This window comes from Harpia harpyja, chromosome 20, assembly GCF_026419915.1.
Source record: "Harpia harpyja isolate bHarHar1 chromosome 20, bHarHar1 primary haplotype, whole genome shotgun sequence".
Lineage (NCBI taxonomy): Eukaryota > Metazoa > Chordata > Aves > Accipitriformes > Accipitridae > Harpia > Harpia harpyja.
Genome location: NC_068959.1, coordinates 12,765,488 through 12,903,318, shown reverse-complemented (window position 1 = coordinate 12,903,318; position 137,831 = coordinate 12,765,488). Strand labels below are relative to the sequence as shown.

At 55.8% G+C, this 137,831-nt stretch overlaps 5 protein-coding genes across 16 annotated transcripts; all 5 read right to left on the bottom strand.

Annotated features, from left to right (window-relative positions):
• Positions 1–3,705: 3,705 nt before the first annotated feature.
• Positions 3,706–15,308, bottom strand: SLC26A2 (solute carrier family 26 member 2). Of its 6 annotated transcripts, none has more exons than XM_052816126.1 (3): positions 15,140–15,308; positions 8,150–8,803; positions 3,706–5,798 (listed from the first exon to the last, which is right to left on the bottom strand). In XM_052816126.1, exons 2-3 carry the CDS (start codon positions 8,789–8,791, stop codon positions 4,293–4,295), a joined length of 2,148 nt encoding a protein of 715 aa, XP_052672086.1. In that variant the 5' UTR covers positions 8,792–8,803; positions 15,140–15,308; the 3' UTR covers positions 3,706–4,292. The 6 variants fall into 6 exon arrangements, with proteins under 6 accessions (XP_052672086.1, XP_052672088.1, XP_052672084.1 ...); XM_052816128.1 differs by lacking the exon at positions 15,140–15,308 and adding an exon at positions 14,172–14,852; XM_052816124.1 differs by lacking the exon at positions 15,140–15,308 and adding an exon at positions 13,892–14,156.
• A 5,468-nt stretch (positions 15,309–20,776) lies between these two features.
• On the bottom strand, positions 20,777–29,817 carry LOC128155039 (E3 ubiquitin/ISG15 ligase TRIM25-like). Of its 4 annotated transcripts, none has more exons than XM_052816512.1 (8): positions 29,729–29,817; positions 27,409–27,952; positions 25,420–25,515; positions 24,610–24,843; positions 24,472–24,494; positions 23,148–23,284; positions 22,667–22,697; positions 20,777–22,427 (listed from the first exon to the last, which is right to left on the bottom strand). In XM_052816512.1, exons 2-8 carry the CDS (start codon positions 27,850–27,852, stop codon positions 22,343–22,345), a joined length of 1,050 nt encoding a protein of 349 aa, XP_052672472.1. In that variant the 5' UTR covers positions 27,853–27,952; positions 29,729–29,817; the 3' UTR covers positions 20,777–22,342. The 4 variants fall into 4 exon arrangements, with proteins under 4 accessions (XP_052672472.1, XP_052672471.1, XP_052672469.1 ...); XM_052816511.1 differs by lacking the exon at positions 29,729–29,817 and having other exon boundaries at positions 20,777–21,181; positions 22,396–22,427; positions 27,409–28,682; XM_052816509.1 differs by lacking the exon at positions 29,729–29,817 and having other exon boundaries at positions 27,409–28,684.
• LOC128155041 (E3 ubiquitin/ISG15 ligase TRIM25-like) lies at positions 28,998–35,714 on the bottom strand. Its single transcript, XM_052816513.1, has 7 exons — positions 35,034–35,714; positions 34,303–34,398; positions 32,999–33,232; positions 32,866–32,888; positions 31,725–31,867; positions 30,236–30,303; positions 28,998–30,082 (listed from the first exon to the last, which is right to left on the bottom strand). The coding sequence occupies exons 1-7, from the start codon at positions 35,667–35,669 to the stop codon at positions 29,657–29,659; spliced, it is 1,626 nt and encodes a 541-aa protein (XP_052672473.1). The 5' UTR covers positions 35,670–35,714; the 3' UTR covers positions 28,998–29,656.
• A 1,744-nt stretch (positions 35,715–37,458) lies between these two features.
• Positions 37,459–96,310, bottom strand: PPARGC1B (PPARG coactivator 1 beta). Of its 3 annotated transcripts, none has more exons than XM_052771907.1 (13): positions 96,139–96,310; positions 59,971–60,144; positions 57,183–57,395; positions 55,180–55,296; positions 53,194–54,355; positions 52,524–52,560; positions 52,032–52,096; positions 50,818–51,586; positions 50,251–50,326; positions 49,271–49,392; positions 48,700–48,854; positions 46,871–46,970; positions 37,459–38,675 (listed from the first exon to the last, which is right to left on the bottom strand). In XM_052771907.1, exons 1-13 carry the CDS (start codon positions 96,220–96,222, stop codon positions 38,468–38,470), a joined length of 3,282 nt encoding a protein of 1,093 aa, XP_052627867.1. In that variant the 5' UTR covers positions 96,223–96,310; the 3' UTR covers positions 37,459–38,467. The 3 variants fall into 3 exon arrangements, 2 of the variants coding, with proteins under 2 accessions (XP_052627867.1, XP_052627868.1); XR_008232715.1 differs by having other exon boundaries at positions 38,602–38,675; positions 46,676–46,970; XM_052771908.1 differs by lacking the exon at positions 37,459–38,675 and having other exon boundaries at positions 41,714–46,970.
• Positions 96,311–116,537: 20,227 nt separating this feature from the next.
• Positions 116,538–132,003, bottom strand: ARHGEF37 (Rho guanine nucleotide exchange factor 37). 2 transcript variants are annotated; one of them, XM_052771973.1, is made up of 13 exons: positions 131,732–132,003; positions 127,539–127,756; positions 126,998–127,121; positions 126,435–126,582; positions 125,317–125,516; positions 124,647–124,777; positions 124,003–124,107; positions 121,814–121,924; positions 120,255–120,584; positions 119,169–119,297; positions 118,615–118,810; positions 118,004–118,176; positions 116,538–117,604 (listed from the first exon to the last, which is right to left on the bottom strand). In XM_052771973.1, the coding sequence occupies exons 2-13, from the start codon at positions 127,740–127,742 to the stop codon at positions 117,395–117,397; spliced, it is 2,061 nt and encodes a 686-aa protein (XP_052627933.1). In that variant the 5' UTR covers positions 127,743–127,756; positions 131,732–132,003; the 3' UTR covers positions 116,538–117,394. The 2 variants fall into 2 exon arrangements, with proteins under 2 accessions (XP_052627933.1, XP_052627932.1); XM_052771972.1 differs by lacking the exon at positions 131,732–132,003 and adding an exon at positions 129,929–130,168.
• Positions 132,004–137,831: the final 5,828 nt, after the last annotated feature.

Sequence of the window (137,831 nt, the reverse complement as noted above, 5' to 3'; positions counted from 1 at the left end):
TCACAGAAGTAAAACATTTATTAGTACAACTGCCACATTAAGAGGAACTGACAGTACTATCTATAGCAGCAATAAACGTAAAAAAAGAGCCTGACATTTAGCAGGAGACTACTAAAGACATTTCCAGTTGTCTTTAGTATAGCTGAGACTGTGAGTGTTAATTTCCATAATGCTGTGCTGTTGCCATTAATGAATGTGCTAATGATCTCTTAATTCTTCATTTAGAGTGATAATTGCTGATTAGTACGTTTGGGAATGGAGATCAACTGATTTATACCATCTTCCAGTCTGGCCTGGGGTTCTGAAGGTTGCACCTGGGATGAACGTTCCTGTTCCAGACAGATGCATAAACCCAAACCCAGTCATTCTGAGATTCCCTCTTCCTATAGATTACAAATTAAGCTGTGAGGCAGGGATAACAGAAGGCAGATTTTCCCTTATAAAATCTAGTACATGTCTTCCACTGTTCATTTAAAACAGTAGAAGGCAGAAGAGCCCTTTCCCGGACAGAAACAGGAGTATCACAAAAGTGTAACTGGATATATATAGCTGCTGCATCCATCATACAGCAGCAAAAGATATATATATGTACACAAACACACATATATACACGCACATATATATATATATGTGCGTGCGTGTGTATATATATATATATGAAATTCCTTTATAAAACAAATTCTTTAGGGCAACGGTTTTCAATCAGTGGTCCTTGATTCCTAAAGGTGAAATTGGATTACTTCTAAAGGGCCCATAAACATATTGAAGCGAAACGTGCTTCTTGCCAGTAGGCTCAAATCAGATTCATGCCTCTCTTAAAAAATGGTTCTAGTCCTGAAAGGAAAACAGCTGAAAACCCACTGTTTTAAGAAATTCCAGCCATGACAAGCTCTAATCTTCAGTTAATTCCAAAGGACTCTCTATTATACTGAACTCTCTGGCAAATAGCATTTATTTCTGTTCCCTTTTAACCAGGGCTGTGTGCATTAATATAGACTTATTAATACTATGACCTCTGGACATTATCTTAAATAAGAACATTGAAAGTTGTTCTTTTGCTTGGCTGGCTGCCTTTGCTGTTGCATTTTAATACGGTTCTTGTGTCTCGCTTGAAATGGAATTTGGAGGCTGTATTGCCAGTCGTGGCTGCACAAACAGCACTGAGGCCAGATTCAATGTGCTCTAACTAAACATAAATCACTTCAGTATATCTTTTAGCTGTAATCTAAATTAATTCTTTGAAAATCAATTTATGGCTGTTTTATTGTGCTTTTATGTAAACAAATACCCAGGAGCTACAAATCCGTATCCTGTAAGCTGTGGAAAGTGTGTACTTCTTGGAAGTAACGTTCCTATTCCTCCCTTTCTGGCACAGGAAGAAATAGGTTTTAAAAAACATCTTTTAATAAATAATTACTGTTTTCCCCTTCTTGGTTAGAATTTGGCTACACAAACCTGTGCATGGTCACAGGTCAAAAAATCTCCACCTGGGCAGCGTGGAAAGAGTACAGGAGAGAGGAGTTGAGTGTAAAGAGGAAAGAATCCCCCAGAGCAATTTCTGCTTTACTTCTATCCCACCCATGGCTGACCTGCCTTAGAGGAATTCCCCTGGCCAGCTGCTCATTCCTCCTGCCCCTCTCAGCTGCCCATGCCTGAGGGGCAAAGGGGTGAGAACAAGTAGCTGCGGGTAGGCAGGAACATTTGCAACAACAACGTACACTGCTTATTGTTTGCTGTGCTGTAATTTTTCATCGGGGCTTTGAGAAGGCGGCATTGCTTCTAGCACTGTTCAGCCCTCTTGAAAAATACCAGTTAAAATCAGCGTTTAGAAGTGGTATCGAGGCTTTCGTTCAAAGTCCTAGAGATGCTTTCTGGTAATGTGAACAAACTGTGCCGAAAAGGGACTCCCCCAGGCCACAGCACTGCCATCAGCTGAATGCACGTGCATAGGTCTGCTCCGCTCCCCTGCCACCAGCCAGCCCGCCGGTGGCCGGTTTGGCTGGGCGCAAACCCCTGCGGTGACAAGCCTTCCCAAGTTGGCACCCAGCTGCAGGAGCTGCCGTGGGTGTGCCAGCTCTCTCCTGACACCAGCCCATAGGCTCTGAATGGGAACTCAATGCAAAACAGGTACGGTGAGGAATTAAAACGTAATTTCCATCCTGCCCTCACTCCCTACATAGGCGTTAATCCCACTCACTGCTTTTATATGCCTTAGGCTAATCCACTCTGGTAATACCAATTCAGTAATTATAATTATCCAAACTGCATACGGGATTCTTAGCCCAGAATAAAAAAGTTCACACAGAAAGAAAAAATTCAGCAGTAGCCATTTGGGATTCACCTCCTTGTATAAACACACCTTAAGGCTGAGAAAGAACAATATTTGTGGTTTTTGAATGCTGTGGAAGCTTAAGCATTTTCTTTCTGATACTTGGAGACTTGTTTCCTTAACAATGCCAGTTCTAGAACACATAATGCATGGATCTCAGTTATGTGCGCCTTTTCAGTATATGCTACAGCCACCTCCCACTTCCCCCAGTATTTCTATATGCTGCTATGATGACTAAAAAATGTAGTAAGATGAGTTAACATACAAAGGTTGCCAGGTCCTGGGACTCATCTTTCTGCTATCTAGCCCTTCTCTCGAGGTCCCAGCTCCTAGAGTGAAGTGACAGGTGACATTTCAGCTTTCATAGAAAGAAGAGAATAGTTACTGGTCCTCGCTCAGAAAAAAAACGAAAACAAACCTAAACTCAAAATATACTTCTATTTAGAACGTTTCATGATTCATATTGCATTTTATTCCTTTTTTGACTCCTGACTCATTATTTTTGAACCATTACGGATGAGAATATTGTCTGTATACAACACCTTTTCCCTTTTAAAAGCTGTGAAGAACCTGCAATTCAGACTGTAAACTCCCCTGGGAGAACCACCATCTTCCAAGGATGTACTGTGCGCTGTGTATAGCTGGTACTCAGTAAAAACTGTTCATGTCTCAATTCTGCCTTCATAATTGTATTCTATTGATGTAAGAAAAGAGAACCTCTTCCTACCTGGTGCTTGTATTTTAGCATGAAGAACAGGTACTCTTCGCTGTTCTGCATAATTTAAAATCAAAGTACAAAGTTTTGTTTACACTAACATGGTGAAATAACGTTCAGCAAAGAACTTCTCTGGCTCCTTTTCTAATGGCTGTATTCCTTGCCTGTCCATCCCCATTACATAAAGTCCATGAAAGAATATGTGTAAAGGGTCTATGGTCAATAACACCTGCATTCGCGCACGAAGTCTGTGTGACATGGACAAATTTGGACAGATGCTGGATAACCTATTTGGCCCTTTTCCTTTTGGTGCCTGTGATTCTGTCTGCCTGGCATATAAAACTGGCTATAAGGGACTGTTTTCTCTTGAAACTCAAGAATTAGAGATTTTCTGTATGTACTGTCCACAATTCTACAGAGCTCCTAAACATTAGGAAAACAAATAACTGACCATAAGCATGAATCAGACTTCTAAACAGCCACCTCTGAATAAAAATAATTCCAGAAAAATTCAAGCTGAAGAGGCAAACTTTCCTGGCATGTAAAGTCCTGTGCAGAAATGAGATAACCATGTCCCCATTGCCTGGCTGCATTAGGCTCTCAGCAGACAATGACAAAGCCTCTGGAGGTGATAGATGGTTAGAAGCTATTCATTAAGACCTTTTCATGCATGTTTAGATTTTATTTATCTATCTGTCTCAAATTCAGGGAGGTTACAAAATCACCGACCAATCACTCCACAGTAAAGACCAGAGCAAACAGTTCCCGTCGGTCATTCTGTAGAAAATACAAGGCTGTGGTGATATGGAAAAGAAATGCCAGAACAAGGGACAAGAAATGAGTTGCCTCTCATTATTTGGCTGGACAGGATGCCTAGACTACTTCAAAATTCTGTCTGATCCATAAAGATGGGGTTGCAATAAAGACTTCAATGCTGACAATCAAAACTCAGAGGGGAACTGAGACATAGAAAGTTCAAGAGAGAAGAGAAATGAGATGAACAATCATATGAAAACTCTTAGATTCACAGATTGGCCATAATCAAGTTAAGAAATTTCCTTCATTCAGTACCACCTATTGAATCACTATACCCAGGCAGGCAAATTTAAAGCATCAAAACAGACTGCATAGTAACCAGTGTGTTAACAACCCTGCCTCTTTTTGTCTGAGTGCATATATATTGCATAGACATACAGACCCACAGCCATTTTTTCCCAGGCTTTGTTCCAATTTGCTGCCTTCCCACTGCTAGTTCTTAGAAGCGCTCGTCCCACTGTGCCCCTGTGCATCCAATGCAAAGTCCACAGCCTGGTGCACACTGTGGAAGAGAAGGTGGTCCTCCCCCTCTTTAAAAAATTCTCCTCGGATCAGGGAACTCCTCACCGAAGGATTGCACTGGGCCAGTAGCACCTGGATATCTATCTCCCTGTAGTCCTTGCAGACCTCTTTGAGCGTGCGTATTCCTGCTGTGTCCAGAAACTGTACTGCACAACAGTCGATCACTATTGTGTGAAACCCCAGGGGTTCAGAGACAAAATCCATGGAGATGCTGGTCTGGTTGCCACTAGAATCCACCTCTTTCTCTCTAAGCATTCTTTTTGCTGCCTTTTTCTTCGCTTCCTTCACCCAGGCTGGGTTGACTCCAGTTTGCTTGTACAGGGTGGATTTAAAGCACTCTTTGTTGATGTAGTAGAGGGGTGCTTCGAATCGGAACACGACAATCCCTGGCTTGGTTTGCAAGTTCTTGTAAGCAGACAGGGATTCATATGTCTCAGACTCTGCCACCCAGCCAAGCAGCGGTGCCTCCGGTCTCTGAGTTCGGAAAATGACGCAGAGCATAGAGAAGCAAACACCAACCAAAAGACCAATCTCAGTACTGATGAGTGCTGAGGCTGCCATAGTAACTAGCCAGATCACTGTGTCCACTCTGCTCAAATGCCACATTTTTGGCAGGTCCTTGAACTTCCGCAGGGCTCCTCTGAGGTTTACAATGGTTATGACAGCAAGGACACATTTCTGAAGGGAATAAAATAAAGGTGCAATCACAAGGAGGACTAATAGGATTACCAAACTAGTCACCATGCCAGACATTTGTGTCCTACAGCCTGTGGACTCTTTGACAAGAGTTTTGGCAAGAGCTGCGCTTGTTGTGAAGCAATGGAAGAAAGAGGGAATGATGTTGCAGAAGCCAATGGCATACATTTCCTGGTTGGCCCTCACGGAGTAACCATGCTTCTTGGCAAACATTTCTGAGAGGGAGACAGTGATGGCAAAGCCAATAATAGCTATGGGGATAGCATCCAAGGCCACATTAGGAATCAGGTTCCAGTCTGGAGGGCGGGGTGGCAGAAACCCAGTTGGGATGTGTCCAGCAACACTCGAGCCGTAAGTGTCTCTCAGCTTCCCAAAGTGAGATGCCAGAGTAGCTGCCACAATCACGACTAGTTCAACTGGTATTGGAGCCTTGAGCCTGGATTTAAAATATTCGTTAAGCTCTTTGGTTGGGATAAGTACAAGAAAGCACAAGAAGCTGGTGATGAGATCACAGATGTTGGTCTTGTGTATGTTTCTGAAAATGTTTATCCACGTGGCTATGAGGGAGCCAATGCCACTGCTCCGTGGAATGTCTAGGCCCAGGAGATACTTGGCTTGTGAGGTTAGGATGGTGAAGGAGGCACCCGTGACAAATCCACTCAGCAATGAATCGGAGAGGTACACTGAGACAAAGCCCACTTGAAAGAAACCCATGGCCACCTGAAAAGAATCAACCACACAAAACAGATTAGGATGCGAATCTTGCAGATGTCATCACTGTGGGGCTCTGGAGGGAGGTGCGATAAAAAAAACCACTGCGCACAGCCCTGGAGGACAAGGCATGGTCAGAGCATGGAGAAAACAGTCTCCAGCATTCAGCTGCTCCTGGCGCACCACACTTAAATAAAATACATTTCTAACAGAGAGCCAGCTTTTTTGGAGGGTCTTCATACTCTGAACCTGTGTTTATTGTTTGCTCATTGGTTCAGTTGTAACTTCTAGTTACCCTAGCAAGCAAAAAAAGAAAGCCTGGGAAAAAAAGCATCTGAAATACTGGCTACTTCTGCCATTTCTCTTTCAAGTTCTTACAATCTCTGTGAACTTTGCAGGGATCCAAAACTTTTTTGGTTGTCTTTGTCTGTCTTACACTGGAGCTCACAACCTGCAATGAAAATACACCTTACGTCATAACAGCTGTACTTTGCACTGCATAAAGTTTGGTGCATCTGACTCAGAAAGTATATGAGCTGCAAACTCTTGTGATGCAGATTATATAAATAGAGATAAATTTTTAAAGTGCCTTGTCATTCATTTTTATTAATGCTAGTTGAACGGACACATCCTTGGTGCTCTCTCATTGAAATGACTGGTTTTATGGATACCTACTCTACACATGTGTTTTCGCACCTGGTAAACGTCCCTTCCTCCCCGTCAACCTTCATGCCAAATGGAGCATGGACCTTCCCACAGCAGTTTGCTAGAAACCTTTTAATTCCCTGCGCTGGCCAACAGGGATGTCGACACTCTTATCTGAAGACTGCAGGCCAGAACTCACAGGTATTAAAACTTTAAGTAGTGTCAATTTGGTATGTCCTATTAGATAATTGAGGCAAAAAAAAAAAAAAGACGGCTAGGATCATGGCTGGAAACTTCATAAGAACCACAACGCATTACTGAAGAGAAGGTTGGTTTGGGACCTGGACTGACTGGACATGGGCTCAGAGCCAAGCTCTAAAAAAGTCTCCCTCGCAGCCTTGGTAATGAAGTTAATTAAAGGTTTTTCTAACTGTAACACATTAGCAATAATTGTCTTACCTAGTTATGCTGTAGGCAACTAGTGTGAGCAGGCTTGCTTTTTGTGATTTGACTGTAAAGTTTCTGATACAAACAATATGTGATTTTGGTTAGAGCTTCCAATAAAAAAAAAAAATATGTGAGGGTGTGAAGACCTACTGGTTAGCAGGCAGAGAGACAGCAAGTAGAATATGCCTAACATTCAGAGGGATTTAAGATAAAGTAATCTGACTTCTTCATATAAATGAACTTAATTGTAATTGTACTTGGAAAGAATATTAAGCACAATTCACAACTCCAAAACTGTATCCATGCTACAGTGATGAAGCACAAAATCCAGTGTACCTCAGAGTCCCAGAATATTTCTGAAATTACTCAACACTGACTTCCAGTACAAGAAGAAGTCCCAGGTTGTGCCTAAAACGAGTGTTTTAGAGTATCACAGGTATGTCTCCTTTTCCGCTCCTACACAGTCTGATTAGCTATCACCCCAGAGGTCACTGTAAGAACAAATGAATGTGAACTCACAAACTGAAATACCACAGCTCTGCAGCACTGTTAAAACTAAATCCATTCTGGTTAATGCGTGACACTAAAAACAAAGACACCTGCTTTAATTTCAGCAAGCAGTTAATTCTAGGAAGTAATTAGAGACAGAGTGGTAAAATATTGTCGAGTAATATATTTTAATATGGTAATAATTCAAAGTTTTATTTCAAATATATTTTATCATCTCACTAGTATCCTTCTCATACAATGGCATTGTTTTGGCTTTGAATGGGCAAACAGCAAAGTTTTACAAGCACAGTGATAAATAAAAAGAAACTGGAGATACTTCTACTGTCCAGATTATTTTTTGATAAAAGAAAAGGCAAATGACTGAAGTCTGGAACGAAAAGCTGACACACCACATTTTGGCCGAATGAAATGGAGGCCTAAGCTATAAGCCAGCAAAAAAAAAAAAAGCTTCAGGCCACAGCGAGGAAGGTGGTGAGCAGATTGTGTGAGAGCAGCAGGTGGTTATGTGCAGGTCCTTACAGTCCCCAACGGAGTAGCAATGCAAGCACAAAAAGTTATTTAAAAAAGGAGAGGACACAGAGGAATTTCTTGCACTGCAGTAACTGCACAGTAACTGGAGACCTCCAGTCCTCCCTGTGTCCACTCGTCTGGGATGCAGATTGAGGACATATGCAAGCCCAGCAGGCTGTTCATGTAGACAATCACTTAAAGAATTAAAACTATTTCCACAGAAAACCTGTTTGCCCACCTCCTCTTACCTGATAAACGCCAGCTATGAAGGTCATGGTGGCTCCCACTGTAATTGCATAGCAGCTTTTATCACAGAGCAGCTTCTGCAATGTCTGATTCACAGGCGAAATGGTGGTGTTTACATACGCTGCTGTATCTGTGAGGACACTGAGCGCAGCTGGTTCTAAGTCATAGCCAGCTCTCTGCATTTCACGATCCACCACTTGTCCCACCATCAGGCAAAGCACACCAAAGATGCCAACTGAGATGTGGCGGGAGGTTCCAAATATGAAATAAATAATGCTGGCGAAAAAGGATGTATAAAGGCCATAAATAGGCTCTTGCCCAGCCAAGAGAGAATAGGCAATTGACTGTGGGACTAGTAACACCCCCACAATCACACCAGACATTATGTCTCCCAGTAGGTACTCTCTTAGTTTGTATTTAGGAAGCCACTGCAAGACAGGAAAGAAACTGAAAACATAGTCTTTAACTTTGGCTGGAGTGCAGCTGCAAGTTTTCTTTGCTTGCTTAACCATCAGAGCCTTCATGCTCCTCTTCTTCTCTTGGGGTTCCAAGAACATTCTGTGATGGAAACTGCGTTTAGCATCGTCTCCTTCTGGCATTTCAGTCACTGAATGGACGTTGTTGAATTCTGCCATTGCTGCCATCTCAGGGACTCCCTAGAAACAGGGAAGAAGGACCATTTGCACTAAACCATAAATGAATGCGCTACATGAGACTTTTTAATAGAGTGAATACAATATTTATGAAAAGCAAGGGCTAAAAGTCTTAGTTCAGCACAGAGAAAGCAATTTCCAAGCAAACTTGGAAAGAGCCTCCCCATTATATCCCTGTTAAGCAAGGAATCACCTTCCCTAGAGGGAAGCTGACATCCCATAGAATAAACCTGCTGCTGGCAATGTTGTGAAATGGAAAAGAATGCAGCAGCACTGTCCCTCTGGGAGGCTTCCTTAATAAAATCACTGTCTGCAGCCTGTTCCACCATGCAAAGATAGACACAGAGTTTATTGTAGTCCAACAGTCACTTCAATTGAGTTGCTGAAAATTAACTACAATTAGTATATCTCTAACATTGCACAGCTTGGTCTAAATCTCATTTATATATACTTTTTTTTTAAAAATGCAGTAATTACACCTGCCAAATATTGTAAAGATTTGTTACCTAAGAAGATGCAATCTTCACACAGTGCCTTTATTTCAGCCAATGACATACTGCAAAGAAGGCTCTTCACACTTTTTAAAAGCCGGTTTTCAAGTAAATTACATCTGACCAAAACAATACACACAAGCGGAAAGCATGTTAATGGGCACAATGGAAGGTAGGTGGAACGCTTCCGCTAGAACATGTGCTCTAGTACAGGCTGCCTACAAACAGTAAAACAAGTTGATTGTATCAAAACACATTTAATACTGGAAACATATTGCCTGACTGTGAAAGAGCAAAGTCTTGAAACAAGCCCTAATGAAACTTGACAATACCAACAGTGATTGCCAGCATTCATACAGCACTCCTGGTTTCCAGAAAAAATCCAGAATCCTCCAGAAAACTCTGCCACGATACCTGCTACTACTAGTACACTGAAGTTGATAGACAGAAACCCATTCGCCTGGTGCTACAGTGGAGTCAAGGCCAGAGACAGCAGCAGAACCCTGAAAAATCTAACTCCCAGGCTTCCCTTTCAAACACTACCTTGCAGTCCCAGAGTGCTATAACAACATATCCCTTATGTGCTAATTACACCTTCTCTGTGCAGGGCAAACATCAATCAAACTAACGTTCTATGCAATGTTTATGACTGAATTAATCACCAAATCGGTATTGGAGCTAGCAGTGCTGAGGATGTCCCTGAAAAGTCCATCTCAAAACTTGTTCACTTAATCATCATTTCACAAGTAGCTATAAAACATTCACTGCTACCATCACTTCAGTGTAAGTCTCTCAAAAACGTGTGAGGGGAGAAGGGAGCGAAGTGAGTTTAAGCGTGGTGCTCAAACCATCCGTTTCTCCTGCAGTCAGACCATTGCAAGGCACTGATCCTACAGCTGTGCAGAGGAAACGCCTTCTCTTAGACCTTGGTCTAGCTGGCTGGAGCATACGATTTCTGTTCCTCCATTCCAGGTTTGATGTTGTCATACGGAGGTATCCAAACTGCCGTGCACCAGCCCTATATAACGGTTTACGCACAGCCATGCCTCCAGCAGTCTGCTAGCTCAGAGGTGAACTACTTTCGGTTCTTCTGGCTAGAAAGACAATACCAACCCAAGTACCTACTGTCTTAGAACAGCCTAAGCAAATGATCCTAACCATATCAAAGGAACCCACATGAGAGTAGAAGCAGCTACAATACTTAATGTTTAGACTGGCTTCTCTTTCCGGATAAAAATATTCAGAGATTTCTAAAAGAGCCTTCCAATTAGAAAGCAATTCAACCCAAGTAATCCAACTGTTCCACCTCACACCGTAGCATGCTTCTCCCTAGAGCTACCAGGCTACAGCGTGCAGAGGGCTATCTAAAGTCAACACACAGGACAGATGCCGACAGATAGCCAAGAGAAAATACCAGAGGCAGAGATTCACATTTTATCTTCTGCTCCATGCTGGGACTCCCAAAAGGCATCTTCATTCACTACAGAGCCAGAGACAGCAAGCATCTCTTTGGTGGGTAAGCTCCTGAATCCTTTCAAATAACTGAACACAGCTCTTTGCTAGCCTGCCATTGGACTGCTACTGGAAGGGAGCCACGTTTCGGACGGAGACCTCCCTGGCTCCAAAACTGTGAATAGCACAATAGCATCAGCACGGATGGATTTTCTGCGTAAGATAGAGGCTGTATGCCTTTCTGTTATGATATCATGATCTATACAACTCATGCTCTGTTACATGCCGGGGCAGACTGAAGAGCATTGCCAGGCCTCATGCTCTGGGCGAGATACTTTATTAATACCTACCTCTCGTTCTTCACACCTACCAGATATTTCTAGCAATGCATCAATGCTTTTCTCCAGCTCCTGCCCTGTTCCATACTCCCATACCTCCAACTCTATGCCTAATTCACACATGGGGTCTGCAGGGTGGTCTGCAAACCAGCAAGATGAAAATAGCTCTAAGCACAACAGGGGGGCAACATGCCTCTTTGTGGATGCTGCTCTGAGCACAGGTAGAAGTGCTGCTTCAGGAAAGTCACACTCCAAAAAAAGGAAAAATGAAGCTTTAATGTACTGCTAGGTTAGGTGACATCTAAGTGAAAAATTCCGTAATTTGAACTCAAGTCCTATTTCTGGTATCTATGTCCTTCTTTTCGTCCTGGCCCTTATAGCTTGGAGAACTGAGAATTCTGGATCCAAAGATGAGTGCACCCAGAACTCTAATACATATACATTTTTAGGGCTAAATTTTCAAATTTATTTTTTTGTCTCTATATTTGTTCTTGTTAGACAAGTTAATCACCTAGTACAATAGAAGGTAAGAGAAGAAAGCTTCAGTTTTGGCTACCTGCCTTCTTGATTATTCCAAACTTCTATCTTACAGCCTCCTGGCCATACAGTATTACTGTATCACACGCCTATATACACCTTATAATGACAAGCTTCCCTTGGCTAATGCCTTCCAATTCAGTATCTTTAATGTGTGTTAGAATAATTATAGGCTCAGAAGAGCCGTATGAAGAATGAGGATCTTTACAATGAGGAAACATGCACTACAAGAAATGACATACTCAAGATCACATAGTGATCACGCTTGGAGATGAATCCATCCCCACCTTCCAGATATCAAATCTCAGCCACGCGTACAGTATTGCAAAGTCCGCTCAGGGATTATTTATAGCACTTACCAAAAAAAAAAAAAAAAAAAAAAGGCAAATACTATACACTGAGAATGAAGTGAATATAGTGTACAAAAGCATGTGTCTGCAGTACTCTGCATAAGCACATTCTGTAGTTGTATTTGCTCGAGCAGCTTTATTGATTTCACAAGCACAGAGTTACAAATCAATACTGTAAAAGCTGAGGGAAAAATTCACCCCAGACTACTTTTTATGTATAGCAAATTACTTGAATGAGTCTGTTTTCTGAGATTTTAGGAAAGATTTTAGTAATTAAAACCCTTCTGATTCCTCTCTCCCTCATCCAGGACTTGTAGACAGCTCGCTCAAACCTGGGAGTTTTTCTTAACATTCCAGGGAACTCCGACACAAAACCCAGATAGTTCAGTTTAGTTCTTCTGTGCAGTGCCGTCAAGCATCTGCATAGTAGATGATACCGGGTTTTTTCGGTCGTGTCTAGACAGTGGAGAAATGTTCTAAGTAAAAATCTTTTTGGCTACTAAACTCTGAGCATATACTGGATCTTTGTGTTGACCTGCATGACAGCTTTCACTATGTGGCATGAAAAGGGCCTTTCATCACACAGTCACTGTCTCTTGCCATGTCAGGACACTAGGAAATGACACAATTTCCAACACGTTTCACCCTTTTCTGCCTGAAAGCGTTGCTCTGTATTATTTGTGTAACCGTTTAGCCCAAGTTTACTTAGTAAAACTGGATTTTGTTCTTAAAAAAAAAAAAAGAAAAGAGCCTTTGGTTCAGTATACTGAACGATATTCTGTATATTTAACTTGGAAAAGGAGCTACTGTGCTTTTTATTTTGAAAGCTGCTATTTACGTACAACTAATTTGTCTGCCTAGAATTCACTTTTACGAGCTCCTTTTGGCCTGAGGAAGATCTTCAGGGGGTGTCCACCTGCCACAAAGCTTTACTTAAGATACAAAGAAAAAGACTACAACACAGAACTGAGGAAATTTCCAGTATCTCTCTGTTATCAAGTGACTGCCATAAAATAAAGATATGGGGAGGTACTGCATTCTTGTTACAGACTGTTTTTCTGGATCCCATCTGGGCCTTTCTGACTGATCCCATGACATGGCAGAGGTGAGCTATCACCTGTCTAGCGTCTGTCTTTGGGGAAACACTACCTGCAGCACAGGGCCTTGCTGGCTCGGACTTCATTTCTTTGTCGCAGATCACAGTCACCTTGACAGTATGAGAATAATGGATTGTGAAGCTTACTCACCTGCTGAAATAACATATTTACAAGCTTAAACATAAGACGTGTGCATTTAAGAGTAGAAACTAAATCAAAAGTGTTCTTTCTATAACACCAATCTCAGTTTTCCAGATTATTTTTCTACATTTCAGGTGCACAAGTCGTCACTGTATGTGATCACTACCCACCCTCACGTACCCACTTGCTAGACATGAGAAGTTGCATGCACTTAAATGCATGCACTTAAAAACTAATGCATAAACACATAATCTAAAGAGACATGAACAATTTCTGAAGAGCTGTAAAGGAGAAGCAGGTGAATCAGAAATCCAAGTTCCACATGAACTGAACCGGAGGTAGGCTGCTGCCTCTGGGTCCTTGGAAAATCTCACCCTAAGCGTAAAAAAGGAAAGCATATCACAACATTTGATAACTATATCTTTGTCCTTAGTCTTGCTGGACAACAGCCGTTTCCAAATAATCTCTTAACTATTGTGGAGCAACAAGGAAATTCAATACTGCCATGATAACACCGAGATAGGCACTGGAACACCACTGCGTGTACCTTGGAAGAAAATTCAGATTTCTGACAAAATCCTTAGCACCCTCCAACAAAACATTCAAGCTACGAACTTTTATTTCAACATGAGACTTAAAATCATATGAATACTGAAATCTTACTAAGACCCATAAAACAACATACCACATTTAAGCAACACATTTGGGAACAAAGCTACATTACTGTCAGCACAGTTAACCAGCCATTAACTCAAGCAGGAAAACCTGCAAAGCTGGACAATAAAACCTTGCTTGCGTGAAATAGTTGATCTCCTCCTACTTCAAACGTCAGTTCTCCCGAGCGGCAGCAGCAGCAAAGCTGCCCCCCAGCCTCGCACAGCCCCCAGCCTCTTTGGGGAAGGTCCCATGGAAGCCGGCAGCCCCGCTCGCAGCCAGTCCTTCCAGGAAATTCGGCTTCGGCTCACCTCCGAGAAAGCAGCTGCACATCGAGTGTGACGGTTACACTGCCCTGCCCTGTCTGAAGTGGATCCCTCTTGAAGATAGCCGGCTGCGGCCTCACACAGTACTCAAGCAGTTTCCATCCGAACCGGATTTGCCACGGAGGGCTTGCCAAGTCGTATTTTCAGCAAGTCACTTCTCCGTTAGGACCCCCCTCCCGCCCTTACCATTAGCTAGCGAAGGCTGAACAGTGACGAGCTGTAGCGGGGCAGTGAGGACAGGTGGAGGGAGCGCTGCCCCAAAGGCGTTTCCCTGGGCAGTGGCTGCCAGCCCACGCCACGCTGCCCGCCTGCCTGGCCTCGCAGCCGGGAGGGCAGCCGCGGCGGCGGGCTGCCTGTACAGGGCAGAGGGTTGTGCAAGAGACCTGTGTGCCTCTGAGCGGAAAGCTAAGCACAGGGTTTGCACTGCGTAAGGGAGTGCTCAAAAAATCGTTCTATTTTTTTAAATTAAAATCTGCAAGAAGAACGCACAGCAAGAAGAAATCCACGCACTTCTTGTACTCCTGAAACCACGGATTTTTGCTCAGCGCTCGTGTATCACTTCGGAAGCCAACCAACATGAAGTTTCCAGGACAGAGAAAGGGAAGTACAACGCTTTTAACGCAACACTCAGTTTCACCCTATCGATCTCAGCACCGCTTCCTTCACACACACAGCCCCCGGCACCCAGCACTCTCCCCCCGGCCCCCGGCTTTCATTTTCTACTCTCCTCTTCTTATGCTGAGGCACCGCCTCGCGAGCCGCTCCACGGAGCGGGGCCGCGAGCAGGAACCCCCCGTGGGGCGCCCAGGCGGGCCCACGGCAACACGCCACGGCCGACCGGCGCCCCGCTGCCCGCCGCCCTGCCCGTCCCTTCTTCCCCCGCCCCCCAGGCCCGCCCGTTCCCCCACGCCGCCCTCCCTCGCCTGGCAGCGCCCGCTGAGGCGCCCACTCACCGCGGGGCCGCCGGCGGCTCCGGGCAGACCTCGGCCGGGCGGGCGGGCGGGACCCACCGACAGACCGACCGGCCGGCCGCAGCGGCTCCCGGCTGCTCGGCAGCGCCGGCCCGGCCCTGCTTCTCGCCCGCGCCCGCCTACCCCGCGAGGGGGCCGGGAGCGGCGGGCAGGGGAGGGGTGGGCAGAGCCGCCCCCGCCGCGCCCCGCGGCGCAGCGCGGAGCCCGCCCGTCGCCGATCGGGGAGGGGAGGGCCGGGCCGGGCCGGGCCGGGCCGGGCCGCGCCGCCCGAGAGGCCTCGGGGGGGGCCCGGAGCCGGCCCGGCGCGGCAGGCAAGGCCTGGCCTAACGGGCCGCCCGCACCAGACACCACCCCCCGCCCACCCCCGCTTCAGTTTTTACTTTCCAATTAATTCCAAGCGTGTTCTGAATTATGAGCGGCCTGAAAAAGCCTGGTGCAGAGCGCGACCCGCTGATTCTGCTCCTTGGCCCAGAAAAGCCGCCACCCTGAAACAAAAAAACAAACCGGAGGAACTCTAGTGAAGAATCCGGGTTTCCGTTAATTAAGTCACACTCACGCTTGAAAGATTAATTACGTTTTGGTAACTTGAGGTAAAGAGACCTTAACTTTCCACCCGTGCCACAGATAGGGAAACCGTAACAATTTCTGACAGAAAATGGCCTCATTTTGCTTTGGGGTACCACTAGGATTCCTAAAAAATAGTCTTTTAAAATCCCTCAGTGTTGTTTGCTCTGGTGTCCAGATCTGTTTGGGAGGTGCTTCCAAGTGGGAAGGACAGAGGATCTTTGACAATGTCAGTACTGAAAAATAGCAGGTTTTTGTTCAGTACTCTTTTTTTATCTCTGGACTGGAGGTTCAAGGTCGGAGGGGCCATACCCAGCCTTGTCCGCCTTTCCTTTGCCATTTGCACAGAAAAGCAGACATTCTCTGAAATCGAACGCTGCCTAATATGTGCATTTCGGGTGGAACCTCGAGCTGCCAAAAAGCCCATCAATACATGATCAGAGAAAGCAAGACCAGCTTCAAGCCTGCAGAATCCATGCTCACGTCTTTTGGTGTTAGGCAAATGCTGTAAATCTTGCTGTAGAAATACAGAATATTTCCAATAGTAAACATTTACGCTCTCCACAAGGGTTTAACTAGATGTCATGGTAACTAGAACAGGCAGGTTGCAAAGGAAATAAAAGAGCGCTCTCCCTCTCCCCTGGCCACCCACCATCAAAAGCATCAATGGCTCTGACTTCCCAATCCTCTTAGGGACTTCCACAGGAGTTTTAATTGAGTTTGAAGTATATGGTGACTCCAAGACTACCAGAGCAAATCCTTGTGAGGAGTGACATCTGTGACAAAAGCATTAAGAGGAGCCTTTTGTGTGGGGACTCTGCAGAAACCTAACAAGAAAACCAAGCAGTATCCTCTTGGAGTGCAAATAAAGAACATGATATTAAAAAAATTCCCAAGCATTAATTTTTTTCTGAATCACTGCTGTTATTAGGGGGTTTTTTTCTTTTTACTGTACACTGGTTTTCTAAAAAGTAGGGGAAAAAAATCCAAGTAAATATTTAAGATAAGTAAATCATTCAATTTCCAGCTGCTTTCCTCTTCTCGAGGTATATTAAGTTTTATGGTTAATGTATTTCTGTACAAGGCTAAGGGAACCTTTGGCCTTGGAGAAATGTGCCTCTGGGCTCCTCACACTCCAGAACCTCCTGCCAAGGAACGGTGAGCTGGGGCTTGCTGACATACAAACGCTAGCATGTGCCATCTGCCCATCCCACTCAGTCTGCCTGTCAAACCCACGGCCGGCGGTTCTCCACATTGCCCCATCATCTTTATAATATCAAATCTCCAGAGACCAGTTTCTCAGACTGCAAAATAATCTTGAAAAACGCTCTGTTTTGTTCCACCGGACACATACTCCTGGGCAGCCCCGCGCACTGCAGCGGAGGGAAGCCCTCCCGCCCTGCCTCTTTACCCGGCAGCTCTCGTACAGCCCCGCTGCACCCCGGTCCCCCCGGGCAAAGAGCTCTATGGGCGGCACAGGACGGTCTTATCAGCCCTCTCTGCCCCGTCAATAAAAGCCCTGTGCAGCGGCTCTCCCTGGTTCTTCTCAGTCCTCTCCAGGCTTCCAGCTCTGCTTTTTCAGTCAGCAGATTAAAGCACCCTCTCATTTCCCCCAGCTCTCAGCTGGTTTATGCCGTCTGGCTCCCAGCCTTGTGTAAGGAGCCTCCTGCTTTCGGTAGTGTCCTCCTACTACCTCCCTGCCCACTGCCTCGGTCCTGCCGGCTGTACGGCTCCGTGGTAAGACAGGTGGGCTACGGTGAAAGCAGCTAAAAACATGTTTTATTTTCTCTCCTTGTCCTTCCTTCCTTGTACAACTTGCCGTCCACTGAGATTTGGGCCTGCATTTGCAAAATGTTGCATGAAATTTGGAGATGGAGAAGATGGGAGCTGCCTAGCTTGCTGCCCAGAAAGTGAGATCTATCTGCGTATCAGAGCTCGTACAAACCTGCCTCCCCATGTGGGCAGCTTGTCTGGTCACCCAGGCAAACGTTAATAGTCAGGAAATAGGGACAAAACAGAAGTAACATTAAGCTACCCTGAGCTTCTTGAAGTTGAGCATTTGGGGGGAGCAATCAGGAGCCTTAGGACAACCTTCCTCAAGACCTCTTGCAGTGTCCAGTGTGCAAAATCAAAGCGGTACCCCTGGGGTTTGGTGTTTAACCTGCTGGTCTTAGAAGGCCCTAGTGTCAGATACATAAAGGTCTAGATGTGGCAGGTCTGACTTTTACTTAGAAAACCCATCAGACTAAGTAACAGAAAGAGGCCTGACCTGGCTTTTGAAATGCATTTTATTTATGTATTTGATTATAAATTCAGCCACATCATGCAATGCTTGGCAAAAGCAAAAAAAAAGAGCCATAAAATCAGCTACTTCACTCTTCTCCCCTCTAAAGGTTTCCATCAAGGATGAGACAAATGCCAAGTAAAAATGACGTGGGTGGAGGGAAGAGAGCATAATAAATAATGAAAGATGCAATGAATCAGAGTCCTTAGGTAATCAAAATACTTAAACCATAAAGATATCAAAAAGAAATAGACTTTGTCCATATCTCAGGACTACATATCTCACAATTATATTGCTATCAAGAGTGTTCTGCACAAATATCTGCGCAGAATTGTTACACTCTCAGTGTATGCCATGGTCCAATATTGTCTCCTAGAGTCAAAAACTAATTAGGTGTTCAAATTTTCAGAGTGTTGTTGTGGGTTAGAAGGCTTACTTAAATAATTGCTGGACTGCAGTGTGTTTTCTTACATTGCTTTTGTATAGTCTTTTACCTCTCTTTGCTTCCTCAAGGCTAATGCATGGAATATTAAAAATACAACAAGTCTCAAATTCAGAGGAGTCTATCTTTGCTAATATTATAGCAGGCAAATGTATGGGGGAAATAGACTGCACCATCAGCTTAGTATCTAACTCAGAAAATCTACCTTCCTAGATATTAATTTTCATCCAAAAGCTTGGTGAGCCTGCAGCAGTATTAAAAAATATATTTTTTCCATCTACTTGAAATGAAATCCTTTGCTTTTGCCATATAGCAGCAATTATAAAGTCCTTATCTCCTGGATCACATTAATTTTGCCTACAGTAGTCACCTTCCTTTGCTCCGTTTTGGCAAGTATTTACATCAGCCCCAAATTCAAGTCTGATAAGCCTAGCAGTGAAGAGCTACATGCACTTTTCCCTCCAAATTAGATGCTAGGCAAGTTCCATCCAGACAATTGTTGTCTTTGTTTTGGTCAATGTGTCCCATTGGTCCTGGGTTTTAGTTATGCTAAGTACTTCAGTCTTAGTGCGATACTGTATTACCTGTGATGGATGCTTCAAAGGCAGCGTTACAACTGTCTAGTGAGGGCTGCAGAGCTCGTCCGTAAAGCACGAACGGCCTTTACCCGGCCTGCTGCAGACATACTCCCTTCTCCACTGCTCCCAGCCCTTCTGAAAGCCTCCTGTGAATGTGACTCCATTCGTGAGAGCTGGATGGTCATCCGCTGTGAACGTTTCTGGGAGGACCCTTCTCTAAACAGGTCACAGGCATGTCTGCCAGGGGCTCAGAGATTCAGGGAGCTGATGGCTGCATTGGAGGAAAGGTGAACTCAGTACCTCATCCTCCCTGGGGAAAGAAAATATCACCATGGCTTCGCCAAGACTGTCAGAAATGGCGTTAAAAAAATGAGAATTGCTTGCAGGCGAGGGGGTAGCCATATATCCAGAAACACGCTGGTGAGGGCAGCTGCCTGGGAGCGCAGGAATTGCTCAGCACCCTGCTGCCACTTGCCCTTTCTCTCTGCTAGCTGAGGGGGAGAGCAGTGCTCTGGTTCTCCCACAGCAGCCTGTGGCTGGAGGCACGGGAATACGTTTGTAATGCGGCTTTCACCGAGGAAACGCTCAACTAATATTTCAGAGGGGGCTACAGAGGTGCTGACGTTTCCGAAGTGTAGTCAATGTAGGATGTGGTGAGATGGGGGAGAGGGACTGACTTAAAATACTACGCCTAACGTAAATCTCTTGCTCTCTGTAGTGATTTGCAGAAGTGCAGTAACTTGCTGTCTGCAGCAGCAGCACTGAACGGCATTGGCTGGTCACGGCTCCTTCACCTGGGGTGAAAGCAGTAACTACCTGGCAGCCAGAAAGAAGCCCGGGTAATAAAAGTGCTGAAGGACAGGCTCATTTTTTTTGCCTCATTTGAGTGGTTGAGAGCAGCTGTCCTTCGTGTCTCGCTGGCTTCAAGCAGTAGGGAATATCTGCAAAGTCACCTTGAGCTACTGCTGAGCTCCCAAAATTTGGCCACGCACTTTCTGTTATGCTGACAATTGATGTGTGCAGCAGAGCAAGGGCTGCGGCTCCATTACAGCTTGGCGAGTCTGTTTAAACCACGAAGGAAGACGTTACTCTAAATCTGAGATGGATTTTGCTGAGTTTATTGGTTTTAATCCCTGCAATTAGGTATATGTTGATTGTCACAAGTGACAGAATAGAGTAGTAGCCATGAATCCGAATTTATATACAAGCACCCAGAACTTTTAGCCTTTATTTCTTAAAAATGTTTATGTTGGCAACCCTGGTTTGCAGTAGAATATTTTTACCATTTGGAGAAGAAACACCCAGGTTGCGAACCTACATGTTGGATCTGAACCACAGCTAGGCACAGAGCAGCCTACAGCAACAAAGAGTGAGCCTATCTGCCTGGCAGTGTCCATGAAATCCCTTTGTGGAGCTGACGTGCAATAAGCGCTACATCTGGAAAGCACAGCATGTGCTTGATCAGAAAAGAGTATCTGTACACACGGAGGTGTGGCCACTAAAGCATCTTTGTACGCTGCTGACTGAGGTATTTTGCATGGCTCTAAGCACTCTGTAGGAGAAGTGTTAAAATGTGGCTTAGAGGCTGACTAAGCTGGTTTCAAACAAAGATAATTAATTCTTTGCTACAAAGATCACTTGTGATGATCCAAATCTGTGGCATGCTCCTGAACAGCTTCCTACTGCAGCCATCCACAATTCTCTCAACAATTAATTCCTGGTGATGGTGTGAAATCAGCCAGCCTTGCGTATCTGTATCTATAGCCATTTATTTGGTTATCCAACCACATAATGACAACATAGTCACCACAATTAATAGTACCCAAGTATCATCAGTACCATGAGATGATATAGTCCACAGTCCGGAAGCCAGCAGCAGTTGGAGATTTTCTTACGTTCATATTAAAATCTTAGCACTTCTTTTCTAAATTTGCATATGCTGCAGAATTGCTTTTAAAAGCAGGTATGCTGGAGAGGTCAAGACACTTGGCCAGTCCCCATTATCAGAGGACTTTTTTTACAGTATTTAACTTTGTCCTTCCATCTCAGTTCTGACTTCTTTTTTTCACCTCCCCTTACTTCTGGGCATATGTGGACCATACACTTTGTTCACATCCGCCACTTGAAGCGCGCTGATCCTTTCGGTTGGTTTTGTGCTGTAGGAATACACAAGATAGAAAAGCTTCACTTACTGTAATAATAAAGTAATATTTTATTGCTATGTTAATAACATATTTGACAAGTTCCTTCCAAGTACAGCTTTGCATTGCCTCAGAAAAAATATAAAAATATTTCTTCTCCCTCCCCTGTTTCAGTATCTGGTTCTCTATAGAACACAGACATTAATATGTCTGTAGAAGACTGAGCTCACAAGACAAATAAATGGCCATGTACACTGATTTAAAAATATACCTCTAGATTTGAGGCTGGTATTATGTTAAATGAAAGCAACTGTATTGTTAAGCTGAGCTGTGTAATTAAAACTCCATTTAATCGCTTGCCTGCACTGCATGCCTCTTGTGCTTTCCATCCATTATCAGCTACATGAATTATTGAAAAAAGAAAACAAGATTTTCTTCTGGTTTTTCAAATGTCTGGTAAAACAAATATGTTTGCTTTTAGGGCAAGGCTACATACAAGGCTCAATGCCCCGATTGAACAGCTGTTCTCAAACACATCTCTTCCGAAGTAAAATTGACCATTAACCTGTCCCTAAGAAATGCTTGTCCGAAGAGAATATTTTTCCCCTCCAAAAATTAAAAAGTGGTGAAGAAAATAGGATTTTATTTTGAGTTGATGAATTAAGAAAAACTTGTTTGCAAACTGAACTTTAGTTGCAGCAACTAAAAAATATAAAAAATCTTCCAAACAACTTCTAAAAAAGTTTTCTTCAAAAGAGCTTGTAGAAAAAACACACCACTGTACTCAGCAGAAATCTATTTGAGCATTGGACTAGTGCTATCTGAAGAGAAACACTGTTTACAGATTTAATATCTCCTGCAGCATTTGGATTTGTCTGGGAATCCTTTCAGGCACTGGGTTTGCTCCAGCTTCTGCTCAGCTGGTGAGAACCCCTCCATGGTCTTTCCTAGGAGCAGGCTCAGACTTTTACTGAGTACTGAAGCAAACCCAGTCTCTCCCTCACACTGAAGATAAATGATTTCTCTGCTGAGTTCCCAGAGATTTCTGCCCACTGCAGATTTTGAGAACTGTGCCCTGAGGCTGCACTCCTGCTGGTCTCACCTCTGGCAAGGAGAGGAGATGCATGCAACAAAATGCTGCTCACATTTTTAGGTGCGAGATTTTCTCTGCCAGATTCACAGCCCCAGGCCAGAGTCCTGAGGAGTAACTAGTATTTTTGAACACTTACAGTTTGAAGAGGCACCAGTATCTGAAGCCCCACTGTAAAGAAACAGTGTTGAATGTTAGTGCCTCATAAAACACAAATCACACCATGTTAATAACAAAATAAGAGACATGAATGGATATGACCCCCTCTTTTGAGATGAAGGACAGCCTTCTAGACTCTGCTTGGCTCTCCTTGAGACTGAAGCAGAGGAGCACAGGACACACGGTCCTTAAACGAACAACTGTTGAAGAAATTTGCAGGGAACGTTTTGTGAGTAAAGAAAAGTATTTACCTGTTCCGCTTAATTTGGTTGGCGAGTTCACCTAAGAAAGATGGAGAAGAATGTTTTACAAAGCTGGCAATGCATAGAAGTTTGGGACTTGGTACTGTGCCCCTGGATGTCACGGTCGGAGATAAACAAAGGCAAACGAAGAGGACGTTTCTCGAAAGCATGATTGAGCACCCAAAGATTCAGGAGGTAGGTGGGAGGAGGAGAGCACATCAGACAGAGGAGAAGCTGGCCTTATGCTGGTGAGGAGCAGACCTCTTCCTTGTTATCCCCGAAACAGTCCTTCTGCCCCCTTCGCCCTCCCCTCTCCAACACCCCCAAGATCCCATCTGAATCCTCATCAGCCTCTCAAGGCCATGCACACGCCCCGTATAAAGGAGCCAGCATTCGGTGGCCACCAGCCCAGCTCACTGAAACCCATGGCTTGCTGTTTTCCGCCCGGGGTCAGCGGTGCATGGCCAGCGGGTCGGGGCAGACCACTCACTGTGCACGCCTTGCAGCAGCGAGTCCAGGCGACTCATGAAGTCCATCGTCAGACGTCGGTAGTGGTCGATCCTGGCCTGATCCAGCTGCACTACCACCACGTCCATCCTGCCGATGCCGAAATTCTGGCTCGCAACCCTAGGGTGCAAGCGGCCGTTTCACCAAGGAAAATCATTTAGCATTAAAAAGTTAACAAACTCCTTCATTAGGAAGGACACTACAAAGAGGAGGGTGCTTTGGCAACATGAAGCATCAGGTAAACAGCTCTCTGATAAGGTTAAGTGAATTGCAATTGTTATATATTGTTATTTATTTAGCAATGCCTTTTGCTTACCAAACCTGGACGGGAACTTTCAAATGCTAAAAATGAGAAAGGGGGAGGTGTTTTGCTAATACCCTTGTGCGAATAGTGCTTTGACCTGCTGCAGGCAGGCGCTTACTGTTCGAGCACAACCGCCATTGTGACAGAAAGAAAATGCCAAACATAGTAAATGGTGTCCAGGCTTCTGGAAAATGACTTTGATCCCACAGGCTAGATTTTGACTTGCAGCACAGCTGTGAGTAATGGACTGTGCTGCTGCCAGCACAGCCCCTAGGTACATGGTGATTCAAAGTTATCCTTACAATCCAAGTTCAAACTCAGTTTTATTTGTACAAGTTACAGAGATGACACCTTAAAATCCAGCCAGATGTTTGAGCTAGCCCTTCATGCGGCTGGGGAGTTTAGTGCTGCAGCAAAATTTCTTGTGGTTCTGTAACTTACTGTTGGTGTGGTTTTGCGCCATTGCATTACAGCTGACACCCAGGCATCAATTAGGAAGTGAGAAGTTATAAATTAAATGTGTCACTTGCAGGAGAAAGGATAATAAATCTGTCTAGCTATTCAGCTTGTCCACAAGCAGAAGCAAAGATCGGTGGGAAATGAGCCAGTTACCTCTGCAGCCAACGGCTGTTCACTGGGACTTACTTGCAGGAGTGTCACCAATACGCATCCAAGAGAGTGTTGCTGTAAACTGAACCCTATGGGCTTCATCTCTGATAAAAACATTTTTCTGGTAATAAAAGCCAGTGGTTTTCATCAGAATCCAGCAACCATGTAGCTGCCAAGGAAACTGAAACTTAAAGGGACCACTGGAACAGCAGGCAGATATCTCTCCATCCTCGTTAATAGTGTGGACGTGGTGCCCTCTGGCTCGGCTGGAATAGGGAGCAGCTTTGCAGCATAGGGTGCCAGGACAGAGGAGCACAGGCAGCGGGGTTTGATCCCAGTTATCAACACCATATTTTTTCAAAGAAGAAAACAAGTGTTTTCAGGTGGAACATACCTGTCCATGGCCAGTTTAAATTCCTACAAACAGGATTGCCCAAAAAAAAGGAAAAAAGTAGTTAGTGCCATTTCCAGAAAGGGCAGCTGGCTGAGAAATAGGCATATTCATGAAGAAAAGCAGAATGCCACTGCTTACTTTGAAGAAGAGGAAAATATCTGGTTGCTCTCTCATTTTCTGCAAAGACTGAAGATGCTGCGCAGCCTCATCTCTCCTCTGTTCCATTTCCTTCTTCATTTTGGTAATGTCTGCCAGTTGTTTTTTCTCATTGAACTGAATGTCACTCAGGATCATCTTCTCTTTCAGCATCATCTCTGTATTCATCTCTTCAAACAGCTTTTGCAGCTGAGAAGTCACTGTTTTCGTATTGGTCTAAATGAACAGATAAGAAAATGGTGCACTGGCTTGGGAACTCAACACTTCAGCTTAGTGTCTCTATTAATTAGGATTGTATCTATCCTTTGCACTGGCTTTAGAAGGAAGCGGGCAATAGGCATTTGTTTAGAATATCTGATTAAACAGAGGGTTATGAAAATTAATGCTGATATAGTAACAAAATCAGATAAAATTCAGCTAGCAATGTGAGAACGGTATTGGTACACACTGAAAATCCCACTTGTAGACTCAAATTGGTTTTCTTTTATTTAACTGATAGAAAACTTAAAAAATACATAATGATATGTACAATCTGTGGCCTGCCAGTCCTGCAGCCTTGTCTATGCAACCACATAGCATAAGTCTCCACAACCACAAGCAACAGTCTCCCAGCTGTTTCCTCCTGTGGAGCTATGCTGGGAGGCTGTGAGAAAGCTTGGCTTCTGCCAGTTTCTTACACCAGTGTTTTCCTTACTTTGGACTATATCTCTTTCTTTTCATCTGCTTCTAACAGTATAGTTGCCGTCACTTATTTCTGGGAAATTATGGAGGAAAGATGGTCTGGGTACCAACCTTGAGCTGATTCTCGCTTCTCTGAAGCTCTTCTAGGGCAGTAGCTAAAGCACTTTTACGTTCCTGCAGCCATGTCACAGTGTCTGAGAGTTCACCCTAGCAGAAGGAAAGACAGCATTGAACTTCATAGCAGGGAAGAAGCACAGGTCGGTTTAAACTAGACGGGCGGTTTGTGGAGCTGGTGAAATGGCATGGGTGCCTTCTACCTGCCCACTTTCACCAGTGAGTCCTAGAGTAAACTGTGTTCACTTGCTTCCTCATAAAGCTAGGGCGTAACAGAAAACTGATATGAACTTGAAATCTTTCAAGGCAATGTTTAGTTTTTATATGTGTAACTTTCTATGTGGTAGGTTAATAAACAACTTTCCCTTTGAATAAGTAAATTTCACTTTAAATGAATAAATCTCACTTTATCTGTTAAAGCTCTGTTCCTGCCAGAATCTTTGCACGGGCCTAATGTGATCCAAAACCTTAGTTTTCACATCTGTCAGCAGCTGTGGGATCTGAGGATAAGGTAATAAGCAACCATCTTTTCTGAAGATCAGCGAAACAGCAGTGCTTACTCACCCAGCTGTTTATTTTAATGGATACCACAGTCATTCAGTGCTCTTATACTGCACGATAACACATTTTAGAGAGGACATTAAACCTCATTCTTTGGGGATTAGATAGTCTCTGAACGGTTCTGGTTGCTCCTGGCTGCGTCCAGCAGTGTTTTCACACCTCAAGCACCCATGAATGGCCATGGCAGACATAGCTGCCAGATTCCTGTTTCTTTAATAAAAATTATGCCAGAAAGCTTAGGTTTTCCATGAGATAGTTGTCACAGTTGGAAAGTTTTAATTTTTGGAAAATTAAAAGACAAATAATCAAATCTGACCAAGGTTCCTTGCACCAAAACCTTTTTATAATTCCTCCTGAAGAGCTGTATTCCAGATTTCCCTGGCTATCCTGGGGAGTTTAAAAAAGACAACCAAGAGGAATATGCAACTGAGATCTCAACTTATCCATGGAGACGGCTTCCCCATAGGCAGAGCAGTGCTGCTCCTTTACCAGCTCCAGGGATGAAGGAACTGGCTACTATCCTACACAGCCCACTTCTGTTTGGCAGCCCTGAATTTTCTACACATAACTTGGGGGAGAAAGTTAGTTTGTGATAAGTATAACTGCAATGGATGCTTCCTGCTAATTCCCGAGGAGACTGTGACCTGTCCTGAGGTCCAGAGCGAGCCAGGCGTTTCCTGCCCATGCACTGGGTTCCTGCAGGGTGTTTTGCTTGGGCTCTACATTAAGCCCAGAAATTTCAAATGCAAGGCAGTGAGTGAGCATAGCAAATGCATTTCAAGGACAGCAGCTGGACTCAAAGGCAGGGACGTCGAGGCCCCATGTCTCTGCCTGCTGGGACGCTGGCTTTGCAAAACTTAGGGCAGAGGGAGGAGGGAGCCAGAGGGAAGGGCCTCGAGTGGGAAAACATGTTTCCCAGCCCAAAATTCAGCAGTAGTGGGGTCCCTGAGGCTCTGTGAAGGAAGAGAATTCTTAATCCCTGCAGGAATACTTCTTAATCCCAGGCGAGAATATACTTGTCATCGGCAGTTTGCAGTTGCCTGGGGCTGCACAGGACGGGCAGCCCTGTGCCTGCCTCTTGCTTGCTCTCCTGCATGCATGTCCCCATCGACACACGCTACAGGATTTACCCACCCTTGTCCTGGTCAGCCCCAAACACCTTCCTCTGCTCTTCTCCCTCTGCTTAGCCTGCCAGGCTGCTTTGGCAACACAAAGAAGGAAGTTAAAAGCAAATTCCAGCACAACGTACCAGTCCCCACTGGGTGCGGACATGAAATCCCCCCAGCTGCTGCCTGCCTGCCCTCACCCCCCGTCCCCACTCCCCGGTGAAAGCCTTACTGCTCCTCCTGCGGCTTCCCCCCTTCCTCCAGGTCAGGAGTTTGGAGCAAACCCTGCGAGGGCCATGGGGAGAGGAGAGCCCCTTACCAGCTGTTTCTCATGTGCCTCCTTCAGGGTGATGATGCTGTGGCCCTTGTGGGAGCCCACAATAGAGCAGAGCGTGCAGATGTATTGCCCCTCGTCCTGGCAGTAGCACTCCAGCAGCCTGCGGTGCTCCAGGCACCTCCTCCCCTCCGCCACATCGCCTGCGCCCACCTCCACCAGCATGTGGTCCTGCTGGGAAGCCTTGGCGTTGTGTTTGTTCAGATGGGCCTGGCACAAAGACGCGTCGCAGTTCAGGCAGATTTTCGCTGCTGGCTGGAACCAGTCCAGGCAGAAGTCACAGGGAACCACCTCCTCCTCCTCCTTCCCCTCTGCAGAGCCCTCGGCCTGTTGTCCTTTGGAAGTGCTGGCCAGAAATGCCTCTACGATGCTGCACAGCTGGAAATTCTTCTGCAGCTCCAGGATGGGCCCCAGCTGGAGCTTGCACATGGGGCAGGAGTAAGGGGTCTTGGATTGCTGCTGGGCACCGAGCGCCTTCTGGATGCACTGCTTGCAGAAGCTGTGACCACAGCTCAGCGACACTGGGTTCCTGTACAGACACAGGCAGATGGGACAGCTGAGTTCGTCCTCCAGGCTGGCACCCCCTCCAAATTCTTCCTTTGCTTTTGCCATGGCTGCAGAAATGGTGCGTCAACCAGTCTGCGAGAAACGAAACTAAAAAGATGTTCTTGGCATCGTGCCCTGGTTGGAGACCCAGCCCACAGGCTGCAAGTCCTTCCTCTCTGCTCTGTGACAGGCCGGCAGAGATACGCTCCCCGTCCCGGGCTCCACCTGGAAACAGCTCTTGTAAGCTGTGGCAGCCACTTTCAGACATTTGCCCTTGGTCTCAGGCAGCGTTGTTCCGTGTGTGAGCCTCCAGCAGGCTGGTGGGAGCAGGGGGTGCTGGGGAGGGCACAGGATGGACAATTCTACAGCCCTCTGCCCTCCTGGAAAAATCCTCCATCCCATGCCAGGGGCAGCAAATTAAAGATAAACCCTGGACAAGAAGAGTATGAGCCTGGCAGGGGTAAGCCAGGAATTCTCTCTGCTTTGCCTGGTTCTTCTCCACAACAGTTACAGATGCTCCCCTAAAGGTAAAATAGGGAGAACCTACGGGGAGGTTTTACTGGGACTTGTTGAGGCTGGTCTCCTACCTGCAGCCAGCTGACAGGGAAATGGGCACTGGGAAAGGCGCTCGGGAAAGGCACTCTAGGATAGGAATATCCCCATACCACGTCACGAGCATTGCTTATCTCGCTTTGCACCCGTACCACCTAAGCAGCCACTGCAGGTGCATTTGGGACAACCAAATCTACCTGCATGGTTTTCTGTATCATTTTGGTGTATAAAAGACAAAATAGAAAAGACAGCCACTTTATTCTAAGACTGAACAAGGATTTCTTTTAGCATATGCAAAACTGTAGTGTCCCTCAAGGTCCTTCACTGTCCCCGCTGGGGTGAAGAGCTCCTGCCTGGACTTCTTCATGCAAATACCCTGGCTCTGTCTGAAGGCAGCAGAACCACAGGCAGCAGGCAGGAATATCATCTCCAAGGTGTTTGGACAACCATAAGAACGAAGTAATCCAGGCCCCATATGGCACAGACTAAAGGCACAGGAGTTTCCCTCTTTATTACTCCCTTTGCTGTGACATTTTTGCATAGGTGAGGAGAAAATTAAAATTGAGGCAAGAAGTAGGTAACTGATTTATCAGAACGCTCACAGGGGACAACAGCAGCAGAGAGCAAAGGAAACCAGGTGTCTTACCGCCTAGTGTCTACTTGCCTCCCAGGCCAGCTTTGCTTCTGCAACAGATGGCTTAGGTTGGGCCGGACAGGTGGAGGAGGGCAGAGGTAAAAGCTGATGCATTAGAGCAAAGATCAGCATTGCTGCTGCTTAGTTCTGTAGCAGTTAATGTTGTGCTGTCAACTTTTTTATAAACTAAATTGCCATTGAGTTTTGCAAACTGAATTACTTTAATAACATGCAGCCAACACAGCATTTGATACAGCCAAGCAAAAAAGCACAACTTAACGGTATTTCCATTGTGATTAGCAGAACAAATATGATAGGAGCTCTTGCAGTAAGCGGTAGTGTGCTGTGATATACCCCAGAGAGGCCTTGCTCTCACACAGATGAGCTGTCACAGCAGCCCAAAATCCAATTTCTAATATGCCAGCTTAGTGCAGCCTCCGTGCAGCAGCCGTCTCGATACCTAGGCCTAGAAACACAAACCACCACCTTGTCGCCACATCACTACAGGAGCTTCAAAGAGCCGTCAAGCATGCCGAAAGTAGCATAGGCAGGATAGTTTGAAGGGATGCTTACTGTCTCTAAAAGCCTGAGGCTCTCAGCAGCATCTCTATCCTTGACAGACGCATTATAAAATGACAGTGTATTTCTTCTGCAGTCTAGCTCTACCCTGACCACTTTGAGGGCTGTAGGGAAGCCCTTTGCTGAGATCATTGTTTTATCTAGGAACACACGGAGGGAATCATGAGACATTTGCAGGTAGCACTCAAAGTTGTGATTAATGATTCCAAGCTTCCAACAGCTTGCATTGCTGGTGTCCACCTCCCAGAAGTGACAGCCCTGTGAGAAGCTCTGGTTGCTCTTTACGTGTGGGATGGCACCAGATGGATTTGATACCCCAAAGTGGAGAGGATAGCCCTGTGAGAAGCTCTGGTTCCTCTTTACGTGTGGGATGGCACCAGATGGATTTGATACCCCAAAGTGGAGAGGATAGCCCTGTGAGAAGCTCTGGTTGCTCTTCACGTGTGGGATGGCACCAGGTGGATCTGATACCCCAAAGGAGAAAGAACTGTGTGAGGGTACACTGAGTACGTTGGCATTGTAAGCAAATATATCTCCTGGATGCATTGAAGAAGTCAGGTGTTCCTGAACTATAGAAAGAAAAAAAACACATTATGATTAACAGATAATTGTGCAGATTTGCATACATCCCCACTGCTGAAAGCTGGATTTCCCAATCCAAGTCATCCAGGTCAATCCAAGTCATCCAATTCAAGTCCAACCCACCCAAGTCATTAAAAGCATATGTTAACTGAAACACCTTCTGCACCTCTCTGCTGCTCCTATGTAATTCTAAAGGAGGTTGATATCACATTTCAAGAAATGCTGCTCTTTCACAATTTTAGAGTGTCTTTTTGCTTTTTGTTTCAAACTACAGCAACTCTTAGATTTTAGTTTTCCATCATTGTCCTGCAGACCTTCATTAAGCATTTTTAAAAACTTCACACATTTCTCGTACATGGAAGTTAATCTGGGAACAGCAGCACAGCCATTTTATAAATGCTTATTTACTTAGCATAATTAGAAGTTATTTTCTAGAACTCTCAACAATTCCTGGCATGGCCAGTCACATTAAGTTAATTTTACACTCAGGAATTTGCAGAATGTTTTTACTCAGACCTTCTCTTGCACATAATGCATTTTGATATTATGGCATTTTCTGCTCCGGAAGTTACTCCTCCAGGAAACTGAAACAGCAGCAGCGACTTGGGCAACTAACCAAAATTGATCAGATGGCATAGATAATTAGGAAAACCTGGATCTAAGGCTTTTTAGCCAGAATAGGTCTGGACTATGCTTACAGGGATGGTAGAGACTGAACTCAGGAGTGGCCGTTAGCACAGTGTGCTTCTTAGAGTACCCAAGCCTGTGCAGACGGTGGCCAATTAGGTGTGCACATCGCACACTGTCGCACACGCTCTGGACGGAGCGTTCCCACCCCAGCTGTCTCTCAGTCTTGTCCCTAGGCTGACTGTCAGCAAGGGCTCAAGCACCATCAAGAGAGCAATAACAAGGGAACCCTAGTTTTTTCAACGCAGTTGGAAAAGCATCCCACTGTGCACAGCACCGTGACTGTAGATCTTACAAAACTTTACAAAAGAGTAGAATTATTTACATAGAAAGAGTAGATTATTTACAACGTAAGACAAACTCCGCCTGGCACTGCTGTGATGAGTTCACAACTTTCCCCATGCTTTGAATCAAAGTGATGCTACAGACAGAAGAGGTGTTGCTATTCTCTTCTCTTAATCCTCCCAGAAAATTCCTAGGACATCCACATTTCTTCACCCAGAGCCCATTTTAACAGGATGTATTCAAGGCATGTTCCCAAAGCACTGAAGACCAGGACAAGCACCCTTCTATGTACACATATGTGAAAATAATCATACAATGTTAGTAATCAGTTCTTCTAGAGGTACTTGGCGTACTTGGTGTCCTATTACAGTCCTTTCTTAAACATGTTTTGTTAGCTTCTCCGTCTTGCTTGTCACATAGTGACATGATCACTTACCAGGTGGTACTTCAAATAAGGACTGCATGTCTGAGAGGAATTGCCGGAAAAGCCTTAGAGTAGTGTCTGTTGTTAATTTATCCAAAATAATGGGTGGCGTTGGCAGTTCTACACCATCTTTGTTAGTAAGTGGCTTGCGTTTCCTAAAACACGCAGAAAGACATCAGAAGAGCAGCCAGTCATCAGAAAACCATCACCAAGCCCATCCCTGAGCCAACAACTGCGTCACCCACTCCACACCCAGCCTCGCTGGGAGGTACAGAAAAGCAGCTTCTATCATCCCCTCCCTCTGCAGCTTTACCAGGGACTCTCCCTCTGACAGGTCTTTTCCCAGAACCCCAGATCTCTTCAACATCGTTAGGATGAAGTTCACTCCATGGACAATATCTGTCCCCAGAGGACCTTGTCTCAGCCACCTCAGCCCCAGCTTTTGCTAGGAAGGACCCCAGCATCATGTTTCTGGTTACAGTCTTCAAGTCCCCACAGAAGGAGCTAATGAGGTGTCAACGGCAACCGCTGGCATGCTGGGACAGCAAACGAGAAGTGCTGTGTTATCACAGCCAAGGGGCAACTGCTGCACCTGAAATGCAGGGCTGGGGAAAGGCCGGGCTGGGGGACCTGTGTGCATGCAGTGGTGGGCTGTGGTGGAGGAACAGCACTGGGCAGGCACTGGGGGAGCAGCTCAGGAGAAAAACCATGAACTTTGTAGCCTCATGACTTCACTGCATGTTTCGGCTCCTGCCGCATTTGCTTCTTACAAGCAGTAGGCAATGCAAACTGGAGTCCAACTCAGGATATCTAAGCTCATCCATCCTTTGCATGCCCAGCCAGGGACCTAAATATTCAGGAACTGCCCTCAGAACGGGTCTCGAGAACGGGTGCGGAGGATACAGAAAAATAAGCCATGTCGTATATGAAGAGTCACATGTGACCTCTGTTAATATTTTGGGGCTTCTCCAGGTCCCTGACAAAGCCAGGCTCAGAATGTGCAGTCAGCATGCCCAAGGGGCAGCCAGGGCAAGCCCAGGGAGCTGTGGGCCTGCAGTGCACGCAGGCTGGGCTAGCAGACCCGCACCACTGGACTATCAGTCACCTGAAACAACACGTAATGCAATAGTAGACCACCTCGGGCAGAGCTTACCTGGCTTGAATCGCTGCAAAACTCTGTAAAAGACATTTTGAAAGGAGAATTAAGCACAGCGCAGGCCAGCCAGAATTAAGCACTGCCAGCCCAAGAGCTGAGCATCTCTGGAAAGAGAGATGCTATTAGGTACCTTGATGAAAAGAAGTAAGTCTTTCTGATCTCTCAGAGCCTCCAGCTCCTGTATATCGCAGCTGGCTGCATCCTTCTCCTCTTTGTGTTTTTGTACCTCCATCTGAATCTGAGAAAGCTGTTGCTCCTCGTAGTGACTGAGAGCTTTCAGGACCTCTCTTTTTTTGTTATCTAGCTGCAGACACATCTCTTTGAAGAGGCTCTCCAGCTGATCCCTCAGGAGGCTCTCCTTAGCCTGTTAAGAAAACACTTTCAAAGTTGTTAGGGACTGAATCTTACATTTTCCACACTAACTCTCACTCAGAAAGAGCCTGGTCTTTTCTGGGCTGAGAGAAGTAACTACTAACTTAGTGCCTCTCTATATGACAACAAACCAAGATGTCCCACTGACAGCAGAAAGGCCAAGTGACATAAGCGGCCGTCCCCAGCATCTGGCACCTGACCAGAAAAAGATGAAAAAGTAGTGCTTCTTGCACGATGCTTGCTGAAGACTTTCCACTATACATGTATTTCCTTATTCTGCACTGATATTTTTCTATGGATACATTGCCTTTGGTCCTTTTAAGGACGGGTGAGGAAAAAGTTTCTCTGCTTACTGCCTCCACCAAGCTTCCTTCACTGTTTGAAAGCAGCTACACTGCCAGACAGGACACACTGCCCACAGGTACAGTTTTGTCTTCAGACTTGAAGGGAACGTTTCCTTTGCCCAGTGCCAGGACTTCTAGTCCCATCACTTTTACTGGTGGAGGAAGGCAAGTGCCAATTCTGCCTAAGCAGAATGAATGAGGATTTGGAGACCTGCATTAAATTCCCCGCTCTTTCAGAGCTTTTAGATAGGTATTTGCATGCTGGGAGCAAAAACCAGACACTGTGGGGCAATCTTTTAACCTCATTCCTACCAACTTCTTAGAACCACAGACTAACCTAAAGTGATTTCATGTTGTAAAGAGAAATAACATCACTCTAACATGGTCTGTATCCTTTTCATAAGTATTTTAGAGTCTGCAAATTGAGTAATGTTGGGGAAAAAAAAAGCAACCACCACCCACCAATCAGGAGGCATGGACTTAACAGCAACTTTCAAGGTCAAAGGTCCTTTGCAAACAATGAATGTACTTGCCAGACTGATAAGAAAGTTGTTCATCCTCCTCCTTCAAAGAAGAAACCTAGAAAATATCTGAGAAACCACCCTGGAACTAAAAAAAGCTTCGGAATCCATGATCTGGGGAAGCGCAAAAGAAAACCTTATCTCATCAGCTACCAGCATGCAACCATCCCGAAGCGATATGGAAACCTGGAACAAACCTTTACTTCCTCCTCTTGTTTCAGCAGATTTGCTATGCTTTGATTCAGTGCAGCTTCGTGTTCTTTCACTGTTTCCAGAGTTTCAGGAAGAACACTCTATAAAAATAACCGGAGGGAGGTATGAGAATAGGACCGACATACGTGCACAAGGTCAGCAATTTTATGGAAATGGGTTAAGCCAGACCTGCAAAAAGGTTGTTCATTGCATGCTCTCAGGACAAATCAATACATAAAGGTTTACTGTAAGATTTTACCCCGAACAAATACCACAATTACGAGCATGGGAAAGACATTTTGAAACTGAAAACTGTTCATGTGCAATAGCCACACATAAAGCTACTTTCAGTGCTGACAGCTTCCTTTCTGTTACTGTCATTAATTTTCTTCGCATAAATGCGGCTCAGGCTGATCTTCTGGCTTGAAAGCGCACCGAGGACTAAAAGCATAGCCACAAGCACTCAGTCCGACCAGTTCGGCTCCTCGGGATGGGAGGAAAGTGTTTATAACATCTTGCTTTATATCCCGAGGGGCAAGCCCAGAGGGAATCTAGGGCAAAACTAGGACTGAAAGCCCAACATCCCAAGATGAAGATGTAGCCCCATCCTGTGTCTGCAGATCCGAAACTTGGGAGACGTTTCATCCCTGTGCTGCGGGCAGCTCTCCACGCCACAGACCCCAGCGGTTTTCCTAGCGCAATCCGTGCCCGGGCTGCTGTCCTGGCAGCCTCTTACCTGCGCTTGGCCAAAAGCCTCCTCCAAAGTGGTGATCTTGTGTTTCCTGTGGGAGCTAACGACACAGCACAGCACACAGATGCAGACCGAGTCCGTCTCGCAGTAGCACTCCAGCAGTTTGCCGTGCTGGGGGCACCTCCTCTCAGCCAAAAGATGAGCATCACAGGGCTCCATCAGGACGTGGTCTTTCAGGGGGCTCTTTGTGCTGTGCTTGCTCAGGTGGGCTTGGCACAGCGAGGCCTCGCAGCTCAGGCAGGTCTTCACGGCTGGCTGGGGCTCCTGAAGGCAGAAATCACACAGGATCACCTCGTCTCGCTGGCCCAAACTTTCCCCCTCCTCTTCACGTTGCCCTTCGCGCTCTTCCTCCTCTTGGCGAGCGGGAGCCTCCAGAAACTTCTGCACTATGCTGCGGAGCTGGACGTTGGGCTGCAGCTCCATAGCGGGGTCTGCCCGGGCGGAGCACAGCGGGCAGCTGAAGGGGTCCTGCGGGCAGTGCCGGCGGCTGCGGGCCTCCTGGACGCACGCCTTGCAGAAGCTGTGACCGCAGCCCAGGGACACGGGGTTGCTGTAAATGCCCAGGCAGATGGGACAGGTCAGCTCCTCCTCCAGCCCGGCCACAGCACCCGGCTCGGCCATGGTGCCTGGGGGAACAACCAGGGCCGACGGCCAGCGGGCGGGTACCGGGGGAGGAAGAAACAGCAGCTGCGCAGGGGGGGGAAAGAAACAGAAAGCAGCTGCGCCGGGGCGGCTCTCGCTCGCCCTGAGGCGGGCGCTGCCGCCGCCTCCTCCCGCCTCGCGAGGGCAAGGCCGGCCCTCCCCTCCGCGCCGCTGCCCGCCGGCCCCCCGCCACGCCGGCCGCCGCGGGGCACCGCCAGCCCGCAGGCGGCTCCGGCTCCGGCAGCTCGGCCGCCGCGGGGGGGGGAGCGGGGCGAAGAGCCCACCCCTGCCGACACGGGGAGGGCAGCGGCCGGGAAACGGGGCCGCCGGCCTCCGCCTGCGCCCCGCCCGACTCTTCTCTGTCCCGGTCCTCGCGTAGGCGTGTCTTGAGAGGGCTTCTGGCGATCCTCCGTCCTTAAAGGCTGCCCCTGCGCCCAGCGGTCCGGGCCTGGCCAGGCTCTCGCCTGCCCTCGGCGTTTGAGCGCGGAGGAGAAAGCTGGAAGAAGGAAGGAAGGAAGGAAGGAAGTTTCCCCCGCTGCCCTCCGGCTGGGTGGCCATAGCAGGGCCCAGCCCTCCTCCGGGACCTGTAGGGGGGCTCTGCTCGGGGGTGCTCCCTCCTTTCCTCCTTGGAGTTGCTAAGCCTTAGTTTCTCCTAGAAACAGGAGGGAATAAAAGGCTCCTTCATTGCAGGAGCAGGGGAGAGAGAGGGATGGAGGCAACTTATTTTTAATATTTTAAAAGCTACTCCTTTCCCTCTTCTCCCTGTCCCGTTACTCTTAGAAGCTTCTGAAAAGCTGTTGGCACAAAGCACGCTGTCAGTAACCGTCCCAGCAAAAAATGGTGTGTGTCCCCCGTGGCAGAGACCTTGCTGCCTGTGGTGTTTGCAAAGGCTGGTGTTATTGGGCTGCTCTGGTTGCTCCTGGGTTCCTGAGGACTTGTTAAACACATATTACTTGAACCAAGTGGGACTCCCGAGCCACTGTCCAGGCAAGGACTCTGTACCTGGCTACATGCCCAGAGAAGCAATAGTTATTTTGGTTATTTTACAAGAATTCATCATATAAATCTCTTCCTGATGGTATTTCCCTCTCAATCCTCTCTGACATAATGCTACCCACCTGGGGCAGGTAGAATTATTCCCTCCGTATCAGAACACAAGCTCATTTGCAGCTTGCTGCCTATTACCTGCTCCCTAATGCTTTCTTATGACCTCGGCCCACTGAATGGGGATGTTTCAGATGTCAGCTGTACTTTCTAAGTGATGTTTCTTATTCTCATTCCTAACCACTGTGTCCTTTATCATTATTTTTTCTCCCCTCCATGGGGCTTCACACTTAGCTACTGCTAATCCCTTTTCCACAGCTGTCTCGAACATGACTAACACCGTATGCAGTGCTCACCTGGCTTTGCTGTTCCCCCAAAGCACATGAACCTGCTGCTTTCCATTGCCCTTCCCCACCTCCTCCAGCATGGCAGAACTTGCATTTGCAAATGCTGCCCTTAGTGCACATGGCACCAGCTGACTGCCATGCTGCTGTGTGTATCCCAACCCCCAAACCTGGTACTGCACAGGAAAAATCCTCTGTTTGACCTGCTTGGAGCCTACGAGGGCTGCAGAAGGGCTTGCTCCACACGGGAGCCTGTGGGGATTTTGTGAATTGCTCTGGGTTACTTGCTGTGCCCTGCTCGCAGACACAGGCTGAGACAAGCTGCTGCTCTACCGCTGCATGCTGCTGCGGCCAGCTGCAGCCTTGCTGTTGCACATGCTGCCTGCAAATTGCCTAGCCTAAAATCTTTCTTTACCCTTCATTAATTAAAGTTCTTAATCCTTTCATTGAAGAAAAATTAGTTTCCTTAATTTCCTTCAGGAGTTTAGATAGCCAGTAGATGCTGGAAGCTGCAGGCAATGGCCACTGTAAATAATCTGCTGGTATCTCCTGGGCTGCTTGTGGGCAGCCTGCATGGCAAAATGGTGCATGGCTGCAGACAAACAGGCCTTTTAACTCTTCCCTTTGGCCTCACAGCTACACTGATGTGGGGGTCCCCCCCACCGGCAGCATTGAAGAGAGGGTAGATTAAGTAGCAGGGATAGAGCTTATAACAGAAGCACTGTGGAGAGAGTGATAGCTGGTTGCCAGATGCATTTATTTTTCTGTATAATTTTTAAATACAACAGTATTTCAGTGCTGGTTGGCTTTGACTGATTGCAAAAACCCACTAGAGCAAACATGGACTTCTGTTTCCTGGAAGTAAACTCGAAGGCGAGCTGAATCCCAGGAGTGGGGGTGCTCGGAGCAGCATCCCTCCCTCCACTGTCTGAGTGTGCGAGGGAGAGCCCCACATCCCGGGGGGATTGCACAAGTTGTCTTTTCTCCTCAGACTGCTGAGTTGCTGCCTGGAGCTGACTTTCAGTAGCTGGCAGTGATGAATGGAGATGGTGGTGGTGATGAAAGCCAGGGCTTCACCCAAGAGTTTGCCCATTTAGCAGTGGCGAGCTAAATCCTTTCCCTGCCTCTCTGCAGGCAGACACCGCTATTTTGCAGATGCACTGCAATGAAGACTCTGAGTGATCCGAAACCAGCGCAAGCAGATACAGATGACAGGCAGCGTATGCCAGGCTCCAGGGCAATCTAACCCCTCTCTGTGCCCTTCTTCTAGCAGGTTGTGCATGAGCAGTCAGCCTTCGGTGGTTCGGGGGCTACTGAGAGCCCAGGGCATCATGTGCTTGTGTGCACTACTGCAGTGTGGACAGTTTTCCTCTAAAACCATCGCTATTATTAAGGCGATGAGGAGATGTCTTCCCTGTGCTCCACGGGCTGTTGACCAGCAGGCAGGCAGAGGGCAACTCCCGGCAAACCTGAGCTGCCCTGCTCTCTCCAGCCCTCTGCTATTCCTTCAGTGCTCAGCCTCTGCCTGGGCAGCCGCTTGCTCGTGGTGATCAAAGCACGACTGCAGGAGCAAGGAGGGGTCCTTGTGGACGTCAAGCTGAAAGGGAAGCAAGAGACACTTAGAGAGAAGCGGCAGCCCCGGCACTGCTGCGCGGAGCCGGCTGCCTCCTGAGAGCCCCGTACCAGCACCTCACCCATCGCAGCTGCTGCCAGGGCAGATTTGCTGCTGTTGCCCTGGTCATCAAAGGGTCCGTTCAGCCACCACCGAGCGTGGCCCACTGTGCACTGCAGACATAAGGAGCCTGCAGACATAAGGAGCTGGAAACGCTCCCTCAGAGTCAGCAGGGTGGTGGGGTTTTAGTGGAGCGGGGTCAGTGCTAGAAAAGCCGGTGGGGAGAGAATGGTGCCGCCTTACCTGCAGGAGGCTGCTGAGAAACATGAGGGGTCCAAGTCTGAGTTTGAAGAGGTATTTGGAGGCAGAGACGGTGCATGAAAAATTAAAACGTATCCAGCCAAGGACTGAGGGGGAGAGAAAGAGGGAACAGAGATTGCGGGACCCAAAACCAGCAGCACCTGGAGAAAGCTCTCCACTGGCATTTGAAGACACACAGCAAGCACAGGAGGTAGGAGCTTGCAGGTGCTTTAGGGAGAGAGATGCAAAGCTTGGGAGGGAGCGGGAAGGAAAGCTGGGAGGCATCCCTTGTGGGCACACAGGCAGCTGCTGTGGGCAGGGAGGCAGAGAGGTCCCTGAGCTGGCAGGGAGCAGAGAAACCAGACCTGTCCCTGTTTCTCCCTGCAAAGACACCTAGATGGACCTGGACAACAAGCTGGGACTGATAAATGCTGAGACTGTGCAGACGTGTACATTACTCAAAGTATGACCTCCAGAGCCTCCTGGACAGACTTTGTGTGTGGCCCAGAAGCTGAAGTCCATGTCGGGGAGCTGGAAGCTCCTGTGCCTAGAAGAGCCCAGAGGAGGATTTGGTGTCAGATGTCACTGCCCAGGGCTCGGGTGGGAGCTGCAACTCCAAAGGGCAGCCCAGGACAGTGAAACAAATCCCAAGCAACAGGGGTTTCACACCAGTCGGGAGCACGAGCCTGGCGTGGCATTTCCAAGCATTGCCTTGCTGTGCCCCTGCCTCCCCTGCCCACCCACGGGCCTTTTTGTGGGCCCTTGCCCGTGGGGCTGGGGGGATCCCACCGAGCCGGTGGAGCCTGGGGCAGCTGTGGTCTCAGCCAGCCCAGCTCAGCCGGGCAGATGCGGGCACTGCCACCCTGCCCTCGCTGCCCACACTGCCCACTGCAGCCCCTGCGGTGCCTGCTGCCTGCGTTGCGTGCGCTGCCCACGCTACCTGCTGCCCACGCTGCCAGCCAGGTGCCGGTCAGCCAAGGTCAGCAACAAAAGCTGTCCCTATTCACAAAAGCCCGTTACTGACTTATTTTCCCCTCCCACAAGGCATGGTATGTCCAGTACAGGAGATAACGCCACCTCCCTTCCCTCTGGCAGCTGGAGAGCAGCCATATAAGCTACTACAAAAGTAGTACCCGTCTGTGTGAAAAGAAGCTGTTTTATCTCAAAGTTATACCAAAATGGAAACTGTTGCATTGGGGTTTTTCCAAATGGCTAGAAGTAATTGCTGGGACTAATGGAGCTGCTGAATTGATTTTGTGACTCACCAACAGCTCCCTTCAGTCTCTAGGTCTGCTTGCAGGATAATACTCCATCAACAGCATCAGTCCTTGATTTTCCAGGAAGCTGCCTGGGAATGCAGCGCCGGACGGCGCAGGTCAGGCTGGGAGGACAAGCGTCAGCTGCGGGTCTGTCCCTCTGTGCAGACCCTTCCTTTGTGTGCCCCCGCTCCATCCTGGAGCCCTGCCAGCCAGGGACCCCGCTCCCGTGCCTCTGCTCATGCTTGCACCCTCCTCGGGCACCCTGACACCGGCTGCCCCAGCTGCATCCCCACATTTCCTCCTTGCAATTTCATGTTTTAATCTGTCCTGGCACTGGCAGTGTCACTGCGCCCTGATGTATCTTAGAAAAATATTCCTGTTTGGTGGCCCCAAAGCCTGGGTTTTTTTTGGAAAGCAGCAGGGAAATGGGCTTCCCATCAGGTCTCCACTTGGGGTGCAGCAGTTGCAGGGACAAGGGGCTGGGTTGGGGGCAGGAGGCTGGTTCTGGCTCTACGGCTGGGCAGAGGGACCTGCGCTGGGTTGCCTCTGGCTGTGCTGTGCTGGAAGCGGGCAGGTCTAGGGCAGCTGCCTAAATCGGTGCAAACTGGCAGAAAAAAAATAGCTGGGACAGCTCAGCACCTTGCAGACCTCCTCCTTTAGGGCTGCTGAGGTCGTCCCGCCTGGCAGCATCACCATGCCATGCTCCGGATAAATTCAGTGCAACACCTCCGACCTGGCGAGCCCTCGCAGGGGTGATGGCTGGCGCTGGGCTCCCATGTGGCGGGTGCTGCAGGGGAGCTGCCCCCATGCTGCTGCCAACTCCCCAGGCTTTCCATCCCATCCCTTCCACAGCCTGGGCTCCCACAGTGACCAGGACACCAGGACCCCCTGTGCTGGGAAACAGTGGTTCGACCACCTCGGCCGTGCCTCTGGGAGAGCAGCCTGGCTCCCGGGGGCTGCTCTCCTGGTACTGGGGGGACTCTCCAGGTGCCATCCTGAGCCGTACGGTTGCCGCATTGCCATCTGGAGTCTTTTCCACACTTTTTCTTGGAATCCAGCCCTTTGCTCTCTTACTCCCACTCAAGCAAATTTGAGGTGCATGTCCCACTTCATTTTTAACTCCCCCAGTCTGGGAGGTTTCTTCTGTGACGGGTCTTGTGGCAGTGGCACCGCTCCCAACGTCCAGAGTATGGAGCCCAGGCTTCTCCTGCATGAGTTAAACTGGAAGAAGCCACACTTAAAATAGCAATATACAGGGATGTTCCCCCATGGGAGCCGCATCCCTGGCAGTGGTGCAGCATTGATGTGAGCGAGCTGGGGGGCTCCACCACCCCCCCGGCCCCAGCCGTGCCGCCACCATCCCACTGCCGGCCAGGCAGATGCAGGAGAGCACCTTCTGCAAAGCAAAACACCTCCTCCCAGAGCAGGCTTGCACTGATAAACTAAAGTATTAGCAGCACAGACTTGTTCCTTTTTTTTCTTTCCACTTTATAGTATATATGTTATCATTTAGTTATAGGCAGATCACTTCACTATTTACAGTACATGAGCGTAGAGATTCTACAGTCTTTTTGATGTAAACAAGTAACTCCACGGCAGGGGAGTCTGGAAAAAGAAGCCAGTTCTGAAGTATTTACACAATTTAAAATAGAACTTTTATACCCACCAGATAGATATAGATAATACATTGAGCGATTTGGTTAAATTATCTATGAAACTATAGAATCTGACAATGTAAAAATACAAGAAAACGTTCTCTCGTTTTAGAAGGTAGACAGTTAAATCACACTAGAAATAAATCTCTTTTTTAAAAATAATAACAATAATAATAAAGGAAAGGCATAAGAATCCATGCCATCTTTTAAGGTTAAAGTATATTACATAAATAAGGACACAACGGAACGGAACTGGGGAAAAAATTAAGTAAAATATAAAAAACCACTACCAATTAAAAAAAACCAGACTAAAAACTTGATTCTTAATCACAGAGGGATCAATTCTGCTACTTTTACTTACTCTGCAAGTAGGAAATTGCAGAGTTAAGTAGTACTTACTCAGCATGAGGAAGGGAGGCAGAATTGGCCCCTAATAATTACTAGCAGTGTCCTTTTACTTAAAAAAAAAGAAGAAAAAGACAGAATTTAGCTTTTTTTTTATAAATAACAAAGCAGATGTGCCCCTTTTTAGGTGAAATTCTTACACCTTTCTCAAGAAATGCATCAATTTAATCTTTCTCTCTCTTTCTCACATGCATACACACACTCCCTCCCCAACTCCGTATTTACTGCAGCGTGGCTCTCGGCTCGGTGCTGTGGCCGTGGCCATGGGTGCTGCGGCCAGGCTGCCGCTGCCACCCCCTGACCCCAGGGTGGGCGAGGGAAGAGGAATGAAACCCAAAGGCTGCATTTGGCTCTATATTGCTTGAGATTGTCGGGGATGGGCCACAACGCTTAGAACAGAAAGGGTGTCAGGGCTCAGCTATGAACAACAATGTATCTCAGTATTCAGCATACCTCCAAAAAGAAAGAAAAAAAAAACAAAACAGAAAAAAAAAGAAAAAAAAAGTTCTGGTCTGCAATTGCAACACTCCTTTGCATGGACCAGTGCTGAAATCAGACACTCAAGACTGTAATGTTGTGACTGAGCTGCCACTTCGTGAAAGAAGATGTGCAGCCCAGCCAGCTGTGCTGAGTAGGAATTGGGATAAACCTTTTCTTTGGGGCAGCACTGAACCGAAAACCCAGGATTGTCCTCTGCGTTCAGCCCAGACACTCAGAAACATTTGCTCCTTCCTGCGGAGCCCCAGGGACCCACGGGATTCCCACCAGAAACCTGGTACCCCACCCTGAACAATGAGCTTTTCTGGGGCAAATCTGTGCAAAAAAAGCAAAGGGGCTTTTTTGTCACGAAACTCTTGACATTCAGCATTTCCCCACAGTACCTGCAGGGAACTACTGAGGGACGTTCTATAGTTATATATTTTTAAAAAAATAAATCTCCTCCTTACTTATTGCCTACCATAATATACCCTTTTGCTCCCAGTTTCTCTTTGAAGTAGCGCTCCTACCCACCCCGCAGCCCTGGCCCTCGCAGGCGGCGGGGGGCAGCTTCCCGGGGCTGCCGTGGGGACCAGGGTGCAAGGGTTCCCTTTTCGGGGTGCCCAGCTCTGAGCTGCACCCACGCCTGGGCATGCACCTGCCATGATGCCACAGGCTGGGCGGGACATAAAGCTAATCCTCCGGGGGGGTCGATCCCTGCTCCCCGGCCCCCGCAGCTCCCGCAAAGCGCTGGGAGCCTCTTGCTTTCCCGGTGGTGCGGGCTGCCTCTCCCTGCGCAGTGCCCGGGCATTGCTTTCCTCCTGCCCCATTTCCCCATAGCATCCAAAACAGTCATAGTCACAGGTCGCTAAGGGAGTGAGCTCTCACCTGCCCCTTGTGCCCGAGCCCTCCTTCCTGCCCCTTTGCAGACACGAGCACTGTGAGCTACAGACACCTTTATATTAAAAAAAAAAAATCAAGCAGAAACTTATTTTTCACCACAAACCCTGCATGAGGAATTCTAAAGCCAGCAGACCTGTGCTTCTTGAGCTGAACACCCGCCACTCTCACCCAGTCCTAAAAGTCAGGGGAAGCCCCTGGGGCTGGCAGCGCGTGCCCCCCAGGGCAGGCAGCACATAGCCCTGGGGCTGGCAGCGTGCCCCCTGCTCTTCCCTGCTGCAGCGATGGGCTGGCAGGCGCGGGCAGCAGCAGAGGGCTGCCCCAGCCACAGTTGTGCCTCTGTGCCTTGCACGCCTCTGTGCATAGTGCGTAAGTCCTGGAGAAATTTCTTGGGGGAGGAGGGAAAACAAACCATCCCAATTTAATGGAAAAAAAAAAGAAAAAACCCCAAACAAAAAAAAAAAAACCCAACCCCACTTATAGGCTTCAGGCACCACAAAGACCACTTATTGCATCTCTTCCTACCCTACGGGTGCAGTACTGATCGGCTCTGTGCAGGACGAGCCCTCCCCTTCCCGAGCACCGGCCTTGATATCCAGAAGCCAGGCACAGGCAGGGGCTGCGGGATGACCCAGGGCGCCCAGCCGCAGGAAAACAATGGGAAATTTTGTATCTGGGTACACCAAAACCAATGCTTGGGAAGCGACTGAGTGATCCCCCAAGAGAGGGCTCCCCCCAGCTCTGCACTAACCCTTCCCCTCTGCCACGCTTGATGCATCCCCAGCGGGGCCCGGCCGTGGGGGCTCGGTGCCCCCGGCTGAGCGGGAGATGGAAGAATTCCACTTACTTTGCTTTTTTTTGTTGGTTTTTTGGATTGATCGTTTTCTGAAAAACATCAGCACAGCACAGGACAGTACTACCCACCCTAAATGTGTCGCTATATACATTCTACATAAGCTCTATAGCAATCACATGTAAACATCATCGTTGTGAGGAAATACTAGGACAGAAAAAGGCAAAGCTACAATGAGGCAATTGCCAATAGCAGATGCTCAGTCTCGGCCAGAGCTACTCGTGTTCGCTAAGGTGGGATGAGAAGTGGGGGGAGCTCGTGGCAGGAGAGATGCCGAACCTCACTGCTGAGACTGCAATGGCACGAGGACTGTTCCCTGACAGTGATCGTCGCTGGCGGCAGATTGGGGACCCGCAGTTCAAACCCCGCGGTGGCCCGTGGGCCCTCGCGCCGCCGGGCTGGTCGTCGTCAGAACCACGGCTCCCTCAAAAGCGGAGAGAAATAGCCAGGTAACTGTGCTGGTATCAGCGCTGCCGGCATGCCCGCTCCCGCCAGAGACCAGCTGCACGCATGGCCCCGGAGCCAAGGGCCACCTCGGCAGCACTCACGCTCTCGGCATTGCACCTCATGCAATTTCAGAGGCTTTGGTCACACTCCCTGCAAGACGAAAGAGTACCCACGCCAGGGAAATGAGAATAAAACCCCTAAGTCATGTTGAGGGGAGACCCCAGGAGACTCTAATCTATCTATTGGCAGAGTTAAGGCTATAATATTCTATCTACATAGGATGGCTGAATCCCTAGTGGTCTCTGGGCCTGAAAAATAAATGGAGACGATGGCGATGGCTTGAGGAGCAGCCAGATTCCTGCTCCCTCAGGAAAACAGTGCCTCTGGCCAGCACGTGGTGGGGTTTGCTCCAGCCGGTGGTGGGCTCTCTCCCCCTCCCTCCTCGCCCGGAGATGGAGGGCAAGTTTGCAAGCAGATTTCGTGGGGGTGCTGCCTGAGCACGCCTTAAATCCAGCACTGCCAGGCAGCCCCAAGGGCCCCCGGCCAGAGGCAGAGCGGGCAAGCATGCCACAGGGCGCTGGTGGGCATGGGGGACAGATCCTGGGTGCCAGCTGGGTGCTGGGGAAGTGTATGGCTTATCAGGTACTGGGCAGAGCGCAGGCAGGGTGGGCGTTCGGCGCGGCTGCCGTGCCCCGCTCCTGCCTCCCTGCCTTTCTGGATTTTGGGCTGGCTGCCGGGCAGGGATCACAGACAGATCTTCTTGCCCCGCTCGCTCTGCAGGGGGTGGAAGCGAGCGGGGAGCAAGCCGCTCGGCCTGGCCGGTCTCCCAGCTGCCCAAGGAGCCGGAGAGAAGCCAGCTCCCTCGCAGGGACCCGGAGGCATCCATCCCCCAGGCTGTGCCGGCAGGACCTGCCGGATCAAGCCTGGCCAGCTCCGGCCCCCCGGCCCCTCTCTCCTGGCTCCAAAGGCAGCGGAGGGCTGGAGCAGCGCTGGCAGCCCCCCGGGCAGTGCATCCTTTTACCACCCCTCTCCTTCATGCCTGCAAAGCTGCCCGGCCCCACAGCAAGAATGGCACGGGGCTGGCGTGCCCCACCGCCCGCCGGCTCCATCACGCACCAGGACCGAGCTCAGCATCTGGGTCCAGCGACACAGGCGGGCTGGGGGCTGGGGGACTCGGGCCACGCGAGCAAGAAGAATGGCTTTGACAGCAAAGTGGGTGACCCCGATGCGACTGCCGAGCACCCCGGTTTGCCGGCAGGGAAGGCGGGCGCCTCCGCGGCCGACGGGTGAATGCTGGCTCCATGACTCTGCTCTGACCCCCCATTTGCTGAGTGGCAAGTGCCTCATTACAGTGCATAGTTAAAAATCAAGGAAGCGGTACAATAAATCTGAATTACAGTACATCTGAGCCATAAATACATTTTTTAAGTATATACTTTTTTTCTCTTCTTCTTCTATTAAAAATTAGTTTATAATCCTGATTCTATTCACAATTAACAATTTCATCATCACACACTACGGACAAAAAAATGTTATGGTGAACACAGCTGCAACTCCGCGGCGGGAGCACTGGGGGGGCCAGGAGGGGGGAGAGGGGGTGGGGGGCTCCTAGGCTCACCCTAAAACAACCAGTCAGAAGCGGGGGGGACTAACGTGTGGCAGTGAGACATCAACACCATGGGGACTCACAGACAGAAGCAGCTTTGTTCAATGTAAACATCGATCGGAAGGGACAGCAGTCTCTCTCTCTCGTGCGTGCGTGCTCTCGCTCTCTCTCGCTCTCTCTCGCTTTCCATAGACTGAATAATTTCTTTGAAAACGTAAACATATTGGAAGTGCCTTGACTGAGGTATTGAGGTATTCCTCCAAGGTTAAGGCTGTTACCGATGCAGGCTTAGCTGGGCCTCCTGCAGCAAGCTGTCGAAATCCATGGTCTCGTACTTGCTTTTCACTGGAGCTGGGGAGGACTCCTCCACGCTGCAATCTGGGAACGGCAGGGATACAAGGCAGATGGGTCAGGGAGCAGGGCACTAGGCACGCTCGCTGCCTGGCGAGGAGGAAAACTGAGGCACGCCAGGGCACTGCTTGCTCCCCCGCTACCGGCATGCTGCATCCCGGCACCGCAAAGCCAGCCTGGCCGAGGCGGTGATGGCGAAAGGGAACGGGGACGGTGCTGTCTCTCCCTCATTGACAAGGAGCTGTTGGGCAGAGGGGCTGTAGCGGTGCCCAGCCCGGCAGGTCACACACCACAGACAACCGTTTCCAGGCGCGCAAAAATCTGCGGGATGCAGCTGAATTCTGAGGTGCTGACACAGGGCCGTCCCCGCAGGAGCCGTGCCGGTCATGGGGAGGAGGTTGCCTGCCTGCAACCCAGCCGTCCGTCAGAAGCTGAACAAACAGTGCCACCGCAAAGCCTGGGAAATTCAGCAAATGCCAGAAATAAAGCTGCCTAATTTAACAGCAGCTTTTGGGTGTATATTTTTGAATGAGCCGTGAATGGCACAGTTGCATTTCACCTCTGCCTGTGGGCTTCGCCTCTCATCGTGCACCAGGGCGAGGGGGGTTTTAGGAATGAGCCAGGCTGTGCAATACGGGGCTGACTGCTGGCCTTGCAGCAATCTGCAGGTGAGGAGCACTGAGGGAGGTTCTCCTATGCAGGGGGGCAGCTCTGGCCCCCCTCCCCGCAGCACTGCACAGCCACGTGCCAACATCTTCATCATGGGGTGCTATCTGTTTCCTATCTTCTCTGTGCCCAAAATGAGAGGGATTTATGTAGATGAACAACGGGCATTTGCGCCCACAACCAAAGTCAGAGGGATTGCTGCTCTGAGCAGATGAGATATTATAAGGTGCTAAAAGATCAGGCAGTACTTGTGTCAGACTCGGCATCTACAGGTAAGTCAAGACTTAGGGCTTTATTTTCTGGGCCTCAGTCTCTTATGCATGAAGTGGGATACTAGAACCACTTCACCCCTTGCAGAGGGTACAGAAATAAATGCCCTGTGTTTGTGAAACACCTGAAGATCCCAGTCATGAGGGCTGAGCGAAGTCTGGATCACATTTCTCTTGCAGGACTAGCACAGGGTTTCGCTCCTGTCCCTCAGCTCAGGCTGCAGCCCTACCACCCAGGGAGGGACAGGGTCCAGCAAAACCCCGGCTAACGCGGTCGCCAAGCAAGACAGGAGGTCTTGCAGAAGCCCATACAGCACAGAAGGAGTTAATGCGACCACAGCACATTACAGTGCCATCATTTTGGCTCAAAAGTGCACGTGCAGTGTAGTGAATCTGTCCTGCAGAGCAGCAAACCACCCAGATCACCTCTTGGGCTAATGAGATGTGGCTGACTGCTTTCTCTAATGACTGGGAAGGGACTTCTCTGCTGGAAAGCGTCCAGTGCTGTGGAGAAACGCAGCAGAGACAGGATGGGCTGTGGTCAGCTGAGACCCAGCAGCCCTGGGGCGTGATGCTATGTTTTGCAGCCAACACACTCTGGGTCCTCAAGCCAGTTGCTTTTCTTTTCTCCCCCGTTTCCCAAGCCATCTGACTGAGCTAAGAGCAGCTACGTGAGCCATGGGAGAGCCGGTGGGCTTTTCTTGCAGGCTTTAAAGAGGTTTAGGATCCTTGCGTGACTAGGTTTCAGCAGTGCAATGTGCCATTACAGCTCTGTGCTGATAAATGAGATGATTCGGAAAAAGCAGCTCCTGCTTTCTTACCCAAGTCAGTGTATCTAGTCCAGACGAAGTGCCCGAGGCCACCAGAGCTGAGCTGGAACGAAGGCTCGTTCCTCTTCCTTAGCGAGGTGCCGTTCTTCAGAGATAAGGCGGCATGCTCTGAATACCGGTAGGTGATCAGGCCATATTTATCCCCCCTGAGCAACCAGAGAAAGAATTCAAGATGCGATGGGCCCCGCAGCCCCTCTGACGTGGCTCTGCCCACCACCATGCCCCCGGCTCTCCATCCCCCCATGTCCCTCCATCCTGCTGCCCCTCCATCCCACCAGCCCTCCATCCCACTGTCCCTCCATCCCACCGCTCCCCCCCTTGCCCTTGGACCTGGGGACACACTGCATCTCCTCACCCAAAGCGCCGGGACCGCGGGCTCGGCTGACTGAGGGGGTTGGCGTGACGCAGAGCACTTCACCCCACCGGCACAACCGCATCACTCGCACATGCACATCTGGATGCAGGGGTGACCCTGCGCTGCCTGGCAGTGCTGATGCTGCCTGGGGAAGAGGGTCTGTCTGTAGCCACTGGAGCCCCGGACCACAGCTCGCTCCCCACCCACCTGTTAGTCCTGGAAAGGACCTGACACTCCACGATTTCACCAAACACTTCGAAGCGTTTCTTCAGTTCACTGGAGCTCATGCTGCTGGAGAGGTTTTTGATATACACCACACGGCCTTCCCCCTGGCAAAGCAAGCGAAAGGTTTCAGGCTCCAGGACCCTGCACCTCGGGGCTGCTGATGGGTACTGGAAATGTGGGGCCATGGAGGAGCCCCTGCAAGCCAGCACCGGGAATCAGGCTGCAGCAGGGCAATACCACCGTGGGCACAGCCTGACATCTCCAGGGTCTGGCTGTCTCCATTCCAGCTAGCTCACAGGTGTCACCCCCAGGACACCACTGCTGCAGGGGACAGCCACATCCAGGCTGAAGCAGCTACCGCCCTCTTCTTCTCTTTTAAATTTCTCCTGCATTCCTGCAGCTTTTTCAGCTTCTTCTGGTGAAGATACCGGGAAATATTCCCAATAATTGCTAGGGGCAAAATTCAATTGTGTTGCAGGAAAAAAATGCCAGAGGGGCATGTGTGAGCATGTGTGTGTGTGTGTGCGCACAACAGTACGGAGGACAAAGTTATTTCCCCGCACACTCACCCCCCACCCAGCTCCCACCCACGGGCACATGCCGGGTTCCCAGTGCACAAGGCTGCTGCTGCAGCGGGACCACATCTGTAACGGCTGAGCAGCTTCAGGGATTCCCCAGCTCACTCTGCTAATTGCCAATGCCAACTGCGCTGAAGCACCGGCATAGGATGCTCTGGGCATTTCTGGGCCAAGGACTCCGTGTATTGCCAATCACCGGCAGCTTCTCCTTCACATTGGGTTTTTCTCTCCCCGCTCCATCCCCATGGCCTTGTTTAACACTGGCCTTGCACCAAGGGATGCTGAAGCCAGGGCTAATGGGCTCCACTGCTGCTTTTCTGGAGCGGGAGATGAACTGAGGGCTGGGGATTGCTTTGTCCCAGCGTGGGGTCCCTGCTCACTTACGATGGCCTTTTCCCGTCTCTTCTCCAGCTGGCCCCGGTGCCCGCTCCCGCCCTGACACTGCTCGCTGTTCTCACACCTGGGAAGCGAGGGAGAGGAGGTCAGCCCGGGGGGTTGGGGGCATCCAGCGGGGAAAGCTTCAAACATCAAAGAGAAGCCGAGGCACGTAGTGTCTGCAACAGTGGGCAGGTGGGCACTCCAGAGCACTGGCAGCCAAGGAGAGACGGGGGTCTGGAAACACTGCAAAGGACACTGGAAAGTCCTTTCTGATAGATGGCAGAGGGGGTTCCCAGCTGGCACTCACCCCTTCGGCTCCTGCCCGTGCCCCGTTGCTGCCAGTGCCATGGAAACCCCTGGCTGCTTTGCCCCAGTGCTGCTTTCTCTGGCCATGGCTGGTGTTTGCAGCAGCTGCTGATGTAGTACCAATTATTTCTATAGTTTTTCTTTCATTAATTAGCATCTTTATTACTTGGGCCATCAGAGCGGAGACAGCCAGAGCTGCCACACACTGGGGGAAAAACGCAGGGGGCAAGAACAGTCCCAAGTGCCCTCCCCACGGCCCCCCTGTACCTGAAGGTGCGTCTGCTTGCGGGCGATCGGGACCGGCAGCACGAAGACCCTGAACTGGACCTGCTCCGGGAACAGTAATGCAAAGTGGTCCTGGAAAGGGGGTTTCTCCGCAGGCACAGCTTGGTGTCGCCGTGCTCCTCCTCCTCCTCCTCCTCCTCCTCTTCCTCCTCCTCCAAGGGGGAGCCGCTCTCACTGCAGCTGTCTTCAAAGACAGTGTCGTACTCGGGGGTCTTGCAGAAGACCATGTCCTCGTCATCGAGAGCACTGTCCAGAAAGCCAAAGTGCTTTGTTAAGCTGGCTCTGATCTCCTGGTCTCTCAGCTGCTTGACGCCGTCCTTCCACAGCATCTCGCCGCCCGCCTCCTTGCCGCCGAGGTCCAGCCCCTGGTAGTGGGCGGCCGGGACCCTCCTCTTGTGCTCCGTCTCCACCTGGCCCGGGGGCTCCCAAGACTTGAGCACCTTCCTCTGCAGGGCGGCCTCGGGCTTCAGCACCTGGCAGTAGTCGTGGTCCCCGAAGGAGCGGGAGAAGGGCCGCTTGAGCATGCCCTGCTGCTCGGGGAGCACGGGGCGCCCGACGGCTCGGCTGAGGTGGGCGAAGAGCTCTGTCCTCTCGGGGTGCTTCCTGGGGGCTTTCCGGGAGGCTGCTGCGTCCCCTGCGCCCCCAGGGCTGGGGGCCGTCCCGTCCTCCTTCCCTGGCTCCTGGGGGATGTCTGGCTTGTACAGGTCCTCCTCGGCAGGCTTATACGGCGGAGTGGTGGGCGGCGTGAGACCTGAACCCCCCCGAACAAAGGGCAGGAGTCAGCTCTCTGACCCCGCCATCCTGCCCTGTCCCACCCCAGCGCCCAGGCTGCACCAGGCGTTGCGAGGGAGGAGGCTGCTCAGCCCCTGGAGCCTCATCCATCCAGCAGCACGTGAGGAAAAAGAAGGATGCCTGATCCCAGCAGGGACCAGAGGACTCTCCCTTCCCTCCTGTTTCATGCAGGGGCCCCCTGAACAGCACCCATCCCAAACATCCCCCTGAGCTGCTCGCAGGGCTCGGATGCGGAGGCAGTGCGCTGGAAGTCTCCTGCGTTTGTGGTGCGGAAGGGGGTTTCTGGGCCAGGGATGAACGCGCCCCCTCTGCTGGAGCTGGTGACTCCAGGCTGAATTTAGGGTATATATGCCCCCTCCCAGGGAGTATATTTGCAAAATTAAAAAATTAAAAGCCCGTCCTACCTGCTGTCCCACACAGCTCCACCGTCAACATAGGCTCAAAGTTTCTCTTCCCAAAGGTTGGGTCACTGGAGAAGAGCAGAAAATAAGGAGAGAGAAAGTGTTTAGGTGAACCACAGTCCCAAAAACCAAAGGGAAGCTGAGAAAACGCTGCCTACAAGCAAGCCCTCCCACCATGGCTAGTGCCTGGCAGACTAACCCCATGGAGGGGTGCAAGGGGCAGCAGGGCGAGCAGCATGCCCTCCCCATCCCAGCCAGAGCTCCAGGGCATGTCGCCCCTGGCATGCAGAAATGCCCTGCCCTCAGCTTGGGGCTCTCTGAGCTCCTTGCACCTGAGTGATGGCCGCAGCTCCCCACAGCCCCGCGCTCAGCTGCATGGCTCAGTCTGCTCTGCAAAAGCAGCTTTGCTTGCTCACTGCAGATGCATGCCCAGCCAGACAAAGCGAGGCGGCTTTCCAGTCCCAGCGCAGTTCATTTAGCCCCATGCGCACTTACGTTTGTGCCAAGGACAGCGTGAGACACCTGGGTGTTTCTGAAAGGCAGGGAGAGAAGCAGGGTTACCAGCGGAGCTGTGCTCCCTCCAGTGCCCGCAGCGCTCGCGGTGGGAGCTGGGGCCCCTCTGCCTGCCCTGGCCTGGCAGGGGGCTGGGGATGGTGGGCTTTGCCTGCCTGCGAGGCAGCAGCATTTGCGGGAGGGCTAACACTGCCAGGATCGAGCCATTCGTGCTCACAAAGCGCTTGCGGATAGCTGCGATTTTGGGGCACTGGTGCAGCTGAACTGCGGTACCCACGCACAGGGCGAGTCCGCAGGAAAAGGGGACCTGGAGGGATGGGGCAGCCCGGTCCCTGCTGGGTTAGCGCTACACCGACTCCTTCGCCTCGTTATAAGGATGGGGAAACCGAGGCAGAAGGCCCCTATGGATCGAAACAGCACCCCAAAACCAGAACAGGCCCCCCAACTCCCCACGCATGGGACCCCACAGCCAGCCGGCACGTGGGTCAGGGCTCGCCTGTGCTTGGGGCTGCTCACAGCTTCACCGCCAGCTGAGCGCCGGGCGCCCGGCCGGCAGCGCTCGCCCACGGCAGGGACGGCACAGGCAGCGCCACAGGCAGCGCGGGTGCACCGGGGAGGGGTGAGCAGAGTGGCAGCCCCCGGCCCCCCTCACCTGCTTGCTCCAGGACGGCACAGCGCCGGCTCTCAGCCCCGTCACCCGCCTCGCCGTCCCCCGGGGAGCCCAGGGAGAGGGGCTGGGGCTCTGCCGGTGGTGCCGTGCCCCCCACCTCCACTTCGGCCGCGGGCTCTTCGGCGGAGAAGCCCTCCAGCACTGGGCACGGTGCGGGCTCTCTGCAGACCAGGGCCTCCCGGGGGCCGCGGCCATCCCCTGCCTCCCGGGGGACGGAAGGCTCGGGGGGTGGCTCGTCAAGGAAGGAGAGCCAGTGGCCGAGCTCGGGGTTGAGTCTCTTGGACCGGCGGACAGCGTAAACGGTGCTCTCCTGCTTGCGGGCCACTTTTCCTGCAGCTGCGCCCGGGGTGCCCGCACGCTTCCCAGCGTCGTCCTCCAGGCCAGCCGGCTCCCGCAGTGCCTCTGCCTCGGCCCCGGGGCTCTGCCACGGCTCACCCTTCTCCGGTGCCGTTTTGGCTCTGGATGTGCAGGTCCCACCGGCATCCTCCCCATCCTGGGCTGGTGGCACAGGGGAGCGGGAGCCGGGCGGCCGGGCCAGGGCGGCGTACACGGGCTTGCCCAGGCGGTATGGCTTGCTCACGTCGCACAGCAGGTCCCGCGCCAGCAGCTCCTTCAGGATAGAGAAGGATGCTCCGGGCTTCTTGCATCCCCCGGCCGCCTGCCAGGCGCAGCCCGGCCGGTTCTGGGCACTGCCGGGGGGGCCCGGCTGCGCGGGGCAGTCCGGTTTGGCTCTTTTGAAGGGGCTGCTGCAGGGCTGGGGCTTGGCGTCGGCGGCATCGCGGCTGGGCAGCTTCCGCGGTGGCAGGCAGTAGGTGTGCATGTAGCGGATGAGCTCCACCACCGAGTGCATCTCCCCCTCACAGGAGAACTGGCTGCCGGAGCCATCCTCCCCCGAGGAGGGGGGGGTCACCGAGTCGCCGGAGCTCAGCGAGTCCTCACTGGAGTCACTGTCATCCTCGTGATGGGCACAGTCGCCCGGGGACGGGTGGTGGCGGCCGTGGCGGCCGCTGGGGCACTCTTCAGGTGCCCGGGGGGCTTTGGTCTGGGGGCAGGGAGCGGTGGAGGTGAGGTGCCGGTGCAGCTCAGTGCAGCTGCGGCTCTGCGCCTGCGGGACGCTCGCCCTCCTGTCCCGGGGACCCTCCACCTTTGGAGAGGAGAGAGGAGAAAGTCAGCCCCGAGCCCCGCAGCCACGACCTGACACAAGGACCAAGCACAGGGGCAGAAGCCCCCCAGGCTGACAGAGCCACCCCACATCCTCGAACCCCCGGGTCCAGCCCACCAGCATCCCAACGTGCCTGGGGGTCGGCCCCACACCCCAGCAGGTTTCCAGTGGTCATGCGGAGCTGGCAGCCCAACCGCCCCGAGCGCTGCCCCTCCAGCAGCCGGCACGCAATGATGCTCGTTCTCGCCAGGAGGGATTTGCTGCTCTTCCCAGGCAATCTAATTTGCTGGGCCTAATGCACCGCACAATTACCATTAGCCAAGTAGAAAAATCTTTGATGGCAACTTCTGCTGGGTTTCAGGAGATTAGCTTAAGTGACAGGGTCAGCTCTGCAGCTCGGCATGCAGCTCTCCCCGGCCGATGGCTCCCGGCTTGGGCTGTGAGTCAGTGGGGAGGGGGGAGAGGGGGCGGCCAGGGAGCACGCGAGGCTTTCACAAACCAGCGCTCAGGGAAGCTGGGAGAGGCCTGACCCTACTGGGTCCAAATGAGATCGAGGTGTTTCTTTCACAGCCCAGCACGAAGCCTGAAGGTTTTGCTGAGGCCGGACTGCACAGCCCCTGCGCAGACAGGGATGGGAACACCGTGCGCGGCTCTGCCGGCGGTGATGGTCCCCGCCTGTCCCCAGCCCCTGGCCCAGCTCAGGGGCTGCCCACGCTCCCCATCACCATCCTTCGGTGACCTCCTTTAGGATGGCTCCCAAGAGGTGGGCGCCGGACGGGCTCAAGCTCTGCCCGCCGAGAAAGTACCTTTGTGCAGGGCCGTGCGGGTCGGGACTTAGGGGTCCCCGGGCGCCGGGCGCTCCCATCCCGCTGAGCCTCGCAGCTCGGAGGCACGTGTGATGGAGAGAGGAGCAACTTCTTCAGCTGCAAAGAGAAGCGGCAAGAAAAGGAGTCGGCATCGCAGCGAGGGCAAGAGAAAGTGCCGGTGGGGCTGCAGCCCCTCGGCTCATGCCTGCGCTAGGCAGGTCCATCGCTGAGCATCTGACCCAAAAATGGGGGAGGAAAAATAAAAAAGGCAGGGAGGTGTTTTCCCCACGGCTGCGGGGCCAGGCACCTGGCCACGCACAGCCCTGAGGGGGTTGGGGCTGTCTCCACAGCATTCACCCACGTCCCCAGGGACCCCCAAGCAGGTCGGGGAGGTGGGGACATGAGGGAATTTACTTCCCAGTGGCATCCCTGCTCCCGTCAGACACACAGGAGCTGTCGTGGCATCCAAACTTCTCACTCCATCAGTTCTGCCTTTAGGTGACAGAGACTTTACATTGGCATGAGTGACAGGTTTGGACAGCTTGCTTGGGTCCTCGTGCAAGGCTCATTTAGCTGAAACATCCAGATAGGGCCTCGACTCATTAATGAGCTTTCAAGGCATTTTGCAGATGCAAGCCCCTGTGGGACCTGTTGAGGATCTTCCCCAACACGCTCTGTCAGGATCACGGGCGGTGGGAGCGGGGTTTTCCCTGGGTTACCCACAGTGCCACCACTTCTGATGGCAAGGTCAGCATAACATTTTTCTTCTGCTCAAAACCATTTTTGGTTGGGGGAAAAAAACCAAACTCCACACCCAGCAACAACATTTCATATTCCGCCCGTGTCGCGCTAACAACCGAAGGCGACAACAGCTCAACAGCAAGACGACTGCGTAGGCGCTGGGGGACTGCACGGAGGAGACAGATCTGGGGCTCCCGCGCTGGCCGGCGGGCATGGAGCCCCGGGGCGGGCGCGGGGGCTTTTAAGGGGTGATAGAAATAAGGGGTGCCCAGGTCAGGGTCTGCGGGGAAACGTCAGCCGGGGCACCCACAGCTTTAGGCGTGCAGCTCCTGTTGGTGCAAGCAACCAGCACCTTTCCCCCCCCACCCCTGCAACGTATACATCCTATATATACACATACATATTGTGTGTGATATATACCCCCCCGCGCAGGGCGTGGGCGGTGGAAATGCACGCTCTCACCACTGGATGTCACTCCTCCCTGCCACAGCCCCGGCTTTTGGGGAGACCTCGGGGCCAGGCTGGGGGTCCCTGGGGGGGACCATAAGCCCCAGGAGGGAGTGGGCTGGGTGCCCCTGTGCCAGGGGACCTCCCGAGGACGGCGGTGCTTTGCAGCAAATGCTGCCAGTTAGTCCTGACCAGGAGGGGGAGCAGGGCTGGAGCCCCGATATTGCAGTGAACCAAGAGGGATGCTCCAGTCACGAAATCTGTAGGGGCTGGAGGGCACGCAGCCCCCGAGGGGGTTGTGGTGGAAGGCGTGGGGGGGTCAAACCCTCCTGCTGAAAGCTGAGGGCATGGGCTCTCTGACACTCCGGCCAAGCCCCCTCTGTCCCTCCTGCGAGAGCAGCGGGGAGCTCAGCCCCGAGGCAGAGCCGGGAGGGAGCAGCCACCGTTGCCCATGGGCACGGGGCTGGGATGCGCTAGGGAGAGCCCCGGGCAGCCCCACATCTGCACGTCCGATTAAAAGCAGGTGTGGGTCTTGCCAAAGCAGCCCCCACCCCTATGACACCCGCCCCCACCCCTTCAAAGATATATTTGTATACACAGAGCTTGTTCCCGTGAGGATGATGATGGAGGTGACAGCAATGATGCAGAACATGTATACGTATACAATACAAGTATATGCTTTGGTATTGACGGTTAAAGAGAGTTTTAAGCCTAGAATGAAAAAATTCAGACCTTTGCTTCCTATCATACCCATGCAGCCGGCTTATCAGGGGCTCATCCAAATCCACCTTAAACAGTAGGAAGTGGGTTCTTACTAGAGACAGCTCATCAAACTCGGGGGCCGGGGGCGGCCCCCCCGTGACCGGGGCGGTGGGTTTGGGGGAGGGGGCAGGCGAGGTGTAGGCATGGTTGAGCGTGTCCCCCTCTTCCATAGTTCGGAAGGCAGCCAGGCCCATGTCATCTCCCTGTATATCATCCAATGTCTCGGTGAGGGCTGCCAGCAGCGCTTCATTCTCGCTGTCTATTATCTGAAAGGAGCAGGCAGAGAAGAGAGGGGGAGTTAGGCTGGGCAGAGGGACTGGGGGATGCTGGGCAGGGGGGAAGAGGGGCCGGCAGTGCCACACCAGCACCCACACTTCCCAGTGACCCTGCAGGGGACCTGGGAGAGCTTTTCCCCAGCACAGCACTAGGATCAGGAGGAGAGAGACCCAACTGGAAAAGGAGGATCAGTCTGTCCCCCTGCACCCCCAGCAGGAATATAATGAATCAGAGCATCTTCTCTCCCAATAGTCGCCTCCACTCCACCATGAGGCAAACAGCAGCAGATAAAGGATCTGTGATTAAAAGGCTCCTTGCCCAAATCCTCCTGACTCTGGGCTGCAAGTCCCCCCAGCGCTGGCTATCACAGCGCTGCTGAGCGGGGCTGGGAACAGCATCCAGCTGGGATGGGAGCCCAGGGAGGGGGCAGGCACAGCTCCCAGCCTTCTGCGGGGCTGGGGAGGCCCAAGAGGGCACGGCTGGTTATTTGCAGCTCTCCTGATGGGGAAGGCAAATAAAATGTGAAGAGCCATAAGCTCAGCCCGGGGCTGCCAAGTGGACAAGAGGGCATGGCCCCTGGGAGGGCACAGGGGAAGCTCAGCCCGGGCTGCACTGCTGGCCACATGCCACAGCTTGCAACAAGCAGTGTGGTTTTTGTTTTCACTGTGTTTTCAAACACAGGCACCTCCAGCTCGACGGGGGCTCTCAGCCCTCACGCTTAAACCGGCTGCACCAGGCGCTCTGCAACGGACCCTACCAACAGAGCACGGGCCCCAGAATGAGATGGGCCTTATGTTACAGCTCCCCTGATCTATTCTTTTTGGTGAACGGCATGATCTGGGGATGCTGATGGGAGATTTGTGAGTGTCTGGGGCTGCGCCAGGGCTGTGCCGGGCCAGGCAGGGCCACGGGCTGCTCCTGCCTCCGACCTGCCCACTGCCCCGACATGCCCCCTCGGGCCCCTCTTTCCATCTGGGCTTTGCCTCGGCTGATGCACCTCCAGCCCTCCCAGTGCCCTCCCAGTCCCACACAGCCCCACGAGTCCCCCTCCAATCTGGAAATATGGTGCAAAAGCCCAGAAGAGGATGTAGAAGCTGAGAATGGCTGAAGTGAGCCAGGAGTTCCTTCTTTTCGGTCCTCCTCCATCATATTCTGAATGTAAACCACGTCCAACAAGAAGCAGGCTACCATCAGCTATAAAATTAGCACAGGGGTAAATTCAGGCTCCCAAGGAGGACTGTTGACTGCACACAGCCTCCTGTGTTTCTCTCATCTTGTTTGAAAATTACATATCTTTTGTTCCGTGCCCTAACCTTGCTCGGAGTTACTAGAGCAGGCTCCAGGGAAAGGCAGCAGGATGCTCCAGTTTTGGCTCTGTTTCTTTTCCTCCTGTTATTGGCATGAGACCGCTGTGCATACAAGTTCAGTGGGATATATTTCATCATACTCCACTGCTCCTAATGGGCCTGTCTTTTGCATTTCTTTTCTGTTTATCTTTTCCCCAGGAAGTTCAGCGGAAAATATGCATCTCGTGATGAAGGTCCCTCAGCTGGACTGGACCATTTTCAAGCACAGCATCAGCACAGCATAAAAGCCAGAAGGTTGTTATTATGGCCAGGTTAGAAAATATTGGGGCTTTTTATTTTTTTTTCCCTTTGTTTAAATACAAATCCTCCCCCCTCCCACAATGTAACCCAGAGTTGGTGACTAGCAGGCACCAGTGGGTTGCAGCCTCCTTGTCCGAGGGGTAAGGGCCTGGGTGCTGCTCAGGAAGGCACAGAGACCTCAGGCCCCGAGGATGGGGCACATCCAGGGCATGGCATGAGTTTTGGGAAAGGCGAGCGGGCTGCCTAGCCTGCTCTGTGCCCGGTCCCCAAGCAGGCTCCGCAGCTCCCTGCCTCCAACCTGCCTGAGCTGTGCTCACAGCCCTGCCCTGGCACTACAGCTCCATGAGATGCTCAGCTCTTCTGCAAGGAGAGGCAAAAACAGTGCTGAGGGACAAGGACCAGCCCCGCCTGTACCCGGGAGCATCCTCTGCCCCGGCACTGCTTTGCACCGCATGGTCACGGGTGCCGGCACAGTGATGGGTCCATCTCAGCACAAAGGTGAGGAGAGAAACCAGCCGCCCTGTGTCAGAGGGAACCCAGCCCCAAACACAGGGAGGATGCCAAAGCTGGAGAGCCAGGGGAAGGGGCTGCTTTCTGCTCCTGGGAAATAAATATTCCTGCCCCACACCACAGCCCTGAGACCCCCACACTGGCTCCCTGGCACACCCTGCCATCCCGGGAATAGAACAGGACACGCTGCACACCAGCTGTAATTCCCTTTTAATAATACATCACAGGAGGGCTGGCTCAGCAGCCCTCCTCTGCTCGTCCATCTCCTCATTAGCCTTACTCTGCTTGCCCCATTTAGAGCCGGCGTGCAAATTAATGGAGCACTAATCAGCTGGGGAGGAGCTATTAATAGTTGTGTGTGTCCCCCTCTTCCGCCTTCCTTCTCCCCCTCCCCTGCCCTCTGCCTGTCTCGGTCCTCGGGTCCCCTGTGCCAGGAGGACGGGGGTACCTGGAAGAGCTCGGAGTCGTCGGTGCTGTACTGGCTGGAGTCGGTCTCCGAGTGCTCCCCGCACCACTGCAGCTCGCTGAAGCAGCCGGCCGAGTCGAAGTCGCTGGCATCCAGCTGAGACAAATCAATCTCGGGGAAGTCAGAGTAGAGGTGCTCCTCGCCAGACACCTCGTACTGCGGAGAGAAGAGAAAGGGGGTGGGTGAGCCCGCCGCCATGCCAGAGGGGCAGGCAGCAACAGGCAGCAGCAACCACCCAAGGAGACGGCCGCTCTCCCGGCGTGCTGTCGCCTCCACTCGAGCCCATTACTCAGACCCTCTTTCGAATAAGCTTTGGCAAGTGGCTCCAGGAGCAATTACACAGCAGCGCAGAGCGCAGAGAGCACCTCTTTACTGCGCATCTTGCAAATCGGTTTGCACAGCCTGGCACTGGCACTGCTGGTTACTGAAAGCTGCCCTGCAACTGCCACAACCCCCCCCCCCTTGCGTCCCGCGCATGGCAGGTGTCGAAACAGCAGCACCTGCATTGGAAGAGCCTCATCTCCTCTGGCGAGCAGAAGCTCAGGGCACAGCACAGCCACCCGGACTGTAGCAAAGCCGCTACTGGTGCTCTTAGGGGGAACTGAAGCCATTCCTGCCTTTGGTGGCCTAAGGGTGACATCCAGGGTTATCCAGCTGCCCTCGGGATCAGCGATAACAGAGCGAGGCAAGAGACTTGGGCGCACATAAAAGCAAACCACGGGGCCAGGCTCCGGTGGGCAGCCTCACGCCCGGTCAGCCTGGCTGCTCCACGCCCCATCCCTGTCCCTGTCCCCGTCCCCCCTGCATGGCACTGAACCACTCGGGGCCAGTCCCTCTGGGGAAGCTGCACCACGTCCTGCATGTCCCAAGGCACTGCCAAGGCAATACAGACCCTGGTTCCCGCATCGCACAGGCAGGATGAGAAAAACAGCACAGAAACGAATCAATGTCCCGGTGCACACGGGGCGATGCGAGCTCTAGGAACCGAGCTAAAAATCTCCATTTAACCACAGAAAGGAGCTGGGACCTGCCCCGCTTCTGCCTGGCTCCCAGCCGCTGCCCAGCCACAAAGCCCTGCGGCTGCATCCAGCACCCATGGGAGCGAGGGCTGGCACCCGCATGGCCCAGCCTGCACTGCCGCTCGCTGCCTGCACCAAGCCCTCGGGTCCTGCTTGGTTTTACCCGTGATGTCCAGGTTCAAACGCAGAGGGGAAAGGTCTGGTGCGACTCCTCCCGGTATTGGCTGCCCGGGGGGAGTGTTCTGGCGATGAGGGAAGCAAGTTTATTTACAGAGCAAATGGATTTTGGAGCAGGAAAACGTCTGAGCATGTGAGAGAGGCTGCAGGGGCAGGAGAACGTGGGGGCCTCCCCTCCTGAAGTGCCCTGGAAGGGTGTCCTCCGACACTGAACCGGAAGGAAAAGGGATTTCAAACCGAGCTGCAGGAATGGAAAACACAGCATTTCTCTCTTTCTCTTCTCCTTTGTTTTTAATTGGGATAATCTGGGATTATTGATTGTGTTCCCATAGGCTGAGAAGCCTGTGTACCATGCTCCCCACCCAGTTTAGAACACCCTGTGCCACACCAAAGGACACTCCTGTGCACACACCCACTCCCATTTTGCATTTCTCACCTGCTTTCTGCTCTGTCCTGTCCCAGGGGCAGTGGAAGCAAGGGTGAGCCGTTTGGAAGAAGCAGCAAGGGTAGGGGAGGGCAGCTTCACGGCCCAATAACGAGCCAGTGCCATGTCCCAGCAACGGGCTGCCAGCCCGGCCGTGCCCATGGCCGCAGCGGGGCTGGGGACGGTGGGGAGCTGCTGACGCTGCCCCAGCCTTGCCGGCGCAGGCAAAGCACTGCGAGGGGCTGCGGAGCTGCCCCTGCGCTGAGGGGATGCTCTCCTCGGCGTCCTCCCTCCACCCTGCTGCGGGAGGGAGGTGTATCAGGTTGACGTCCACGAGCGTGGTGCCACCAAGCATATCGGGCACAAAAAAAGTCTATGCAAACCCCTGAACGGCTCCGGGATACCGATACCCCTCGTGGGTCCCCCAGGGCTGGGGCTCTTCAAACCTGCTCTGCAAAAACCTTTGCTCCACAAGTGGTCAGAGCGCATGTAGCAGGTCAAGGGTCCCCATCCTCATCACTGCCAGCTCTGGGGGACATAGATGTTACCCTTCCCCTAGCTCTCCTGTCCCCTCTGCTCAGGGGCATCCTGGGCTGCTCTGGGATCAGACGGACTCTGGCCTTTCAGATGTGTCCCTTACCTGCTGTGGCTTGTCCCTCCTTTCCTGCCACTGCTCTTGCGCCTGCTCCAGAAAAAGTCTTGCAACAACTCCGGCTCCCCCTTCTCCCCAAATCTTCCCATGGGAACACAGGCAAAGACTTTTATTTTTAGAAAAGCCATACATATATATATGTGTGTGTGTGTGCGCGCGTTCAATTAAAAATAGCAAAGCAGTCAAATTGTCCTGCTCCTTTTGATATGCCACAAGGGAAAAGATCCCGGTGCTGAGATCACAAGGAGCAGCTGACACCAGTGCTCGGGATGTCTTTTGATCAACTCCACAGATGTGACATGTCCCCATTGGCAACAGGGCTGGGTAAAAATAAACTCCTGCGATCCGATGCTGCTGAGCTGCCCTCTTTGGGCACCCCAGAGGCAGGAGTGCCCCGGCACTGCCACGCTGCGTGCAGCCATCCCGAGGCAGTGGTTGGCAGCGGATGCTCCCAGATTCCCAGCTAGCACAGGTCAGGAGTGCCTGAAAACTCAGCTCTGCCTGCATCTGTCCCCCCCCCTCCTCGGAAAAAGCAGGGAGAGCCTTTGCTCAGCACGGTCGCCCACACGGCAGGGCATCCCAGCGTGAAGCCACAGCTCCAGCCAGCCCCCTCTGCATTTAACTGGCCTAGCCACCGAGGACTTGAGTCTCTGGAGGCAATCCGTCCCTCTGAGCACCGCTAGCCCAGCACTGAGAGCAGAGCCCCTCTGGGCTGGCCGCAGGGGTGGGGGAGGACGCAGCCCCCTGCCCAGGTTGGGGGTGGCAGCGGCGATGGGGAGGCTGCCTGCGGGCACTGGACCTCATCTGCTCTGACTTTCCCTTTTCCCACCCTTTGCATTTCCTGCTGCCTTGGGAGAGGAGTGAACTTTTGTTCTAATTTTACTCGGGAGTTTGTAGGAAGATCAGCCATGGGTTCTTGGTGTGCAGCCAGCAAACACCCATGGAGACATGCTCAAAAATTCAGAGGCATCCTCCAGCCCAGACACCTGGCCCGTGCGTGCTGCAGCATGGCTGCGACCAGAAAGCTGCCGGCAGCTCATTGCGACTTGTCTGATGAATCCCTGCTCCGGGAAGAGGGATGCCCAGGCAGCTACGTGGGTGCCCCTGTGCCACACACCTACATCCAAGCCTGGGCATCCCCTCCAGCAGCAGGAGCACCCCACGGCAGCACGGCGCAGGCAGCTGCAACAGAAAGCCAAAGCTAAAAGGTGGAGGGCATTTGGGGGAACGGCTTCTGTTCAGAGACATTCTCCTCGGCTTTCTTTAAAGCATGAACCAGCTCTGACCTCAGCCCTAGCAGAAACGCAATTGCAATTGCAGGACAAAGAGGCAGCTGATACTCGCTTGCGTGTTGCAAGGAGCTTCGCCTCTGCAGAGGCTTTGCTTGCTGGGAGGACAGAGCATTAACGTTTTTACTCATTTACTGCTGAGCTCGGCAGCCCTTCCCCGCTGCGGGGGGGTTCTAACTTCAATCGTGGGGGCAGGGGTTGCCCCGGGAGGCCGGCAGGGTCCCTCATGCCGAGGGTTTGTGCTCGTTTCATGTCCCTGCAGAGGCTGGCCGGATCCGGCAGCAGCCGTGCTGTGCCTGCCTGGGGACAGCCTGGAGAGCAGGAGGGCTCTGTGCCCGCCGTGGCCACACCGCCCCGCTGCCAGCCCCACTGTCCATGTCCACCACGGCAGAGGTGGCAATAGCGAGAAAGCGCAAGGGACAGTCTTCCAACTGGCAGTCAAGGACGTCCAGAGGTCACCTCGCCAACTCTCCTGTCCCGGGGAGCTTCGGCTGCACCTAAGCGTTTCCAGACAAGTACCAGCAGGGCCTCTCCCTAACCACTGCAGGTGAGCAGGGGCCAGCTCCAACCCCAGCCTGTGCTATGCCTTCTCCTGGAAACCCCATGGGAGCAAATCAGTCTAAGAGCTTCTGGTGGCTCCTTGGTCAGCATCCCTTTGTCTCCCGGGGCTGCGAATGGAAGAGCTCCCGGGTGCTCTGGGGTCTGCACCCACCAGGGCACCTGCTGCTCTAACTCCCCATCCCTTTGCAAAGCTCCTCTATCTTTGCCCTTCCCAGGGCAGCGGCAAGGCGGACTGGGACGAGGACCTGGCATGGGGGTTAGCTCCATCTCCCTGCCCGATCGTGAGAGTGGCCGTCGCGGGCAACCGTCTCTAGTGTCCCCAGCAGCTCCGGCACGTGTCCTGGGCTGGACCTGCAGCAGAGTGAGGGCAGCCACTGGCTGCAGCCACATCCAAGGACGCCCCGTTGAGCACAGCTCAGTGCTGGTTCCCAGCATTGTGGGGATGGCAGGTGGGACATTTCCCCTTTCAGGTCTTTCTCCTGCTTTGGAGCAGTGTTAACTCAGGTGCAGGAGTATGTGAGGTCTCACCTCTGCAGAGACACGAAGTTCCTCTCCAAGCCCTACTCTAATTCAAATATTGGATTAATGAGACAGGAAATGTTTTCCTCTTCTCCAGTGTCAACTTGGGCTCCGCAGACTAAAGCTCCCAGTCAGCAGGGCTGGAGAGCCCAGCTGGGGCCAGGCTGCTGGCTCCCAGGGGCAGCCGTTACCCAGTAAGCCCACCAAGAGCAGACCTTGGCTCCACATGTGTGCGGCCAGCTTGCCCGGGGAGCAGGCAGCGCACGGCCCTCCTGCCTGCCAGCCTGAAAACAGGCACCTACAACCCAGAGTTCAGCAGCCTTCAGGCAAATGCTGATGCTCTGGGGTTTTGCCTTCCCTGCAGCAAGCCTGGGAAAGAAGCAAAGGGGCAATGCCACCTCTGGACACCGTCTTGGAGGAACTGCAGCCCTGCTGCCAGGCAATAGCAACCTAAACCAGGGCAAGCAAGAGAGCTCAGCTGGCCATTGCCTGCAGCGCTTAACTGGCTCAGAGGGGCTGGGGCAGGGCAGTGACCATGACAAAGAAACCTCCAGGTCCTCTCCTCTGTCATACCCCCGACAACAGCACCGGTAGAAATCTCCCTTATCTGCAAAACCCCTGGGTCCAGCCCCTTGAAGTTGTGGCCAAGCATTTTGCAGCGAGGCTCTGAGCGCACTGGGCCATGGCACACGCATTGTGCTCATGCTTAGTGAGGCTGCAAAAGTTTCGGCTTCTGAAGTCTGCCGGCGCGAAAGCGCTGCTGGACGGGCGCAGCACCTTCGCAGGAACTTAATCCCGTTTAAGCCTGGGAGGCCAGATTTGCATTGCCACCTGCATACACGGCCCCAGGATGCTTTGCAATTGCCTTGTCACTCACATGCCACTTTGCTGTACAGAAAAAAGGAAGGAAAGCAAGCGGCAGCACCCCAGAGGGGCCAAAGGAACCGGCCAGAAACAGGCAGCCCATCTCCTCGCTGAGGAGCCGAAGCGGTGACTCAGCCCCGCACGGAGCCTCCTCCCTCCCCACAGCCAAGTGCCTACCCAAAGCATTAAGGGATAAATATACATCCGCACGCGCTGGAGACAGAGCCCCAAATTAGCCAGTAGCATTTAGGCTGGGACCCAAATCAGCAGAAGGTGAGAAATGCCGAGAACATCAAGTGCCGGCTCCCGCCAGCCCCCCCGCGGCAGCACGGGCAGCGCTGGCTCCCGGTGCCCACATTTGTGGCTGGCCGGGGAGTTTCCCCCTCCTCACCCTCACCCCAGGCTTGTCTCTAAAAAGGAAAGAAAATCCTTGGGCAGGGGTTTTGGAGAGAGCCGTCCGGGCTTATCAGGGAAATCCATAATCACAGACTGCTTGCAACAGGGATTACAGCCATGCAGGCAGGCGGGCACCGGGCGGCTGCTTCACCGGGATGAACTCTTCCCCGGGCAGGCGGCAGCGGGCTGGCTGGTGCGGCAGCGGGCATGGCTGCCCCAGCCCCGCTCGCGGCTTCGGGCAGGTGGGAGCCCCACTCGGGCAGGCAGGGTCGGGAGCCTGCAGATCCCCAGCACCCTCCCGGGTTGCCCTGGAACCCGAGCGGGGAGGCAATGGGGGCACACAGCCACTGCGACCCACGCCGGGGCCAAAGCCAGCCGCGTCTGCTCCCGGGGTGCACCCTGCTGTCCCCACGGCTCCCACCCAGGGGACGCGGTCCCCACGCGGTCAGGCCACCAGCACCCTGGGGTGTCAAAGCTGGGTGCTGCCAGCCCCTTATCATCCCCAAGGACACGCCAGCTCCCTCCCAGCCCTCCCAGCCCAGAGGGACCTGTGTGGGGCGGGCATCCCCCCTCCAGTAGCGGGGAGGAGGGCAGAGGTGAGGATGGAGGAGAGAGCTATAAATAAGTGTAAATACAGCAAGAAGGCACCTGGCCAGAGCTGTGAAGGTCACCGGAGTGTATGCCAGCAGATAAGCAACCCCCCTCCCCACTGGCATTTGACAAAATGTCACTGTGAATGAGGGAGAGGTGGTGTCGGGTTGTGCTTTGGCCCAGCCGCCCCTCGCCACCGCCCCCCGATATTTATAGCCTGAGAGCCCCAAAGCGGAGGGTGAGCGGTCCCTCCTCGTGAGGCAGCGAAGGCAGAAGGGACCCTGCCTGCAAACACACCGATGTGACATGGTGGTGGGAGGCACGAGGAGTGCCGAAGCAGGGCTGTGCAGCAGCAGGCTGCCGCTCCCTCATCCAGCTCCCCAGTTTTGGGGCAAAAGGAGCACAGGAATCTCCCAGGCTCCCAGGGTCTGCACAGAGGCGTGCAACACCTCGCCGTCCTGCTAGGAGCCGGGCATTTCGCCCTCTGCACTCTGTTGATTTTTAATTTTTTTTAATTCCTACTAATCTGTTTTAACGATTCAGCCCAGCCAGCGGGAGGAAAAACCAGCACTAGCATTTAAAGCCTGGACAAAATAAATAGCAGGTTGATCCTTTCTTCCACTCAAGCTGCTCAGAAACAACTGCTGCTTGTCCGCATTGCCGTGGCACGTGGGAGCCGCCGCGGCGGTGCCAGGCCCCACGCCGGACGCCCCGCACCGACACGCGTGGAGCAGCCGCCCTCCGGACGCAGCCCGTGAAGTGCAGAGCGGGCAAGGGGAGGGGGTGCAGGCAGCACCAGGTACCCGGCCCAGCGGCACCAGCAGGCCAAGGGGTGCTCGGTGCCAGGCTCTGAGCCACAGCCCGAGTGTGAACACAGTCTCGCTCGCTGACTTTTGTCTTACATTAGAAAGGTGTAATTAAGATCAGCCATGAGATGCCAGTAGTAGGAAATATTAAACATTAACTGCAAACAATAAACATGAACTTGCCAGGATATCGTTGATATGGAAGAAAGATGGAAGAAATTGCACTAAGCTATCCTTGAGTCACAGGATAGAAAAAAGGAGCCTGAGATACTGGTAATAATGCCCTGAATAAACAACGCTTTGCTGGAACACTTTAAACAAAGGTGTGTCAGGTTTAGGAAGAAGGGCAGCAGCAAAGTATATCACAGGTTAGAGAGCTGCATGTTCATACTATATTCGGCAGCTGTTTATTTGGGCTCCAAATACAGAGTCCAGTTTATTTCTGCCTGAGCTCTGGGACGCGCCAGCCCAGGGCTGCAGGACCCGCTGGTGCCGCAGCAGAGCTGGGGAGACCCCGCAGCCCCAGCCGCCCTGCACAGAGCCCAAAGCCCTCTCCACTGCCGTCGCCCTCAGCACCGCTGCCGCCAGGGCAGCACCGCCAAGCACGAGGCAAGGGCAGAAAAGGAGAACCGACGGTTGGTTTGCCCCACGCAAGGAGAGGGGGCAGCAGGTAGATGCAGCTCCTCTCAACACCAGCTAATGGAAACAGCACCTGCTGACTGTGGCTGCAGCCAAGCACCATGCCGTGCCGGCTGCTGCTGCTGCCGTGTCCCCGGGATATGGTCTGCCAGGCAGAGGGCTGTCCGGGCAGTGCCAGCATGCTCGGGCACACACAGCGTGCTGATAACACTGTCTCCCATTGCAAGAGAAGTGACAGCTTTATCCTGCACCCCTCGAGCCAAACAGCAGCACCCATGCCAACCCTGCCAGCAGCTAGCCCAGCAACCACCGCCCATCACCGGCTGATCCTGGCACAGCAGAGAGCAGCACCCCCAAATACGCATGTGCCAGCGGCTGCTGCCAGCCTTGCTCCCATCACCGACAGGTGCTGCTGCAGGCAGCGGGGCTGGCACCGCTCGATGGCATCAGCCAGGCAGGGCACAGGCCTGGTCCTGAACCCTGGTGCTGTTTTCTAAGAAATTCCTTGTTATCTGCCCCAAAACCAAAGGCAAGACCAACAGACAGCAACTGGCACGTGCCGAGCCAGGTACAAAAGCACAGTGGGAATTGAGATGTCCCATCAGCTCGGGAGGTCTCCAGCCCTGCCATGCGATCCCCTGGCCATGGGGAGAGAGGCACAGGCAGGAGCAGGCAGGTTTTGCGCTCCAGCACGACGCTCACCTCCTCGCCGCAGCATTTCTCCAGTGAGGCGGCACAGCCTGCACGGGGCAAGGACGGAGCAAGAGGTGGCACAAGCCCTGCAACCTCGAGAGGCTCCACGCAGAGGATGATGCCCAGCGGGACAGGGAGCAGCAGGGGCTGTGACCGAGGCCAGCGGGGGCATCAAGACCCCAAAACTCTCGGGACGGCTTCCACTCGCAGACCCATAGCTGGAGGCGGCAGGAATCGCTGTGGCCCCGCAAGACAGGCTGGGGAGCCCCGGGAGCAGAGGTGACCCCGAGCTCCAGCCAGGCTGGCGGCACAGGGGGACCAGGCTGCGCTGTGGGAGGGGGCAAGCACCTGACTCACCGAGGAGCTGACTATTAGCCAGCTTCTGTTGGTCACAAAAATTCCGCACGACGGCAACTCCCTCCTTTTGAAAGGAAAACATGAGGGGGTGATTATTCTCAGATCTTCCTCTTCTGATGCCCTGGCAGCCAGCAGCCACATGATGGCTGTGGGCAGAGGGACGCCAGCGAGGAGGCTCCCCCGGGGTCAGGGTGGCTGCAGGGGCCAGAGGGGGAGCAGTCCTGCCCCTGCCCTGCTCTGGCCACTGGCCCGTTCGGAGGTTTGGTCACTTGATTGCGGGCTGACGGGGCTCCACGAGGCCCCTTCTGTCTGGAGGATATTGCAAACGTGTTCCCATGGCATAGCCCCTTCCCAGCTAACACCAGTTCAGCTCCGCGGGCACTGTTCGCCCTGGCACCGGCAGCCCTTCACCCCTCTCAGGTGACTGCAAGAGCAAATCCCTGCCAAGAGGCAGCGAGCAACTGTCCCTCCAGCTCCCCACACTACAAGTGAGGTTGAACCCGCAGTAGCACGAGGAAAGCAGAGCCGCTGCCCGCAGGGAGCATGGTAGACATCACTGTGTCATGCCATGTCGGGTTCCCGCTCCAGCTCCAGAGCTGCCCAGGCGAGCCCAGCCTCAGCCGTGCTCCCTACCCGCAGCCGCAGCCACAGCCTTGGGATCTTCTGTGGTGTTGTACTTGGAAAGCTCCCCTTGGCTTTGCCAGGAGCCACAGCTGCAGCCTGTGGTCCTGGGAATCCCTGAACTACTTCTGGGGGCTGGCACAGGCAACGTGGGGTAGCCAGGAGGCTTTTGGGGTCCACGGGCAAGCGGCAGGGAGCGAGTGTGCCAGCAGGGCAGACTCTCAGTTGCACCAGAGCCACTCGCCCCACGGTGCCGCCAGCTCTGGGGTTGCTGCCTTGAGGCTGTGAAATGGCACGGGAGGGAAGACCAGCTCCGGGTGAACTACGGTTACTGAAATATTCTCCTCCCCTGGCTCGGGACACCAAAGACAGGGCTTTCTGGGTGGCAGCTAGCAGGAGGCAGCGGCTCGGCAGGCAGCCTGGCTTTGCCACGCTCGGCAGGGGGGCTGTAATTCCCAGTGCGTTCTGGCACGCCGTGTCAGCGGATCCACAGCCGTGAAACGGGAGCTGAGGTTAAAGCTGGCCTCAATCCTGCCCCTTTACATACACATCTGATAAGCGGGTGGAGAAAACCTGCTGACTGCTGGACACCACAGCCCGGTGTTATCCCTCTGCCAGGTCTGTGACCATCATCTGCAGGATGCTCTTCACTTCCCCGAGCCATAGGCACCTTTTTGGACCTCACCAATGTGCCCGTACAGAGCAGGGACTGTCCGGGCAGCCTGTCCCCTGCCGGGAGCACTCCCAGTCCCTTTTGCCAGGGAGGTGGCAGGCAGGGGAGGGAGGAAAGCATGTCTCCTGCCTGCCTGCCTGCCTGCCTGCAGGTTTTGTATTGAAGCTCAGAGAGGTGTTGAGGCTTTCCCCACCATGGAAGACAGTGCAGTGCCCCATGCTGTTTGGTGCTGCCCGCACCGCTGGCAGCAAAGCACCCTCTTAGCACTAATCAGGACGAGGCAGGAGACGGGGAAGGTTCAAGCTGGGGCTAAGAAGGTGCAAGGAGGATCTTCCTGCATTAGCCTGACCTCCCAGAGGGTCCAGCCCTGATGCTCTGCTGCCACAGGCACGCTCCAGTGATGCGCTGTGCCCTGCCAGGGGTTAGGGCACCATCACCAAACCTGACCCACTGTGACCCTCAACAGACCCTTTCTCCTGCCAGACCCTGGCTGCACTGGCTGTCCTGCTGGGGGTCTCTAGGGGATCCCCCGCTGTGCCCAGCTCCCACGTGGAAAATGAAGTTTTTAGCTGGAGGCGCAAGGCCTCGAAGGATGAAAACCGCTGTGGAAAGGGCAAAACTGCTCAGATCTGTCCGTACCCTCCCGCCAGGCCTGTCCATGCATGCCCAGGCCCATATCCCAGCGAGAGTAGAAGTGCCAGCCCTGCCCAGCCCTCCCTGCCAGGTGGGCGAGTGCTGCCAGCCACCCCTCGCTGCATCCCCCTGCTGCAGGGGAACGGGCAGCGCTGCCTGCACCAGCTCCTGCCTGCTGCCCTGCACCCCATGGCATGGCCATGCTGCCTGCACCTCACTGCTCCCCATCACCAGGGTCCCCTGCGAGAGCAAGGAGAGGGGCCCCCCCTACCCCTTCTCCTGAATCGGGGGTTCCCTCCTCTCCCCGCTCTGACAGCCCATCAGCCGGGCACTGCAGTCTCCCTGATTAAATTAATGCCCATTTTCTGCACAGTGCCTGGAGGTGTCCTGGCCAGAGGAGATGCGTCACCACCCGGTGTGGTCACCGCTTGGCTCTGCTCTGGCACAACTCTAACTGCGCTCCCCAGGAAAGCCAGCAAGGGGGGAGTGGGGGAGCCTGGGCACTGGGGGGCAGGCACGGCACGGGCGCAGGCACCTCCTGGGCTTGCCAGGGGAGGGCTGTGCCAGCCCCAGCACCCCAAAACTGCAGAGAGCTGGCACAGCTGCATCGCCCCTTCAGTGAGTCAAACCACCTAAAAAGGTGGTGGGGAAGGGGGATGCTGAACAGCTGGGTATTTGCCAGGTGGGCATCATCAGTGCTAGGAAATCACCGGTATTAACTGATCAAAAGTATTGATACTATTCCAATTATTACAGTGGGGAAACTGAGGCACGGGAAGGTGAAATGAGAGCAGGTTACAGCAGGTCCCATGACCACGGGCTATGTACACAGCTCCCAATGTGGATGGTGGAGGTGTGATCCCTGAGCAGCACCTCCGGGGCTGCAGTGCAGGCACTGCCAGCACCCGCTGCACGTTCACTAGCACAACCTGTTTGGCCTGGGGATTTCCCGGTGCTACACCAACCAGCACAAGGCTTTGCTGTGCCTGGGTCCGCACCAGAGCACTGCCAGTGTCCTGGGAAGTGGTGGGTGTCCCAGCCAGGCCACCTGCCCCCGGGGACCCGGGGATGGGACTCTGTCCCTGCTTTTTGGCTTGGCAGGGAGCATTTCTGGGAGCCACAGCCTGGAGCTGGCACTGCCAACCTGGCTGCTCCTCTGAGCTTCCCCAGCATTGGGACCTTTCCCCCCACTGCAAACAACTGACTCACCCCGGAAAGAAACTGCTCAAGATCTCCAGATAGAAAAATCCCTCCGAGGGCAAAACGCTCCTTCAGGAGCACATGCAAACCTGGGCGATCACCCACATACACAAAGCTTCACGCTATTCCAAATTCCCCGCTGCGAGGGACCACACCTTTCCCCTCCCCAAAACCCCAGCCCGACAGGCTCCAGCGGGGCGCGCAGGAGCTGCACGCCCAGGTGGGGTGCAGCCGCTCCCTGCTGCGGCGGCTGGGGGCTGGGACCTCTCCCCCCCCCAAACCAGTGGGGGTGAAGCCCACTAACATGACTTCCTATGCTTAAATCAGACCTTTTTACCTGCCCCGTGTCCTGTGCCAGCTCCCTCGCAACCCTACCCTGAGCTTGCCTGCTCCCAAGCCTTGTTCCCCGCTGGTTTTGACCCTAGCTGATCCTGGGATCAACATAAAGCTAGAGACCCCGGGGCAGGCTGGCCTGAAATCCAGACCCAAAATCTGGATCTGACAGCCTGGTGCCCAGGAACTGGTCTGACCCAGCATCCGCCTCCAGGTCAGGAGCACCAGAGCCGAGGGTCCCCTCCGGCATGGGGGCGGCCGCCTCTGCCCTGGCAGTGCCATGTCCCAGACGGCCTGAATCCCCACGCAGCGCTCGCAGGGATTAAGGCGCCTGCTTGGTGTGCCACCTTCACGCGCTTTGAATGGTCCCAGCGCCTGGCAGCAGCTCCCCAGTCATGTGAACAGCTCCAGTTACCGGCCCCACCGCTGCCTCTGCGCCTCGCTTTTATCCAGTCCATCTCCCCGCGCCACAGAGGCCATCCATCTCCCTCGGCTGCCTCCGCTCCCCGTGTCGGGGGCTGCCATGTGGGAGCGCGGCCAGGTGTCCTTGGGCAGAGCCTCCAATGTCACCTTGCAGGGCAGCGCAATGGGCCCGGCAAGGAGGCGGGCAGCAAGGCCCGCGGCCGCGCGCGGCACGGCACCGGCAGAGGAACCTCGCGGGGACCCTGCCCGGGCCACGCAGGCCGAGCCCGCGGGTGAAGCTGACTTCACACCCTCCCACCGCTGCCGGAGGCGAACGAGCCACCCCTGTGCCTCCGAGCCCCTGGCACCACGGGCACGGCACCGCAGCAAGCAAACTCCGGGGTCTCTCCATCCAGCGCTCCTCTGCGAGTGCAGCTTCCAACCGTGGGCGACTGGGTGGAGCCACGCGTCCCCAGACCCAGCCGAGCTGTGCTTGGTTATGCAAACCACAACGGGAGCTGTTTCAACGAGTTGGACCGCTGCCTGGCAGTCAGGTGCCTTCTCCTCCTCCTCCTCCTCCTCCCGAAACGGCTGCCAGTCCCCTGTGGGCAGCTGCCCAGGCTCCTGTGGGTGCCTCCGTCCCCACGCTGAACACCACGTGCCTGCTATGAACAAGGGGCTCTGCCTCCCTGGGGTGCCCCAGCAGGTGGGGGCAGGCACGGGGGCTCACTGTCCCTCAGCACGATGCGCTGTTATCCCCCAGCGCAGCTGTGAACCAGCCCCGTCAGCGGGTTTCATAGTCCTTGAGGCGTCCTCAAGTGCCCCCGTACTGCCGATGCACAGCGCGCACCAGGGGCAATCAGAGGAAAGGTTGTCCATGCGCAGCTCGCGCCCACACGACGCCCATCGTGCTCAGACGGGAGCAGGGAGCCGGGGCCGTGCACGCCCCAGGGTGCAGCAGAGGCGGGGAAGGGACCGCTTGCCCCATTGCTGGTGAGTTTTGCCCAGCGCTATGGCTGTGCTGGCATTTCCCACCCTGTCTGCATCCTTGGTGGGACACAGGAACCCAAGCAGACTGCTCCCTGGGACCTGCTGCGATCAAAATTTGGAGGGGTGCAGGAAAAAACAGTCAAGGTGCTGTGAGCCACAAAGGAGGCCTCTGGCACAGCTGGTCACCCTGTCTGTCACCAGCTGGCTCAGCCACACTCGCATCTCATGGCAATGGCTCAGTGTTTGGCTTTGCCTGAAGAAACTTTCCCCAGGCTAAGAGGGGAGAGGAGCCAGGACCTCCAGTGGAAAGCATCTGCTCCAAACAGCCTCCAATATGTTGCAAAACGGGAAAAAACCCAGATCTGAGCACCAGGCGTCTTCATGCAAATCTCATCCTTCCCAAGCTGGTACTAACCTCACGCTCTGGGATAGCAGGAAACCTGCAGCTTGGCTCTGCACAGGGCTCTTCGTCCTTTGCACAACACTTCGGCCTCTCCTTAAATTTCAACACGGATTGCATGGAACTTCTTACGCCGACGATTGAGTCAGTGGAGGCTGGGCAGCCCTGGCTCCAGCAGGGAAATGTTCCCTAACCACTGCCAGCTGCTCCCAGCAGCTCCAGCGGCACAGCCAGGCCGCTGCCGGAGGTTTAGGCACCGTATGGATTAGCAGCTCCGCGGGGCGATAGCTGATGCTGTGCTGAAACAGAGGATGAAGTGGGATGAAGCCAGCCTGCCTGCACCAGGGCTGTGGGGCTCCTGCCATGGACCGATGTCCGACCCAGGCAGCCCGGGTGGGAATGTGGAGAAGGAGAAGCGCTGCAGAGCCAGCCTTTGTACCGCTTGTTGGAAAAGGGAGAGGAATCAGCCAGCCCAGTGCATGGAGAAAAGAGATGCCGGCCGGGCTGCACCCAGCAGCAGTGCTGGGAGAGGGAGCTGACACCGGGCTGGGGTGGCACAAGAGATGGCTCCATCTCTGCAACATGTTTCTTTACTACAAACTTCTGTGCAACAAAATAAGGCCTTTGCCAAACTAAACGGGCCCCGAGCCAGCTCCTTCCAAGGCTCCCTGGGATGCTCCACTCTACCCATCCCTCAGCGGGTGCCAAGATCTTGTCACAGGTGTCAGTTTTTCTGTTTGGGGTGTTTTTCCAGCTGGTGCTGGATGTCCTTGACGAGCTTTTCCGCAAAGGTGGCATCAAGCTGGAGGAACGGGGAAACCTGCCTGCGCTGAATAGTAAAACCCGCTGGCAACACCGTGACGCTTCTCCAGACGCTGCATCTAAATATAGACTCCCCATTTATTATCCTGCCGGCTGCTGGATTTGGTGTGAGAGGAGCCAGGGGGCTGCACTGATGCTCCCCCTTGCCTGGGGACTGCCTGTACACATTCACTGCAGAAGCTCGCATTGGCTGAAACAGGGTGCAAAGCATAAAATAAACATGAGCCTTCCCTCCAGGTGTCTCCTGAGACATGGGGCTGATTTGCTCGTGAAATGTTGTGGGTCCAAACCCCCACTCTGCATCCCAGAGGGGTTTAGAGATGTGCTGGCATGAGCAGGTCCTGCCTGGGTGGGAAGGGATTCCCCCTACTCCTGGCGAGAGCAGCGGCAGTACCCAGGCCTTCCAGCAAAAGCTGCGCAGCTTTCCTGTGGCTTCCCTGCTGATGAAACACAGGCATGCTTCCTCACCCAAACCAGGCACGGATGCCAGCGCTCGACCCGGCTGTCTCGCTGGGACCACGGGTGAGGGATCGTTTCTGCCAAACACTCATATGTCACACCAGGATTTGTCCCTCTGTTGCGCATCCTGGAGGGAAGGAGACATGCCCCAAAATTTGCTGGGGAACTGCAGCCTCTGTGATGCCTTGCCAAGGTTCTCCTGAGAGACCCTGTTCACCAATGGGAAATGTGGTGCTGGCGGGGGAAGGAGGCGATGCTCAGGGCAGGGCAGGCAGGGGAGGATGGAGATCGCATCCTGCGTATCCAGGAGAGCACAAAATCCTGCCAGGCTCAGCTCTGGGACATGGTGTGAAGGCAGCTGCCATGGGGCTGAGGCACGGGCAGGAGCAAGAGGGGTGAAGCCCGGGATGCTGTAAAACGCTGCTGGCTGCCACCCGCACTCACAGGCGGCTGTGAGCTGCCATGCCGTGGCACCGTTCCCCTGGCAGCCGACCCCGCGCTGCCTCCCCACCCCGGGCCAAGCTGCACGGCCTCTTCGCCCGAGATCCCGCGGGGGAGCGTTCGAGGGGGTGGGACTCAGTGGGACCCCAAAGGTGCTCCCGCTAAAACCCCAGCACTGACCCCAGCCCACGGCCCCATCAGAGCTGTCCCAGGAGGCTGGTGTGAGCTGCCCGCAAGCCTCCTGCCTGGACAGAACAAGCTCCCCGGACCTTTCCTGCTGCTCCCTGGTGGGGACATCAGAGCAGGGGCCCTGTGCAAGAGGCAGGAGGGGCAGGGAGCCATGCTCCCGTGGGTGCCATCAAGCCCCAGGCTGTGCGCTTGCTGCCTCCATCACCACATCTGGGAAAAATGGGTAAAAAAAGGGGACGCGCTGCAAGCCAGCCTCTACCCCCACGCGGCCAGGAAGCCAGGCTGGGCCAAGGCGCTGCTGGCTGCTCGCAGCAGCCATCCACCCCGCTCTTGGCGCCGAGTCCCATTGAGACGGGGCCAAGCAGGACGGGAACTCCAGGCATCCTGCCTCCTGCCGCCGGCGCTCCCGGCCGGCCGGTTCACGCTAGGACACCTGCTCCCCGGGTGGCCAGGGTGCCCTGCTGCCAGCACTGCCGGCCTCGGCCACGGTTCCTGCCCCGTGACCACAGCGCCGGCTAAAGGAAACAGCCCTCCAGCTCCCCAGCCCACCTGGCCTTTCCCCACTGGCCAAATGGGAGGCTGGGAAGTGGTGGGAGGGAAGGGGTTAAGCCATTAACCATCCCTGCTGGAAAGCGGCTGAACCCAGGGCCCCTGGCACCCACAGAAGCACCAGACCTGCACTCCCATGCACCCTGATATTGAGACCGCCCATGGGTCTCGCAGAGTGGTGGGGGTCTGCTGGGGGCTGCCAGGCCGGCAGCGTACGCTCCTCTGGGTGAATCGGATCACGTGGTGGTAGCAGCAAAGGCAGCCATGGCACCCACTGCGCCTGTGCCACCGCTCACATGGGGACCGGGAAGCCGCTGGGCTCGCACAGCGCTCCTGCTGCACACCCCGCATCGCACACCCGCCCATCACGCACCCTCCCGCTGTACACTCACCCAGCACACACCCGATCATCACGCACCCTCCCACCGCACGCCCACCCATTGCACACTCTGCTGCCGCACTCCCACCCATCGCTGGCACACGGAGGGTGCGACGCAGGCACCCAGAGCATCCCCTGGGCAGGGGCAGAGGTGACTTCCCCTGCTCCTGAGCATCTCAGCCGCTGGCTGGAAGCTGAGCTGGGTGGCTGCAGAAAGAGCCCGAGGTCCCCGGACATAAGGGATGCTCACACCCCAGGCTGCCGTCCCCACGCAGGAACAGGCAGGACAAGGTGAGGGGCTCATGCTGGGCAACTGAAAAAGCCATTCTCCGACTGACGGGTCCTCGGCCCCCATGGAGTGTCCCTGCTGCCACGGGGGCTGCAGTGAGACTGCTGCTGCCAGTGGCCCATGGGGACCCACAGCAGCACAGCAGGGAGGGAGCTGGGGCTCTGCAGGCCCATGGGAGCCCCGTGCCCACAAACATCCCTCAGCCCAACCTTGGATACAATGAGATGCTCCCAGTCTTGAAATTCCCATTCAGTCCCCACTTGGGGACCAGAGATGGGGGATATGTTTGACCCTTTCCCCCCAAATCTCACCATCTTCTAACCAATCTTCATGTTTTCAGAGCATGAGAAACCTGAAGCAGTTCAACCGTCACCGCATCCCCACACTCAGGGTGAGCTGGCCAGTCCCACGCTACATTCCTCAGCCAGACCTTACAGATGGCAACAGCCCTGCTTTTGGGGGAATGTCTGGGCTCACGAGGCAGGAGCACATCAGAGATTTCCCCATGCCTTTGGAGGCTGCTCCCCCTTCTCCCCTTGTTCCCTGCTCAGGGACCATCCTATGCACAAAGACTTACAGCAACCCAAAAAAACCCCAATGTGATCTCCGGATGACCTCCTCCTCCCTGTGCTGCCATCTGCTGAAGCAGCAGAGAGGGGACACACGGACGCCCTGCTTCTGCCTCCCCCCTCAGCCCCAGAGGCCTTTCCCTTGCTTTCCCCAGGCTCACAGGGGGCATAGACCCTTGGGCAGTAGCTGGTATTCGGGTAACAGGCCACAGAGCACTGGGGACGCAGAGCCAGGAGCACGCGCTGCTGCTGTCCTGACGGACGGCAGCCGCGCATGCTCCAGCAACTCTCCCACAGCCACCAGCAAACACCCCCGGGACCCCCGAGTCCAGATGTGAGGGGTGGCAGATGGGGGAAGAGCTCAGAGGGGAGCAGAGCCTGCCTGCCTGCAGCTCTGCCCTCCCTGCCTGCAGCTCTCTGGGCTGGGGGACCCTCCCGTGGCATCCCTGCTTTTGCCCCCGTCAGGACTGCAGCTTATTTTGGATGGTGACACATGCCAGGTGAGGCTTTGCTGCCGTCCTGCTGGAAGCAGCCCTGTCTCCATCCCTGGTGGGAAGCTCTGCAACAGGCTCCTTCACCCCGAACAGCTCACGTCCCCTGGCTGTGCCACCCTCCTCACTGCTAACAACAGTGACCCTCTCCCACCTTTCCCCGCAGGAGGATTTTGCTAATGCCTGCCAAGGGATTTGCAGGTATAAAGGGCTCGCTAAGTGCTAACCATGCCCGGGAGCCGGCTGGCATCCATCTTGGCAGGCACCCAGCGCCGTCCTGGAGAAACCTCTGCAAAAATCACACCCCGTGCCTGCTGCCCCAGGGCCCCGGGCAGCCCCTTGCCCCAGCCATAGCCCCTCGCCAGGGGCACGGGTCCCATGGGAGGGAGGCAGTGCCCGGGCGGTGAGCGCAGGGGACATCCAAAGAAGGAAAGGAGTCGGACGGATGGAGGAGCCGGCTGGGCTCCCTGGCTGGCTGGCCCATACTGTAAAAGGAGTGGGAACAGGGACTGCACAGCTCCAGCTCCAGCGGTTTTAAGATGGCTGTGAAGCCAAGAGGAGGAGGAGGAGGAGAAGGACATTAACCCTCCCGGCACTGCGCTGCAGCCAGGAGCACCTCGGTGAGGATGAATGACAGACCTTCCGAGGCTCCACTTAACAGCAGATGGACGGGGGTCCTCCTGACTCCCACCCAATAAAATGCAGCTGGTGATGCTTTCAGGCCTGGCAGTGCTGAGTTGGGAGACGCTGCCCTCAGACAGGCTGTGGGAAGGAGGAGGAGGAGGAGGAGGAGGAGGAGGAGGAGGAGGAGGAGGAAGAGGCACGCGGCGGATGCCTGCGGGAGGCGGGTGACCCTCCACGGGTGCAGGATGTTCAGCAATGCCTCGGAGACCCCTCGGACACGGACTCCCTGGGAAAGTGCCCTCCCGCTCATGCTGCCCCCAGGAAAGCACCCCACTGGGCGCTCACCAGCACCAGAGGGGCAGGAAAGGGGCACCCATGGGTGCCACCCCTCTGGGCGCCTGCCTGACAGCACTGCCATCCCTTGCTAGCTGCTCAGTGGGGAGCAGCAGGGCTGAGCGGTTGCTCAGCTTCCCTCCTCTTTTCCCTGTGGACATGCACGTGAATAATCACTTTTTTCCTGCTTAATGTTTTCCTTTAAAAACATTGGGCTTGGCCTTCCCTGTGCTTTTCTGTGGGATTCATCAGAGCTGCAGGAACCCAGGCACAGCAACTGGAGGAGCAAAGGTATTGGGCACTTAACAGCAATTTCCCTTCTCCGAAATGTTTATTGGTCATTGACGTCAAGTAATTATTGAAAATTATTAATTAAGAAAGCATTTAAGAGCGTTGCTTTTGTTGAGGTTTTGTCATTACAATTAGTTTATCAGCCAACAGGAGAAACATCAGCCTTTGCAGTTGCCTGGAGTGCAGCAAAGCGCCTATAATTAATTTCCCTTTCCGCAGCAAGTGTTTTGCTTTGACCTACCTTGGGGACTTGTGTTTCTTCAGGTGTGCCAACCACAACAGCTCTGCAAACACCCAGCCAAAGGGACTTCAAGAGGCCATCAGATGGGAACACCATGTCCCCTCTAGCTTGTCAGAGGCAACTACATGTGGATAACAGCTCTTTTCAGGAAAGCATCCTGGCCAGACACCCCGATTCTGGGGAAGAAGCTGCAGGGTTAACAGGGTTGAGTCCCGCAGTCTCTCAAGGTCCATTCTGCCATGCTCCCATGCCACCCGCTGCCATGTCTCTGCCTCTTATGGCACCCACCTCCCTGTGCCAGTGCCAGCGTCCTGCCAAGGAGCAGCTCACTGCGGGCGAGAGCTCAGGCATGCTGTCATCTGCAGCTTCATGTGACGGGTGATTCGGCACCAGACAATGTCCCTACACCTGCCGGCACCCCTGCGATGCTCTGCCCCGAGGGCTGGGCTCAGGGCAGGCAGAAAACTGATGGGCCAGCCCAGGAGATGGCTCTGTGCAGCCACCTGGGGCAGCTGAGACAATTGCTGCCTCTGGGACCTCCCAGCTCCTCTCCTACCAAACCGCAGTCCACTTGGCTGACGCCCTTTCCACAGGGGCAGCAGTACAAGCCCACTCAGAAGGGGTTGACCCTTCCCAGTTGACCCCATGCCTGACCAGGGGTGGCATGGGGTGGCCATGCACCCCACCTCCTTCCTGAGAAACCGGCCAAAGCCCGCACGGGTGCAGACATTGGAGCACCGGTGCCTTCTCCTTCCCTCGCCCAGGTGACCTGCGCACTGCAGCTATCACATGGCAGGGTGTCCCACCAGCTGCACTTCGAAAGAGGTTTTCTTTTTATCTCCTTCCCGTCCTGGGGAAGTCGCTGGCTCCCAGGTGCTTGGCACCAAGAGGCACTGCTTTGGCAGCCCAGTGCTTTTCCAAGAGTTTCCCCAAGCCCCTCGTACACCAGCAGCACCCACCGCAAGCAGCAGCAGGCAGCTGGAGGGGTGAGCTGGGGCTGGGGGGTGCCTGGAGATCAGCACAGCCCCACCGGTACCAAGCAGGAGAGGGGATGCAAGATTTGTGCTTGGAGTGGTCCAGGGCATGAATTTTGGTGGGTTATTGCTCCCTTATTTCCTGGGTCCTCTGGCCCAAGGGAATGTGACCCCACAGCGGGGCTGCGTCCTTGCCTCTTACAGCCCGCTCTCCTCTTGCCACCTGCTCTGCTCAGCACAGTCCTTGCACCCTGTCCCCCGCGGGAGCTCGAGCCTGGGAGACCACCACGCTGCACCAGACTGTGCCTTTGAGATGAGCACAGCACCCCAGTGACCAGGGCACAGGGACAAGGTACCTGCGCCTCTGCCACCCTATCCCACCCACCCCGGCGCTCCTGCCTGCCCACTGGGGTGGGCAGGGCAGGATGGGCAGCGGGACACGGCACGCGCCGGCAGCACCGGCGTAGGGCACGCCGGGCTCCGCACGCACCCAGCACGTGTGGCGGGAGCTGGCCCCGGCAGGTGTGCTGCGGGTCCCGCCTCACCCCCGCGTGCACCCGCACGCCCCGTGCACGCTCGCTCACGCAGACCTGAGGCTAGCAGCGAGGTGGCTGCTCCAGCACCCAAACCCTCAGCCCGTTGAGTGCCCAACACTCAGGCCCGGCTGGAGGGGAGGGGATGGCCAGGAGGGCAGGCTAAGCCCACGGGACGTGGGGCTGCCTCTCGGGAGGGGGGCTGGAGCACTGCCCTGGGCTGGGATCCTGCCTCAGCCCAGGCACAGCCGGGCAAGCTTCGGGTTGGTCCCTCCACCAGCAATTCCTGCCCGGTCCTGTCCCTGCTGGGGCACCGGCGGCTCTTCCTTCCCTGGGAGAGCCGGGGTGCCGGTGGGTGGGTGAGGCCGGGAGGTGTCCTGAGGAAGCAGGCAGGGTACAGAGCCCGCACCCCCTGAATGGCAGGCAGCACAGCTGAAGCCTGCGAGCAGAGAGCTCCTGCAGCCCTTCCACAGAGCAGGCTGCAGGCGACTGCAGGCCAGTCACCCGCAGCCCTGTGCCCCCAGGCTGATGCTGGTGCAGCCCCTCGCAGCCCCGGCGCGTGCACGCACCCCTGAGTGCGGCACCAGGAGGGGCTGGCAGCCCCCGCTCAGCAAGTGGGTCAGCTATATATAAACGGAGCAGCCCCAGCAGCACCAGTACCAGGCACCTTCCTGCCTTGCATCATTGCCACCCTAAAAACCATGGCCTGGAGACAGGGGCTGGCTCAGCCCAGGCTGTGGCAGCCGTGAAATGCTGCCACGTCGCCAGAGGCACTGCTGAATCTGCTCCTTCACAGCCATCGCCCCGAGGGCTCCCAGCCCTGTGCCCCGCTTGGCCAGGGCAGCCACCCCAGAGGCGGGGGGACCCGGTGGGACCGACGTCCGCCCGACTGACGCTCCCAGGAGGCCACGGCTGCAAGCGGCGTGCCGCCACACAGAGCTAGCCCCCAGGAGGGAGATTTCCACTTCCATTCATCGAAACCAGCCGCCCCAGCTCCCAAGCACGAAGGCAACAAGCTCAAACCCCCTCATTAAGGCTGGGCAGACACCTCCTGGGCCCGAGGCGCACAGGCATGCCCGCTCGGCAGCGTGCACGCGCGGGTTTGGCTCGTAGGGTGATGTTGAGCAGCCCCAGCACACATCACTGGGTAAGGACGTTGTGCAGGAAGGCTGTGCAGCAGGGCAGCTTAGTCCCAGTATCCCCAGTTTGCTGCACCCCAAGGGCAGATGCCTTTCTCAGTGCAACCTGCCCCCCTCAGCTGCACCGTTGCGGTTTGTGGGTCCAGTAAACCTGGAGCTGGAGCCCAGGAGAGGCATGGTTTGGGGTGCTTTGGGCTGCTGCCACTTTCACAGCCTTGCCAGCGCTGCACAGGAGGAGAGGGCTGGTGTTCATCCTGCATCCCTGCAAGCAGCTGGAAAAGCCCTTTGCAGCCTGCAGGTCTCCAGTTTTCTACAGTCGAACATCACCAGCCTCTCACCCAGCCCAGAGGGTTGGTTATTAGGGAAAAACACTCTAATGAGGCAGCTCGTTAAAGGCAGGAACAGATTAGCCCAGGAACTTGAGGAACTCTGTGACTGCTGAGTTCAAGAATAGGAGAAATAGGCCTTTCCCTGGCAGTGGTAGGAGATGCTGCCTCAAAGCAGTGGGCTGAACCCATGAATCCTCAAAGCCCTTTCAAAGCCCTGCACCCTCCCAGGAGTCTGCGTGAGCTCTGAAGACGGAAGATGCTGGGAAGGGAGGACCATAGCGTGAAACCTATGAAAACACCCACTAAAATACAAGTGGAAAATACTCCATCCCCGACAGTCAAGTTCAGGCACTGCCTCCTCCGCTGATCAAGCAAAATGCCAGCACCAGCATTGACTTCCAGCAGGGATGCTCCAGGGAGAAAGCCTTTGGCACAACACAGCCCCGCTGGACCAGAGTGACGTGGGAGGAGAGGCAAAGGCAAGCAGAGTTCAGAGTTACAGAGAGTCACCAGAGAAAAATTAACCCTGGAAAAAAAAATCCTGCTCCATTTCCCACTACAGGGAAAGGTTTGCAGACCATCTCTTTCCACAGCCAAATGAAACGGTGGTGAGCAGTGGAAGCGCGGGGTGAGCGGGGCACCCTGGGAGGTCGGGGTTACCTCCAAGCCACTTGGGCAGCAGGGAGAAGAATCAGGCCCGTGCGACGGCTGTTGTGAATGAAGGTGGGAACAGTGCTGCTAAAGATAACTTTGTGAACAGGTACTATTAATAGCAATACTATAGGGCGCTTTTTTTGTGCTTTCTGCAAGGCTCTCTCTGGGATTGGTGAACATTAACGGATTGGGCCCTGCTACAACGCCAGGGAAGCAACCATGTGTGCGCATCGCTGGAGCCCAGCAGCAGACCGATGCCCTCAAGGAATAAGGACCAGCAGCAAGTGGCCGACTGAGTCAGCCACCCGCCGCCACGGCAGACCAGTGCCGGTCGGGCGCTCAGACCGAGGATCCCGCACGGGAGCTGCTGGCGAGGCTGCCGCCATGCCGGTTTCCATGACGACTTCAGCACTTGGCGCGAGATGGAGATGACGGGATCAGCCAGGAAAGTAACTGAGCGGAGCTGGCGTCCTCCGTCTGCCACGGCCGGAGGCACAGCGCTGCCAGCCCTGCGTGGCCGGCTGGCACAGGGAGAAGCCCTGGGAGCCTCCGGGCATCTGGGTCCCCCTCACCTTACCGGGCGCGTGCTGGCTGCCAGTTGTCCCCGTGAAGCGGAGCCTGCCCATCCCATCGGTCCCTCCCTGACACCTCCATGAAAGCACAGTCTGGGTCCCGACTCCCACCACCGGAGCACCCGGCCAGGTTTGTGCCCCTGGCTCTCGCCCTGGCCCTGCATTTTCACTCCTGGTGGGGCTGTCTGCCTGGTGGCACCACCACCGAGCACACACATCCCTTCAAGCCCCAGCTTGTGGTGTCGGGGCCAGCCGGCACAGGGGGCAGCCTGGCAGGGCGGTACCCAGCTCCCCTCTGCAGCTCAAGGAGATGCTGCAGGCTGGGGCTGAGCTGGCACCAGGACCAGCCAAGCCTGGCAGTACCAGCCTGCACCGGGACAGCCCTGATCCTCACCCCCCACGGAGGCTTTCCCTGGCTTCCAGGTAATCTAAGATCAAGCACTCCAGCCAGACGTGCTCAGTCAGATGCCCAGGAACACCACGCAGCAGTGGGGAACCGAACACCTGCAGCATATGACTCCCCAGCTGGCACGGTCCCCCCAGCCCCAAAAGCCACCGGTGCCCAGCTGAGGAGCGCTCCCCAGGTTCCGCATCCCTTGCCAAGCTGCCGCGCGTGGCTGCTGCTTTCCCAGGCTGCTGGCGGGGAGCACACAGGGCTGGGGCAGTGCGGCGGGTGGCTGGGACCCCCGGCACCCCCTCCCGCCCGCGCACAGGATCCTGCCGAGCGCCCTTTTATTCCAGCAGTGCAATTAGCCTTGCTGACCCCTGAAATCCTCAGCCTCTCTAAGCAGCCATGCATTAAATCCCGGATCCAAGAGTGGAAATAGACTTCGTAAAAGGCTTATGGCCCTATTTATTACATTTTACGCATGACGGAGTCCGACAGCACAGCAACGGCGCTGCGGTCGGCGCTGGCTCTGCCTCCGCGCCGAGGCAGACTGACAGACGGACAGGCAGGGTCTGAAGTGGGCAGCAGAGCCTCGGCGGGTGTCTCCTCCTGGCCAGGCTTGGGTTGCCAGCTGAGTGCTCCCTTAGACGCAGGCAGGCAGGGATATCGATCTAGATGAAAGCTAATACCGCTGTCGGGGCTGGGTAACCGTATCTGCCGCACATTTGTATTCCTTAGAGCAGGGCGGGAGGGCTGCAGCCATCTGCCGGAGCGGCTCAGGGATCCTGGGGATGCTGCGAGCCCTCCGGCCGGATCTCAACTGCGCTGCCTCCTCTCATTTCAATGTGCAGCCTTTACCTTCTCTATTTCACCTCCACCTTGCTAGGGCCAAATAACACAGACCTGAAGAGGGCATCACCAAAACGGCAGGGTCCTTCCTTCAGACCCAGGCCGCCTCCACCCAGCAGGGACTGGTGGGGCTGCCACGGGGCAGCGCCGAACCTGCCTGGTCCCTGCCCAGGCGATAGGAGCCGAGGGGGCATCGGACTGGGGTTTGCAAGGTTGTGCAAGGGCACCGTGTGAAAGCAGCATGCATGTGTTCACCAACACCTCCCCAGGGGTCCCACCGTTTAGCCAGGTGGCTCCTGCCCCGGTGGGATGGCAGGGGTGGCAGAAGACCCTGCACACCAGGGTGAGCCCTGGCACGAGGCTGCACTGCTCCGAGCTGGGCAGAGGGCACGGTGACAGGCAGGGGTGGGCAGCAGGGAGATGTGGAGGCGTGCAAGAAGACAGAGCTGCTGCGTGCAGAGGAAGCAACAAGAAAAGCACAGGGATGAAGGCTCAAATAACTGAGGGACCCTCTCATTTCTCACAGAAAACGCAAGGCAGCTTCTGCATATGTCCGTCAGGGCCTGAATCACAAGACAGATCAGGGAGCCCCTGCAGCAGCACTGGGCCAAGGAGCCAGGCTCTTGCTGTCAGTGCTGCAAAGCAGGGCAGAGCAGAGGGAGCACACAAGGGTGTCCCCTCCTCATGCTTACAAATAGCCAGCTGCAGAGACTCAAGCAGCGTGTGTCCCTGGGACACCAGCATGCACAAACGGCTGCTCCCCGCTTTCTTGGAAGGGACCCATGGCACCCTCATCGCAGGGCAGTCGGAGATGTCAAGAGACAAAAGCAAGGGCCACCCTGTGCACCTCCAAGAAACTTGGCTTCCATCAATACTTCATGCAACATGCAAGCCTTGCTGATCCCAGGTGGTACAAGAGAGCCCCACCATGCCACGTAGGCAAGCTGGTGAGGCGGTCAGACCACTCGGGCAAACCCATCTCTTGTGCTCATTCTGAAGGCAATGAGGGGCCTCGTGTGTATGGAGAAGCAGAAGTGGGTCCATGGGATGCGCACAGCGCCCGGATCCTGACGCAGGTGCATCTCAGCCAAGCGTACAGGCCCCGCTGCCCGCGAGGGTGGGGAGCGTACGTCCCTGGCAAGGGGAAACGGCAGCTGTGGGCCATCCCTCATCTTGGCATTTCAAAGGGTCAGTCCCACATCTTTCACCAAAGGAGCTCAAAGGACTTTGATGCCTGCAGTGCCCCGTACATCTAAGGGCAGAAGGACCTTCACCGTTGCTCGCCTTTCCGCCCAACCCCACGTCGCAGCGGTGACTCTGCTCCAGCAGCCCTGAATGATCACGCCGAGGTGCCACAGCCCCATGGGGCCCTTTGGCAGAGCAGGATGCGGAGGTTTCGCCCACAGCTCAGCTCTGCTTCTGTGCTTTGGAGCACGGTTCCTTCCTCCATGGGGAGGCCATGGCATGTTAGCAAACAGCATGTTTGGGCATAGATGGGCCCTGGCCTCAAAAGGCATTGAGACATTTAGAAAAAACCCTGCAGTCCACATCTCTGCAGGTTCCTGCTTCCCTGCCGGTCTGCGCAGCCCAGTCACTGCTGCAAGCTCCCCGCTGCCCCGGGACAGCTGCAAGCCCACCCTGCTAATGTCAGGGGAATAACCCCGCGGGCCTGATTGAACAAGGTTTAAACTCCCCCTCACACCCATCCACAAAGGTCCCATACCCACCAGGGCACTCACAAGCTAATCCTCCCTCCAGAGTGGCTGCTATATTTAGGTAGCTAAATGAGACAGAGTGGCTTTTTCCAAAAAAGAGTTAGTTTGGGTTACATAAATACAGAGAGAAAGTTGAAAGCTGTGTTTCCAGGTCCTTGCACTGCCATAAGTGAGTAGCAGAGACGAGGACAGTCTCCCCCCAATAACCTGCCTTTCATTTATTTTTGACTCAGCTGGATATGCAGATGGGTTTCCAGCTCCTCTGGGCAGAGGGGCAGCAGGTGAGCGGTGCAAACTGAGACGAGGGAGCCTGGGCAAGCAGACCCTCATGAGCAGCCCCTGGTCACCACAAGGAGGTGGGAGCCCAGGGGCTGCCAATGCCCCACATCCCAGATGCACTAACACCGGAATGGAGCAAACAGCACGACTGAAAGCATGGGCAGGAGGAGTCAACAGAAGTAAATAAACCGAGCAGCTCCAGCCCTCCCCATCCATGCCTGTCCTAACAGTTCCCCCATGACATCCCTCCCTGCTCGGCTGCCAACTTCCTCCTGCATCCACTTTCACATCCTAAAGCCTCTGGTCCCATGAGGAGAGGAGACGTGCATGCATGAGCATGTCCCACACACCTACCGCTGCTCACCCCAAGACCCGGGGCTGCAGGGCAGGGGCTGCCCCTACTCTCCAGCTCAGCTGCTGGCGTGAGCTGTTGGGAAGGGTTGGTTGCTGGTCATCAGCAAAGCAGTGTCCCCACCAGAGCTAGGTGACAACACGCACCATGGGGGTTTCTGGGGACATGTACCACGTGCTTTCATTTTCAAAATATATATAAATAGACATACTTATTCCTTCCTAAAAGGACATGGCCACAAGAAAACAAAAAAGGCAGCTCAAATACCATCTAACCTTTCAGCCTGAGAAAACCACACAGTTCTCATAGGCTTGAGTTCTGTTACCTGGGAAATGGGTTTTAGCACCCAAAACCGACACGCGCCAGTCTGCTGGTGGGGCCCACACAGAGACAGAAACTTCCTTTTTAAGAAAAACATTTGCAATTTTATCTTTTCATTACTAGCACGGTTAGGTTGTGACTATTTATGTGCAAGCTTGCTCGCAACGAGAAATGATGCTGGTTGGTTTCAGTCTCCAGCTCCAGCTATGCAGGGCTCTGGGGTTTATGCTCTTCAAGGGAAGGTTTGAAAATCCTCCTGTCATTAAAATGCTGGAAGGTGGCTCTGAGCCACACACACCTCACGCAGGCAGGGCTGCACGCCCCAGAGCAGAGGGGGAAAGGAAAGCAGCTAAGCAGCCGCAGTTAAAAGGGAGCCGACAGGAATGCAAAGTTTAATTAGCTAGAAGCCAAGGGCTATGGAAGTTGCAAACATTTGCACTGAGGCCGTACAAGTCCTGCAAAATCGGGAGAGAGGGACCTGAGCTGGAACAAAGTTCAGCCCCGCCGTGCTGGGTGCCAGGTGACCAACCTCTGTGTGGCAGAAAAGGGCACCGCCAGCTCGCCTGGCACAAACCACCGCGCAGCACCCGGTGTCCTGCCCTGCCCTCCGCCAGTGCTGCCTGCGCGCGGGCAGAGCCCTGATCCTTCCAGCACACAGGCGGCGGCTCTCCCCCCTGCTCCCAGCCCAGGGAGCGCACGCTCTGCCTGGGCGACGTGCGAGGAGCCAAAGGACCGCGGCCGCCCCAGCCCCGCGCCCACCGGAGCCGGCACGCGATGCTCGCAGAGGGGCTGGCCGCTGCAGGGAAAGAGAAGCCAGAGCCTGCCCCTGCTTTGGCCTTCAAGGGGAGCTGCGCGAGTGCGATGCTTTGCGCCTCCAGCTCCTTGCTGTTATCCAAGCACACGTACAACCGTCACCCCGGCCGCGATCAGCGCTGCTCTTTGCTCTAACCCAGCCCAGCTGCTGCGGGGCCGGCTGGAGCTCTGCCCCATCAGTCTCGTGTGCATGCAAAGGGTCGCGGCAGTGGTCCCACTGGGATGTTTCCTGAAACACCCCACAGCTACATTTGCACTTTCTTCATAAAAAAAAAAAAACCAACGTAACTCACTCCTACCTCGGCACTTTGGCTAGAAACAAAGCAAGAAAGGGCTCGGCAAGAAGGCTGCCGAGGCTGGGGGGATGGACCACGCTGCCTGCTGCCGGCAGCAGCTCCCCTCACCCCAGCTCTGTGTGCGAGGGACAGCTGGGGCTGCTCGGGCCACGGGTCCCCTCATGGTAGGACAACCAGGTCCCCAGCTGTCACTCGCAGGCAGCGAAACCTGCCGTCCCCCCTCATCCGGGCAGGAGGGAGGAGAAGAAACACGATTAGAGGCAGCTGGGCTTCCTTCCGTCCGCAAGGCACAGCCGGCCGCCCCAGCACGCTGCTCTGGCTGCAGCACAGCCCCAGCTCAGCCCCCCGCCTGCGCCGGGATGCTCTGCCCTCTCCCCTCCATCTCCCCCCGCCACAGGATTTCCTTGCTCTTGATGTGCATGAAAATTAGGAAATGAGGGTTCCTCGGGGACTAGGTCGGGAAGGCAGCTTTTGGCGGGGGGAAAGGATGACACCTCCCACACCCCTCGCCCGCCGCCCCATATGCTGGGATCGAACAGGGTCCTGCAGCCTCCCCAAACACAGGCCGGGGAAGCAGAAGCGACAGCGGTGATGAACTTGCTGCAAACTGAAACAGGAACTGAGGAGCCTGACCAGTGGCGCTGGCTCAGCAGAAGGGACTGTTTCGGCCAGCGTGCTCCCTGCCTCTGCAGGCAGCGACCGCAGGGCGCAGAAGCAGTGCAGAGGAAGAATTTAGAAAATGCATCACAGTAAAGATACACTGCCCTGCAACTGTAGTCGCTGCAAGAGCTTGAGGAACTCGTTTTATCCTCCGGCACCTCAGCACAAAAAGCTTCCAGCATCAATATAAAGCATGTACCGCTCCATCCCAGGGGAGGGGAGAAGTGTCACATCGTCCCTCCTGGGGCACCGGAGTCTCTCCCGCTTCAGCCCCCATCACACAGGCTCACCCTCACCAAGGGCAGAGGCCTCCTGCTCCCAGCCGTGAGGGCAGACGCCTGCCTGTTTGCTGCCTGGGTGGGCAGGGTGCTGCAGGAAGGGTGGGTATGCACAGGCAGATATAAAAAGCTCCTGTCATACTTCAGCAGGACCCTCATCGTGCTCCCCCAATGAAGCTTCGGGTAAGGGGGCGGGAGGGCACTGGGGAGGCATCCGGCACCCAGTGCCTGGTGGCTTTGCCTCGGGACAGCAGGGATGCAAGATAAGCAAAGTATTTTCCCTAAGCCCCACATTGCTGCCCGGGAGCCAGCAGTGATCAAAGGTTAGTCTGGCTACTGGATGGGGCCATCTCAAAGAGCCCCCAGGGCTGCCACAGTCTCCACACACCCCCATCAGCAGATACCAGACTTGCCACTTGGAGAACCCCTCGTCCGTCCGGGGAGGGGGGGGAGTTCCAGCTCTTAGAGGGCCAAAGGAGATTTCCAGCTTTTATTTTTCCCTGTCTTCATTCTGAAGTGAACCAGTTTAATGTAGCAATTTGCAGCAGGTCAACCCTGGCTGTTGCATCTGCCTGGGGAGGTGCAGCGAGACAGAGCAGGGTAAGGACGTGGTTGATGAGACCGTGAGCGCTGCCAGATCTGTGCAAAGTCCTACGGCATTTCTTGGAAGCTCCCATTATAAAAAACAATAAATAAATAAATAATAATTTGTGAGCCAGAGCTCAGGCAAAGTGCTGAAACGTGGAACAGACAAGCGATAAGGGAAGGGAAACACATTGGCTGGACCATCACCCGGTGCCTACGGTGCGGCTGTCCCTGGCAGTAGGTCACTACCTCACCTGACCACCCACCCCATTAACTTCAACCTTTAGTCTCTGGCTCATTACTACAAGCAGAGGCAGCTTAAAACATCCTCTTCCAGATGCTCGCAAGAGGGTAGTTCACCAGCCAGCAGGCAGGTGGTGAGAACCTGCCTTTCCCAGCATGGCATGCAGGCAGGGGAGCCGGCTGCCCGCTCTCGGGGTGCAGGCAGGAGGCTGCCCCAGCCCGTGCCCCCCAGGGAGGAGCAGTGCCGCATGGCCAGGACCGCGGCCGTCAGCCCAGCACGGCCGCGCTGGCAGCAGCAGCTCCGGCATGTACAAAGTTCCCCCTCTGCTAAATCACTTCAGGCTGCCAAGCAGTCACGAGAAATATAAACCCGCGCGGGGTTGCCATGGAGCGGGGCTCAGCCGCGGGAGCCCGAAGCCGATTCCTCCAGCAAACACGTTTGCCGACCCAGGCCCTGCCGGAACCTCGTGTTCCTGGCTCCTCGGCGGCGGCGAGCGAGCACAACGTGCCTGGTCCCAGCGGAGCCTTATCTCTGGGGACAGCCCTTCCCTTCCCCACCGGAGCCAGGCCCCCTCCGTGCTGGAGAGCCCCACGGGTGCTGGAGCTCTGGGCGCCCTGCAGGGACGGTGCCCCTCACCATCTCCCCAAGGCCACGGGCAGGCAGAAGAAGCGGCGGCTTCGGTGGCGTTTGCCCCGCAGGCACCAGGCAGCGAAGGCACAGACTGGCCCCGCACAATGCCTCTGCCCCAGCCCAACGGGTGACGTCCCCGAGCTCCCATGGGTGCCGGCACATGCTGGCCAGGGGGGAGTGTGCCCTTGCCAGCACTCTGCCTGCCGGCAGCGCAGACGTGGGGCTCCCACGCTCTGCCACGAACTGGCCCCCAGCCCCACTGAAGGGGATTTCAGAGTCTGGCGGGCTTCTGCACCTCGGGAACAGCAGGCAGCAGTAGCAGGCAGCAGCGGCCGGCAGCACAGCAAACTGCCTGCCAGGAGCCAGCCCGTGGCGTCCCTGTCTCCAGCCCTACACCAGTGACCATGGGACCCAATCCTCAAAGCCAGGAAGGGGTTTGGGGCAGGAAGGGCATCCCCTGGGCATTTTTCACTGGACAACCACCAGCACTGAAGTGCCGGAGCAAGTGGAGTTTCTAACTACAAAGAGGCTTTTGACATTGGAAAGGTTAATGTGAGAGAGAGATCCGTCTCCCTCACAAAGCTCCCTTTGCTGGAGGCACTAGGTTGAGACCTTAATTATTCACCTGTTGGAGAGGTGCCTTTCCATTACGGCATGAGACCAGGGCAGGGATGTGCAGGCAGGAGGGAGGAAAGCCCACAGCGTGGGGCAGCCCTGGTGCCCTGCCAGGGTGGGGAGCACCAGGGTATCTGGTCAAAAGCAGGGGGTGAAGGCAGGCAGGTGCGTGGGGAGGCTCTCCGAGGGGCCAGATTTCAGGGACCCCCCCTTTCCCCCATCACTGCTCCCAGCGGCTGCTCTCTCCCAGCTCTGAGCAGCAGGCTCAGCAGCACGCCACGCTCGCCATCTCCCGCAGCCACCACTGCGGCGCGGGCAGCTGCCGGCAACCCCGGCAACCGCCGCCCCCCACTTTGCAAACGTACCCGTGTGGCCTCTGCTAACTGCCACCCTCAGTAACAGCCGCCACACCACAGCCACCTTGCAGTGCTTTCCTGGGAAGGGGGGGGGTCTCCAGCCCCAGCAATGCAGCGGCCTTCGACCCAAGCTGCAGCAATGCAGCCAGGCTGGAGATACGCTTTGCACAGGCCCTTGGGCTGTCTCAGTCATCCAGAGCCCCCCCCCCCCCCCAAAATCTTTGAGAGAAAAGCCTCAGAAAAAGCAGAATATCAGTCTGCTCGGTGAGGACTATCAGAAATTAGGGATGCGTCCCCACTTCATTACTGGCAGTAACAATTCACCCAATGGACCACTTCACCAAGGGCTTCACTGTGCCTCCTGTACTCATCAATGGATTAAGCTGTTAGCAGGAGGCTGAGAAGTTAAAGAGAGAATATTGTATTTCAGTTCATGTGATCTTAAGCATCTATCTGAGAAGCAGCTTGGTTCTGGGGGTTTTTTTTCCCCTTGCTGCACTTCATTTGGGGTTTTGAAACAAATTGAAGATTGAAGCCGTAAGAGTCAAACTGCTCCTGCCTTTAGCAGGGATGCTGAGAGTCACCGGCTGTTCCGTGGTGCTCCCGGCAGAGCTGCCTGGCTGGCACTTTGCAGCGCCTGGTGCCAGCAGACGAACCAGCTACAACCAGCTTCATACCTCTGAGCAGCAGAGAGTTGCACAAAATGGATTAAGCGGGCCCAGAAATGACACATTTTGAGTCGCAGCAAAACAAAATCACTTTTTTTGTTGTTGAAAAGGGAAAAGGAGTTGGCAGGAGAAAGGCAGATATCAAGTGAAAACCCCTGATTTTCTTTCTGTAGCAATGCAGGTACCACGTGAATCATCGCTGTCCTCGATATGTAAATAGAGCTTAGCAGGCATCCTCAGCACAAGCCCATATAATTAAGGGACTGATGCAAATATCCATGTCAAACCTTCACCGTGCATCTCCCCAAGAGCCCTCCTGAGGATTCCTCCCCTCGTGAGGAAGCGATCACCTGGCACCTGCCCGCACCCTACTGCGCCTTTCTCAAAACCTACTGCGAAAGCAAGGACTGGGGAGGAGCACGGGGGAGAGAGGAGGAGAATCAGAGTTCCTCAAGATTTCCACGAAGGAAATGGCTAATATTGATGATCTCATGGCCTCCTGACATTGTAGCCTCTCAGGATAATCTGATCTTGTGGTGGAGCACTGGGGACTTCGTGGAAGCAGCTTTTGGGCTTCATTGAGAAGTCAGTAACCCAGTTGTAAGCAGAGGCTCGTACAGTAGTAATGGGGAGAGACGTCAGCAGCCAGCCCCGGACCGCCTCCCGCTCCGAGTTATAAAGCGGGCATGTGACAGCAGCCAGGGCTGGAGCCTTCCCTGCAGTTTCATCAGAGGTTAAGGTACAAGCACAACACACGCTTACAACTTCAGGCGTTTCTTAAGCAAATGCATGCAAATCATAGCTGGGGGGGGCGCTTCCCCCCCCCTTTTTTTTCTTTACTTTTTACCCTAGCCTTTAACCCCTCTGCGCACGTGGGGACAGGAGGAAATGCAATTATCAAAGCAGGCGCCGGGTGGGAGAGCAAACACGGGCTGCACACGGCTGCCGAAGGAACCTGCAGCGGGCTGCAAAGATCCCTTCGCTACTCTTCATCTTATACACCCCGCAGACATCAGGCTAGCACTAACTCTGTGCGTGTACCTACGCTGCTCCCTCCAATACAGTGCACGTATGGGAGAGGAAGAGAAAAAGAGGGGACAGGCACAGCAAACTGGATTTTAGGACATGCCATAAAAAGAGTCGTCTTTCATCACAGGCCATTTCACAGTCCCAAATTTTGCAGGGGATGTTCACAACATGGTGGTTTTGCACCAGAGAAGGATGACAATTCGCAGGATTTTTTTTCCCCTTCGCAGTCCCTTTTTGGAATAAGATTCCTAAATTGGCACATCAAATGCTGACCAAAAAGCAAAAAAGAAACGAGCCTTCAGATGCGAGCTGCAATCACACGAGCTTTTCATTTCATGTTAAGCACGCAGAGAACAGGCAGGTTATTGCGGGGAAGCGGAGCCAGGAACTTTCACCTGCCCAGGGAACAATGGGGGTGGTGGGAGCTGCAGCCTTTCTGCCATGCTTCCTAGGGATGGCATCCCACACAACCAGCCTCCTCTTCTCTAGCTGACGGTTCCCTCAGCAATAATAAATCCGTCCAAATCGGAAAATGCAAACCGCTTACAAAATCTTCTCGGCCCACTTCTCACCCTTCCTGACCCTCCTGCGGTAATCAACCTGTCAGCAGCTCTTCGTTAACAACCGAAGCTGCCACCTCCCTCCCGCTCTGCCCCCAGCAAGCTGCCCGGGTCCCAAGCCAAGCCGGAGCGCTCTGGAACTGGTGCATGCGAGGAGAGGTGCTGGGACTACATCGATCCAGCTGGTGGCAAGACCTGCCTGGTTCTGTCTGGCACATGCACCAGGGGCAAATCTGATTTACCAAGTCTTGAGACCTTATTTGTTTTGAACCCAAACAGCGGGATTAGTCCCCGTCCCGTTCCCCCACACACACATGCTCCCGCCGTTTGCAATCCCGGAGCTAAACTGGTGAGAGAGCAAGGGTTGGGATGAACACGCTAGCTTCACAGTCGAAGCTATTTTGTAATCCGTGGTTATGAAAGTGAAGGGCTGGAGGGATGATATATAACTACAGAAAACTCTTCCCACTTGCACCAGCCTCATCAATCCGACTGCGAAATGCGCGGTTGTGCTCCGGATCAGTCACGGCTCTTGCTACTGCCCGGCTTATTGTATAGCGCCTCTCTTCCACCCCCCAAAATGGAAAAGCATGCGAGCCCTATAGCCAGCACAGCTCGCTCTCGTGATCGTGCGGGAGCTGCCAAGGAGCCTTAATCTGATTTTAATACCCAGCCTCGTCCAAAAGGGAGCCCATCCAGATTTTGGAGCCGCTGACTCGCAGCACCGAGACCCCTCTCCCTGCCACCCCCCCCTCCCCAAACCTCCATCCCCCAAGATCCCAGCCGGTATGCGTGTAACTGACGCTCGGCATGACTCATCCCACAGCCCGGCTCTTATCAGCCCCCACCGCGCAGCCCCCTGCGGAGCCCCCCCCCCGCCGCCCTGCACCGCGGCGTCCCCCTCCCCACCCTTGCAGCGGGAAGGGCTGTTGCAAAGGGGGGGGGTGGTATGTGCCAAAACCGATCAACCCATCAACTTCTCCCCCCCCCCAAAATTCCCTGCAGAAACCGGGGGGGGGGGGGGGGGGGGCGCGGGAGTCCACGTGCTAGTGGTGCTGAAAGCGCCGGCGGGGCTGCGGGGTTGCTGCCGCGCCGGGGCCGCCCCGAAGCCACGGGGAGGGCCGCAGAGACAGCCGCGGGGGCGGCAGGGTTCCGCGCGTCCCCCCTCCCCGTATTTCCCCCTCTGCGCATCAGTGGAGCAAACGGGACCCCCGCGGATCCTCCGGGCACCTGGGGAAAGGGCCGGTCCCCGAAGGGGGGGGGGTGTGCGGGGACCGGCCCTTTCCCCAGGTGCCCCAGGAAGGTGGGGGGGGGTCTGCCGGCTTCCCCCTCCCCAGTTGCAACCCGCGCTGGGAAGCCGGACAGCAGATCCCCTCCACCGCCCTCCCTCCCTACCTGGCTGTCAGCGAGGTAACTGAAGACGAAGGAAGAAAGATCCTCGTCGAGCAGAGAGCTGCAATCCGGCCCCGGCTCCGCCATCTTCCACCTCCGGCTGGGGCTGAGGCGGCACCGAGCATGCAGCAGGCGCGGCGGCGGCGGCGGGGAGCCGGGCGGCCGGCGGGGCGGAGCCGCCCGCAGCCCCCACCCGCCGGCTGCGGGAGCCGGGGAGGGCGGTGGAGCGGGGGGGGGGGGGTGGTGGGAGGGAGCGGGGCGGGAGGATGGGGGGGGACACCCGCAGTTGCAGAGCGCCCCGTGGGGCTTGCAGCCAGGCGTGGGGCACAAGCGGCTTCCCGCGGGACACGCGCGCCCACCCGGGGCACCAACTTTAAGCACCGCTGCGCGCACCTTAGAAGTGCCAGCCCTTGAAAGGGGGGGCACCTGGGGCGCTGCCGGCATCACCAGGAGCTGCTCGACAGTCCCTAGATTGCCCCGAGTTGAGATACGTAAACCCTGAGTGCAGCGTGTGAAGGCTGAGGGTCGCATCCAGGCTTGGGGGACAGATAGACACCCGTGGCTGCAGAGTGCCCCGTGGGGCTTGCAGCCACACGTGGGGCACGAGTGCCTTCCCGCAGGACGTGCACCCACCCAGGGCACCCACTTTAAGCAGTGCCATGCACACCTTAAAAGTGCCAGCCCTTACAAATGGGGGCACCCAGCATCACCGGGCACTCACTCAAGAGTCCCTAGATCACCCCGTATTGAGATATGTGAGCCCTGAGTGCAGCGTGGTAGGCCGAGGGTCGCTTCCAGGCTCAGTGGGTCTGCACTGGAGTGGGGCCAGGTGGCCGAGAGCAAAGAGTAACAAGGAAGGAAAGGTCTTCAGATTTCCCTCATTTTCATCTCAACGCTCATCCCACTGCTGCTGCGAGCATCTTGATGTCACGCACGTCATTTTTCTGTCTGGGGTTATGAGGCGTACGCTAAAAGCCCTTTCAGAAATAATTAATGACGGGACCAAAAATCTCATGAATGTTCTATTTACTTACGCGTAGCAATTACATGGGAAAGAGCAGGACTTGGCACTGCAGCCTGAATTAGCTGATACACAACCAACCAAGTGGCAACACCTGCAGCCTAATGGCTCCAGATCCTAAAATCCCCTCAGATGGCTCAGGCGGGCCTGCAGTATCAGTGTAAATGGCTGATGAAGCAAAGCAATGTGGAGCAATCTAGGTGGAGAGCTCTGCGTCAGGCTCTGATGGGTGAACAGAAGGTGCTTCTTCCTCTGGTAGGAAAGGCCTGCTGCCCGTCCTTGCCCTGCTTTTGTTTCAAAGGGAGAGCTGTTTCCAGCCACTTTTTAATACCCTCTGGCCTCCCTTTGGTTCAGGACGCGCTGTGAACGCCATGCGATGTAGCAACATTGGATTTTCCCTGATCATCCCGAGCCTTGCACCAAAAGAAGATGTCAGTGGGCAGCGTGTGTTATATCATACGGCTGATGAGAGCTGGGGGCAGGGGTGGCTCCGCTGTTGGAATGGGACAAAGCAAGAGAGAAGCTGCCGCCAACTCTTCCTCATTGCTGTGGCACTTTATTACTAATTACTGTTATGAAATGCTGAAACAGTTACCTAAGGTGCTTTTCAAGCTGTTCCCTGAGCAATGAAACTTCTCTTCCCACGGGTGGGAGGTCTGGGCCCAGAAGCGTTGCTGCCTGGATGCACAGCTGTAGTTCACAGCAGGCACAGCACAGAGCACAGCGCTGCTGGACTGCATCGGAAGGGCCGGGGGAAGGAAATTGCCTTGCTCTGGGGCACGTGCAATTCCTTGCAGAACAAGACTCGAATTCCCAGTTGACCCTACTGGCCAGTGATCTGGAGTGCATTCCCACCTGCCTCCCCCCACTCCAGTCCCTCCTTTGCAGAAGATGGCAAGCGCAGAATGCTACGGAGAGAGGAGGTGAGGTGAGAACAGGAGGGACGTTTGCCCCAGAAGGGAAAAAGCAGGACTGGCAGGCCTCACCATAACAGTAGTCTTTTGGGAGGAATTTGTTGCACAAAAGGCAAGGTTCTCACTCAAGTATCTTGTGATTTCCTTTATACCAGTTGTACTCAAATAGGAAGTAACCATTCATAGGAATTACTTGTGAACGGTTGTTCTAAAATCAAGTTATGCATAGCCATGTGTTTCAGAAATACCTTTTCCCTTCTGGCCTGTGTGCAAGCACAGTTCCTCCCTCCTTGCTTTCTAACCCAAGAAGACGAGCCCTTTCCAGTCCCCAGCCATCAGCAGCCTGTGAGTCGCCCACCCTGGCTGCAGCCACCCGCACGCTGCGGCTCAGCCAGGCAGCCCAGCAGCACTGAGGAGCACAAGGAAAGCAAAGCCCAGCCTGCGCTGCCTCATTTCTCCTCTGGACAGAGATGGGTTAGGGCTTCTTTCAGCCAAGTGGGCAAAACTGGATGGGACGCTGGGGTCAGGCTGCCCTTGTGCCAAGAGGGGGCCAGAGGAAAGCAGCGATGGAGCGAAATGGGGGCATCTCAGAGGGGTGGACTTGCTGCCACTTCGGGGTTTCAGTGGAATCCCAGAGGACGAAGTACAGTTGCTCACGTGGCTGCAAGTCGGTGTTAACATGCTCCAACTTCTGTTCCTGACTGTTCTGGACTTTTGTACAGTCCAAGCGTTTTTCTATGCCGTTTGGGTTTTTTCACCTATAGGACGGACATCACACCACTTCCCTGTGCTCTGGAGCTTCTGGGGGGATTGGTTGAATAACGCTCATAAAAAGGACTTTGAAAGCACCAGGAGAGAGGCAAAGGAGGACAAGATGTTATAGCTGGCATTGTCTCTACCTCCTTAGAAGTCAGTGATGCAGCAGCCTCAGAAATACGCACTGGGGGTAGAGAAGGCGTCTGATCCATGGTACTTCAGTGCAATGGTGTGAACGGGACGTTATATTCCCCATGTGCATCCACCCTTCTCTGTCTGCGCACAGAGTGACCGTGCAGTTTCGCTAAGTGCTCAGGGCTTTCCTCCTAAACCAGAACCTGAGCTTTGTGAGCAGGAGAGCTGCCAGAGCTCCAGCTTCTGCTGCTCTTTGTGTTTATGTACTCAAAGAGGTGTCAGTCACAGTCGGACAGAAATAAGCCCCCCGCATCCACCCCTCGCCTGCCGGCCCCGGCTAAGCTGGAGCGCTCCGTGGCACCGTGCCGGCACTGCAGCCAGCCGTGGCAACACGATGCTAAGCCTGGAGGGGCTGGGGATAATATTACCAAGGTAAAATATAACAGGAAAAGTCTGCAAATGCCCTTTCAAAACAGCAGAGAGTGAGTAATGTCATTAGGCCAGCGGTCAGGAGGGGACAGGGTTTGAAGGTACCCTTAGCCTACCAAAGGCCAAATGTGGGACAGGGGCAGGAGCCAATGAGCGGCGGCTGGACAGGAGACACCCCGCACTGTGCAAACTCCCGCCTGCGGTTTCATGTTGCAGCTGCCCCTGTTTGTGGATGGGAAAATGTTCTAAGGACCCGGCAGCGAGGGCAGTGAGAGGCAGCGGCAAATGGGGCTCCTCTGAGTTACAACATCCCCAGCCTCCGGTGGGTCCTCGCCAGCCCCCCACGTTGTGACACGCTCTCCTTGGCACTAAAATTAAATGCAGCCCCAGGGGGAATTGGCACGGTGGCCAGGACGGCCACCCCGGTGGCCGCCCTCCCTGGGGACCCAGGGGAAGGGGGATCTGCGCTGGCTGAGTCTCTCTGAGCTGGCGGTTGGGTAAGCTGGGGACAGCCGAAGGGCAAGATGCCCCCGAGGCTCTCCCGAAGTCCTCCCCTAAAGAAGTCTTCATTCATGTGGGCTGCTAATTGGAGGCCCTGCTCCCCACGGGGCAGCAGTGGTTAGCAGTGCCGTGCCCCTGGGTTTCACTGAGTTTCTTTGCTTGGCTCCTTCCCACGAGCTCTGCTTTTCTCTCCCCTCAGTCCCGCTCAGCACTCAGCTCAGCCTTGTCCTTCACCTGAAGTCACCGAGCACAGGGACCTAGTGTCGCTTTTCCTCCAGACTTTCTGTGTCCGGTGGCTCCTGATCAGCCATGTTCACCTGGGAGTTCCTGCCTCCTCCTCTTCCTCCTCCTCCTCCTTGGTTTCTGACATGAGGGCTCTGTGGTGCTCCGTGGTGAGCAAGGAGTGAACCTCTGGTAATGCACTGCTGGGCGACGTGGCCCCTCACTCCCCACAAGCCTGGGTGGAAACTGCCCCTCCGCTCTCTGTCTGACATCCCCCTTGCCACAGGGCTGAGGACATGGCCTGTTGAGCGGGAGGGGACCTGGGAAACAAGAGTGGCTTCAGACGACAAGTGGCTGCTGGCTGGGCTCCTGGCTCTGAGCTCCAGCTTGTCCAGGGAGCAGGGCTGTGGCTGTGTTTATTCAGAGGTTGCCATTCCTGCTCCAGCATACCCAGGCATCACTGGGGAGCAATGCTCCACCGTGCTGGCAAAGCCCCTCGTGTAGGCACACGTGGGCCCTGTATCTGCCTGTGCCATGGCAAAGCCCCCCCAGTCCCTTCTCTGGAATGCACCTGGCAGAGGGTCACTCTCCACCCCGTGCCACCAAACTCAGGTTGCTGCAGCTCTCTTTCCCTGCAGCAGAGACAGGCACTTGGGCTGCTCCGGCTCTGCAGAGGAGCCCATGGCTGGCACTGAGGGCTGGGGGGATGCACACACGCAGGGTGATGTACAGGGCTCCAGCTTGCCTGATTCTGCAGCCTGCTCCTAAAGCCATGCAGTTATTGCAGAGGAAACCTATGGCAAAGGAGTAAGAAGGGAGTTGTGAATGAGCTATTGAAACAGATGGGAATTTCCCAGAGCAAGCGGCAGAGGCCAGGCAGAGCAGCAGAGGGTAGGGAAGGCTCCTGCACGATGGCTCATGCTGCCCACCAGCTGTGTGGGCTGAGTGAGGAGACCAGGATGGCCATTGACTCCTTATGGCGTTTCCAGTGACTCATTTGTCCGCGGGAAGCAGCTCACCCGCAGCAGCTGAAGCAGCCTGTCCTCCTCCCCAGGCTGCTCCGGCACAGCGGGGCCAGCCGGCCCCTTCTGCCTGGGGACGAGAGCCCGGCAGCAGCCCAGGGCACGTGGCTTACCCTGTACCTCACTTTATCTGGGGGAAGAAATCCCCTGTCAGAGACCCTGCACTGCTCTTTCTGCACTGACATCCCGCCACGGACACCCCAGCCTTCCCCTTGCTCTTTCACCGGTGGTGTCCCCACACGCTGTCCCAGAGGCAGCCTGGCACGCTGGGACCAGCCAGCCATCAGCGTGCGGGGACCAAAGGGAGCTGCACCATACGGCACGTGTCCCTCGTACTCACTCCTTCGCTCTGGGTGAATTCAGCTTCCCCGCCGCACTGTGCCACTAGCGGCTCTCACACTGCGCTGACAGTGTCTGTCGTAGCCCATCAATGTCACCCGCTGTCCCCTCGCCCGCCTGCCTCATCCCTGCCTGTCGGGCTGCCTCCAGTCCCGGTGGTGCTGAGTGGCCTCCCTTCCCTGCCCGGCAGGACAGCACCAGGAGCTGGGGTATCTCCTCCATCCCCATCGTCCTGCTGCCAGCCGCTCCTCTGCTCTGCTCCCCGGGAGGATCGAGGGGCAGGTGGGAGGCTGGCCGAGACCCAGACCGACCTCATCCAGCTCTGCTGACCCTGGCCCCAAGCAGGGCGACTCCTCCTGCCTCTCCCCGGGGGCCGGTCAGAGTCTGGGTGCTACCATCACTGTTTTCTCTTCCTCTTTCTGTTTAACCGCCTCCTCCCGGAGACCCGCCATGATCACCCGAGCAGGTCCCGGTCCCCCTGCACCAGCAGAGCTGGCCAAGGGGGCGAGCAGCGAAGGGACCTGTTCCTCAAGCAGCTCTTGCTGGCAGGGACCTCCGTGGGCATCTCCCTGCCTCGTGGCTCCCAGCCGGGCTGTCCCTGGCTGTCCCCGGGCCCCCATCCCGCAGCACCCCCTCCACACCCGCCCACCCTCCTCACTAGCTCTCCTCCGAGTCACCTCCCCACGGGTGACTGGCTCCCACTATCCCCAACTACTGCACCCCCAGCCCTGAAGCCCCTCCGTAGGCACCCCCTCCTGCTCCCCTTGCCAGCCTGGCGAGCGGAGCCACCCACAGCACTTTGGGGAGCGGCGGGGACGGGGCTCTGCGCTCGGTGGGGCTGGAGGCCGGGGTGCCAGGGCAGCAGGCGCTGGCGCATCTCCTGGCCCCACGCAGACACCGCTCTGCTGTTCCTCAGCACCTCGGCACCGTGTCCTGGGCAGGAGACACTTCAGATCCAGCCAGCGCTATAAATAAAACCCCGTTCTTTTATCCCACCAAATAGGTTCTCATTGATTTTACCTATTCCTCCTCCTCCCTCCTGCGTCCCTTTGATATGTGAAGTCAGCTGCGGAGGAGCTCAGGGAGCCGCCAGCCTGGCGGGGAAATGCCACCCCCTCTAGGCCCTCTCCCCCGGAGACAGCCTCTCTCCCCTGGTTTTTGCTCTCTGAATAGGCAGCACCACTGGAGGAGAAGAAACAAAGCTCCCTGGTGAAAGTTTGCCGGCTAATTATTTATTAATCTCCTCCTGACAGTGCAATCGCTGGCAGCGAGGCAGCCCCCAAGCCCCCTGCCATGGGGAGGAGGAGGAGGAGGATGGAGAGCTCTGCTGGTGGGGCCTTCTTGCCATGGCCGAGGAGCTCGGGATGAGCCGACACATCGCTTCCTTCTCCGGCTGCTTCGGTTACGGTTGTACCGGTGGCAGAGATGAGGGGGTCCCATCTCCAAGTCCCCGGGTCCCTGTCCTGGGAAATGCTGAGGGCTGTTTGCAGGGTGGTCCCTGGTCCCTTGCAGGTGATGCCAGCTGAGGGGCTCGCCCCCCCCCCAGACCAGGCAGTTTGTGAATGCCTGCTTGCTGCAAGCAGTTATTCTGCACACAGGAGCTCCCCATGCAGGGATGGCTAGCAACAGAAATAATGCAGCAAAATCACAGCTCACACAGCCTTCCTGGCACTTGAAAGAATCTTGAGAGCTTAAAAAGCTGCAAGATGCTCTCATTCCCATCCTTTCCCTGCTAGCCTTGCTGCTCACTGCCTCTGCTTTGGGCCCCCTTCCCGGGGGGGAGCGCAGCACTTTCCCAGGCAAACGGGACCAAGTTGAGCCCGGCGAATCCTGCCCGCGCCATGCAGCAGGAGGCAGGGAGGCCGCGTGCTGCCCGCCGGAGCGGGGCTGCGGGTGACTCATCGCCATGCAGTATGCAATTACCAAGGCAAGTGCAGGCCCCTGCTGTTTTGCACAGGTATCTGTGTCAGCCAGGGCTATTTCCAGCTCTCTCCGCGCTCCCGGCTCCTTTGAGAGGTAAGGAATACAGCCGCCTAGCTACTCTGCTTGCCACAGGGACGGGCACGATATTCCCATCAGCAAAGAGCCAGGGGGTTGGATATTGCATCCAAACACTCGAATTGCACAACTGGGGGAGGAGGGAGTGGTGTGCAACTGCCCACGCATTTTATGTATTTAAGGGCACACACACAGACATAGACCGAATGGAGGCACAGAGAGATGCAATGAGGCTGCACAGCGCCCATTGCCACCGACTAAGCGCCAGGCGAGGAGAATTTAGAGCTGTTATTATTAGCCATGCTGGTAGCGCTAGAAAGGAAGCAGCAGGGATGGGATAAAGCAGAGTTTGGAAAATGCTCTGGCCTGGAAAGGCAGGGGAGGGACCAGGATAAAAGGAGCAAAGTGATGCGCGGCAGCGCCTTCTCCCTCCCCTGCCGGAGCAGATAACTGCAAGCTCCGTGGGGCAGCGTCTCTGTCTCCCGATCTGTACATTGAGCATGTGCCATCCCCCATCAAGCTGTTAAGCCAAACCACGCTCAGCGAGTGACATTTTTTGATTCCCAGAATGTTTGCTTATTACTTTTCCCTCTGGTCACTGTGAGCAGGAAGCGGGGGAAAGCTCAGGGATTGAGCACTTCTTGGACAAGCTCCAAACAAGGGCTACAGCCCTCCAGCCGCAAGCCTCGTTTGCTACAGGGGTTTTGCAACTGGATTTGTCACAACAGGGCAGCAGCTGCAGCCCAGTCCCTATGGCCATAAGTGGAGGCAGCTATATCATTGCACCAGTGCTCTGTGCAGCAAAACGCATCTGCACTGGGATCAACGGGGTGCACCCTCCTGGGAATCCCAAGCAGGCTGAGTCTGCCCAGGCGAAGTGAGCCTGGCCTTTCACAGCCTTCGGCAGTTTTCCCAGGGCACTGGAAGTTTGCTCAGCTTTACCTGGAGGCTGCGATATAGGGGAAGCCTCCATATGTGATATAGATGTGCCTGGCATGGGCCACTCTGTGCCTGTGCAGCGTGGTGAAGTGATGGATATATGACATCACCGAAGCCCCAGGGACCTCGTAGGACACTTGTCAGGGTACATTGTATGTCCTGCATAACCACCCTGGAGATGAACGGTGTTCGTCACCCAGCTGGGCTTGGGAAGATGGGTCTGTCGGAGGCAGGCTGGGGGGATAATGACCAAAGGAGGGATAGATACAGAGCCAGGACCTGCGAAGGGGCTGGGAAGGCTCCGTGCCTCAACCTCCCGCCTTTGCCTGACACATGCCCACCAAAGCCTGGCCCGGGGAGAGCATGAGGCTACAGTCAGACCTCTCACAGGTGTGGGCTGTGCCCAAGCCACCAGGCTGCAAGCAGCACCAAGCGGCTTTGTCCTTCCCGCACCTCCCAGCAGAGCCCTCAACATGGGAGTACTGCTACAGTTTTTTGCTGGAAAAATCACATTAATCATCCTCAGCGCCACCTCCCCGGCCTTTGTCACAGTTTGGTGCCCCAGTGCCAGCTTTGTTTTAAAAGCATTATTTATTTTTAATAAAAGCCAATCTAAACAGCAACATTGTTAGGATGAGAAAAATAAAAATGCAGGGGTTGTCACAACTGTCAGCATCCCCAGGAATGGGGGACTGGCAGTGCCCGGCTGCGCTCCCCTCCAGCCTGTGTTGCTGCACAGGCAGAGGAGGAAACACCTGGCAGCGCATGCCTGTGGGCAGCCTTTGTGCCAGGAAAAGCAGCGCCTGCTTTTTTTTAATACATGGGTGCAATTCTTATGCATACTTGTTATTTTCTAAATGTCTAGTAATTTTTAATTTCATTTATTGCATGAATAAATGAGCAAATATGACATATACAAATGTTGGAAAGTAAATTAGTTTTTTAAGCCCCTTCATTGAAAGAACTATGTATTATTAAAATATCTATGTTGCAATGTGCTGATATCACATTAGCAACAGTAATAAGAAATGCTGTTTATCCATATGGAACTAGATTTTCGAAGCATGGATCTGGCAGCATGTGTCGAGTCGGTGCGTGGCCGAGACCATAAACCATGGCAACCAGCGGCATCTCCATTTGCCCAGGCAGCCGTGGTGGGTCACAGGGCAGCGTTCCATGTCCCAGGCTGGTGGCCAAGCTGAGATCCTGCGAGCAGAAAGCATGCGGGAAGCGAGCAGGAAGCACACCTCGCTCACTTCCTGAGCATCTCTTCTCCTTCCATCACTCTTCCTTCTGGGAGACAGGAATAAAGCTTTACCGGAGGCCCCAGGGAGAGCCCATCCCGGCTCCTGCACACCCCTGCCACTGCGGCTCTGCCTGCTCTGGCTGGCTCTGCTGGTTTCTGCTGTGGGACCATGGCTTTTGGAAGGGCTGGGCAGGGGCAGGGTGCCGCACCAGGGCTCCTCTCAAGTTCAGTTTCTCCCCAGGTTTTCCAAACCGGCTTTATTTGCAGGCACAAGCCCTGTGAGCGGCTGCATTTGAATGCTGCCTGGCCAGAGCAGAGTGCAGCCATGGCTGGGACAAAACAAAACCAGCATTCACGGGCAGTCATTTAAATTCCCAGCAGCTGTTCCCTCCCAGCACACTCATGCCTGCCCTCCTTTGCTGTCCAAGGCACTTTTGGGGGCTTTTTCCCAGGGTGGTAGGGAAGCGGGTCTTCCAGCAAGTTCACCTGCAACCAGCATCCCTCCTCCCGCCTCCTAAAAATAAGTGGCCAGCCCTGGAGGGACAATAGCCGGGGGCTGCTCCTCGCTCAGGGGTCTGCACCCACCGGGGCTTCAGCCCCCCCGTGGTGCCTCCTCCCTGCCCCCGGTGCAGCGGGTTGTGCAGGGCTGGGTGCTCACCCCGCAGCCGGAGCCCTGCGTGCTGACCAGCACCCCCAGTCCCTGAGCTGGTTACAGGTGCCCCGCGGCTGCCTCCCTGACCCCGGCTCATTCCCATTTCCTCCTGATGGTGCCTCACCCCCTGAGGCTGAGCCACGCTGTGGGGGCGGCCACCCAGCCCCCCCTCCAGCACCGCTCCAGTGGGAGAACTGGGCCCCTGTGCCGAAGGATGCTCAGCTCCCCGGGGCAGGGGTGCAGACAGGCGTGCACTCCCGGGACACCAGGTAAACCCAGTGAGACAGGGCTTTGGGCCAGGCATAGCCACGGGACCCCAAGCAGGAGCTGAGCGGTGCCTTTTGGCCCCTCGTGCGCTCACATAAGAGAAATTGCTCATGTGTGTTTTGGTCTGCTTGGGTTTAACCCCAGCCCTGCTTTCCCGCGCGGGCTGCCGGCACAAGGGCCCGGCAGGGAGCAGGCAGCGGCACGCCGGGCATCGGCAGCAGGAGCGAGCATGCTGCGGTTTTCCAGCCGGAGACAGGCAGCTGCTGTGAAGAGCTGGTGGTGAAATGCTGCCTGCAATCCCATTACGGCTGCGAGCGCGAATGAGTTTAGTGGCCTCAATTTAATTCCCATTTGTACATGGTGAAAAAAAAGAAAAAAGAGGAAGAAGAGCGAAATCACGGATCGGCATGGATTGGCTGGGATGGGGATGCGCAAGCTGCAGCCACGTGGGAGGCACGAGCTGCCAGAGATGTGCCCAGCCCCGGCAGAGGATGCTGCGCTGGCAGCAAGGATGGGTGCTGCGGGGGGAGGAGAAGGACGCATCGCTCCCGCTGGATGTGCCCAGCATGCCCTAGCCCGGGCTGGGAGAGCCGCTGCAGTTTCATGTAGCTGGAGCCCATCAGCAATGGAGTACACCAGGCACGGGGCTCCCCCCATCCCGGCTGGAGAGCCATATCAACGGCAAGCGCGTGGGCTGCTGTGGGCCAAGCCGAGCCCCGCGGGGTGGGTGCCTGCGTCTCTCTCCTCTCCTCGCCCCCGGGACGTGCGTGGGACTGGAACAGACCAGGCCACGGGAAGGCTGGAGGAGGGAAGACACCACTTAAAGCCCCGAGGAGCTGGGGCTCCAATTTCAAAAAATAAAGTGAGGATTTTCATCTGTATTTGCTTAGTGAGTTAATGACTTTATTTCTGATTTGATGCTCTTGTCTCTGATGACTCAGGCACAAAAAGGGAGACCAGATAAGAGCAAAGAGGCCCAGCCAGAGGGATGGTGGTGGCTGCTCAGTGCCTAGCGTCCCCCAGCCTGGATCCCTTCCAGTGGATTCCAGAAATGCTGTCAGCACCGGGAGTGGGACCATGGGCATGGGGAGGGCAGCAGCTTGGGGAGGTGAGAGCAGAAGCAGCCATCCCTGATAAGAGATGGGCTCTGCCCTGTTATGGCTATGGCAATTGCACTAACAAGAGCGTTAGGTATTTTGTACTTGGTATGACCTGCCTGGATCGTGCTGTACCACCCCGGCCCTCTGACCTCATCCTCTTCTGGGAGGAATAAACGTCTGATGTGGAGGAGAGCAGACCTTCTCCTTCCCCTGACACCTCCAGCTGGAACCTGGCTGCCAGTCCCTTGCCCCTGGGCCATTGCAGAGGCCTGGCAGGCAGCAGGGAATGCCCCCAGACTGGGGGAGTTAATCAGTCCCAGAGCAACCCAGCCCCTCCTGCCTGCATTTCTCCATCACGAGAAACAAACAGATGTGTTTAGCCTGAATTAGCTGTTTTCAATTGGGAAGGCAATCCCAAACTCACTGCATCCAGTTCCCCCCCAGCCTAAACAAGAAGCTGGGCAAAACACGCATTTTCTTTGGTGAGAAGGAGGTTTCTCCTCTCCCTCATCTCTTGCTTCCAAGTTCGTTCAGCCCCGCAGAGATGTGAGCAGAGCTCTCTGCAGCTGGAGGGCTAACATCTCAGCTCTTCCAAATAAATAGAAAATGACCCAGTTTATTTTTCTCTTTTCCCAAAGTCCAAGCACCCAAAAAATGAGACAGTAAGTGGAAGCCACAAATAGATTTCACGTATTCTGACAGAGCCAGGAGATGAAAGCAGGGGAAACAGCTCCTTCCTCCCCTGCTCAGATCCTGGTACGGCAGCAGCACATCCTCCCCGGGGTTAGCTTCCCTGGGTCAAAGAGGCAGGAGAGGCTTTGGGGCTGACCCCAGCTCAAGTCCCACGTTGCCTACCAACTGCTTAGGAAAGCTGCCATCCCCTGTCCAACTCCAAGGGCTCCAGTGCTCTTTGCACCCGAGCGTGGGGAGTTTTGGACCAGACGAGGTCCCAGGCTGGTGCAGGCAGGGTGCTGGCTTGCTGGCCTGTTGCTCCGAGGAACATCTCACTGCTGCGATTCAGCTTCACAGCCCCAGGATCTGCTGGCACCGCAGCTTGATGCGCCTCCGCTTCTACCTGGGGAATGGGTCGGCATGCAGGAACCCCTCTTTCCCCAGGTTTTTTTTTTCCTTGCTCATACAGTCCCCACACCCCTTGGGGACCAGGATTTTCTGAGGCAGGGTGGGAGCCTCCCCGGGGCTGCTCCCATCGGCCTTGCTCCAAGTAGTAAGGTGAGCAGCAGAACGTGCCCAGCCTTCAACTATTCCTATCACGTCCCATCTGGAGACAGAAATCTGCCTGCTGGCTTTACAATTAAAATTGAAATTATTTGATTACAGGCCTTCATTAGTAAAAACAAACACCAGGCAGCCTTCCTCCCTCTCCTTCCCCCATCCCCGCCCAGCCGTTCCTCCCCAGGGCTGTTTTAGGTAAATCCCAGCCAGGATGTGGGCTGGGCACACAAAGGGGGTTCGTGTCTGCAGCATGTAGCTACAGTCAGGTGCAGGCCAAAGGAGACAAATTTTAGACCCACAAATCACCTCCTTCAGGTAGAGATGCAGCAACAATCTTGGATTGACGGCTTGATGGACTGCTGCCCAACAGCGGGTGTAGCGATGGCTTTAGCAGCAGCATGACGTTTCCCAACACTGCACAGCCTGCTGAATGCTTGCAGACCTTACTGGGGGGCTCCCACAGCCCTTGGGGCTTCTGATTTACATTTTGACTCCATGCCCTTTGTTCTCTGAGTCTTTGCAATGGGGTCATTTGCACCTTCACACCAACCTGGACTTGCCATTGCCAGGTCTGTTTTTCATCCCCACAGCTGGCTAATCCCGCGGGGAAAGTGGGGAGCGCAGGGAAGGGCTGTGCAGGCACGGAGCAGGCTGCCCGTGGTGTATGCAGATGCTTGAATCCCCAAAGCTGCAGCAGTTCTGGGGGAAGTAATTCAATTAACACTCGGGGCGTTGGGAACAGGCTGTGCAGGCTGGGAGAGGAGGAATGCTAATGAAGGAGGCCTTGGGAATGCTGCTGGGTTAGAGTGCCGCTCGCCAGGCTGCTCCCAGTACCTGGTTTTCTCTAGCCGACGGGATGGCTCTGGGCAGTGGGGAGGTGAGGTGGGAATTAGGCAGTCTTTCTGCCTCTGGTGCCTGATGCAAGAAGAGGCCATGAAACGGCTGACACTCAATTGGTGGCCCATTTGAAAGGGCCTGTGGCAGAAGAGGTATGTGCTCTCCCCACTGTGGCATGCCAGCTGGCACCCCCGCCAGAGTCCCATGCCTGCAGAAGGCAGGTTGACCCCCTGCCCTGTCCCTGCCTGCGGGCAGGGGCGCTTCCCTTTGGTGCTCGCCTGAGCTTCTCCATCCCTGCCTCCCACCTGCACCGTCTGCCTTTGCTCCAGCAAAAAGCTGCCTTTGGGATGTCCCCGTGCCACAGCACATGCACTAGCTGGGGCTGTGCCTCCAGCGAGCAGCCGGCCGAGCTGGGAGCGGGCCGAGGAGACTGAGCCACAGTGCCTGCAGACCACAGGGCCAGGCTGTCTGGGACTCAACAGCCCCTTTAGCCCTCCCTTTACAAGGAGGGAAACCCGGGCCAGAGCTGCAGGGCGAGGGGGCTGCAGCCGCAAGGCTCTGGCTGGGGAGGAATCCCCTGGCTCAGGAGCAGGACCAGCCATGGCAGCTCCAGCTGCGGCAGGGGACGATGGCAGTGCCTGGTGGCACACAAGAATCACGCACACAGCTTCTCCCTGGGGCGGTGAGCCCGTCCGGGCAGGGGAGGCCATCTGCTCACCCACAGGGAGGGGAGCAGAGCTGGGGGTCCAGAGCCCCTGTGTCCAAACTGGCTCGAGGCAGCGCTGCCTTTGCAGCCTGGGGGGCACCAGCACCCCAAAGACGAACAAAGGGTTGTATGTGGGGTGCCTTTGCAGGGATGTATTTGGGAAGCCTTTGCAGTCTCAAGTACCTTTGCGACAACCAGGTGCAGCCACCCCGAGAACACAGGCACGGGGTCGTGGGAGGAGACCTGCGGCCATGGGTGTCTGTCCCCTTTGCCAGGCTGGGCAGCGGGAAAGGTGGCTGTCACAGGACCAGCGGGAAGGCAGAAGGGTGCTCTGCACCTCCGCTGTGCCACGCTCGCTCCTTAACTCCTGTGGCCTCCGGAAAGCCCCGCAGTGCTCTCCTGCCAGCGGAGTGACCTTGGGGACAGGATGAGCCTGTAAGGATCTGCCTTTTGCTGCCAGGCAGATGAAGCCCCTCGTGCCACAGGGCTGAGGAAGCCCCAAGGGAAAGGGTGCATCACCCCGGGACCACCGGCTCAGGGTCTGCCTGCCTGGGGACCCCCTGAGACATGGCAGGGCAGAGGCGCATGGTGCAGGGGCTGGCATGCTGGCCAAGCTATTTGCCGTGGGTAGCGTTGCCTGGCCGCTCCGGGTGACTCATGTCACGTCAGGGCCAGATTGGCTTCCCAGTGGCATGAAGCCTCCCCCTGACCAGTGGCACTGGGCCAAGCTGTGGCCAGGGCAGGTGGCGGGGGGGAGACAGGTTATAAGGTTATGCTGAAGAAAGAGCAGCTCCCAGCAGGATGCTCCCCTCCCCAGCTGCGTGCCATCCGCCTCCTCAGCCTTAGCTCGGCGCCTGAGGATGCTCCAGCTCCATCCCCCATGCAGAGGTCTGGATGCGGCCCAGGGATGGCAGGGTCTGGCTGCAGGTATGTGCTCCAACAGTGGGGCTGAGCCATAGGCAGGGGGGGGGCAGCGGGGTTAGTACCCTCCACCTGGGCAAGTGTCACCAAGTCGGTGGCACTAACAGCATTGTTGTCCTACCCAGGCTTGCCTTGTGGGCTAAATCTTTAACCAGATCAAGGGTTTAACTTTATCAGTGTCTGGAAAAATGTGGCACCGTTTTCCTGGTGCAAAGTATCTTGATCCCTGCAGAAATCCCAGATGTGGCTCCTTTTCCTGGGCTGCAGCTCCCTGGCGCTTGTGTCTGGCCCTTCAGCACAGGGACCCATGGGACCGTCTGGGGCAGGGAGCACCCCGTGCCCCATGCATGGCCTGGGCTCCCAGCTGGCCCCATCTTCCCTCCAAAATCCCAGTTTGCACAGACCCAGGTGCACCGGCACAGTGCCAGCATCGAGGAGCTGGCACTTTCCCTTGCAGGGTGTACCTGGGCACAGATTGACCTCGCAGTGGGCAGCGTGGGAGGAAAGCCACTGCGGGAGCAGAGACTTTGGTGTCCCCTTGAGGGGAGCCCCACTGCTGGCACCACGGGCTCCCTGCCAGCCCTGCTGGCTCCCCAGCCCTGGAAAGCCTTCCACAACCCCTGCCCAGAGCAGGATGATTGATTATCGTTATTAAGGCTGGAGAACAGTTTCTGTGCACATCCAGGTGGTTCAGGAGCAATTAGTCACCCACTGGCGAGGTGGGGGCCAGGCTGCCCCTCTGTCCCTGCAGAGGTAGGAGCCCTCCGTCACCCAAGCGAGGGCCCAAGGCAGCTCCTGGCACTCCTGGCACAGCCGGAGGGAGCCCTATCTCCTTGAGGGCTGTATCTGATGGGCACGCTCCCTGCCAGCCCTTTCTGGTAAAGGGCAGGGCCTTGACAGCGGTGCAGCGCCAGGGCAGGGCTTGGACCTGAGCTGACTCCTGCACCCCCAGGCCATCTGATGGGGGGAAGGCAGAGGGTCTGCAGCCCCCAGCCCCATTGCAGAGATTTACCCCCACCCAGGGTGATGCAGCACCTTGTGCTTTTACATGGGGTGGGCGCAATGGAGGGGCTGAGGAGGGGAGGGGTGCTCATCCCCAGGATGGCGGGTGCCACCTGGCAGCCCCCAGCACAGTGGTCCTGTGGGGCCACACCAGGCACAGCTCCAGCCAGGGGCTCATCTGGCAGCACCGTGACAGCAGGGACATCGGCAGCAGACGGCTGCCGGGTGGAAAGGGGGGGGCATAATGATGGTCCATCTCAGCAAAGGTAGCAGAGCATGAAAGCAATTTCACACTTTATTAGACAATTCAGGTGCTGGCTGCGCAAGCCTGGAGCGAGCCCTGCTGCTCACACCTCCGCTCCTGTCTCGCAGCCCCAGGGCCACTCTCCGTGGGGCTCAGCCCTCCCTCAGGCCACGCAGCACCATGCTGATCACGGCTGGCAGCATGGCGAGCGGAACCAGCGTGGGCTGCAGGGGACCAGGGTGCCGAGGCTGCGGGCTGCTTCTTGTGGGCCACCCTGCTCCCACACACGGGCAGGCGCCTGGGAACAGTGCAGCCGGCAGGCTGGCTCTGCTCGGAGCCAGCTCAGCCTGGCAGTGGTGGTGAACTCAAGCACAGCTCCGCTGGGGCTGGCTGTGCCCTTCAGCGCAGGGCAGCCACCCTGCTCCTGCTGGGTTCCCCTGCTCCCCTCCTTCCCTGCCCACTGCAGCCCTGCTGCACCCGTACTCCCCTCCTGGCACCCCGCGGTGAGAGGACGGGTCTGGGTTTGGGACCCTGGGCTTGGGGCTTCCCTGGCAGCTGCTTTCCTCTCGCGACTCCCTGCCGCCTGGGTGCCCCAGCAGAGCCAGCGGGCACATCGACACCTGGGCACGCAGCCATCCTCCCTGCAATCCAGGTGTCTCCATCTGGAGATGTGCTTTGCGGCTCCCCACCCTGCCCACAGCCACCGCCGCGTCCCCAGGGACCGGCACGCCCCGCAGAGCAGAGGAGAGCGGAGTCTGACCTGCCACCATCCTGCTCTCCGGCATGTGGCCGGGCTGGCGCCCTGCACTCTGGGGACACGGCTGTGTGCTGTCACACCCCACGGGTGGACACTATCCAAATGCCCGCACGTCCAGGATATGAATCAGCCCGGACGGGAGTGCAGCAGCCGCTCCTGGACAACCCGAGCTGCCCGGCAGGCTGCTCCGGCAGCCAGGCTGTGCTGGTGCCAAACCTCTTGCGGGTCAGCAGGCAGGTTGCAGTCAGCAGCGCCTGCCCGGCTCCACTGCCACCTTGCTGATCAGCCCCGGGCATGGCAAGACCCCGGCCTGGCATGCATTTCCCTCCCCCTTGCATGGCTCTGCTCCCACAGTGCCGAGACACGGCACAGCGGCACCCGGCCGGGGTGATGCCTAACCTTGACCTGACCTCCTGGCGAGGAGCCATCGCTGCCCGGCTGACCCCTCATGTCCCCTGCCACGAGCATGTTCCACCAGGCCAGCCAGAGCATTCCTCCTGGGAGAACCTGTCCTTGCCAGGCTATTTAAAGGCACACTTGTGCCCTTTATTCCCCTTCATGTTTAGGCTGGAAGTGCCCCGTACCCTCCAGTGACTCCAAGGGGGCACTTCCAGGCTCGGGGCAGCAGCAGGTGCAACGAGTTTGGGTGAAATCATGGGAGAAGAGAGGGATGTCGGTGCTCCGTGTCCTGCAGCCAAGTACTAGGCCATGTCCTGAGGACAGACCCCATGGGGAAGGTCCCACGGCCATCGAGGTTGGCAGCAGAACTGGTGGGTACTGCAGAGCCCAGCTCAGCCCTTTGGGTCCAAAGACCGGAGGAGCTGCACGAGCTAATTTCCCTCTTCCTAGCAGGGACACCCACAGCACGCTCCAGCCGCTGCCAGGACCTCAGGGTAGGCAGGGCACCAGTGCCACCGCTGCTGGGCAGGGTGCTGGTGCTGGCTGCCTCAGCACCATTCAGAGGAGCCTCTTGGTGCCTCGGCTGCACCCAGCCTGGAGCACAACCGCATTATCTGGCAGGGGGCAGGCAGCCAGTGCCTGACACAAGCAGCGTGTCCCCGGTGTGCTGCCACCTCCTGCAGAGCACTGGTGTGTGGCTCATGTACATCTCCCGGTGGGATGTGCGTGGGCTCTTTCACCTTGCCCTTCATGCCTGTCAGCCCTAGCAAGTGCTGGTAGTCGGACATTTGATGGGTAGAGCGGGGACCCAGGGGAGGCAGCGGGGGTCTAGGACACCTCGCAACAGCCTGCACCCCCATGCCGGCTGCAGGCAGGGCAAAGAGCTTCTGGCCAGCACTGACACACAGGCAGCTCCGGCGGTGGCTGGAGGGAGGGAAAGGGGAGCTGTTGTTTCAGAGCACATGAAATCCAGAGTCCTGATGAGTGGGACAGAGAAAGCCCAACCAGTTTTATAAGCTGTCTATCAAGTCCTGCCCGCCACAGGTCTCCTTCCAGCAGGCAGATCAGGGCACAGGCAGCAGCAATTTCTCAGCACTCCCTGTCCCGCTGTCACCTTTCACCCTCCAAAGGGTCTTGGGCACCTGCGGGCTACAGAGCAGGACCTGCTCGAGCTGCTGACTCCTGCCGTTGCCTGCACTGGCGCAGGGCTGATTGCATCTGCGCCCCACTGAGCTCGCAGGAAGGCAACTCAGGAGGGAAATCCGATCTGATGTGATTTGATTAGGAACGGAAAAATCTGGAGGAGCCATCAGCAGCGAGCTGGAGGTGTAAGCCCTGCTGCTGCAGGGCTGGGGCTGGGCAGGGGACCCTCAGAAACACAGCCCCTGCGCAGCGGCCCTCATCCCCACAGCCTGCCCGCTTTCCCTTCCTGAGGAGCCCATCGGCCTTTCCCCAGGCTGGGAGCATCCCCAGGCTACGTCCCCATCTCCGGTGCTGCTGTCCCCTCCCAGGTTTCATGTGGGTGAGCATTTGCTTGGGGCCTTCAAAGGCACCTGGGCGGAGGTAGCAAGCCTCCAGCCTCCCCACAGATAAAGTCCCAGGACCCTGCAGGTACAAAAGAGGGTGAGCCCCACAGGCAGCTCTGCCCCAAACCAGGCACCTGGACCCATGTGTGGGGTGCACAGCAAAAGCACAGCAGCATCTGGGGCCTGTCCCCACCTGCCTGGCATGCACCTCATCCCTCCCCACATGGTGCAAGCTTCAGTGAGGACATGCCACCTCTGCCTCCCCTGCCCAGTCCGCAGCCACAGCCGCAGGGCAGCACTGCGGGAACCCACACCCAGTCACCAAAGCGCGTCCTGTGGGGAGCCCGTGGGTGGCCGAGCCTGCTGCCTCCCTGCCAGGCAGGGCGCAGGAGCCAGCATGCCAGCGCTCGCCAGTCAGGCCATTGCACCTTTGATGTGGGAAGCGGCAGGTGCCCAGGGCAGCCGGGACGACGCCAGGCTGCTGCACCGGCGGGTGCCTCCACGCTCCGCTGCTGGCAGTGGGTGAAGGGTGGGCAGCGTGGCACCGTGGACTGAGCTCTCCCACGGAGGGAGCACGGTGCCAGTCCCTGAGGGCTGCAGCCACGAGCTCCCGAATTCCCCATGTCAGCGCTGCTGTGGGCACAGCTCCCTGCCCTGAGCCCCATCAGCATCACGTAACAGCACAGCATCAGAGCAAGCCATGGGGAAACTGAGGCACAGAGCCGCGACGTCTCCATCCCCAGACTGAGCCTTAGGTCAGGGACCAACCCACACAGGTTGATTGTCCCCAAAACCTCTTCCAGGGGGCCTGTGCTGCTAGAGAGCGCGCGTGTGTCAAACCGCTGGAGATTTGTGCGGGTCGGCGAGGGGGACAGGGTGTCCCGAGGGCCCCAGGAGCCGCGCTCTCCACCCCCAGCCCCGAGCAGCACCGGCTGGGAGGGAAGCGGCGCACAGCTCGCCTTCAGCCCCTGCCCCGGCACAGCCGTGCTCACGCCGGTACCGCCAGCCCTGCCGCCTCGGGTTGTCCCCACGCCGGCCAAGGACGCGCACACTCCACCGCAGCAGCGAAACCCCTCCACGGCCTGCCAGCGCCCCCAAACCAGTGCTCCCAGTGCCGCCGCCGAGGCGCGCTGGGCGGCGGGCGGGGCGGCTCTGCCACCTCGCGGCCGCGCTGCCACCGCGCCGGGCTGCCACGGGCGCTGCGCGGCCCCCCCATCAGCACGGGTGGGGCGGAGAGACGGTGTAATACATTATAATGTCAGCCTATCAGTCACACGAAATAGCATCGGTGGTGTACAGAGCGCTCCTCGTCACCAGAGCTCAAAGCGCCTCTCAAATGGGTCAGCGGCATCAGCCCCGCTGCGGGGCGGCGGGGGGGGAAACTGAGGCCGGGAGTGATGCTCGGTGGCCAGGAGGGCTGGGGAGGACACACAGCACTCAGCCCGGCACCCATCCATCGCGGACGGTGCGGCCGGGCGCACGCTGAGGTTGCCGTGCCCTTTAGCAGGACGCGAAGGCTGTGCTGCCGAAGGGACCACAATGGCACATCAGGGTGGGCACCCAGGCAGGTGTGACACCCCGGTGAGGAGCCGTGCCTCTGGGGCTCCTCCGCATCGGCCTCTGCACTCAAACCAGCGACTCCCCTGAGACCCTCTTCCCAAGAGCCCCAGATGCTCCGTGCCAGGCTGAAGACCCCCTCTGCAGCACTGCACTCTTTGCAGCTTGGTCCTGATCTAACTGGGGACAAAGCTGTCTCGTCACCCCTAGGGACACTTTTGTCACTGATATGGATTTCAGCAAATCCCTGGAAAACTGCAGCCACCTGCCCTCACTCCCTCATATGCCTCTCCTTTGTGCAAACACGGATGGGACATGGCACCCTCACGCCTACCCATCAAAACGTGCCTCCTGACTGCCGTCGCTTGCACCCACATCCCCCGGGCCGTATTCTGCCACCTGCTTCCCACCACCTTCCCAGCCTGGGGCCACCACAGCCGCCCCCCTCCAGCATCACCCGTGACGAGCCCTCGGGTGCCAAGCGGACGGCTCTCATCCAATGAAGCCTGTGCCCTTGGGTGCCGGGCTGGCCGGGCTCACACAGGCAAGCTCCAGCCCATGGGCTTCTGCAGAGGGACTGTCACCAGGTAGCTGGAGGGCACATAGCCCCTCCGGCCGTTCACATCCACCAGGCTCCACTCCTTGCTCCCCTTCTTGTCGTGCGGCTCCAGCACCACCACGGGCTGCCCTGCCTGGAGGCTCACCTCCTGCGGACTCCTGGCTGCGAAGGAGAAGCCGGCAACCACCTGTGAAAGGCAGGGGAAGGAGGGAGGAAGCCCTTGCTGGATGCAAGAGTCAAAGGGGGAAAGGACATACCTGGCAGGGCAGGACCTAGAAGGGACATGGAGGTTGTTTCCAAGAGGGCAGCGCAGTACTGCCAGTGATGGAGGGACACTGGGGACCCCAGCGAGCACAGGTCTCTTGCTTGGTCCACCCCTGGTTCCAGCAAGGCAGACACCAACCTCACGGGGTACTCGGCCACGGGCTGTGACACTCCCCTGCTAGGCACATGGCTGCACATATATGACCACGTGTGTGCTGGAAAAGCAGGTCCACCTTCCCACCCACATGCTGCACACGCAGGGACTAGCATGGAGCTGGTGGGGTTGCTAGGAATGGCCCTGGGGGGTGTCCCCCACTCTCACCTGGAAAGCTGGGGTGAAGGTGGCCACCTGGGGCCTGGGAGCTTCAGGTGCTGCATATGAATGTCGCCTTCCCTCTGTGCTGCTCTCCAGGGCTGGCATCTGCATCCCAGGCTGCTGGCTTTGTACTGGACAATAGGGCTGGAGTTTTCCAGCAGGCACAAACCCTCGGGGACCTGGAGGACATGCACACACACAGGTCATGGGGCCCCGCTGCCTGGCACATGTAGGATTGGTTGGAGGAGAGAGGAATGACAACTTGGCTGTTGCCTGGCATGGCACAGCAGCCCTGTTCAAAGCAGTCCGTCACTAGGGGATATCCAGCAGCAAAACCCAACAAAAAGGGGTTTCAAGTGGTTTCTGTGTGCACGGGATTCTCCTTTCCCAGCCATGATGAGCCACGAGTGCTCCCTCATAGCGAAACCTGAACTTTACAGCTAATGGCTATGGGTGCAGCTGGCAAAGCAGAGGTGGGTTTGGGCTGAGCAAACCCTGGAAGGGAGGACTCGGGAGGCAATGGCCCACTGTTTCATCCAAGATGAGGAAGTGGTTCGGGTTTGGTTTCTGACCCTGGTGCCGAGGCGGGGAGAGGCTCCCTGTAGCGCTCACAGTACCTCCAGCATCCACCAGCCATCTGCTCGTGTTCCCCTTAGTGTCCACACTTTGCAGCAGAGCTACAATCTGTCCCCTTTGCAAGGTCAGGTCCAAGTCTTTGCTGCCACTGATGTTGCTTGTCACTTGGTAAAGTTTGTCTGGGCCGTGCTTGCTCACAAGGGAAAGGACCTTCCGTTCCTCAGCAGGGTTCAGAGGCTGGTGGGGAGCAAGAGACACAGGGGCACTTGATGAGACAGGCAGGAGATTGAGGCCCTCCATGTACATGTACTCTCCTTTCTGCAGGATCACATCCCAGTGAGAGGTTAGAGGAGAAACTCCTTCACACTATCTGCTCTACCTCATGGTTTGGAGATGAGTGTCTAGAACCAGAAGAGCTAAGACTGTTTCATCCCTGGTTATTCCCAGCCAGCTGCTGTTGGGGGCTTGGGGGAAATACTGTGGCTGTGGCAACCCCCCCGTGCCACTTTCTGAGCCAGCCTCCACCCCAAGGAGATGTTCTGCACTGCGAAGCCACAGTCCAGCTGGCCTGAGACACCCCCTTCCCAGCTCCTACCTGTGTAACAGGGCTCGGTGTGACAGTCTCAAATGTCTGGCAGAAGGTACGGAGCTGAGCACCAGACTGCTGCAAGGTATCTTCCACCATCTTCCAGAAACTGGGCAGAGGCATGCGGCCATGGGGCATCTGTGAAGACAGACCCTGAGATCAGACAGGGCCCTGGGGAGGGGAAGAATTGTGGGTAGGGTCAAAAGAAAAGGATCAGTTAGAAAAGAGGTGAGAAAGCAAGAGAACAGACCTGGCCACTAAAGATGCATCTTGCACCTAGGATGTGGTTCCCTTTGGCAAGGAGAGCTGCTGCTCTCTGGCTTCGAGCCACCTACCCTGGGCAGGGCACTCACGTGCAGGGCTCTTGGGCTGTACCCAGCCCACCACAACAATCCCCGGGTCCTGCTGTCCTGCCCCAAGCCCAGAGTCCTTTCCACCCAACTAAAAAGGGAGACAGGTGGATGTAGCTCTGGGGTAGATGTCTGCAGCGTAAGCATCCCAGACTGAGCAAGGGGAATCCACCCTCATGACTAGGTACGTACAAGCAGTGCCTGACGGGATACTTCCACGTGGCTGCATCTTGTTCTCATCTTGGTCATGGGTCAGGCCAGGGCCGTGCTTTACCCCAGGGCTCTGGACTGGCCTGACCCACCACGTTTGCAAATGTCAAGCTCAGTGAGTGCCATGCAGTGAGGAGTCCTGGGACATATCTCCCAGGGGATGGAGGGTCTAGGGATGCTCCTTCCTCAGGCCAGGAGCAGTCCTTCTCCTCCTTGCCTTCCCAGCACAGAGCTCTCAGGAGCTCAGAGTTAACACTGATCTCTCAGGTAGCACATCAATAGATTACCAGTGGTGTCCTCAGAGAGAGAGCAGGCCAGTTCCTGGCACTGAAGAAGAGACAATTTGGCTTTCCCCAGCCTAAGGGGAGATCCCTTACAAATGCTAGACAGGGAGCTGTGTGTCTGCAAGGGCAGGCTTGGGCTACAGCAAACCTTCAGTGCCCTGACATCCAAGTGATGTTCCAAGCCTGAAGAAGGCAGGTCTGGCTCAGCATGTGTGCTGGTTTGGGCACACAGGCCAAGGGGTCACTCTCACCTGCTCTAGCTCCTTTTGTGCCTGCTGCAGGACCTGGGCAGCCAAGTCCTGTTGCAGGGCACTGAAGGAGCACAGTATCTCCCCCAGGAGCTGCAGAGCCACCTGGTTGAACTGCGGGAGCTCAGCCACGAGCAGGGCGTTGATGGCGAGGTAGGTGTTCATGGCTGCCTCCTCGTCGTACGTCACGCTGCCCATCTCGCTCTTCCGCTCCTGGATCTCCTCATAGTCCAGCAGCTTGTCCAGGCGCTTCTTGACCAGCTGTTGTGGCCCCACCAGCATGTCTGAGAGGCTGCAGAGGGGCTGGCAGACCAGCCTGTCTAGCCGTCGCTTCTGAGGGGCGAGAGAACCCAAATCTCCATGTGAGCCCCCCAGACAGGCCCAGCTGTCTGCATGGGGCACTGTCTTACACAGGAGAAAAGGCTTGGGGACCTGTTGAAGGGCTTGTGCAGAGTGGGGAGCATCTGAGGCATCCTTCCCTGAAGGCACACAGGACGCCAACCAAAGCAAACCCTTGGTAGAGAGCAGTCATGCATGCCACGATTCAAAACTTGTGCTCCATGCAAATGGTCAGGTAGGACCCTCACGTGCAAGGTCCCATGGGCCAACGGGGGTGCTGCAGTGACTGTCCCATGCAGGTCACAGTGTCCCGCTTTGACGGAGGCCCTCAGTCCAGGGTCTGTGTGGTTATCCCACATAGCTACCCTCCCTCCCCATGCTGGTGCTCCTTGGGGATGCCGGCATCCAGGTGTGGGTTGCCAGGCTGCCCTGCCACACTCTTCACTGCTTGGAAAACCTCCCTGACTGCGTTCACGGTGGCAGTCAGCACCTAAGAGGGAGTCCTGGAGAAGCAAGCAGGGGTAGCGGAAGGAGACAGATGGGGGACTCTTGGGCTCCCAAAGGGAGTACGGATGCCCAGAAGCTGTGGGTAGGTTGGACTGGGGTTTGGCAGCAAATGCCTTGTGTGAGTCAAATAAGCAGTACGCCTGGTTTCCCACCATCCTCTGCTCCGCTGCAGCCCTGCCTGCATGGCTGGCCATGAACATGTCGGGGCCCTGAAGGCACAAATAGTCTTTAATGGCCCAGACCAGCCTCACCTGGGGCCTCCACCCACACCCCTGGCCATTTAAGGGCCTTCCACTGCTGCTTGACTATTGCTGTGGGTGAGCTGATTTCTGTTTCTGTCTCCTGGGTGGACCTTGGACCTCTGCTGTAGGTAGCTCAGCTCCTGGATGGACCCCTCAGATGGACATTGCAGCTTGTCTCCAGTCCTGGATGGACTTTAGAGCTGTGTTGTAGCCATGTCTCTGGCCCTGTCTCCTTTTGTTTCCTGGATGGACCCTGGGGTTGGTTCTTCAATTCATGTGTCTGGGACTGCTGATGGACCCTGTTCCCTGCCCCTTTGTGTTCAGGCCCCAGGAGACTGTGTCTATCGGTGAGGACACTGCCTGCTCTGGGGACCCCTCAGCTCTTGGCTGCCCTGCCCTGGAGCCAGCCTCTGCTGCAACCTGGCAATGTTTGGCTGTGTCCCTGAAGGAGATATACAGGGAAGGAGCACTCACAAACTCTGGGAAAACAGTGCAATGGAGGTATTCTGCAAAGCGTTGGTACTGCTGGGCAGGTCCCTCATTGATCTGCAGCTCACACTTGTGTGGGGTGGGCAACAGGAACGCCTGAAAGGGAAAAAGCCATCAGACCTGATCTGCAGAAGCTGCCCAACACGAGCTAACCCATCTGTAACCAATCCCTGTGTTCCCAAAGACGTGCCAATGTCCCAGTCTGGGTGCTCTGTGCTAGCAGCCCAGTGGGACTGATGCTCTGGGCTACTCTTGCCTGCAAGCCAGGGAGCTCACGCAGGTGTTAACAAACCTCTCCCCTTGAGCAGGAGTCATGCACTGGCTTGCAAAAGCACTCCTACCCCAGCAAGATGGCCAAGGCCGCCCTGTGGCCCCAGGCAGTCTGCCCCAGCTTGATGTTGCCTGGTGCTTTGACACTTGGGCTTGGTGATCCAGTAGCTCTGTGGAATTTCTTGTATTTGTGTACAAAATCTTCCCCCTGCCTCTGTGTGGAGAGTGAGGCTGGTGGGAAAGGAACAGCTAGGGATGGTTTGGGTGGACACCCTCCTCTGCTTTGAGAGGCTTTGCTCTAATGTTAACTCTGTGGGCAGCAGCCTCCTCCCTGCCTGGAGGTAGATTTTGACCCACAACCTCTAGACCCAGGGAAGGGAGCACTGAGCTCCCAGAGCCCCAGCCTGCTGCTGGTGCCAAGGGAAGCCTGGCCTCCAGCTCCTCCTGGGCTTAGCTTTGCTGCCCCTTGGAGCGCTGCTCCTGCAGTCAGTCCTGGAGCAGCAGGAGCAGTTTCTGTTTGATTCTCCTCAACCATGGCTGCCATGGGCCTCTTTTGGAGTGCCCTGATCTCTGTCCTAAATCCTGTCTTTTTGCCTGTGGTCATGTTTACAAGACTCTTTCTTTGTAGTCCTCCTTACCACAGGAGGGACTAGAGACAGAAATATAGAAGGGGAAAGGGATTGACCCTTTGAGCAGAAGGCGGCAGCTCTGAGACCTGTGTGCTTTTCCTCAGCCCTACAGGGGCTCTTACACAAGCAGAAGTGGCTGTGATGATCTTGTATGCACCAAGATTTGCCTCTCCTTGTGGTGGAGGCACTGGTACAGACAGATGCACAGGAGGGAACTGCCAGCCAGCACAGAGGCCAGGCTGTCTCTGCCCTATGAGAACATGTCTTCATCGGCTCCTCAGGATGTCTTTGAGAAGCTTTCGGAGGGAGAGAGACGGGGCATGCATGCAGCCCCACCTTCCCCCCCCAGCCGCTCCTCTGAAGCTGCATCCAAGCCCCAGCATGACTCCTAACCACAGCTTATTCTCTAGGCTGCCCAGCCTATTTGCAGACACTTAATGTCCTGGCTGAAGCCAAGAAGCTGGCTTACAGAGATGCAGCTTACTGAAGAGCAGTGCCGGGCAGGTCCCCAGAAGCCCTTGATGTCCCAAGGAATGGTCACACCCTGTTCCCCTAGCTGATGCTACATCTCACTGTCATACAAATTGCCATCCTCATGTTTTTTCTTCTAATCCTATTTTACCTACTCTTTGGGCTACAGGGAGTGTTTCTGTTCCCTTTTCCTCCTTCCCAATCCTATATGGGGAGCCCTTGTCAATATTTTCACGACAAGGTGTCTCCAGCCCTTGAATTGCTGCTTTCTGAACCCTCTGCCATTTCCTGAGACTTTCCTGATTATATAGTGTCTGGGGATTTCAAGTTTGGCCATTGCTCATACTTTCATTTCCCTCAGACGCCCCAAGGGATTTCCATGAGAAAATCACAGCAGCTACTCAGCCAGGTCATCTCAGAAGGGAAGTTCGTTGTTTCCCTGACTTGGGGACACTTCTGCCATATACCTGTTATGCAAGAATTCCCAGGCTGAACAACACTTAGCCTTCTCAGCTATTTAATGCCTTGAAATAATGATCAGTTTAAGGACCAATTATTCTCAAATGACAACCAGCTCAGACTGGATCAACGAAGCCTTGACTTTGTTTTAAGCTCTATTGGACCTGAGCGATCCTTAGACACTGGGCAAGGCCGCAGCACAACGTATTTAGCTGAGAGATGCAAGTCACTGAACATCCCCAGCTGACACTGGTTTCCATAGGGCTTGAAAGTATTTTGCAACCCCAAGAAACAGGTCCTGAGGCCTGGATGGGGCCCACCCCCTGCAAGTTATCAGGGTTTTACCTCTAAATGTCCGAGGTAGGATGCCACATTCTCCTTCAGTACAGCCACGCTGGACACCACGCACTGGAACTTCTCCTCCAGGTCGTCATACTCCCTGTCCTCCATCTGCAAGGCAAGGGGCAACTTATCCCCAGCACGGGCAATGCCTCGGGCAGGGCTGATGCTCCTCACTGCGTGCTAACGTACAAAGCAGCCAGGCAACTGCCTGAAGCTCACAGTGCTGGGGACAGGCAGGGGAGACCCTGAGAGGCTCCAGGAATCTGAAAAGGGCCAAGACCTAGGGTGCTTGGGATGCATGCAGACGCACGGCTTTTGGTGTGGTTGCGGTGCTGGGGAACACCAGGGTGTCTTTCCTTTTGCTGGGGTGCCTGAGGATCCTGTGGGTCCTTTGGGGGCCAAAGCACTTCCCTGCAGCGCTCTGATGCAGGGAGCAAGGTGTGTACCTGCGTCTCTCCTACCCTGCTGGTCCTTGGGATTGGGGACCAGGAGCCACCCTTAGGCTGCTCGAAAATGAGACTGTGGCTCATGTGACAGCATGGGCCACTGGGTGTCAGCATTGGCCACCTCGGCTCCGCTCGGGAAGGCCCAGAAATGACCCAGGGAGAGGCAGTGGGTCCACAGGCGGTGGGGTGAGGGCCGCCCACCTTGGCCACGATGCCGGCCTCATGCATGAAGAGCCGGCTCAGCCGTGTGGTCTTCTTGGCGATGGAGTGCGTGTTGAGGCGTGCGAAGCGGTCCCGCAGCGTCAGGTGCTCGGCCTTGTTGTATTTGGTTGCTGCCTCAGGTGGGGGCACACGAGGTGGGAGGAAAAAAGATCAGAAGAGGAAACTTCAGGGCAGCATCCTCAGCAGCCTGAGCAGGCAATGTGGTTGAGCAGCACTGAGGCCCGGAGCTGACAAGTCGTGATTAACAGGATAAGCACAACCCACATCAAAGAAGGGCAGCCTGGGGGAAAGTACTACGAAAACCAAAAAGAAGAGCAAGCTCCTGTTTGTGGGGAGCCTGATTTCTCCTATCCCAAGGGCAGGACTGTTCCTCTCGTTCCCCAGCTCCAGGAATGCAGGCAGACCGGTTTTGTGCTCAGCCCCCCCATGCCACCCTTCTCCTGCAGCCTTCAGGTCTTGCCCAGAGTGGCATTTGTAGGACCAGAGCGGTGCCAGGAGCTGCCCGCACGACTCTGCGGCTCCACCGGGCAGGATGGGTGCAGGGCAGGAAAGCTTTGAACTGACTTAAGTAGGAATTAGCACAACACCAAGGGAAGACAACTGGGGTTGGGCTGGGGCTTCCCAGACGCCGTGCCCCCTGCCCGCTCACCTACTTCTCTGCGCCGTTTGTACTCGTTGATGTTGGCGTTGACCTGGGTCATGGCACGGACGGCTGCCTGCAGGGCCGGGTAGGCGCTGGCACTGGTGGGGGTGTTCTCCAGGATCTTCCCCAGCAGCAGCGGGTATTTGGTGACCCTCTGCACAGGCATGACCAGGAAGAAGCTGAGGTCTGATGCACCCGTGTGAGGCCTGATGGAGAGGGGAATTGCTTGAGGTCGGCATGGAGATCTGCCTTCCTGCCTTGCTGCTCCTCCCAGCTTCTCTGCAAACATTTTGGAGAGAAAGCAGCGCCTGTCCAGCTGCAGGGGAGATTTGCTGCCTTGGACCTGCAGGCAAGCTGTGCCCAGCAGCTGGGGGCAGTTCTGGCTGTGAATCCCTGCTCCCCGCCAGCTGCGGGGCCACCCCCCCCAGGAGCGCTGGCAGGGGGACGCTGTCCCCACCAGCCCTGAAGGCAGTGCCAGCCCCGAGCGGGCACCCTGCCTCCCTGAACAGTGCTGTGCTTGTCTAGCTAGGAGGCACGGGATCGGCGCTTGCTCTGGGACAATGGGGAGGGAGGGTGTGGGCAAAGTGCAGGCAGGCTGCAGGCAGGACTCCCCTTCTACCCGCGCACAAGGCATCGCTCATTTGGGAGTCACATAGCCTGTGTCCTGAAACAGAGAGCAGCAAATCCCAGCAGCTCCTCCACTGCCACTCATGCTTGTCCTGGCTCCAACAGTGTTTGTGACCCCCTCGATAGTTCAGGAGGGGTTTGGCAGGTCTCCCAGGGCCAGCCCATCTCTGTAGTCAAGCTGGGGATCATGTGCTCTCTGTGGGCACAGCCTCTCAGGCTGTGGAGCAGGCAGGAGCTGCGGGTGCCACCCCATCCCTTGTTTTGGGGTCCACCATAAAAGACCACCAACCTGTAGTGCTCTTGGGGCAAGTGGCCCCAAGGATGCAGGACAGTCTGCCAGGGACTACACCAGGCAATGCCACAAAGCTGATGGCTGTGATATTACACTCAGCCTGGTGGCACATACCTGTGCAGGCAGATTGTCCAGAGAGGAGAAGGGCCAGGACAGTAGGTAAAACAGGGAGAGGAAGGTGGTTGCCTCAGCAGCAGGTACCTACACTGTTGCATTCAGGGTCTCCAAGATCTCCTCCTGCAGCCTGGGGTCCTTGCGGTAGCTCTCCACCAGCAGGAGGGCATGCTCATAGCTGGCACAGTAGATCTTGTAGACGGTTTCCATCTCCTCCTTGAACTCCTGGAACAGGGCGCCTGGAGAAGGAGAGTGAGGCTGGAAAGGATGGTCCTTTCCTGTTGCCTCAGAGAAAGGCGGAGGTTTCTCCCCAGCCTGCCTGAAGGGTGAAGCCAGCAGAGCAGTGCCAGCCAAACGTGCTGGGGCAGTGCCCTGCACCCCAGGCACCTCTGCTAAGCTGGGCCTAATGCTGCCCCCCACCTCACTTTTTGCAGACTGGGCAGGTCTGCCTTGCTCCTGTGGGGTGAGCGTGGGTGGCTGCCCGTGGATGGTGGTGCGCAGGCAGCAGCGCTTCCCAGAGCCGAGGGAGGTGCAGGAGGTGTCAGGGTGGGTGGGCTGGGGGCTGCACCCAGGCACAGTGCTGGGCAGCGGCACTGCCAGCACCAGCAAAGGCAGGGGTGGGCGCGGGTCAGCTCTCGGTGCTGCACCACTTACTGATGCAGAGCAGCTGCTCGTGCTCCTGAGCGGCCGTGGCCTCGAGACCCTTCAGAAACCGTCTGGAGACATGGAGGATGTCATCCGTGTTAGAGAAAAGTCCTTCCAGGTCAAGATCAGGCAGCTGAAGGGAACAAAGATGCCCCAGGGTAAGCCGAATACAACAGACAGAGGTGGATCGCGTGTTCTGGAGGCACTCACGTCCTCCTGAGCACTCGTGTCCTTCCAGCTGCCCCACGCGACACCTGAGAAGCTGGAGTGGTGCTCTGTTTCAGGAGGCACTGCAGATGCTGAGACCTGGCTGTGCTCCCGAGCTGGGCAATGAGGCCTTTTCATGTTACAGATGCAGGGTTAAAGCCGTAGGACAGCTGGGTCAGACCCAATGTCCATCCAATTCAAGACCCTGGCTGATCAGGGGTGCCCAGGAAGGTGGAAGGTGAGCACGTGTGACCTCCCTGGAATGATCTGGGCATCTCACAGCTCTTGACAGATTCACCCCACAGCCCCCAGCCCCTGGGTGGGGAGACGTACCCCATCTCACCTGCTTCTTCTGGAGGTGTGCCCGGATGTCCGACACGCAGAGCTGGATGTTGTGGACATAGCTGGCCTCGGTGGTGATGAGCTCCTCCACGGCCAGCTGCTGGCTCAGCTCCATCCTGTTGCAGGGCTTCACCTCCTCGTAGGTGGCCTCTTCAGTTTCAGCTGCGTCCTCGGCATCGGGGTCTGCCCCACGGGCGCTCGCCATCTTGGCGGCGCAGTCTGCAGGGGGTGGCAGGGGGTTAGGGACAGGCTGTGGCAAGGGCAGCCCCGGGACTGGTGCTCCAGTGCCTAACCCAGCTCAGTGCCCGTGCTCCCTCCCCTGTGCTGTGGACACCCCACAGCACATCCCCGGGGATACTCAAGCCACCTGCATTTACAAGCAAGGTGTGGATGACGCTCCAAAACCATAAAACCATAAAGCACTGCAAGCCAGGAGCAGGCTGGCTGTGGAGGGCAGGCACCCACATGTGGCAGGCGAGGACTTGCCACACACGTGCCCAAACTCCAACGACCACGTGCAGGGCCAGGGTGCAGGCAAGGGCAGCCCCAGCTGCAGGCAGGGGCCTGGCAGCACTCACCCAGCACTGGGACTGCGCAGGGGCTGGTCCCCGAGGGCAGAGCGGGGTTTGCCACCTCTGCCCCTGCTCCTCGCTGCTGAGGCTAGCTGTTCCCTCCCTGCCTTGGCTGTTGGTGCCTGGCACATTGCCTTGTGTTCAAGAGTCCTATTCAAAGTACAAAGAGTGTTTTCGCAGTGCTTGAACAAAAGATGTTTCTGTGACACGGAGAACTGGCTTAGAAGTGACGGGGATGGGGGGAGAAGTGGGCGAAGCTGCGGGCGCCTCTGCCAGAGACGCTGGCAGCCCCCATTGCACAATGCCCGTGCCCTGCCCAGCACAGCCCGCTCCCCTCTCCTCTCTGCCTGTGGAGAGCTTGAAAAATCGGAGCTGATTCATGCCATTTCCTTCTCAGAGAACATCCTCTGCTCTGATAACGAGGAGGATGGAGCAGCTCCCAAAGCATCACAGATAGTGCTCAGTCCCAGGCAGGAGGCCTTGAGAGAGAGAGACACGGCACAGCCCACACCAGCCCAGCGCACAGCTCAGCTGGACCCAGACCCCAGCTGGGAGCAGGGAGGGATGCTGCCAGGCCACCTGCCTGTGGAGGCTGCAGAGGAGGTGAAGAGCGAAGGCAGGGTAGAGATGGCTTGGCAGGATAAAAGCGAGACGGCACAAGCAGTGGCACAGAGAGGGAGGCTCTGCCTCTGCCCTCCATTGCCTGCCCAGCCAGTGCCAACATCCACACCCAACCATTAGCCAGACTGCGACATGCCAGGTGCTCGCTTCGCAGGCTGCAGCCCCAGGTGCCTGCAGCGGGAGCAGGGAGAGGGGCTGGCAGGACAGCCCGAGCCTCTTCTGGGGAAGGGTCCAGTTAACAAGCGGGTGATGCAGTTGTGAGCACCGGGCAGGGTGAATGTCCTCTCCTGGCACATGCCCACTGCTGCGCTGGAGAAGAGCTGGGCTTGGCACAGCAAGCAAACGCCGTGTGAGAAGGTATGAGACCTCTGCCTGCCTTACAGGGGCACGTGACCCTGTCAGCTGTCATCCCTGCCCTCTGCGGATTTGGCTGCTGCCCACGCCTGTGGCATGGCACTGTCTGCTATGGGACATGGGGAGTAGGAGACACTTTCCTGCTTCCCTTTGGGTGCTTCCGAGAAGGATGCCCATCAAGGACTGTTGGACAAGCCCAGCATCCTCTGCCTGGGGGTGACAGCAAAATCCTTGCTCAGAGGAAGGGCTGCAGTGGAGGCAGGCGGAAAGCCGTGATCTGAGACCCCCCCTGAGCCCTGGAGAGATCCCCTGCAGCTTGGGGGCATGCGGGCAGTGGGGTGTCACTGCTCCCTGCGCCAGCATCCCCCAGAGCACACAGCTGCTTTGGGGGGTTGCCCTCCAGCTGGGGAAACCTCTTCCCCCCCCCCCCCGCCCAAAACACCAGAGGAACGAGGGAATTGTGCAAAACTAAAAGGAATCATTTCTGGGCGGCATTGGACCAGGCGGAGAGAGCAGGAGCAGGTTTCATTCCCCCAGCTCTCCTCCCAGGCAGCTGCCTGCCATCGACATGTCACTGCCGCCTCGGTGGCTCCCAGCGTCCCTGTCTGTAACGCGGGGCGCGGGCAGCGTCCCCAGCCAGCACCGAGACCCGCACGCAGGGGATGCCGCGGCAAGCCGGGGCGGGGGGGGGCTGCCGGCTCCGGGCCCACAGCTCCCACCCTGCGCCCCGAGGGACAGGCTCCGGCACGGCCGTGCCACCCCCCCCCCCCGGCTCCCCACGCTGCTCGGGCCCCGGCGTCGCCTCCGCGCCCCGAAACCCCGCCGCCCCGGCCCCGGCTCTTACCTGCGGCGGAGGCAGGGGCCGGCGCCGGGGAGCCGTGCCCGGCTGCGGCCGCTCTCCCGCTGCCTGCGGCAAGTTAATGATAAACCCGCTGGCGCCGCAGCCGGGGCGGCACGGCCGAGCGTGGGCAGGACGGGCCGAGCCCACGGCACGGAGCCGAGCCCACGGTACCGGGTGACGGCACCCGGGCTCCTTGCCGCCGCTGAGCTCGGCCCCCGCCGCCCCCACCGGGCGCGGGCAGGCCGGCAGCGCCGGTCAGATGAGCGGCGACGCGCTCCCTGCGCAAGCCCGGCGGCAGCGGCGGGGGGGGGGGCTGGCAGCCGGCCAGCCGGGCTGGCAGCGGGGGCTCACCGCCTCCGCCGGCAGCCGGACCCGGCCGGGGGGACGACGACGGGGAGCTCGGGAAAGCGAGCCGGGGCAGTCGCTGCGGGGGCGGGGGGGGGGGGGGGGCTCTCAGCTGCAAAAGCAGGTGGTCCCCCGAGCGCCGTACCTGGGTCTGTGTTAGCCCCTGGCATCGCAGCGCCAGCCCCCGCCCCCCCCCCCCCTTTTCCCCCTTGTCCATCCTCAAACCGTGGGGCAGCGCGGCCCCCGGCGGCCTGGTGGCCTGCGGCCGGGCAGCAGCTCTGGCTGGAGGGCAGGGCACGCACCGGCTCGCTCCTGCCCTAAATAAACAGGGACAAGTCCGCTGTGTCTTTTTTATGGCCTTGCTGTGGTTCCGGTGTGTGGCCGCCTCAGCACGAGCCCGGGGAGGCCGGTGGTGCGCCGGTGCTCCCACAGCCCATCCATGAATGCACAGGTTTCCCCCGCGTTATCCCGCAGGCAGGCGCGTCCCGGCCACAGGCCCCTCTGCTCTGCCATCGCTTCCCAGCTGCTCAGCCGCAGAAGGGGGTTCGGAGCAACAGAAGCAAAAATATGTAACTGAGGAAGCAGTTGCACAGATTGGGCCATTGGGAGCTAGTTAGTTGCTCTTTGGTGTGAAGTTGTTTTCTTGCTCATGAGGTGTTTGCATCCTTAAAAACAAGCTATTGAGAGGAGAGAGGCTGATCTGCAGCCAGCTCCCGCAGCTGGGAGCTCGGCCTCGGCCTGGCCACAGGGAGGGGACAGTGGCACCTGTGTTTTTTCAGGTTGACCCACAGTGTCCAAAAAGTGTCACAGCAAAAAGGACTCAGTCTTTCAGTGACTCACGCAGGTCACAGGCAATGTCTGTGTCTAGAGCCAAACCACCCCACAGGTCAGGACGAGCTCTCCGGCGCAGCCCTTCCTCTGGGTCCATTTCTGAGGGTGCAAGCCAGCCCCCCCTAGCTGAGGTGTGGGGGCTGATGTGGGCTGGACAGAGCAGCATGGGGGCCCACACACATCTGCCCCACTGGCTCCCACCCAGTGCTGCTGGTGCCAGGAAGGCCCGCCTGCCCTGCTGCCTTCCCTGCCTGCATCCCATCCTGCCTGCGGAGAGCCTGGGTGCAGCTCATGGGGCTGTGCCGGGGTCCCCGAGTCAAGAACATGAAACCAGCCTCCCTTGTCCCTGCGCTGGAGGGATGCTGCAGCACACAGGAGCGGTTGCAGATGGATAAGCTGGGCAGCAACATGGCAGGAAGAGCCAATGATGGGAAGAGGCAGAAGCATTAACAGCCAGGCAGGTCTTTGGGGGAGAAGCCAACGCACAGTGATGACCCCTGGCTGGGTGGGTGGCTGGGGTAAAGCCACCCCACAAGAATGGTTCCCAGGCTGGCCCATGCTGTATGGGCTTAGGGAGAGACATGTGGCCACGGGAGAGATCCGCACATGGCTGGGTAGCAAGAGCTTTACCTGGCTGTGGCCTTGGGGACACAGATGTTGTCCTTCCTCCCTTGCAGGTGGCAGCAGGGATTCAGTCCTCACCCAGGCGCTTTCTGAAACAGCAAAACACCTGGCCGGGCGGCCTTCAGGCTGGCATCGCAGCAATGTCAGGAGTTCCCCAGCTCCATCCTTGAGCAGGCGCTCTTACTGCTGCGTCCAGCAAAGCCATCACCCCTCGAGGCACGTCACTGCCACTTTGCTCCCAACAGCATCTTGCGGCTGATCACGCCAGGGTAGGAACCACGCTCCTGTGGCTGACGAGGGAGTCCTGCAGGGCAGCGCTCCCGCCTCGGACAGTGTCCTCGCCTCACTGGGGACAGCACAGCAGGGCAGCATCCCTGGCCACCCACTCCGCCCCGGCCGGCTCACACCATGGGCGTTGCCTCAGGCATATTTCCCATTCCAGTCCGGTTTTTCAGACACTGGGTAACCTGGCTCTGGCGAGTTCTTTGCAGGATGGCCTCGCTGCCGAGCCCTGCGGGAGTGGCTGACGCCTTCTTCCCCCCGGTGCAAGCCGTTTCCTTCCTGCCGTGCCACTGGCCCCACACTCCTCCCGTCCAGCCCCGGGGCTGGGGCTGCTGCGGCTCCGCTTGGCTCACTCGAGTGGCTCGGGGACCGGGAGCAGTGTCACAGTGCTGTCACCACTCCACGGCTTCCCAGGGAGTTGTGAGAGTAGGCTGGCTGCCCTGGCCCTGGCTCTCCTTACAAGGGAAAAGCAAATAGGCGCTGGCTGGTCGAGCACAATTGTTTGTGTCCCAGGGCGAGGTGTTGTGCTCAGGTTAAGCTAAGCTAAAGGGTCCCAGCGAGGTGGGCTGTCCCCTGGCAGTCTTGGCATCGGCACCCTTGTGGGCAGCCAGCACTCCCACCCTGCCAACACGAAACCTGGCAGGGGGTGGCAGGGCGTGGGACCGTGCGTGGGACTGCCTTCTCCCGCAACAGAGCCAGGTTTGTGTAAACTCATTGCAAAACTGTTTTTACAGGATGCTTCTTGTGGGGCAAGAGTGAGCCACCTTCATGGCACCACCTGGCCCTCTTCATACCCACTGCCACAGCAGGAGTGCTCTGCCGGCTCTTTTCTGGCAGTATTTAAGAAAAAAAACAACCCCAAGCTGCTGGTGGGACAAGGTCCCCCTGTGACACTCCTTGTGTGACAACCACACGCCCAGTCCAGAGGCTGGAGAAACACCTGCTTGATGGTGCTGGGCTCTGGCTCCAAATAGGCATCACGGTAAAAGCATCAGAAAGAGGGAGGTAGGTTTGCAGGGCAGGAAGCTGCCGGCCGCCTGAGCCAAGCTCAGGCAGGAAGATGCAGCTGCCTAGTGCGTACGCAGCCATCTGGGGAGAAGGTACCATCTCAGCCAAGGTGGTTATTGCCCCCCTACATCTTACCCTGAGCTTCTACTGCCTCCTGGAAAGCCATTTGCTGTCGACAAGGATTTTCCCAACTACTTAAAACCTGAAAGCTCAGACTATTTGGATGAAAGCTAAAGCCATCAGGGGGCTCTCTGGGAACAAATCAGATAAGCTTTGAGTCAGACAGAGCTTGCTCGGAAAATAAACACAACTTCCAACCATGCAAAGCACGACAGTTCAGGCTATGCCTAATAACAGCAGGCGGGGGTTCCTCTCCAAGCAGCAGGTTTGCACAGGAAAGCTACATTTCCTCTATTTAATCTTTTCCATTATTACTGTTCTTTGGATTTCTTTCCCGTCTTGAAAGGACTTCGTGACTACACGCCGCTATCAGCCATTCCTGGTGGAAATGAAAACATGGGGAAAAAAATAGCAGCTCAAGAATGTGTTTGCAGGTGCATCCTAATCGCAAAACTTCCTCCCACACTGCAGGTCTAAGAAGAGGACATTGCCTCCAACACCAGTGCTTGTGCATGCTGTGCAAAGCAGGGGAATTCAAGCTAAGGTGCTAGGGAAAGGAGGAAAAAGCCTGCGAAACCAAAGGTCTTCATTCTGCTGAGCTGGCCATCAGCAAGAGCAACTCCTGAAAAACCACATAGACGCCATTCCTTTCTCTTCCTTCTTCCCTTGCCAGCTAATGTAACCTGTGCTTAAATCATCTGTGGGAGGGAAAGAGGGCTGTGCATACCTGCTTGGAATAACCCCATCCACATACTTAGCCAAGGCTGTGCAAGAGCCTGCTCCTAAGCAGGTAGAAATTGTGTTAGCTCCAGCAGTCTGGAAAGAGTTGTAGGCTCCAGCCTCATGGCTGGGGGGCACTGCCTGCACCACAAGCCAGAGCACGGCCTAAAAATAAGCAGATAGAGTTTGGTCCAAGTGGAATAAATTAAGAGTCAGCTCTTTATTTCTAAGAGGGTTATTTACGGACCTTAGGCAGACCTCCTTTGTGGAGGAGGCTTCAGCACCTCTCAGCCTCTCTGAGGCTACAGCAGCTCAAGTCTCCTGTATCCACATTTTAGTGCTTGAAGTTTCATGTCCACCAGCTTCTGTGGTCCTTCCCTTTCCCCACCAAGTCCCTGCTGCCTTGCATTGCTTTTCCTACCCCAAGATCTCATTTTGTCTCCCAGGGCTGGTGACTCTGGGCCTTTCACCCATCTGTCCCACATCCTTCTAACCAACTGAGCAAGTTGATGGTGAGGACCGCTCGAGGAGAAAGCAAGATGCTGGTTTGAGAGCACTGAATGCTGAGATATCTGCCTTTTTGCCCAGGCAGCAGTGCCTGCTCTCTTGGGACCAGTGCGGAGCAGTGCTCTGCTGGGAGCCCTCTGCCATCTCTTGCTCAGCAAACCAAGCAGTACTGATACTTATTCTTTTCTTCCTCCCATTAATGCAGGGGTGCTGGTGGCTGCTTTTCTTGCTGGTATCGCTGCTGGTGAAGGATAACAGTTTGCTGGAGAGCACAGTTTCCCAGTTAGCAAACAGGTTATTTCATAAGGGCTGTCGTCTGCGAGGTCTCCCGTCCCTGCCCATCAAGGACCCACGCACCAGGCCCTTCCTGGGCGCTGGTGTCTCCAAACCTACGAGCAGGACAGGCACTTAGTCCCTGCCTCTGCCCTGGCCCGGCCTGGAAGGCGATGGCCGAGCAGCACACAGAGGTGTGCACGGTCCATGGGCACATGGGCAGGGGCACCAGGGAGGGATGGAGGTGTCTGCAGGACCTTGCAGCTCTTGGATGAAGGACAAATGTCTCCATACCAGTCGAGCCCCAGACACCCCATCACGGGCCAGTGTCAGTGACAACACTCCTTGCCCAAAGCATCCCACAGGGCAGGCACGCCATCCCACTGAGCACCTTCTGCCTGGAGCGAGGAGGTAATGAGACACGAGAAAGGTAAGAATTGTTTAGAAAATTCTGGTGGTTTACGCTGATCAGTAATTTCCACTGATCAAACCAACATCTTCTCCCTGCCTGACTTTGAACAGTTTCTGCTCCTGCCGAGTCATTACCACCACCCACGTGCAGAGCTGGAGCTCCACGTGACCACCACCTCCTCCCAGCGGCACACCGGGCTTTCGCCCTGGGCCACCCACTCACCCACGCACCCAGGCACCCCGCTGTCGGCACCCCACCCCGGGGTGCAGTTGCTCTCCTGTGCAAGGTGAGGGCGCGAGAAGATAAGCAGAGGCACATCCCCTCAAGATTCACCTTCTCCTCTGGGACCAGGTACCTCCTGAGTCCCAGCAGCACCCACTCCTCCAGGCAAATTCCTGCAAGAGTGGTTATTCTGGAGTCACCGCAATAGCTGCCGCCTGCACGGGAGACGTTGCAGGAGCTGACTTCTCTTGCTCGAGAGAGAAACGAAGGGTGGGAGGAAGGCGAGAGCAGCCCTTTGAAGCTGCCAAGCCAGTCCGTGTGCAAGCTCTCCACCCCTTGTTCCACTGATGCAACTGGGAGTGCCTCTGCCTTGACAGGGCTTCTCTCTCTGCCACAGGCAAGCATAACAGCTGCCCCCTTGAGAGGGATCATTGTGTGCTTGCTTCACTGCTGAAGGCAGAAACCCAGCCCGGGAATCTTAGCTGGTGTGCTGCGTCTCACAGCATAGTAAGGACGCCTGGAGCAAAGACCTTGCAGTAGGCCACCAGCTCCATGCACTGCCGGGAAGGAGGGCAGGGGCGGGCAGCCCCCAAGCTTTGTGCGATGGGCTGGGGAAGCCCACAGCCAAGAGCCTGTTCAGGGGAGCAGCCTAATGCCTGGGGTCACCCTTCATTTCGTGAGCAGATAAACAACCAAGCAGGAAGAACGGGGCATCTCCACTGGAGGCTGTGGAGAGCTGGGCGTGGGCAGCTGCCTGGCATTAATGGAGGTCTGACTGCAGATCCCTGGCAGGACACGGCTGGTGGGCTGCCGCATGCCAAGGCTGAGAAGACAGACGTGGCCAAACAAGCCCAGAAGGGGTGAAAAGAGGCTGAGGTGGAAGGAAAGGTCCAGGCGTCCCTGGAGCCCCAGCAGCAGCAGAGAGGCTGCAGGACCAGCTCACAGCGTTGCCCATGTGTCCTGCTCTACCCACCTCCTCACATCTTAGCAAGGAGGAGGTTTTACTGGGGAGGAGTTTGCTGTGGAGAAAACCCAGCAGCTCATACCATGGAATATAAAATGATGGCCAGGAGTCCCAGGTGCTGGCGGCACTGAGGTCTGGCGGCTGAGAGAAGAGTCTCCCGCTCAGCCTGGCACCACTTGCCCAGGCCCCGGGGCCCCGTACAGCTCAGCCCCCCCTGTACCTGTCGGGTTATCCCTGCTCCGGCAACGTGGGGCTTCCAGCCAAAGTGGCAGCACCCAGCCGAGGCGTGCTCTGCCCATCAATCGCCTCAGCTGAAAGCAGAACTCCCCTGTGCGTCAGCAGCCATTACTTCATCTCCTTCCCTCCAGCCACGAGATGACTGCAGCGTCAGAGGGACGTCTCCATTATTAATGTGTAGATGAGATGCCAGCTCCAGCTCTTCCACCCACCTTGACTCACCAGCCTACGCCCCAGCTGCAGGTCTCCTCCCCAGGCCATGATGGTGGACAGCCACCAGCCTTGACACCTTCCAGGTAGAGACCTCTCTGCCAAGCCTTGGGTCCTGCTCTCGGCCAAGGGCGATCACGGGGCTATCCAGCAAGGATGCGGGGAAGGAAACCTGGTTCATGTGGTCTGCTGGGGTGTCCAGCGAGATGTCCATCCAGGCCTTCCACCACAGGCCCTCAGGAACACGGTGCTGTGTGGGAGGGAGAAAGGAAAGACCTGCTAGGCAGATCAGTCGTCACGGGCAGGAAAAGAAGGACTGAAGTAAAGGGTCTGTTTTCACAGCAGTGGGAGGTTACCTCTGCAGAACCACTGAGTGTGTCCAGAAATGATCTGAAAAAGGGCAGGGATAGCAAAGTGACAACGTTTGCTGCCAGCAGCGAGCTCTTCGGAGCAGAACAGACAAGGGCAGGCTGTGAGGAGCTGCCAGGTCCCTCTCACCAAGCAGTGGGACAGTAAGGCAGCCAAGGAAACTCCATGCAGGCAAAGGCAGAGCAAACACACAGAAACCAGTCCTAGCCTTGGTAGCCCCGTGATGGGCTCTGACCAGTGCATCTCCTCCCAGGAAGGAGATCTTGGGGGTAGTGCTAAGTGATGTTTCCAAAATGTCTGGAGCGGAGAAAGCAGAAAATTGAATGTTGGAAGTGAGTGGGAAAGAAAAAGAGGACAAGAAAGGAAACACTGCCACTGCATAAGCCGGCAATGTGCCCATGCTCAGGAGGCTGCATGCGGGTCTGGCTCTCCCTGTTGCCTCCGTCTCAAGAGGGATATGGAAGAGGCTCCAAGAAGGGAAGCTGGAATGACCCAAGCTCTGGAGCGGCCTCTGTGTGAGGAGTGGCTCCATGGCCAGGAAAAGGGATGACAGAAAGGGGTGTGATACAGATCTGCACCATCTTGGGAGGCACATGAGGGTATGGAGGGGTGATTACTCACCATCTCTTCCAGTATAGGAGTACAAGCTCCAAACGAAACTACCCGAAGAGAAGTTTAAAACAAGGAAAAGGAAGTGGTTCTCAGTGCAACGTATAGTTAAACTGTGGAGCTCCTCACCACAGGATGTGACAGATGCAAAGCATTTAAATAGGATATATTCA

Bases quoted from the DNA above. Each gene is read 5' to 3' on its own strand.
- SLC26A2 (XM_052816123.1), bottom strand. From the start codon at position 13,604: ATGCTTTCCTTTTTTACGCTTAGGGTGAGATTTTCCAAGGACCCAGAG. The intron at 8,800-13,453 runs GTGTTTATGCAT...GTTTCTAGGGAG, and splicing joins TTCATGTCTCTTTAGATTAT to TCCCTGAGATGGCAGCAATG. The intron at 5,799-8,149 runs GTAAGAGGAGGT...GATTCTTTTCAG, and splicing joins TCATAGCTGGCGTTTATCAG to GTGGCCATGGGTTTCTTTCA.
- LOC128155039 (XM_052816509.1), bottom strand. From the start codon at position 28,035: ATGGCAAAAGCAAAGGAAGAATTTGGAGGGGGTGCCAGCCTGGAGGAC. The intron at 24,495-24,609 runs GTAAGCAGTGGC...TCCTGTTTGTAG, and splicing joins ATATTTTCCTCTTCTTCAAA to GAATTTAAACTGGCCATGGA. The intron at 23,285-24,471 runs GTATGTTCCACC...CTTGCACCCTAG, and splicing joins TTTAAACTGGCCATGGACAG to GGTTGCGAGCCAGAATTTCG.
- LOC128155041 (XM_052816513.1), bottom strand. From the start codon at position 35,669: ATGGCCGAGCCGGGTGCTGTGGCCGGGCTGGAGGAGGAGCTGACCTGT. The intron at 33,233-34,302 runs GTTTGTTCCAGG...TTTTCTTAACAG, and splicing joins AACAAGAGGAGGAAGTAAAG to GCTAAGGAGAGCCTCCTGAG. The intron at 30,083-30,235 runs GTACCCTCACAC...AAGAGGAACCAG, and splicing joins ACAATGCCAACGTACTCAGT to AGCTTCTCACAGGGCTATCC.
- PPARGC1B (XM_052771907.1), bottom strand. From the start codon at position 96,222: ATGGCGGAGCCGGGGCCGGATTGCAGCTCTCTGCTCGACGAGGATCTT. The intron at 55,297-57,182 runs GTAAGAACCCAC...TTCTCTTTGCAG, and splicing joins AGTTTGATGAGCTGTCTCTA to CTGAAGAAGTTGCTCCTCTC. The intron at 52,097-52,523 runs GTAAGTGCGCAT...GCTCTTCTCCAG, and splicing joins ACGCTGTCCTTGGCACAAAC to TGACCCAACCTTTGGGAAGA.
- ARHGEF37 (XM_052771973.1), bottom strand. From the start codon at position 127,742: ATGGCGAGCGCCCGTGGGGCAGACCCCGATGCCGAGGACGCAGCTGAA. The intron at 127,122-127,538 runs GTGAGATGGGGT...TGTTCCCTTCAG, and splicing joins CACACCTCCAGAAGAAGCAG to CTGCCTGATCTTGACCTGGA. The intron at 120,585-121,813 runs GTGAGTGCTCCT...CTCGCCCCTCAG, and splicing joins GCACTGTTTTCCCAGAGTTT to AAGCGACGGCTAGACAGGCT.